At 41.3% G+C, this 122,163-nt stretch overlaps 5 protein-coding genes and 1 long non-coding RNA gene across 12 annotated transcripts; 4 read left to right on the top strand and 2 right to left on the bottom strand.

Annotated features, from left to right (window-relative positions):
* Positions 1 to 10,216: 10,216 nt before the first annotated feature.
* Positions 10,217 to 15,342, bottom strand: snai1a (snail family zinc finger 1a). Of its 2 annotated transcripts, none has more exons than XM_032550096.1 (3): positions 15,023 to 15,342; positions 14,068 to 14,589; positions 10,217 to 11,711 (listed from the first exon to the last, which is right to left on the bottom strand). In XM_032550096.1, the coding sequence occupies exons 1-3, from the start codon at positions 15,096 to 15,098 to the stop codon at positions 11,527 to 11,529; spliced, it is 783 nt and encodes a 260-aa protein (XP_032405987.1). In that variant the 5' UTR covers positions 15,099 to 15,342; the 3' UTR covers positions 10,217 to 11,526. The 2 variants fall into 2 exon arrangements, with proteins under 2 accessions (XP_032405987.1, XP_032405988.1); XM_032550097.1 differs by having other exon boundaries at positions 14,068 to 14,586; positions 15,023 to 15,341.
* Positions 15,343 to 23,345: 8,003 nt separating this feature from the next.
* LOC116711250 (uncharacterized) lies at positions 23,346 to 25,382 on the top strand. Its single transcript, XR_004337197.1, has 6 exons — positions 23,346 to 23,435; positions 23,641 to 23,764; positions 23,877 to 23,990; positions 24,091 to 24,361; positions 25,031 to 25,116; positions 25,222 to 25,382. It is a non-coding gene; the product is annotated as an uncharacterized LOC116711250 (long non-coding RNA).
* A 34,735-nt stretch (positions 25,383 to 60,117) lies between these two features.
* cyld2 (cylindromatosis (turban tumor syndrome) 2) lies at positions 60,118 to 68,654 on the top strand. The gene is made up of 14 exons (XM_032550646.1): positions 60,118 to 60,316; positions 60,587 to 61,065; positions 61,264 to 61,393; positions 62,640 to 62,887; positions 62,973 to 63,141; positions 65,239 to 65,371; positions 65,521 to 65,625; positions 65,708 to 65,787; positions 66,760 to 66,826; positions 66,920 to 67,052; positions 67,152 to 67,260; positions 67,349 to 67,467; positions 67,554 to 67,758; positions 67,995 to 68,654. Exons 2-14 carry the CDS (start codon positions 60,631 to 60,633, stop codon positions 68,198 to 68,200), a joined length of 2,139 nt encoding a protein of 712 aa, XP_032406537.1. The 5' UTR covers positions 60,118 to 60,316; positions 60,587 to 60,630; the 3' UTR covers positions 68,201 to 68,654.
* Positions 68,655 to 70,591: 1,937 nt separating this feature from the next.
* top1a (DNA topoisomerase Ia) lies at positions 70,592 to 82,553 on the top strand. Its single transcript, XM_032550213.1, has 21 exons — positions 70,592 to 70,729; positions 71,155 to 71,179; positions 73,250 to 73,346; positions 73,449 to 73,548; positions 75,202 to 75,254; positions 75,337 to 75,426; positions 75,518 to 75,602; positions 75,692 to 75,783; positions 75,865 to 75,980; positions 76,090 to 76,211; positions 76,326 to 76,448; positions 77,160 to 77,347; positions 77,433 to 77,577; positions 78,421 to 78,564; positions 78,671 to 78,856; positions 78,936 to 79,004; positions 79,092 to 79,206; positions 79,319 to 79,446; positions 80,944 to 81,038; positions 81,162 to 81,311; positions 81,399 to 82,553. The coding sequence occupies exons 1-21, from the start codon at positions 70,697 to 70,699 to the stop codon at positions 81,499 to 81,501; spliced, it is 2,259 nt and encodes a 752-aa protein (XP_032406104.1). The 5' UTR covers positions 70,592 to 70,696; the 3' UTR covers positions 81,502 to 82,553.
* A 1,736-nt stretch (positions 82,554 to 84,289) lies between these two features.
* On the bottom strand, positions 84,290 to 107,941 carry zhx3a (zinc fingers and homeoboxes 3a). 6 transcript variants are annotated; one of them, XM_032550210.1, is made up of 3 exons: positions 107,830 to 107,941; positions 87,384 to 90,240; positions 84,290 to 85,980 (listed from the first exon to the last, which is right to left on the bottom strand). In XM_032550210.1, exons 2-3 carry the CDS (start codon positions 90,047 to 90,049, stop codon positions 85,947 to 85,949), a joined length of 2,700 nt encoding a protein of 899 aa, XP_032406101.1. In that variant the 5' UTR covers positions 90,050 to 90,240; positions 107,830 to 107,941; the 3' UTR covers positions 84,290 to 85,946. The 6 variants fall into 6 exon arrangements, with proteins under 6 accessions (XP_032406101.1, XP_032406097.1, XP_032406102.1 ...); XM_032550206.1 differs by lacking the exon at positions 107,830 to 107,941 and adding an exon at positions 103,909 to 104,264; XM_032550211.1 differs by lacking the exon at positions 107,830 to 107,941 and adding an exon at positions 103,329 to 103,818.
* Positions 107,840 to 114,820, top strand: fam83d (family with sequence similarity 83 member D). The gene is made up of 4 exons (XM_032550214.1): positions 107,840 to 108,351; positions 112,335 to 112,502; positions 112,603 to 112,727; positions 113,663 to 114,820. Exons 1-4 carry the CDS (start codon positions 107,869 to 107,871, stop codon positions 114,507 to 114,509), a joined length of 1,623 nt encoding a protein of 540 aa, XP_032406105.1. The 5' UTR covers positions 107,840 to 107,868; the 3' UTR covers positions 114,510 to 114,820.
* Positions 114,821 to 122,163: the final 7,343 nt, after the last annotated feature.

The raw sequence follows: 122,163 nt of genomic DNA, 5'->3' as shown, positions 1-122,163 counted from the left end.
ACAAGCGCAACGCTACTTTTTCACACAGGGCTTCCAAAGGGCTCAGCGAGTCAGAGCCACGGGCGGCGTGGGGTGGGGGGGTGAGTCTTTTTCCCAGCATGGTGGCTGACACTGTTTACATACGGTTACGCCGCAACATGCTGGGACATGACGAAGTCTATCAAACCTCTTTCATAGTGCTGCCTGGAAGACCTGAGGCAACAGTTCAACGACAGCTTTGCACCTTGCCTGGGAAAGAATGCTCAGGTGTATCAAGCAGGTGAAGTCTGCTCCCCTGGCAGGTGCAGGTCCAGGAAGAAGGCACCTGTTTTACCTGTTTTCATTTGAGACGATCAACAAGTGCAGATTTATACGATTTTAGAAATAAAATAAGAGATTGTTTTGTCGTTTTATGTATTATTTCAACACTACGCATTTGTCTCTTGTTGAAATTCTTAAGAGTTTTCTGAAGACCCTCCTTCTGAAATGGTCAGTGTGATCTGATTGGTCAACTTAAATGAGTGAGATTAAAATGAGCCATTAATTAAGAAACGGGGGATTGAGGGCGGAGTTTGGCTAAAAACCCCCGCATGTATACTCTTTGCTACCAACCATTTCACTTTAGCTCTAGTTGGTTGAGCTTCTTGTCCTGCTGGAAGGTGAACCTCAGCTGCCGCTCAAAAACTTCCTCTTTCCTCTTGGTTAGCCCTTTCTTGTATTCAATCACCTTCCCATCAAATCCGGCCAGTTTTCATATTTCTTTCAAAAAGATTTATCCTCACAGCGTGAGGCACAGTAGGGGTGGCGTCTAGTGTTGGCTTTCTGCCCCTCACAGCGTTTTGCATTTAGGTCAGAAAAACTTCAACTTTGTTCTCATCTGACCAGCTCACCTTCCTCCACAGATCTGCTGTATTGCTTACGGAAAACCAGAACTTCTCTGAACAATTAACTGAGAAACTCTGAAATTGAAACTATCTTGAAATTGTTAGCTTCAAGATGAACTAACAATTTATCTTGAAGTTGCACCAAACCTTTTCCATTCTCCGGTAAAGTGGCAGCATTATGTAAAATTGACTTGTTTGGGCTCTACATCATGTTATAATGTTATTCCCTGGAGTGTCACCTTGATTCTTCCATGCATGTTTGAGAAATCCTTTAATTTCCATGGTAACCGTTCAGCTGTGCGAAATGCCTGAGTGGAGCTGGACCCGCCTTTGAAAGCTTGCAGTTTCCAAGACTGCGCCTCACAGAGCAGCCGTCCCCACTCTGCTCCTTCAGACTAGCCAGCAGCAATTAGCAAACATCTGGTGGAACTGAGCATCTGCTGAGCTCATTATAGGAGCTGCTTCTCAGTGAAACGCTCTTAAAACCGTTGTTAAAGGGTTAGTAGAGGAGCCATGTTGTGATGACGACGGAGTTTCAGAAAGAGCGGGAGTTTTTTTCTTATTCGATATATAGCATTTTTTTTAACAACTAAAGTAAACATAGATACTTGCTATAAAAGGCACTATGCGTCTGGAAAATATATAATACTGCCCCTTTAAAGCTTTTCATAACACACACCTGCTGAAAACTTCTCCACAGCTTTGTCCCCGATCAGTCCGTCTAAAAACAAGAATAAAAACAAAGGTTCTTTAAACATGAAAACACGTTTTCTTTAGCAGTCATTTCTCTAAATATCGTGTAACATTTGCAGCTCCAAACAATTTGTATTTAGCTAGACCTAGGGCTATCACATATCCTATTAAAATACATGGAAGTTTATGGATTCAAGGAATTAATTTGACATATTCTTCAATGTTCATATCAATTTCAGAAAAAATAAAGCTTGCTCTAAGGTTTCAGCAACTGTTATTAACTGTAACATCAATGATTTCTTTTTAAAAAATGTGCCCAAGCCCAAAGCGTTCGTCAGTAGTGTTTGAGTTTTCTGATGAGTTTGTGTTTTCTTGGTGAAGCAGTTTATTTTAATTATAAAACTGTAACAGTAGAAGGCCACACAGAGCCTTCTACACAGACGGTGATCTGTGACCTTCAGATCACCATCAGGATCTGAGGGTGATCCTGATGTGCCTCAGATCAATGAAGGCGTCATGTTTTATTTAGATAGGAAACCAAATGTAACCCTCTCGAGTGCGACGCCGATCATTTAAGAAGCTTAAACAAACAGAAAACAGATCCGTTCAGCTGTTTTCAGTCACAAATGCTAGTTTTCTTTTTCTTTTTAGTAATAAACTGAAAACCTGGCATTCAAAATCAATTATATGCAAATATAATGGATATGATGCAAAAACAATGTGACTTCTCCATGAATTTGAAATACATTGTAAAAACATCAACTTTATGACTGAATGTTTGAACCAGGATGAGGGGGAAAAGACCAAATTCCATAAAGACTGGTAGAGTAACCTTAAGGCTATTAAAATAAATAATAATAATAATAATAATAATAATAATAATAAAAATAATAATAAAACTCTGTTACACATGCAAACTGCATATATCTTCACTGCAGTGAAATATAGTGGTGGCAGTATCATGCTGTGGGGAGGCTTTTTTTCAAGCAGGGAAAGGGAATTTGATCAGAGTTTGTAGGAAGATGCTAAATACAAGGACACGAAGGGCAGAAAACCTGCCAGCAACTGAAAAACACCTGAGATGGGTGTGGAGGTTGGGGTAGAATGGCCTAGTTAAAGTCCACACTTAAATCTACGGCGATATAGCCTCTTCCAGTCAGCAGAGTCTGCCGTGAATGCTAAGGCTAGCTAGCATAGCCACTGATGATGACGGATGAACAGCTTTCGTGTAATGGTAAGTTGTTTCTCCACCATTAGCAGATTTAGCAGCGAGTACACGAGATTGATCGACAGCACTAAGAGCCTCCTCCTGGTTCTGATTGGTTGTTTTTGATTGGGAGCGGTGCATTTCTTCACATAGCAATAGCAGCTCTGGGAGGAAGCGGATGAAATTGCTCTTTTCACAGATTGTTTGTCTTGTACCATGCTGTCAAGACATAGTGATAGTTTTAACAAATATGTAAAAACATATTTTTTTAATAGCAGTTACCTACTGCAGCAGCTTTAATCAAAAACTTCTTGCTAAGATGCTACACAAACCTTTGAAAGTGCAAAAAAAAAGAAAGAAGAAGAAGAAGAAGCAACATCAGGATCTTTCAGGGAGTTTCTTGTTTCCTTTCCCAGAGTATAAGTCAGCTTTATTGTCCTCTTCTCATCTCCTCGCCAATCCCATCAACCTCTGGGTGATCGAATGCCCCTGAGGAGGCGCAGGAAAAGCACAGAGCTCAGGCATCACCCGTGGTTCTCCTCCTCCTCCTCATCTTCCCCGCTTCTCCCCCCTCTTTTCCTCTTCTCACTGGCATGGAGTCCAGAGCAACACATGTCTCTGATCAAGTCCAGCCTGCGTCATCAGTTAGTAAACTCCAGGCTCCAGGAAAACCAACAGAGAGCACATTCATAGCCGGCGACCCTGTGACTGAGTGTGTGATTCATTACTTTTTAATATGCTCCCTCACCACCCCCTCCACCCCCAACCCACCCAACCACTTCTTCTCCAATCCGGCCGAGGGGCAACTCCACACAGCCTGATCGAATCCATCATTAAGCATACTTGTGGTGTTACCGCTGTTGGTCTTGTTTACCAGATGCGATAGCTGTCTCAGCTCAGCGGAGACAGGAATTAGCTCTGCATTCTGAAGTTCGCATCCGAGTCGAGAAAGAGACGGCGACGCTCCGTGAAATAAACCCCAATCACATGTGGGGAGAAGAGATTACGCCGAAACACAGGAGGAAGGTGGTGGATGTTGGACGATGTGAGGCGAGGGGTGTTCTGGGGAGAGTATCCGTCAAAAGTGAAGAGCAAGTCTATTCCAAAGAGTAAATTACAAAAATGACTTTGTTTCCGATCCCTCAGACAGCTGACACAGATTAACATTGCTCAGGTCAAATTTTACAATGCCTCGCAGAAGCATTCGTTCCCCTTGAGCTGTCCCATATGTGGTCACTTTACAAACGTCAACACTTCACTGGAATTTTACGTAACACAAAGTAGGGCCTAACCGTGCGTTACTGTGCGTTATAATAAGCGGTTCGAAACCATTTTTTAAAAATAAGAATGTCGTAAAGTCTTCCTGAAAAGCCGTCAGGAGTCACTATCAGTTTTCAATCCTGATTGTCCAGTAGACGCGGTTCGATTGGGGAACAAAGTTGCAACTTTTGTTCCTCTTGAAAAACATGTTCCCTCCTTCCCCTGTGGTGGCGCTGCTCCAAGAACTGTTGAAGGAAATAAGAAAAAAAACAATGAAGAAGACAATGAACATAGCTTCTTTCTTTGCAAAATGTAAATAAAAATGTAGTAATGTCAAATTTTAGTTGTGGTAGGATTCTCTTGTGTCTTTGTGAAAAGACCCGGAGTCATTTCACCTGCTAGCGCTAGACTCGTTCCTTTGCTTACCCAGAATGCCTTGCACTACAGTCCTCTTCCTGCTTTTGGAATGGTCTCTGATCCGCTTGGCGTTCACATATGCGTCTGAACCACACCAGAGTTGGCTTCAACTGAACCAAGACCGAGGTTTTTAGGCAGACCAGAGTTTGGTTTCTTTTGATCCGCATCAGAGTTTGACTACGCATTCTCACCTCCCCAAACTAACTAGACTTTCAAGGCAAACAAATTAGAGTTTGATTAAAGTGGACTAAACAGGTCTGGTGTGAATTAGTAATTAATTATTAAAGAGAACCCATATGTGTGTAATGTCATGGAGGAAAACCTACCATCATGGTGAATGCCCATAAAGAAGCATGGTGGTGGTTGTGGGGATGTATTTTTTCATTTTGGGAAGCTGGTAACAAAGCAATTCTACAAGAAAACCCTTTGGAGGTCGCTAAAGACTTGAGATTGCAGCAGAAGTTTGCCTTCCACAGAATATAAACTCCTGCCTCCATTGCTACGTTGGAAGCATATCCATGTTCTAAAATAGCCCAAAGTCCAGCTATAAATCCAAATGAGAGCTTGCAAGAAGGCCTGTTCGCATCTGCGAAGAGGCTCTAGTCAGATGTTTTCTTAGTCAGATGCGAAGGCATCCAAGCTAACTAAGCTTGAACTATTTTGTAAAAAAAGAAAAGAAAAAAAAACAGTGTCATCATTATCAGCTTTTTGACGTTCGTGAGTTGTATCTGTTACAAAAGCTGATTGGCCTCCTCCAAGTGTACGGAGATGCATTAGTTTGAAGATTTTGATATATGAAACTTTTCACTTCAACAGTATTTTCCCTTTGCTAGTTCCATGTATTTGGACAGAAGAAGCGGAACAAGCATTTGGTGTTATGGCTCCTATAGTATGATAGATCAGTCTGATCTTCAGATGTCCAATCTCATTTCTTTATAGTTATTTCAAAGTATGCTACGAATAAGCAACATGCTTTTAACCAGTGTCAGTGCTCTTAAATAGTTTTTTGTTGTTTGTTTTTATTATCTAATTGTGTTTTAGGTATCTTTGTTCAGTGTTACCATTTTGTTGTGTGATGCAGGTTTTCTGCCCATTTTCCCCTTGTAAATGAGATGTTGAGCTCAGTGGGATTTTAACCTAGCCTGGTAAAATTCAGCCCCAGGGTCTACGCTTTGCTTCGTACAGAGGGTCTGAAACCTCAGCTATTGACAAACAGTTGCCAGTTGGAGACAGACTCTGTTTTAAATTTTACCCAATCGCTAACGTTTGCCCGTGACGTTTGTAATGCGGCAGTTTGATGCTATGAAGCTTACCGGAAGTTGCCTGTGATGTAAACAACCATGCTCCTCTGCTAAGAGAGAAGTACTGGTCCGAACCAGGCAGCTCTTGATGTTAATTCAATATTTGGAAGCGTGGCCAACACGGACTGAATGGCATTGTTCACTTCTTCTGCAGCTACAGCTAAAACTACAAGCAGCAATTCTAAAATGGTGCAGAAAATTAACGCTACCGTTCACAACTTTTTCTTCTGCTCGCTGATTGGTCCAGTAGAAATTCTACCAGAGAAATCACAGTCAATGGGAGAAAGCCCAGACTGAGCTGTGAAGGGAAATGAGAATTGAGTGGGATTGCGTTGTAAGGCCAGTTTTAACCTGGTTAAATAAGAGAAAATGAATGAATGACTTAGTTGGTAGACTCGCATTTGAAACTACAGCAAACAGCATGGTTCTTCAAACTTTTCAGATTTGCATTAGTAAAAAAAAATAAAATAAAAATTTGTCTTGCTTCACTGTCGCAAATACAAAATGCTCAATCATTCCAACGCTTATTACAATGACACGCTGTGAGTAGACCAGTACCTCCCCCGGAGATGATCAGCTTACCAGCGGGAGGCTGTGAAATTTTTGCTAAATGAACACCGACCCTCAGATGACGGTCATATGCAGCACCGGCGCTACGCTTCATACTTTTCTCTGCAGTCAGCCTGCAGCCAAGGCGAAGGCCCTTCCCCGGGAGCGCTCTCACCAGGCCTCAACTATCATGAGAGCAGATGACTGCTGTTTACGAGATGCTGACAGCTCCTTCCTGTCTCACAGATCATGAGCCCTGACTGCTGCTGCTGTTGCCACCGCTGCCCCGAAGGCCACTCTTTAGTTCCCGGCCACCCGGCTCCACCCTTGAAAGCCTCGGATGGAGGGTGGGATGAATCAAGACGTGGGAGGAACACGGAGCTGGTCGTGGCAAAGTGCAGCAACAGAACGAGCGCTTGATCTCAGCAGCTCTTCCAGCCCAGAGATGCAGCTTATTTGTGGGGGTTAAAGTAGGCCAGTGTAAACTCCCACTTCCTGTCGGGCCTCTGTCTCACAGGAGGGCGGGAGGTTTGGGGGGGGGGAGGCAAAGAAGAGATGATCCTCCTGTGAAGAGGGAAAGGCTGCTGCTCTGTAGGGACCATTTCCACTTAAAACACACACACACACACACACACACACAAATAGAAATACAGCCACAGAGACAACCAGAGAGTGAGTGGGAGAGCGAGCGAGCGAGGAATACACAAACACAGTGGGGTTCAGGAATGTTAAACACATGCTTTATGGCATAAATAGCAGCCACTTTTGGTAAATTACAGTGAGTGCTCTGGCACTGTAAAGCACACAGCAGGAAAACGCTCTCAGATTTCACATCCAGACCCTGCGGGACAAAAATTTAAAAAAAGGGAGTGTGTTGTGTTTTCAGTTCTGTTGAGGAACTGGGAAAGGGTACAACTCTTTGCAGTATCCCGTGCGTGCTGCGTTAGCTCCGTTAGCGAACTTGGTACACTTTTAGTAAACGCTGAACCCGTCAGAAAGGTGGAGGAAATCAAAACGTATCACCCCTGACTTTAGCACACAAAACAAAAAAAGTGACGTGATCACTTCAACTGGAAGCCAGTCACCATGAAAGCTGCTGAGTGAACTCGAGAGAGAGTTGCTTTTTGCTAACAGCTGACACCCTCACCCCAGGACATCACAGCTTACATCACCAACATAACCCTGAGCAACAGCTGAGCCTTTATTAGCTCTTCCCCAAAAGGATCTTGGGTAAACGACAGAGATAAACCCAAACAATCACGCTGGGCCAGCTTTGTGTTTATGCACAGATTTTTGAAGTCTGAACAGTTGCAGATTAGAAACTACTGAAATGTTCTGCGGTTTAAAATCCTTTTATCAGATCCCAAAGAAATCCCCGGAGTGCTGCGTGAAAAAAAACAACATTTATTACACTTTTCCTTTGCTTCCAAGAATAACAATTTTGATGATTTGGAGATATTTTTAGTCCCAAAACCCAGAAAAAGTCCCAGTGCGTAAAGTAAAGCAGCGTAATGTCACGGCTGGAAAGCTACCATCAGCATGTCTGTCGAGCAGCCGACTACTTACTCAACCTGGTTGCCTTAGTTACCTAAGAAATCAGCTTTTCATATTTGGCTAACTCTAGAAATAATAGACTGGCAGCCCTCAGTCTAATGACTCTCAGAGCCTCCATGTTGTTCAGACTCCGGGTCCATGGTGAGGAGGAGGGATTGGACCTGAGCCCTCTATCAAATTATGGGCAAGAATATTTTTGTCACTTGTTTTGTGAATAAAAACGTAGGTCTGATGACGTTAGAAAAACTGTTTCTATTTATATTTTCATAATCGTCCTTGCAATAGCGGGACAAAACCCGCCTCGCCCCTAAACACAGAAATGCTTCAGCTGCAGAGAAACTTCTGACTTTAACTTCATCATTCTGCTAAAGGCAGTCTGAGTCGGTCCACCGACAGATATAAAGAATATCTGTCTTTATATCAAACGTCCTGATATAAGACACGGTACTGCAACTATCACCACGACGCAGCTCAAAGCCCCGGTACCACCTGGTACCACATGCTCTCTGTTCGCTCTGCTTCTCCTTAACGTTTCTACCAGGCGGGTTAAAGCCGCTGCTGATGGGATCTGGGCTGTAAATAGAAATTACTGCAGAACCTCAAGTGTTAAAGGAAGATTCGGCCCATTTAGAGTTCAGAAAATAAACATGAGAGAAAATATTGTAGCAATAATTAGAACCGCAGCAAAAAGCCAAACATGCCACAATTAAATGAATCAAAATGTCCCCAAAGCATCGGGGGACTGACATAGGGGCCACCGGGGGATTCCAGGAGGATTCCAGGTAGATTCCAGGTAGATTCCAGGTAGATTCCAGAGATGCGCATCGCAGCGGCTTTTCCTCCAGGTCCGGCCCAAGGTAATATGGGGCCTTAGACAGATAGACAGAACCCCCCGGAACCCGTCCTACTAAGAACCTCAGCATCACTAACATGTTTAAATACAGATCAGGTGAATCTGTGAGAGGGAGACCAGGTTTATTGGCCCAGTTTAAAATCAATTACTGATTATTGGTTATTTGCTGTGATGTATTTATGAACAAACCCAATTCAAACACAAAGATTAACCATATTGTAGCCATGGTAACACAACAATCAAACTATCAAGACGATTCTTTAAACTTTTACAAAGTAAACTTCCTAATTAAATCCCTTTTGCTTTTTTGATCTATAAATCAGTCTGCAGCCAGGTTGTTCTAGAGGTTAAATAGATATTATTAGGGCTTAATTAGTAAAAAGGCAGCAAATTAGCTTATTTCATAACTTTATAACCTTTGACCTTCTCTCCTCTGGTCTGTTTAACAGCTACAGTCTCAGATCAGCTCAGCCCTCCAGGACTGTCAGCAGCAGAAACAGCAACTTTATACCTGCTGGGGAAAATATTTGCTTTGCATTGTTCCTGTATGATGGCAATGATATAATAGGATCCAATTAAATTCTTGATCAACATGGGTTGTTGCTGTGTTGTTGTTCGGTGTTTTAAGGTCTTGTTCAATGTGCCCTTTTTAACTTTGAGCCCCTGCCCCTCCAAAGGTCTCTGCACAGCTCTGCACGATACTGTAAAACCGCATATATATACTATATATATATATATTTTTTTTTTCTCGAGTTGTCACACCGTGAGACTCCCGTACAAGCCCCAATCCTGGTTTCAAGAAATCCCATTTACAGCAACTTTATGTGAGGTGAGTCAGTCGGACTGCATGCTAGCTGTGAGCACATAACCCTGAGTCAGAAGGAAACCAGGAACGATGCTGTGGAACAGTTTACCTCACTCTGCGCTGCATGGCCAAGGCTCAGGCCTCGGCCCACGCACGGCGACTGACTGACTGACTGACAGGCACAGTGACTAGTAGCTTGACTTACTGACTGGAAGCGGAGGAGCCATGGGAACCTAACGCGCCAGACTTTGACTCACTGTCTAGGAATATATGCTGTGCTCAGAGCACAGCATATATCAATCGCTGCTGGAGTACGTCTAACTAAAACCCCACATTAGGGTCGGTTCAGAACTAGTCCAGCACAGTTCAGTTCCTCTAAAATCCACCGAATGACACACCGCTCGGCTCACATTTGCATACGCTGCAATGTTTACACAGCCACAGAGAGAAGTAGATGGCAGCAGGTGGAAACTAGAAAGCAGGTGCATTCCGTCGCTCCTGCCAATCGCAGCGCGCCGCTCACCTGCATCTGCAACGTTTCGATGCAACAGCCGGTTTTCTCCAAACCGCTAATTATTCTCCCGGTTAATGATCAAACACGTTTTATGAATCAGCGTTGCAGCCGCGCCGACTTCTCTAAAGCGAAACCGGAGAGTCTTATACCCATCTCCTTGTGCTAAAAAAAGGAAAAGAAAAAAAAATCAACAATGCGAGTTTTAATAAACATAAATTACTTTATTGAAAATGCATCATTTACGACATATAGAAATTAAAGATGAACACAAAGGCATAGTAGAACCCCCCCCCCCAAAAATAAAAAAACATTTGCTCATTGCACTAAAAAAAAAAACAGCTGTAAAATATTTAGGAACGTGAGAAATTCATCTCAGTATGGTCCACTTCCATGGCTTTCATCATATGTTAGGCAACCATGTTTCCATGGTGTAAACTGTTAACATCTTTGGTCTCAGCCTTCTGATAGGTCTTAACTTACGCAAATTTTCTTTCAATACTGAAGTCAGATTTTAAAGCCACGTCAGCTAAATGAGGTATAAGAAAAAAAATATAGGCATTGTTTGTACGAATAATGCAATTTCAAGGCACATTCATTTGAGTCATATGGCTTTGGCTTGATATCGATAACACTGTAGTAACCTTGAGTGCATTGGCTTTTTTTTTTATACACGTTTGCAGGAGAGCTGCACACTGAATCGTCTTTGGAAAACAGCAGAATGGCTTTTCCCCACCTCTAAACCCCAACGGATTAAGGCAGAGGTTCTGGTTTAAGTCATAACAGAGGCTTACAATGATCCACATCAGTGAAAGAAAGAGAAAAAAGAAGAAGCAAAAACATTAACTGGTGTCATTCTTCTGCGATGACACGCTTCCTCTTTTTTCCTTAAGCAAACCAAGGGCATTGGGAGTCACCTGCTATCAGCCAGCGAAGGTCATGGCTGCAGCACCTGTTAGCACCTCATCTATCTGCACCACAGCACCAGGGACAGCTGTGTGTGCATTTGCTTTCGTGTGTGTGTGCGCGCGCGCGAGTGTGTGCCGCTTCGAGAAGAGCCAAGGGATTTATCCCACCCACGCGCCCCTACCTCTGAGCAGCTGTGTCTCGGCCATGATCCTGAGCTGACCGGCACCAGGGCGAAGATGGGAGGAGAGACGCCTCCAGTTCACGTTACGCGTTGTTTGGAATGGGCACAGACAGCGACAAAAGGCGCTGATGTTTAGTGAGTTTTGTTCAGTTCAGATGGTCCAGCCTCAAAAAACTCAGTCAACAATAGAAGAAGAAAGTAGAAAAAAAAAAAAAAAGCTTCTCAACTGTTTTACAAGGGAACAGAGAAGCGAAAACACTTGTAAAGTCAGATCCACGGTGAGGGTTTGATTTCCTCAAGGTCTCTTAAAGTTTGGCAATTTTGTGATCTTTGCGGTGTCTTAAACAATCTAACTGGGCTTCACAAAAAGTTTTCCACCCCGCTGATGTCCCGGTAGGTTTTCCTCCGTGCGCTCGCGGCGCCTCAGCCCAAAGTGGAGCAGCATCCTGAGGAGCTGTGCTTCTGCAGCAGCGACATGCGGCTGAAGGTGCGAGAGCAGACGCCGCATTGGTACTTCTTTACCTCGGCGTGGGTCTGCAGGTGGGCCCTCAGGTTGGAACGGTCCGCAAAAGCCCGGTTGCAGTGGGGACACGAGAACGGACGCTCACCTGGGCAAAGAATAAGGGGATTACATTAAAAACACAAGATAAAACAAGCAGAAAAATTACAGTCAGAACAGGTATGATTGGGTTATGATTGAGAGTTGAAGATGCTTTGTGACTCTTTGGACAATTATGAGTGGAGGAGGAAAGACTGAGAGCGAGGGAAGTTTTTGTTGATGCACAAGAGTTCAGATGTGTAAGGTGCAGCAGGGTTATCTGGTACAGAAAGGGAAGTCAATGAAGTTCTAGAAGAGCCGGAGTACTATGTCGAGGCAATAAGAAGTTCTGATCCAACGGAAGATATAGGGACCAGAGATGGAGACCAAACAGAAGGGAGTTGCGATAATCAATAAGGTAGCTGACCAGGAAGTGAGAAAATATGGAGGAAGAGAATGGTGTCAAAAAAAAAGACAGAGATGACCTGCATTGTATTACACAAGGTGGCATTTTTTATGTGACCGGTTTAAGACGGAGAATTATTCAGAATGACATTTAGACTTTTAAGTAGGTGATCTGGCCCAGATTACCTCACTTTTGGGAGATCAGCCAATGCCTGCATGAGAAACTAATCTTACCGATCTTATCTACCTCCACAAAGCTTTGAAAATCGTCCACTGTCCCCTTTTGCTCTGCCGTGAGAGAGGTTTAGCTGGCATGTCTGCACGTAGGCAGTTAACAGTAGTCAACCCACTGTTGCCGACTTAAGAGACTTTGTTGGTGTATTTAGCAACTTTTCAAACAAAAAAAATTATATCTGCCAAAATCGGCATCGGCAGGTCAGGCTTTTTTTACCCCGGGGGAAATGCTGGAATTGTCAATTGCTGAAAAGAGCTGACCTTGTACCAACGAGCAGAATCTCAGCTTTATGGCTGATTTATTGAGGGTGTTTGAGGGGAATCAGTGTTTACTGCCTCAGAGCAGGAGGAAGTGCACTAAGATGAAGGGTATTTTATGCAAAGCAATTTTAATTGATATTGAATCCATGGAAGAGTCACAATATAGAAGCGAAGAGGAGATGTATGCTAAAGAAGAAGAAGCCGAAGACACAACCTTCAGGAACGCCGGTAGCAAATGGAATGAATTCATTCTTATCTAAATGTGCTGAGTGTGAGGGTTGCACTCAATGCATTACACCAATGCAGCTCCCTTGAAATGCGACTACAATAGTCATACTCAAACTGGGACTGGATTATATTGATGGGGGCTCTCTATTAACACCTCACACACAAGCCCACAAACACACATGTATAAACACAGACACATTGTTAAGATAATGAGGATCACATGGCTGGCTGCTGGGGGTCAGAGCCTGACTGAATTAGCATGATTCAATCAGAACCAAATGAGATTAACACGCTAACAAGTTACTGCAGGTACTAAGTACTCAGTGATAACAGCGAGCCTTCAGGCATTCTTTAAACCTTTTGTCCCTCCTCCGCCCCCCACTCAGGTGCCTCCACTCCCCCACCCCCGGTCAGCAGTGATAAGATAATTAGCCGAGAACTCATTGTTGCCGAGACATTAAGCACAATGAATGATCAATGAGTCCACGGAGGGCTTCCCTGTGTGATAATGTCTGCTGATCAAGTGTTGAGTTCATCAGATAGATTGTTATGACAAAGTGAAGGGGGAGGAGGGCTAACCTTCTGACTCAGAACAACTGCCCCCGATTTCCACATCCATAGACTGAGGGCTGTCTCAATCTAGTAAACTTCATCAGGGTGCTCACCTTAAACTAAGTCTGTAATTTGTTGAAGTTTAAAGCCTTGTCCATGACATTCATATGAAGAAAGGGTATTTGTTATGGATCGACTTACAAACAGTGTGTGAGAATTGGGACCTCAGCCCAGACACAAGGAGTATTTTTTGGGGGGGGGGTGATTTCTCACCAATCAACGATTACCGATCTTTAAAAAGCCTGACCTGCCAATTCCAGTTTTGGCCGATACAGATTTTTTGTTGTTGTTTGAAATGTTGCTAAATTTAGCAAGAAAGTCGCTGAGTTGGCAACAGTGGGTGACTATTGTTAACTGCAAACATGCAGACATGGCCCGGTGGGCGGGTCTGTGAGTGAAAGCTCTCTCATGGCAGAGCAAAATAGACCTTTGCCAAGGTAGATAAGATCAGCTTAATATGTAAGTATCAGTCGATCACTGATCTCCCAAAATTAGGGAAAATGGGGGCTGATTTATCGGTGGACCTCTAATATGTTTACAGCTAGTGCTAGTGCATTTGAAAACTTGTCTATATGTTCTCGTGGGGTCCCCAGGCTGGCAGTGGCCCCAAAGCTAATAACAGATCAAGTGAACAGGGGAAAATCTGAAGCGTTGTGCAATCCTCTCGGAGCAGATTTCAACCTCACCTGTGTGTGTGCGAATGTGGCCGCGCAGCAGCCAGGGCCTGGAGAACGCCTTCCCGCAGGTGGTGCAGACACAAGGCAGGGTGTGTGAGCGAATGTGCATCTTCAGAGCCCCCAGGCTGGTGTACTCCTTGGGGCAGTGCTTGCAGAGGAAAGCCGGCCTGGCCGCCATCGCCGGGGTCTCTCCTCTCTCCTCTTCTTCTTCGGGGGGGCTGACGTGGGCCATGACGCCGGTGCACTTCATCCTCTGGCGAGGGGCGTACTTGATGACGGGCTCTGGGCTGGGGGGGTCCGAGCTGCGCCCCTCGTCTTCCTCGCCGCTGCTGCTGGCGCTGCTGCTGAGGCTGCAAGGGGAGCTCAGGTCCAGGGGGCCCGAGGTGCCAGAGGCCTCCGAATGGACGGTGGGCAGGTAGAGGGCGGGGAGGACGCTCAGGTCCCACACCAGACCTGTGGTGAAGCAGGTGGAGGTGCTGTTGTCTGCTGATGGCAACTCAGCAAGAGGATAGGTCTCCAGTGAAGTATCTGCTAGGGAAAGAGGAGGGCGGTTAGGAAGCAGCATTAAAGTCAGTAAATCACAACAAATTCACTTTATGGATCAAATAAGGGCAGAAGAAGAAGATCCACTCTCTGTTTTCTGTTCTTATTTGGTATGGAACGATGTCAAACTTCCTCATTTGTAAAGGAGCATAAAATAAGAGCCATATGGGAAAGTTCCAGGGCCGTTTCCTCCCACGTATTCAGCTTGTAACATGAATGGAGCTCTGTCTCCGTGCAGAAAGAGGGGGAAAGTGCATCTAACGGGCCCCGACTTGATCTGGGAGTCGCCTCTTGGAGGAAAAAAAAAAAAAAAAAAAAAACTTGCCAGACTCTCTCTCCAGAATATTGAAACAGGTGAATTTCTTTCCTGTTGTTGGCATCAGAAAGTTCCGTTACAAGAGTAAACAGTGTCATGACTCACCATTCTGATATTCCAGTTCGCTGTAGTTTGGCTTTTGTTTAGCGAAATACTTCTTTACCAAGAAAGACCGAGGCATTGTCCTTTTTTTTTTTTTTTCTTAATTTCAGGCTCCAAGATCTGTGCGTAAAAGGAACGCGCGGTCACGACGCACAGCTTCTAGGAGATGAAGACAGCTGTAGTCCTAGAAGGAAGAAGAAAAAAGGCGATAGAAATATCCTCCTTGTGACCCAAAACAAGTTGGGATGGACTTCATCGACGGAGTGATACGTAGAGCTTCTCTGCTGAGGAACTAAATGCTGGCCTCTGTTCTGAAACACTCCGACACAGGCAAGGAGGGGTGTGCTTGCCCTGAGGGCCCCTCCCCACACACAGCATATCGCAGTTTTAAGAGTTTGAGAAGAAGCCTCACACATTTTACAACACCAGCCAACAAAGTTAAGGCGCAGATCAGAGAGGGAGAGGACCTGTGAAAAACTTTAAGAATGAGTCATTTGGCCGCCTATGAATCATTGATCAATCTTGGAATTTGGCACAGTCTAAAAAAAAAACTGTTCGTATTAAAATAGCGATATAAGACAACCGTGTTAATTTAGAATTTGCTAAAAAATAATTTTTTAAAAAAAGGAAAGAAAAAAAAAGAGTGCTGTTTAATATGCTTCAATAAATTTATCTCAAAGTTTCACGCTGTATATTTTTGTTCTGGTTTCATGGCTAATTTTAAATAGTCCTGTGTTACTTCAATTAACGTGGTTACAGACGTGTCCGTCATTACCGAGAGTAATTTTCGTGGAGGAATTGCGCCACCTGCTGGAGGAATGTTAACGCTGATGTATTTAGTTCATTTTAGGAAACAGTAGGTGGCGCTGTTCTGCAGGTGGTAAAGTTCAGCCGAGGTTTTTCTTTCATCAAAGCTTTATGCCGGACTTTCACTTTTATTAAATCGAAAGATGAAGTGAAAAGAAAATATGGCTAGGTCTGGATAATAACTATAAGAAACCAGAGATTTACATATACTTTATAATTACTTATCTCATTGGTGATCCTAAATTCCTAAAACATTTATCAAACATAATTTGGTAAATTTCAAAGGAGCAACTTAAGCAGTCTGGGTTTTTGGATGACACAATGTAACTAAAAGAAATCAATAAAGAGAGAATTGTGGACCTTGTTCAATTAATCCTTTACACCTGTATGCATGTACGATAATTTTGTATACAGAGACATGATAAAATGTTTTATTTATGGTTTTGGTTGTTGATTTTTTATTTCCCTTTTATTTATTGGTTCCGGTTGTCATATTTTATTTTGGATATCTAATCCAAATCTTCCAATTCCTGTGTTAAATGTTTTTTGTTTACAAAATTAAAGTTTATTAGTGCTTGAGAGAGGGTATACTTGCATTATCATAATATACTACATATTATTTGAAAATGGTCTCAATGTCATCGTTTATTGCAATAATTAATGCAACAATTTATTGTGCAGCAAAATGTGTTATTGTGAGGCCTTGTTGCAACCACAAATAAGAATTGAAATTCAATGACAAGATAACTTATAAGTGGTCCAGAACTAAAAATAATACATGGCTTTCCAAAACGTGCAATCAAGAAAAGTGCCTTGCTAATACTACAATACCCATAAATAAAATATATGAACTGCTTTCAGAAGTCCATGAATTAGTAAGAAGAGTTCGCCTGTGTGGATTTTAGTTTCAGTAAAAGTGAAACTGTTCAGTAAAGCTGTCAGAGGTTTGTTAGGAAACATTAATGAACCAACAGCATATGGATTGGAACTCTATATCGGCGAAGAAGGGATACAAGTTACAGAGACACTGTATTTAGTAACATGTCCATCACAAGTGAGAAAAACACCTTATTTTTTTCTAGAAGTGTTTGGTGAACAACACAAAACACCGTAGAGAAGGAGGTGGTCTCTATTGTAGTGTAACTGTAACTGGAGTAAGGTTTCTGTGGGTATGAGGACATTTAACTTCCAGGATTCCGAGGGCACTGGAACACAGCACCAGTTCACTCAAATCAAACGGCGGGCTCCGTCTGCGAGCTCCGATTGGCTCTTTAATCAGAGTGGGCGGGCCTTACGGGAGGGGTTGCTATTGGCTTGATTCGGTTGAATATTTGAAATACAAAACAACAATACAGCAGCACAAGTTCATACTAGCTGAGTTGTGCGATTTTTGAAGGAGGAATTCGTTGCAGTGAAAGACCACCTTCAAGTCAACCCGAGGAGGTAAGAAAACTGCAGCTTTATTTAAACACACGACTTCGTAGACGTGGTGGCTTCAGCGTTTTAACATTTAAACAATAAGCTACCCGTCGCCTGTTTAAAGGGATTTTAATCAGGCAGTGGGGACACAGCCGTGTGTCAACGGAATTGTGAGAAGATATATCTAATAAAAGTAGATCCTCTTATCCCATATAGCAACCCTGATCTGTGATGTTCGCTGATTACAGCTATATGTTTTAATTTGAAGATGACTGAAGAAGGAGGACTTCCATTATTACATAGAATAATAATAAGCCCCGCCTCCATTTATCCTGCAACAGATGGACGCATAATGTCATTCTGAGGGATTCGCAGGCTTTTCATTGGACATCCTCGTCAGCTGACCCAACACTGGCTGAATTTTAAAAAGCTAACACGAAGAGCTGTTGCAGCATAGAAAGTAGTTAGTGGTGCTTTGTTTGGTTAAAGCATGATGCACTGGTGAGCTATATATTTCTTTCCCCTTGTTTTCTGCAGTTGTTTTCGTGTGATCACGAGTCCTTTTGCAGAATAAAGACAGGAGGAACAACAGGAAGAAATAGTCATGCTCAGAAAAATTGTCCGTCTTCTGTTCGGGGGCGAAGAGGAGACTCCGGAAGAAGTCAAGCCTGGAGAAGCAGCTGAGGATGGATGGCTGGTTGTCAACCATCAAGGTAGGAGGAGATTAAAAACATCGAAATCTATTGATATAAAACATTACAAAAGTATTTGTTCCTCCTGAGAGTTTTTGAACCTTGTGTCCAGCAATAACCACTGTTTTGGGGATTTTATGTGGTGGATTAACATTACTTAGCACATCATTGTAAAGTGGAAGAAAAATTACACAAAATACTACGAAAATAAAAAAGAGAAAGCAGGTCAGGTATTTGTATACGCTAAAAGTACACAGCATAGTAAAATTACTCCTAAAAGTATTTTTTTTTTACCCAAAAAGTTAATCAAGTAACTAGTTACTACCCAACTCTGAGTTTATGGTTGTAATGTGACAAAATTGTGTAAAAGTTAGTGGGTATAAATACTTTATTAAGGCTCTGATGTCTGAGGTTTGACATGAATTTTGGCTGAATAATAAAGCATTACTATTTTGTGTGAGTGCTTTCAGTTTAGAGTGAGATTGTCTGACTTGTATTTTTTTTCCCCGTCTTTTGTTTAAACATAACACACCCTTATGTTCTGCATGTTAGCTTCACCACAGAAGGAACCAGCGTAAACAAGAGTTGCATAACAGCTTTCCTTGTGTTTTCACAGAGGCAGGTGGATGTGAGAAGCAGGATGCCCTGCTGGCTGCTGCGCAACAAGCTAACTCTACTTCTCAAGGAGAAACGCTTGCAAACACAGAAAAGAGCCGGTGGGACAACCCTAAACCTTTCTAAGTTGAATTAATGAATTCTTGCATTCATTCTTAAACTCAGTCTCACGTTTCTCCGTTTGTTTGTTGTTTTTTTTCCCCCGTTTCCGTTGTGTCTCCGTCCAGCCCATCGCTTGTAGAGCCCACTGTTCCTCCCAGTCGGACCGTGGCTAGTTATGTCTCCCAGCCTAAAGCTGTGGCAGAGCTGAGCCAGGTAGCCTGCGCTCAGAAGGCGAAGGCCCGGACAGACCGCCGCCACGTGTCCCGCAACGCCATGCAGCGCCAAAACCACGTTCACCAAGCAGCGCAGCACAACTCCTTCCACCTCCACCAGCCTGGGCATCGCAGCCTCAGCCACTGAGGATCAGCTCACACTACAAGGGATGAAGATCTGCTTCTACTTTTATACCCATATAAGCACACAGCTTGTTTTTTATTACTTTAACACACATAATCCTAACTCACTAAGATGCTTGCTATAAAGTAATAGGCAGCTAGATTGTTGTTTTAAACCTATAAAGCACTATTTGTTATAGTAGGAATAAATATGTTCACCTCATGAAATGAGATGTATACAGTGTTATGTGCATGCATTCCATTGCATATTTGTGGATGGAGAATTGCAGTCTATATATATATTTGGTTTTTTTTCTTGGATGTGTTATTGTGTGCAAGTATGCATTTACACTTTATGTGCTTGTTTTGCAACATTTATTGTAGGGTTAATAAAGAAAGTTTTATAGATCTCTGGGACATAAGTTTGCCTTATTAAATCAAAAAGACATTTTATTTTCTTGGCCTGGCAAAATATTTGCAACAAAAACGGTATACGGGTCATTTGGTGTATTTAGCCAAGTTTATTGAGTGGGTGTTTGCACCCTGCAGAAATATATGCCATAAATGTATCGTGAATTTCACAAATTTATATTTTAAATGGAACGTGAATGACTGAGGACGTGGGAAATTTAAGAGTTGAAAAGCACAAAATGTCATGAAAACCATGCAGGAACCACAAATCCATTCCAGCGTTGAGTCATTTATTTGGCGAAACATTTTTGAAAACTAATTAAATCAGTGACCTGGTCAAAGTTGGCATGTGTAAATAATGGGTTTGAATGAAGCATGTGGGTTTTTCTCTGACTGGTGTGCCATTTTAAATGGCATGCAAACCCCTCCTCCAAAGCGGCCCATCATCCATCTAGCTGGATGAAAAATGGTGCGCACCCATCGGACTCCTCCCAGTGTCGGATGCTTTGATTGCATTCGAAGTAATTGCACCTGTTGTGTTCATTTCCTGCTAAAGTGGGTATGTGCTGTGTGGAGGACGGGTGCAATCAGGGTTTTTTTCTGTTTCAGTCAACTACATAAGGCAACCAACATCCCCATTGTTTACCATGTGGTTGGCCCTCCTCATCATGGTTTTTGGTAAACCCATTTGGCGATGAGCCATCAGCCAACTCAGATGGACTCCCAAAACTCTTGCAACTGAATCTCAAGTCCTTGTTGAGTATTGTTTCAGCAGATGCATTCATTGTCTCTGTATGCATGTACAGAGCTAGCTATAAAAAAAAACAAAAACTGATTGCTCGTTGTATGCTTTTAAGTACAACGAGCAATCTAGTTGTTAAAAACCAACATCTCCAACAATGAAGATGTTGGTTACTTTATGTAGTTGACTGAAACATCTGGGTTGAGAATAAATCTTAGATCATAAGAGGTTAGAATTTGTGTTGCAAGTCAAACCTTGATTGTCCTTGCGGCTGCTACAGATCCCATTCAGTTAAAAGAGTTCTCAACCGACAGCCAAGAACCATCTGACCTGACCAAACTTAAAGAAACCGATGAGGTATGTTGCGCCATGGACACACCAGTACAAGTGTATGATGTATGTTTCATCTTTCCAAAGATTTGATCCCAGGTGTGAAGCTGGATGCTTCAGAGACATCTTCATCCCAGATGGTCAGGTTCTGAGATTGGGGTCATACCTTGGGATGCCTGGTTTGGCAGAAGTTCTTGAGGCTGGTCTTTTTACCACAGGGGCATATCACAAGAGATAGAGGAAGAGGTAATATTCACACCAAAAGGTTCTGTACTAGGAGTACCAGAGAAAGGCCATTTTGTATTTCTACCTTTGGAGTCCAGAGATGGGCCAACTGACCTGAAGGATTTTATCTAGCAGGTGCTTTTGTTCTGTAAATAAGGCCATTACCTTATAAGTACCCTGGTAATGGCCTCAACGCATCTCACAGTTGCACAATTGTTCCTTAGACTTAGACTTAGACTTAGACTGACTTTGTTGTCATTTTGCATGCACAGGGTGTATACAGAACGAAATTTCGTTGCATACGGCTCAGGACAATGTTTGAGGTTCCAATGTTGTGAGGTTACTCCAGAGTAAAATAAAAGAAGTTATTTAGCTCTGTACATGTGCAAGGTATAAAGTGGAGACCAGTTTTTGAGTGCAGTCCAGTTACGAGTTCACCAGTCTGATGGCAAGTGGGAAAAAGCTGTTTCGGAACCAGGTGGACCTGCACCGGATGCTGCGGAACCTCTTTCCAGAGGGCAGCAGGGAGAACAGTCCATGGTGGGGGTGTGAGGGGTCACTGACAATGTTTCGGCCTCAGGACACGCATCCTGCATCGATGGTTGACCTGACACTTCGCCCTTTTGCCTGAGCTGGGTGTGGAAGGTTATTGCCGAAGCAGTTTCTCCTTGTGTGCCTTCTTCTCACTCACATGAGAGTTACCCAACTCTTTTGCAAGCTCAACCAGGAAGTCCACCCGTCTCTCCTGCACCCCAATGCATGCCTGATAAAGCACATGTGCATTCAGTGCTGCCATGTCAATCATGTTTGCCAGGTTTGCTGACCAGCTGTCACATAGTGATGGAACCTTGGTCACCCCCCGCAAGATTATGACTGAAATAAATGCCATTAGTTCTTGTGAACTAAATAGGTGAAGCAGTCACCTATTTATCCTCCACAGCACAAAAGGCTGCATGCAAATTTGCATGTGCAAAGTCTCCCAGATTTCTTTTGCTTACACTTTTTGCATGATTTTTTTGAGGTCTATCAACACAATTAATTTGGTTAGTTTATTTCTAAACTGTCATTTTAAACCCACTTAGCTTTATTTAAAAGAAAAACATTACTAATTTCTTTTAGAAAAACCTTTGCATATTTCTTGAAACAGATTGTATGTTTTGCTAACTCTATGTACATTTGGCAAAATGACCTGGATAATGCAGCACAACATCATGGATCAGCTGTAAAAGGTCACATCTCTCCAAAAACACTTCATGTATGCTTCAAAACTAAACTGACGAGTTGTAGGTATCATAGATACCCACCCCCAACATGGACTATTCACACTCCTACCTTCTGGCCTGACGGTCAACGGCCACATTTACAATTGAAGAAGAATGCTAATTTGAGCCATCAGAGTCGTCAGTTTGGACTCAGGGTCTTTTGCCTCTGTTTCGGTAAGTCAGGGGAAAGGTCGAAAACCCTGGTACTCCCAGTAATGGGTATAAATAACTGTGTTCACTGTCAACACAAAGGTGCAGGCAAATGGAGGAGTCCTGACCAGAGAGGACATCCATAACTACAGTGGAGAGGTGCAGCAACCATTGGAAGGCCAGTACAATGATAAAGGGTCCATATTAGGTCAGAGCAGAAAGGGGAAAAAAAGGTATTCACATTTTCTAACCTTCATCTACCGTTTTTACTTTTTCCTCTAGAACATATAACTCAAGTTTCCCCTCCGCCGTCTCAATCTCCTAGAGAGTCTCCATCTTGGGGAAAATAATGTCACAGAAAATCAAACTTCCCGCAGGATTGATGAGGTAGTGGATTTCACAGGTGATGGAACCGTTTTGAACTTTTGTAGTTGTGATTGTCAAGTTTTGGTACGAAAAGAAGCCATGTGTCATCATGGGAGATTTTCATCCCAACCGTGTTTGTGCGCACTTTGTCAAGTATTTTCTTCAAGTACATTTCTATGTTGTACTCAAGGTGCAAGGATGGGAAATGTGGTCCTTTATTTTGGATTAATCAAAGCTCACAATTTTTTATTTTCATGAGTCAGCTGGCCATAATTGGATCAGAACAAAAATCTAATCTTTGGGGTAATCAGGATCAGGAGATGCACAAAGATTTATCAACTGGAAATTGGAGTGTCAACTGTTGTGATCTGTTTTTCTGTGTTTATTTCTGAGTTTCCTGTGTCCTTGAGTGTCTTCGTTGTCCTGTCTCCCCTCGATTACTCCCAGGTGTGTCTCATTCCCTGATTACCTCCTGTGTATTTAGTCTCACCTGTGTTTTGTCGGGTCCTTGTCGTTACTCGTCTCATTGTGGCGGCTGTCTGTGTGCGCTTCAGTCCGTCGTTCCAGTTGCTACCTGAGTTGAGCCCTGGCTTCCGCTCATCAGTGCTGCCTGGTGTTATTTGGACTGTTTGTTTTCTGGATTATTTATTGTTAAATCCATCATTTGCACGTCAACCTGGGTCTCAGCGTCTGAATCCTCACCACCGACACCGCAACTCATGACATCAACTGTAGACTGTGCAAATTGACCTAGATCTGATTTTCAAAATGTTCCTCAGACTGAATGTTTATGTAAATAATAATCCTTTCAATGATAAGTAATTCAATAATAACTGGGTTGCTCTCTCGTATTTGTTTTCTCAACTTGAAGGTTCTGATAACGGCTTCAACTATGGTTGGTGAACTGGGTGATTCCAACTACAACTCTTCAGTGACTGACCTTCTTTCTGCAACGATGAGGTAAAACACATAGTTTGTCTTTTTCATTTGCACTGAAGCGGTCAGTCTTTTGACTGATAAAACACCCAGCCAGACAACTGCTAGGCGTTTATCTCTGATGATATTGTTCAAAAGACAATGGCATGGGCAGATTGCCAGTTGATCGTTCAGCGGCAGAAACCAAGTGTGCAAAATCAAATCTCCATATGGATTTCGTTTTCTGCAGTAAAAGTCAAGTTAAGGAGCTGCAGCACAGGATGCCTCATGCCTCCACCTCCACTATCTACCCTTTCCCTGATGGGACAAGTCGTAGTCATGGGACCAGATGACCTCATGGTATCTGTTGCAAGGTGATGGTGTTTCAGCCGACGGTCTGATGTTGATCATACCTACAGGATATGTACGGTATGAGCTGCAGGGCATTGTGACATTCTTCTCTTGTTTGTCACCTTGACAATGTAGTTCCTTGGACGGGCCATTTGCAGGATCGTAACCGAGTCGGGGATCATTCTCAACTGCCTCATTTCGGACCTCTTCTGGCCTAACCAAAGAACGGGACAACCCCAGCCTAACCAGGTGGTGCACCCACCTAGAGCTTCACCCGTCATTATATCATCTCATTTGTAGGTTTTATTTTATTCACTTTTTAAAATTCTGTTTGTCATATGCGATTCAGAAAAACAGTCTGGAGCCGGGAAAGAGGCCTCTGGCACTTCTCATGCCTGAAGTGATGGTTCCGACCTGGAACAGGTGTGGCACCTACATGGCCCTGAGTAGCTCAGGTGGACTAGATCGCTTGAGTGACGTCACAGAGGTCTGCTGACAGATTTGGTTATCTTTCTGAACTGATCTGATTTAACGATCATAGTCTGCTGACATCTCCTGTTCCTCCACAAGGAGAAAAATGACACGCTGTCTGGGAGGAATGCCTCCTCAGCCTCCTGACAGTAAGTGTGACATCGTGTCTAAAACCTAAACTCTGACTTGTTTTGCTGAGGTATCACTCATTTTTAAAGTAATTGTTTTCTTCTCTCTGTTCCCCCCCATCAGCTGAGTTTCTGGAAGAGACTGTGTAGCTTTTGCGTACAACGAGCCATCTAGTCGTTAAGCTAAAAAAGAAATTCTGTTAAATTGCAGTAATGAAAACAAAATATCAGTAATGCAAAAAGTTGTACCGTGTTTGATGTTGCTGTTGTCTTGAAACTCAGAAACGTAATAGCTTCTTCGGCTTTACAGCGCCTTGGAAAAAGTACCCTTTGAACTTTTTCACATTTTTGCCATTATATCCAAAGACCTATATAATTTTTGGGGGGGTTTCATGTGTTCGGCAAACACAAAGTCTTTAAAGCTGGGCTATGTAACTTTTTTATAAATATCTTTTTTTTTTTTTTTACACATATTTGTTAAAACTGTCACTATGTTATGACTGTTTGATATGAGAACGATGATCTGTGGAAAAAACCGTGCTCCTCTGCCTGCTCCCAGTCCTAACTACAGAAATACATCGCTCCAGTCAGAAACAACCAATCAGGACCAGGAGGAGAGTCTTAGCGCTGTCAGTCATGCTTGTGTACTTGCCCCTGACTCCCTCCCCCGTTGTCTCTGCTACTCTACAGCTAGTTCAGCACAACGCAGCCCATGAATGCTAAGGCTAGCTGGCATGATCACCCGATGACATCGGGTAAACAGTTTTCCTGGAATGGTAAGTTGTTTCTCTGCCATTAACTCATTTAGAAGCACATACATGGAGTCACAATTGACAGTACTAAGACCTTCCTAATGGCTCTGATTGGTTGTTTTTGATCAGAAGCGTGCATCTCTTGAGACGGCAACAGTAGCCCAGGGAGGAGGTGGAAGACCCTGCAGGACACCGTTTTGAATCTAGACCATAAATTGAAACGCATTCTTCCACGTGTTTGCAGCGCCCCCTGCATTTCTTATATTCTGACAGTCATGGCGTTTCGTCATTCAAAGGTATGCCTCACTTTTCAGGATCTTTATTTGGTCAAATACATGGGGGAAAAAAAATCATGGATCATGACTACTTTTTAATGGTATTGTAAAGGCTTTGTTGCTTTTTCCTGCTCTCAATAAGATCACCAGGACTGTCTGTTGAGAGTAATTGCTTTCAACCACAAGAAGACAAACTTGTTAACTCGCATTGTCTAGCAGGAACTCGTTGCATGTGACTCTTTTACACTTTTCAGGGACTAATTTGTGATAAAAATTTGATTCCAGTGCTTGTTAAGAACAGGGGGCCCCTATGTGTGCTCATATTGAAGTAGATAAGGGCCCTTATGTAAAACTGATCTACAGTCGAGATTCTGTCACACATGCATGCTGACTGCGTCATAAGAAAAAAAGAAAAAAAACAGCTGTCAGATTTCTGAATAACTTACAATATGTCCTCAATCGCCGTATCATCCACTTCGGCTTGTCCGCATAAGTTTTCATACAATTTTATAAAACTGTATCTTTTTGTACGTACACAAGGCTTATGTGTATGTACAAGTAATATTTAGTTAAATCTACCTCAGCAAGTTCCGGGGAAAAATCCTTGTAACCACAAGCCAATTCAAACATCAAGTTTTTGTATATTTCTGGTTCCATATACAATTATTTAACTTTTTTTCTATTTTAAAATATTGAATGAAAAAGCTCAGCCCAAAGCAAGCTTTGCACACTTTATGGCTTTTCAAAGTTAGGATGAATTGGACTTTTTTTTTTTTTTTTCTGTCTGTTCTGCAGTGTCTTGTCTTCACTGGGCAAGGCGGAAATATTTATCAGAGAACTTTGTCATAAATCATTTTGCAGGAGCTGAAATCAGTTTCAGCATTGTTCTTTGTCCTCTCCAATATTGTTGTTTTAATGCTTTAAAAAAACCTGACGCATATGACCGAGAATTAGCAAAATAGCAATTTTCTTGTTTGGTTTTTTTAACGCGGTTTTTGCCAGTGTTGATTTAATACAATTATTATTATTTTATTTATTTTTTGCCTCTTTAAGAATTGCATACTGTGTTCATAAACTGACACAATGCACAGTCCTAGAAGACCCAATTAATTTCTTTATTTTGATAGTTGCCTAGATAATCTCTTCTACTGACAATCCGCAGATCGCCTCTCTTCGCCCGGCGCAACTCCCGCAGCTTTGCGGCGTCTGCAGCCGTCAGGTTTAATTTTTATCACATCGTGTGGGAAGCTCACACCACCTCAACCCGCTGCTTTTTAAAAATATATGTATATATATATTTCTTAAGGCTTCAAATGCCGTGATGGAGGAAGCTACAGCTTCAATTTCCTCTGGTTGTGACCAGAATAGGGAGAAATTATTTTATTTGTCCTTTGCACGCTAGATATGAATTGCACGGTATTTAGATTTTTCATGAAATCGGAACTCGGTTTATCTCATTGAGAACTGACGATGTTACCGTGAACAAAATGGCTTTAATATCGCTAGTTAATAGCTAATATCCGACGTTTGGGGCATTTTCTCTCTCATTTATATTTGCATTTAATGCTTACGGCTCATTAAGACAGAGAGATGCGAATTGGAATAACTTACTTTGTTACGCTGTGATAAACACTGACTGACAACATGCTAGCGGATGCTAACTTGTTCATTCAACAGTGTTAAATACAAACATCTGTGTGAGTGTGTGATGATCCAGTCCTGCTTCTCTCAATGATCAATTTTAGGGAAAAATAATTGACATTCAAATGTTACAAACAGAGTTTAAAATGCGTGTGTTGGTTCTCTGTTCCCATGTTATGGAGATTATTTCAGGAAGCTGAACTGTTTGGTTCCCCCCAAGTAACTTTGGCAAATGAAAATCATCCGTTTCCAAATTCTCAATGGTTATGTGTGATTGTATGATTGAGCCACCAAAAATGAGCAAGTATAAATTTCTTTCATATTTTACATTACAACGGCATTTTCCAGAAAGCCATCACTCTCACCTTTTCAGGAAGTCTTAATTTTTCCTGCCCTCTTAACAATGAAGTATTTTTCCAGTCAGAAAATATTTACCTGTAGTTGAGGATTCAGAAATGAGAAGCAGACGGGGTTCAAAAAGTAAAAAAAATATGCCATAAATATTCATATATGGGAGTTATACTTACAATAACTTAAATATTTAATGTTATTTTAGAGTTTTGTGTTAAATAACATGAATTTATTAAACTGCTTTTAGTAGCCATCAGTGGGCGGGGCTAACTTCATTAACCAATCAGATGTAAAGTTTTATTTCTTCATTAGTGACATATTATATACATTAAAACAACATTTGAATATCTGCATATTATAAATATAGTTTCAATGCACATTACTATTTAAGAGTATTTATTTATTAGATTGTGACTTTTTTGCTTTTAAAATGAAATTTTCCAGGGTCTCTGTGGTTAATTGGGGCCTGCCATGCAAAGCAATGGCAGGAACCTATTACTATTGTCGGAGAGAAGCGTCTCTTTAATATTCTTTTTTCTTCCGTAACCGTTAATGCGGCTCATACCGCTGGGTGCACACCTACAAATGAGGTATCAAAACGTGCAGAAAATTCACGCCATTGGAGCTATTATTTGTGGTGGGATTTGGGCTTAACGTGGCGACATAATTCGCAAAAAACTACGAAAAAAACCCCATTATAAGTCAATGGGAAAAATCCTAGAAATACCCTATTTTTGAGGATTTGCTGTGTCGTCACAAATTCACCTAGAAATGCCATTCAAATTTCATTTTGTAGATACATCTGTGATCTCTTCGAAAGTGAAGACGGCTCGTCGATACCAGTTACGGTTTGTCCACAATTTGCCTCTAAGCGACCCAAAGTTTCTCATTTTTGCTCAAATTAGAGTGACAGCCGATCTAGGTTCAGATCTGGGCACAACATTTCTTTCTCTCATCGCTGTAAATGCTCTGAGTGAGGTACAGATATGAATCTCGGGACTATCGCAGAAGACACATTGAACTGTCATACGCTCCAAACGCTTTTCGAATATGTATTACGGTTCCCGAACAAGAAGGATTTGTTTCCAATGCTTTTTGTCAGTAAAACGTGTTTGCTCAAACACACAATTGTGTGTTTGAGAGCTCAGAGCTCACACCTGCTGAGACCATTATTTACCATAGCAACGGAACTCAAGAGGCTATTGGCTGCTGGTTTGGACTACGAATACGCATCGCTGTAGTTCTATCTATCCTCAGTTGAAACAGATCAGGACTGAGAACTGGCCTTTAGAACTACTTGCTGCTATGGGCTGTATATAACTGATTTAACTCAGTAACTGTTACACATGGGATTAGTTTGGAACTTTAAAATTAAGCATACTGAAAATTTCAAAATAAAAGCCTTGAATATTTTACATGACGTAATTGCTCTTTTTGGCCGTATATGACTTTTTCATCCAAAGCACTGTTACACATGGTATTAGTTTGGCCCTTTGAAATGAAGCATACTGAAAATTTCAAAATAAAAGCCTTGAATATTGTTACATCATGTAATTGCTCTTTTTGGCTTTGTATGACTTTTTCATCCAAAGCACTGTTACACATGGGATTAGTTCGGAACTTTAAAATGGAGCATAATAATAATTTCAAAATAAAAGCCTTGAATATTTTTACATCATGTAATTGCTCTTTTTGGCTTTATTTGACTTTTCCATCCAAAGCACTGTTACACATGGGATTAGTTTGGAACTTTAAAATTAAGCATACTGAAAATTTCAAAATAAAAGCCTTGAATATTTTACATGACGTAATTGCTCTTTTTGGCCGTATATGACTTTTTCATCCAAAGCAATGTTACACATGGGATTAGTTCGGAACTTTAAAATGGAGCATAATAATAATTTCAAAATAAAAGCCTTGAATATTTTTACATCAGGTAATTGCTGTTTTTGGCTTTATGTGACTTTTTCATCCAAAGCACTGTTACACGTGGTATTAGTTTGGCCCTCTGAAATGAAGCATACTGAAAATTTCAAAATAAAAGCCTTGAATATTTTTACATCATGTAATTGCTTTTTTTGGCCGTATATGACTTTTTCATCCAAAGCACTGTTACACATGGGATTAGTTTGGAACTTTAAAATGGAGCATAATAATAATTTCAAAATAAAAGCCTTGAATATTTTTACATCATGTAATTGCTGTTTTTGGCTTTGTATGACTTTTTCATCCAAAGCACTGTTACACATGGGATTAGTTTGGCCCTTTGAAATGAAGCATACTGAAAATTTCAAAATAAAAGCCTTGAATATTTTTACATCACGTAATTGCTCTTTTTGGCTTTATTTGACTTTTTCATCCAAAGCACTGTTACACATGGTATTAGTTTGGCCCTTTGAAATGAAGCATACTGAAAATTTCAAAATAAAAGCCTTGAATATTTTTACATCAGCTACTTGTGTTTTGAGCATTATATAACTATTTTAACCCAAGGACTATTACGCATGGGATTAGTTTGGCCCTTTGAAATGAAGTTTAACAAAACTTCCAAAATAAAAGCCTTGACAACATTTTAAATCGTACCGAATGGTGCACGTCCGCCTCGCTTAACGTTCTTGCGGTTCTCCGCGTGCCACTGATTACGTCGCGGCGTTCTTTAGCGTCGACGCCGATTTGTGGCGTGACGACGCCGGGCCCATGCCCGACGGGCGCGCCTTGGCAGGCCCCGGCTAAATTTCTTCCGAAATTTTCTAGTTGGGGCCTGCCATGCAAAGCAATGGCAGGAACCTATTACTATTGTCGGAGAGAAGCGTCTCTTTAAGTATTATTGGGGCCTGCCCATAGCAATGCATAAGGAGAGCAGTACTGACTTGCGAAGCAAGTCAGTACTGCCTCCATGCATTGCATGGCAGGCACCTATTATTCTACACCCAATAGAATGTCTCTTTATTGGGGCCTGCCCATAGCAATGCATAAGGAGAGCAGTACTGACTTGCGAAGCAAGTCAGTACTGCCTCCATGCATTGCATGGCAGGCACCTATTATTCTACACCCAATAGAATGTCTCTTTATTTATATCTTTATAGATTTATTTTTCTTCCATCACCGTTAATGCGGCTCGTACCGCTGCGTGCACCCCCACAAAAGTGGTATCAAAACGTGCGGCTCGATGCCGAGAAGGGAGCTATTATTTTTATAAGGAATCGGACTTACAATGGCGACGTAAAAAGCGTCAAACGAGCAAAATTTCCAACTGCCGAAACGCAGAGCCTAACTGACACCAACTGCCGCTTTTTTAGAGTGAGAAATGAAGAGAATTTTTGACCCCAAACTAATTTTGAGATCGCCCTCACGCCCACAAATATTGCCCAATTGGTATCAAACTCGGTCATGACATCGATACGCCTGCCTGCTCCGGTAAAATGTTTTCGAAATTTCTCTAGGGCTTACGGTTTTCTGTCAAGGTGCTTCAGAGCGAAATCAAGCGCCAGGATAACTGACGCTCTCCCAGATTCACTTCCATGTATTTCTGAAAAATTTCTGAGCTCTGCATGCACCATTTTTGTCTCATCACTGCAATTACAGTGAGTGAGCTACAAATATGAATCGTGGAACTATGGGAGAAGACAAATAGCCCTTTCATATGCTTCAAACGGTTTTCCAATACGTCTCTCGGTTCCTGAACGGCAAGGAGTTGTTCAGGCTGCTTTTTCCATGTAAACCAATGGGGTGTCTCACAAAGATAGAAATCTTTTTCCACCTCTCTGTGTCACACACACATGACAGTTAGCAGAGGATTGGTAACCACAGCAATGGAACACAGGAGGGGATTGGCTGCTGGTTAGGACTACAAATACGCATCACTGTAGTTCTAATCAACACTCAGTTAAAACAGAGGGCTGAGCTGCCATTTAGAGCAATTGGCTGTTTTGGCCAGTAAATAACGGATTTAACCCAAACACTGTTAGACATTTTAATTAGTGTGGTCATTTAATATGAAGCTTATGTTTTTTTTCAAAATAAAAGCCTCAATATTCCCCTCAGGTTAATGCACCGCCGTAGGCGGTGCAATAATATTAGCATGCATTATATTTTTCTCTCAGGTTAGGGAACTACCTTGCGCAGCAAGGCAGCTCATTAGCATTAGCCTTTTGCCTTAAATAAGCTATTAGCTATTTTCTTACTTATTAGCCATGTTTAATATACTGAGTGCAGTAAGTCAATTACAGACAACATTCTAATGATATGCCACTGCTTCAAACAGTTACAATTCTGTCTCTCCCTCTCTGTCTCACTCACATCACAGCTGAACTGCTCTTTAGAACTACAATGACTGAAGGTTAGAACTACAACATGGCGGACACTGAGTGCCTACAAAAGAGGTCTGAGCTGAATGTCAGAACTACAACATGGTGGAACTGTCAGTTACTACAGAGGAGGACTGAGCTGGCCTTTAGAACTACTTGTGTTTTGGGCTTTTTATAACTGATTTTACCCAACCATTGTTACACATGGGATTAGTGTGGCAATTTAAAATGAAGCTTACTGAAAATTTCAAAATAAAAGCCTTGAATATTTTTACATCATGTAGTTGCTCTTTTTGGCTTTATTTGACTTTTTCATCCAAAGCACTGTTACACATGGGATTAGTGTGGCAATTTAAAATTAAGCTTAACAAAAATTTCAAAATAAAAGCCTTGACAATTTTTACATCAGATAATTGCTCTTTTGAGCATTATATAACTGATTTAACCCAGCAATTGTTACACATGGGATTAGTTTGGCACTTTGAAATGAAGCTTAACAAAAATTTCAAAATAAAAGCCTTGAGAAATTTTACATTAGGTAATTGCTCTTTTGAGCAATAAATAACTGATTTAACCCAATGACTATTAGACATGGGATTAGTTTGGACCTTTGAGATTAAGCTTAACAAAAATTTCAAAATAAAAGCCTCATCATGCCCCTGAGGTTAGTGCACCGCCGTAGGCGGTGCAATAATATTATTCTGCATTATCTTTTTCTCTCAGGTTAGGGAACTGCCTTGCACAGCAAGGCAGTTCATTAGCATTAGCATTTTAGCTTAAATAAGCTATTAGCTATTTATTTGACTTATTAGCCATGTTTTTTCTACTGAATGGAGTAATACCATTATAGAAAACATCCTTGTGATGTCCCACATGCTAGTGACAGCAATCATGCTAACATTAGCATTTTTGCTAATTTTAGCTGATACACTTACTTTATCATACTGAATGGTGCAAGTGAATGTTAGTCAACAGTCTTGTCAATCTCCTCATACTATTGCAGCTTTCTCTAGCATTGATGCTAATTTCTAGCATCAGAACGCTGGGTCCAAACCGACGGGCACACTTTGGCAGGCCCCGGTTAAATTTCTTCAGGAATTTTCTAGTATCTTTATTTATTTTTCTTCCATCACCGTTAATGCGGCTCGTACCGCTGCGTGCACCCCCACAAAAGTGGTATCAAAACGTGCGGCTCGGTGCCGAGAAGGGAGCTATTATTTTTATAAGGAATCGGACTTACGATGGCGACGTAAAAAGCGAAAAACGAGCCAAATTTCCAACTGCCAAAACGCAGAGCCTAACTGACACCAACTGCCGCTTTTTTAGAGTGAGAAATGAAGAGAATTTTTGACCCCAAATTAATTTTGAAATCGCCCTCACGCCCACAAATATCGCCCAATTGGTATCAAACTCGGTCATGACATCGATACGCCTGCCTGCTCCGGTAAAATGTTTTCGAAATTTCTCTAGGGCTTACGGTTTTCTGTCAAGGTGCTTCAGAGCGAAATCATGCGCCAGGATAACTGACGCTCTCCCAGATTCACTTCCATGTATTTCTGAAAAATTTCTGAGCTCTGCATACACCATTTTTGTCTCATCACTGCAATTACTGTGAGTGAGCTACAAATATGAATCGCGGTACTATGGGAGACGACAAATAGCCCTCTCATATGCTTCAAACGGTTTTCCAATACGTCTCTCGGTTCCTGAACGGCAAGGAGTTGTTCAGGCTGCTTTTTCCATATAAACCAATGGGGTGTCTCACAAAGATAGAAATCTTTTTCCACCTCTCTGTGTCACACACACATGACAGTTAGCAGAGGATTGATAACCATAGCAATGGAACAGAGGAGGCGATTGGCTGCTGGTTAGGACTACAAATACGCATCACTGTAGTTCTAATCAATACTCAGTTAAAACAGAGGGCTGAGCTGCCATTTAGAGCTATTGGCCGTTTTGGCCAGTAAATAACGGATTTAACCCAAACACTGTTAGACATTTTAATTAGTGTGATCATTTAATATGAAGCTTATGTATTTTTTCAAAATAAAAGCCTCAATATCCCCCTCAGGTTAATGCACCGCCTATGGCTAAATAAGCTAATAGCTTATTTAACTTAAATAAGCTATTAGCTATTTTCTTACTTATTAGCCATGTTTAATATACTGAGTGGAGTAAGTCAATTACAGACAACATTCTAATGATATCCCACATGCTATTGACAGCATTTAGAGAAAGATATGTTCAGCCTGCTTTGATCAGAAAAACTAACTGCTTCAATCAGTTACAATTCTGTCTCTCCCTCTCTGTCTCACTCACAAGACCGCTGAACTGCTCTTTAGAACTACAATGACTGAAGGTTAGAACTACAACATGGCGGACACTGAGTGCCTACAAAAGAGGTCTGAGCTGAATGTCAGAACTACAAACATGGAGGAACTGTCAGTTACTACAGAGGAGGACTGAGCTGGCCTTTAGAACTACTTGTGTTTTGGACTTTGTATAGCTGCTTTTACCCAACCATTGTTACACATGGAATTAGTGTGGCAATTTAAAATTAAGCTTAATAAAAATTTCAAAATAAAAGCCTTGAATATTTTTACATCATGTAGTTGCTCTTTTTGGCTTTATTTGACTTTTTCATCCAAAGCACTGTTACACATGATATTAGTTTAGCTCTTTGAAATGAAGCATACTGAAAATTTCAAAATAAAAGCCTTGAATATTTTTACATCAGATAATTGCTCTTTTTGGCTTTATGGGACTTTTTTATCCAAAGCACTGTTACACATGGGATTAGTGTGGCAATTTAAAATTAAGCTTAACAAAAATTTCAAAATAAAAGCCTTGACAATTTTTACATCAGATAATTGCTCTTTTGAGCATTATATAACTGATTTAACCCAGCAATTGTTACACATGGGAATAGTTTGGCACTTTGAAATGAAGCTTAACAAAAATTTCAAAATAAAAGCCTTGAGAAATTTTACATTACGTAATTGCTCTTGAGCATTATATAACTGATTTAACCCAATGACTATTAGACATGGGATTAGTTTGGACCTTTGAAATTAAGCTTAACAAAAATTTCAAAATAAAAGCCTCAATATGCCCCTCAGGTTAGTGCACCGCCGCAGGCGGTGCAATAATATCATTCTGCATTATCTTTTTCTCTGAGGTTAGGGAACTGCCTTGCGCAGCAAGGCAGTTCATTAGCATTAGCATTTTAGCTTTAATAAGCTATTAGCTATTTATTTTACTTTTTAGCCATGTTTAGTATACTGAATAGAGTAAGTCCATTATAGAAAACATCCTAGTGATGTCCCACATGCTACTGACAGCAATCATGCTAACATTAGCATTTTTGCTAATTTTAGCTGATACACTTACTTTATCATACTGAATGGTGCAAGTCCATGTTAGTAAACATTCTTGTCAATCTCCACATGCTATTGATTACGTTGCAGCTTTCTGTAGCATTGATGCTAATTTGTAGCATCAGAACGCTGGGTCCAAACCGACGGGCACACTTTGGCAGGCCCCGGTTAAATTTCTTCAGGAATTTTTCTAGTTGGGGCCTGCCATGCAAAGCAATGGCAGGAACCTATTACTCTACACCCAACAAGCGTCTCTTTATTATTGGGGCCTGCCATGCAAAGCAATGGCAGGAACCTATTACTCTACACCCAACAAGCGTCTCTTTATTATAATTGGGGCCTGCCATGCAAAGCAATGGCAGGAACCTATTACTCTACACCCAACAAAGTGTCTCTTTAATATTATTATAATTCTTTATTTTTCTTCCGTAACCGTTAATGCGGCTCATACCGCTGGGTGCACACCTACAAATGAGGTATCAAAACGTGCAGAAAATTCACGCCATTGGAGCTATTACTTCTGGTGGGATTTGGGCTTAACGTGGCGACATAATTCGCAAAAAACTACGAAAAAAACCCCATTATAACTCAATGGGAAAAATCCTAGAAATACCCTATTTTTGAGGATTTGCTGTGTCGTCACAAATTCACCTAGAAATGCCATTCAAATTTCATTTTGTAGATACGTCTGTGATCTCTTCGAAAGTGAAGACGGCTCGTCGATACCAGTTACGGTTTGTCCACAATTTGCCTCTAAGCGACCCAAAGTTTCTCATTTTTCCTAAAGTTAGAGGGCTTCTCTCGCTGATTAGAGTGAGAGATCAAGACAACTTTTTCAACCCAAATCATTTTTGAAATCGCCATCACGGCCACAAATATCGCACGATTAGTATCAAAATCGGTCCTGACATTGATACGCCTGTCTGCTCCGGTTAAATGTTTTCGAAATTTATCTAGACCGTACGGTTTTCTGTCACGGTGCTTCAGAGCAAAGTCATGCGACAGGATTTTCTGAGGCTCTCAGGCTGTCTCACTGACACTTCACACCTTGGTGTGAAACTTATTTAACATAGCAACGGATCTCAAGAGGCTATTGGCTGCTGATTTGGACTACAAATACGCATCATTGTAGTTCTATCTATCCTCAGTTGAAACAGATCAGGACTTAACTGGCCTTTATAACTACTTGCTGCTATGGGCTGTATATAACTGATTTAACTCAGTAACTGTTACACATGGGATTAGTTTGGCCCTTTGAAATGAAGCTTAACAAAAATTTCAAAATAAAAGCCTTGAATATTTTTACATCAGAAAATTGCTCTTTTGAGCTGTATATAACTGATTTAACCCAGCAATTGTTACACATGGGATTAGTGTGGCAATTTAAAATTAAGCTTGATGAAAATTTCAAAATAAAAGCCTTGAATATTTTTACATCAGGTCATTGCTCTTTTTGGCTTTATTTGACTTTTTCATCCAAAGCACTGTTACACATGGTATTAGTTTGGCCCTTTGAAATGAAGCATACTGAAAATTTCAAAATAAAAGCCTTGAATATTTTTACATGACGTAATTGCTCTTTTTGGCTTTATTTGACTTTTTCATCCAAAGCACTGTTACACATGGTATTAGTTTGGCCCTTTGAAATGAAGCATACTGAAAATTTCAAAATAAAAGCCTTGAATATTTTTACATGACGTAATTGCTCTTTTTGGCTTTATTTGACTTTTTCATCCAAAGCACTGTTACACATGGTATTAGTTTGGCCCTTTGAAATGAAGCATACTGAAAATTTCAAAATAAAAGCCTTGAATATTTTTACATGACGTAATTGCTCTTTTTGGCTTTATTTGACTTTTTCATCCAAAGCACTGTTACACATGGTATTAGTTTGGCCCTTTGAAATGAAGCATACTGAAAATTTCAAAATAAAAGCCTTGAATATTTTTACATGACGTAATTGCTCTTTTTGGCTTTATTTGACTTTTTCATCCAAAGCACTGTTACACATGGTATTAGTTTGGCCCTTTGAAATGAAGCATACTGAAAATTTCAAAATAAAAGCCTTGAATATTTTTACATGACGTAATTGCTCTTTTTGGCTTTATTTGACTTTTTCATCCAAAGCACTGTTACACATGGTATTAGTTTGGCCCTTTGAAATGAAGCATACTGAAAATTTCAAAATAAAAGCCTTGAATATTTTTACATGACGTAACTGCTCTTTTTGGCTTTATTTGACGTTTTCATCCAAAGCACTGATAAACATAGGATTAGTTTGGCGCTTTGAAATGAAGCTTAACAAACATTTCAAAATAAAAGCCTTGAATATTTTTACATCAGCTACTTGTGTTTTGAGCATTATATAACTATTTTAACCCAATGACTGTTACGCATGGGATTAGTTTGGCCCTTTGAAATGAAGTTTAACAAAACTTCCAAAATAAAAGCCTTGACAACATTTTAAATCGTACTGAATGGTGCACGTCCGCCTCGCTTAACGTTCTTGCGGTTCTCCGCGTGCCACTGATTACGTCGCGGCGTTCTTTAGCGTCGACGCCGATTTGTGGCGTGACGACGCCGGGCCCAAGCCCGACGGGCGCGCCTTGGCAGGCCCCGGCTAAATTTCTTCCGAAATTTTCTAGTTCTTTATTTTTCTTCCGTCACCGTTAATGCGGCTCATACCGCTGGGTGCACACCTACAAATGAGGTATCAAAACGTGCAGAAAATTCACGCCATTGGAGCTATTATTTTTGGTGGGATTTGGGGTTAACGTGGCGACATAATTCGCAAAAAACTACGAAAAAAACCCCATTATAAGTCAATGGGAAAAATCCTGGAAATACCCTATTTTTGAGGATTTTCTGTGTCGTCACAAATTCACCTAGAAATGCCATTCAAATTTCATTTTGTAGATACGTCTGTGATCTCTTCGAAAGTGAAGACGGCTCGTCGATACCAGTTACGGTTTGTCCACAATTTGCCTCTAAGCAAACCAAAGTTTCTCATTTTTCCGAAAATTACAGTGCTTCTCTCGCTGATTAGAGTGAGAGATGAAGACAACTTTTTCAACCCAAATCATTTTTGAAATCGCCATCACGCCCACAAATATCGCACGATTAGTATCAAAATCGGTCCTGACATTGATACGCCTGTCTGCTCCGGTAAAATGTTTTCGAAATTTATCTAGACCGTACGGTTTTCTGTCACGGTGCTTCAGAGCAAAGTCATGCGACAGGATTTTCTGAGGCTGTCTGAGGCTCTCTCCCATGTATTTGAATAGAATTTCAGATATGGGCACAACATTTCTTTCTCTCATCGCTGTAAATGTTCTGAGTGAGGTACAGATATGAATCTCGGGACTATCGCAGAAGACACATTGAACTGTCATACGCTTAAAACGCTTTTCGAATATGTATTACGGTTCCCGAACAAGAAGGATTTGTTTCCAATGCTTTTTTGTCAGTAAAACGTGTTTGCTCAAACACACAATTGTGTGTTTGAGAGCTCAGAGCTCAGAGCTCACACCCTGCTGAGACCATTATTTGCCATAGCAACGGAACTCAAGAGGCTATTGGCTGCTGGTTTGGACTACGAATACGCATCGCTGTAGTTCTATCTATCCTCAGTTGAAACAGATCAGGACTGAACTGGCCTTTAGAACTACCTGCTGCTATGGGCTGTATATAACTGATTTAACTCAGTAACTGTTACACATGGGATTAGTTTTGAACTTTAAAATGAAGCTTAACAAAAATTTCACAATAAAAGCCTTGAATATTTTTACATCATGTAATTGCTCTTTTTGGCTTTATTTGACTTTTTCATCCAAAGCACTGTTACACATGGTATTAGTTTGGCCCTTTGAAATGAAGCTTAACAAAAATTTCAAAATAAAAGCCTTGAATATTTTTACATCAGGAAATTGCTCTTTTGAGCTTTATATAACTGATTTAACCCAGCAATTGTTACACATGTGATTAGTGTGGCAATTTAAAATTAAGCTTGATGAAAATTTCAAAATAAAAGCCTTGAATATTTTTACATCAGGTAATTGCTGTTTTTGGCTTTATGTGACTTTTTCATCCAAAGCACTGTTACACGTGGTATTAGTTTGGCCCTCTGAAATGAAGCATACTGAACATTTCAAAATAAAAGCCTTGAATATTTTTACATCAACTACTTGCTTTTTCAGCATTATATAACTGATTTAACCCAATGACTATTACACATGGGATTAAAATAGACTGTTTTGCATGAGCAGCAGATAGATCCTCTATTGCACATGTGTCAAACTCAAGGCCCGCGGGCCACATGTGGCCGGCTACGTCATTTTATGTCGCCCTCTCCCCCCTACCACCGTTTTACAGCCCCATTGATTGACTTAAAATAGGTTTTGAGCACGAATTGACTACAACCTACATATCCCATAATGCCTTCCGATTCTTACCAACCAACATTACGGCTTCTCGCCACTAGAGTGCAGCAGAGTCACCTCAAGCTGATGATTAATTTTCCCAGCGAATAAAACTGAAAGATCGACAAGCTAACAAGCTAAAGAGCGAAGTCCCGTGATGTTTCAATCGAGGACTTTTACCGTCTACTGCCCCCTGATTTGATGCCACAGCTTCGACTCCATGCAGCTCCTGTGTTTTGTCCACGTTTGGAAGCACCTATCTGTGCGAACAGATGTTTTCAATAATGACTTTAAACAAGACCAAGCACAGATCGCGCATTACTGACGAAAACCTACACGCCGTTTTGCGGATTGCCACAGAATAGAACTAAAACCAGACATCGACGAACTGACCAGGGGAAAACGGTGCCAGACATCCGGCCAGAAAACATTGGTAAGCACGAACAAACTACATTTAAATAGAATGAATGTAAAACCAAAACGCAGTATACTGGAATATGCATATAGTTTATTGATTTTGCTTGTGTTTTGTTTATTTACAGAACACAACGCAATGAGGATGTGTGTGAGTTGGTGACAGGGTGAAGAGGGATCAGCGTTGTGTTCAAGGACAGGCAACGTCACCTCATTGTTTTGTTCTTATGTGAAATGCATGTTCGTTGCGTAATAAATAACGAAAAAGTTTTGTGAATGAAGTTGAGAGTTAATATCAAAACTTGTTTTTTATTATTTGTCTGCTTATCTTCAAAGCAGACAAAGAATAATTTTCCCAGCGAATAAAACTGAAACATCGACAAGCTAACGAGCTAAAGAGCGTAGTTTAGCAAGGCCCACGGGCCACATGTGGCCGGCTACGTCATTTTATGTCGCCCTCTCCCCCCTACCACCGTTTTACAGCCCCATTGATTGACTTAAAATAGGTTTTGAGCACGAATTGACTACAACCTACATATCCCATAATGCCTTCCGATTCTTACCAACCAACATTACGGCTTCTCGCCACTAGAGTGCAGCAGAGTCACCTCAAGCTGATCATTAATTTTCCCAGCGAATAAAACTGAAACATCGACAAGCTAACAAGCTAAAGAGCGAAGTCCCGTGATGTTTCAATCGAGGACTTTTACCGTCTACTGCCCCCTGATTTGATGCCGCAGCTTCGACTCCATGCAGCTCGTGTTTTGTCCACGTTTGGAAGCACCTATCTGTGCGAAGAGATGTTTTCAATAATGACTTTAAACAAGACCAAGCACAGATCGCGCATTACTGACGAAAACCTACACGCCGTTTTGCGGATTGCCACAGAATAGAACTAAAACCAGACATCGACGAACTGACCAGGGGAAAACGGTGCCAGACATCCGGCCAGAAAACATTGGTAAGCACAAAAAAACTACATTTAAATAGAATGGATGTAAAACCAAAACGCAGTATACTGGAATATGCATATAGTTTATTGATTTTGCTTGTGTTTTGTTTATTTACAGAACACAACGCAATTTTTAAACTGAGCAGTAATTTTACATCCATGCAAACTCAAATGTAATATTTAAAACTTGAATACATAAAATCAGTTATTTAACAATATGAGGTGTTGTTTAAAAATAAAAAAGATAGCAATTTCTTTTTATTGCAGAGACATTAGATTCTTAAATTTATGGTATTCTTTAAATGTTGTAATTTTGGTTCATTGTAAACTTTACCTGTAAAAAGTTTGTAGAAATCTTTAACATAAGGTCAATATATATTTTTAAACTGTAATATGTTGTGTGTGTGTGCGTTATTGAAAATTTATATTTGTGACAATCATTAGGTAAATGCTAATGAACTGCCTTCCTGCAGTTTATGAGCATTGAACTGTTACTAGACAGTTCAATGCAAGGTTCATTAGCGTTAGCATTTTAGCTTCAATAAGCTATTAGCTATTTATTTTACTTTTTAGCAATGTTTAGTATACTGAATGGAGTAAATCAATTACAGAAAATATCCTAGTGATTTCCCACATACTGATGAAAGCAATGACGCTAACATTAGCGTTTCTGCTGATTTTAGCTGATATACTTACTTTATAATACTGAACGGTGCACGTCCGCCTCACTTAACGTTCTTGCGGTTCTCCGCGTGCCACTGATTACGTCGCGGCGTTCTTTAGCGTCGACGCCGATTTGTGGCGCGACGACGCCGGGCCCGAGCCCGACGGGCGCGCCTTGGCAGGCCCCGGCTAAATTTCTTCCGAAATTTTCTAGTTGGGGCCTGCCATGCAAAGCAATGGCAGGAACCTATTACTATTGTCGGAGAGAAGCGTCTCTTTAATATTCTTTATTTTTCTTCCGTAACCGTTAATGCGGCTCATACCGCTGGGTGCACACCTACAAATGAGGTATCAAAACGTGCAGAAAATTCATGCCATTGGAGCTATTACTTCTGGTGGGATTTGGGCTTAACGTGGCGACATAATTCGCAAAAAACTGCGAAAAAAAACCCATTATAAGTCAATGGGAAAAATCCTGGAAATACCCTATTTTTGAGGATTTTCTGTGTCGTCACAAATTCACCTAGAAATGCCATTCAAATTTCATTTTGTAGATACGTCTGTGATCTCTTCGAAAGTGAAGACGGCTCGTCGATACCAGTTACGGTTTGTCCACAATTTGCCTCTAAGCGACCCAAAGTTTCTCATTTTTGCTCAAATTAGAGTGACAGCCGATCTAGGTTCAGATCTGGGCACAACATTTCTTTCTCTCATCGCTGTAAATGCTCTGAGTGAGGTACAGATATGAATCTCGGGACTATCGCAGAAGACACATTGAACTGTCATACGCTACAAACGCTTTTCGAATATGTATTACGGTTCCCGAACAAGAAGGATTTGTTTCCAATGCTTTTTTGTCAGTAAAACGTGTTTGCTCAAACACACAATTGTGTGTTTGAGAGCTCAGAGCTCACACCCTGCTGAGACCATTATTTGCCATAGCAACGGATCTCAAGAGGCTATTGGCTGCTGGTTTGGACTACGAATACGCATCACTGTAGTTCTATCTATCCTCAGTTGAAACAGATCAGGACTGAGAACTGGCCTTTAGAACTACCTGCTGCTATGGGCTGTATATAACTGATTTAACTCAGTAACTGTTACACATGGGATTAGTTTGGAACTTTAAAATTAAGCATACTGAAAATTTCAAAATAAAAGCCTTGAATATTTTACATGACGTAATTGCTCTTTTTGGCCGTATATGACTTTTTCATCCAAAGCAATGTTACACATGGGATTAGTTTGGCCCTTTGAAATGAAGCATACTGAAAATTTCAAAATAAAAGCCTTGAATATTGTTACATCATGTAATTGCTCTTTTTGGCTTTGTATGACTTTTTCATCCAAAGCACTGTTACACATGGGATTAGTTCGGAACTTTAAAATGGAGCATAATAATAATTTCAAAATAAAAGCCTTGAATATTTTTACATCATGTAATTGCTCTTTTTGGCTTTATTTGACTTTTCCATCCAAAGCACTGTTACACATGGGATTAGTTTGGAACTTTAAAATTAAGCATACTGAAAATTTCAAAATAAAAGCCTTGAATATTTTACATGACGTAATTGCTCTTTTTGGCCGTATATGACTTTTTCATCCAAAGCACTGTTACACATGGGATTAGTTCGGAACTTTAAAATGGAGCATAATAATAATTTCAAAATAAAAGCCTTGAATATTTTTACATCAGGTAATTGCTGTTTTTGGCTTTATGTGACTTTTTCATCCAAAGCACTGTTACACGTGGTATTAGTTTGGCCCTCTGAAATGAAGCATACTGAAAATTTCAAAATAAAAGCCTTGAATATTTTTACATCATGTAATTGCTTTTTTTGGCCGTATATGACTTTTTCATCCAAAGCACTGTTACACATGGGATTAGTTTGGAACTTTAAAATGGAGCATAATAATAATTTCAAAATAAAAGCCTTGAATATTTTTACATCATGTAATTGCTGTTTTTGGCTTTGTATGACTTTTTCATCCAAAGCACTGTTACACATGGGATTAGTTTGGCCCTTTGAAATGAAGCATACTGAAAATTTCAAAATAAAAGCCTTGAATATTTTTACATCAGCTACTTGTGTTTTGAGCATTATATAACTATTTTAACCCAAGGACTATTACGCATGGGATTAGTTTGGCCCTTTGAAATGAAGTTTAACAAAACTTCCAAAATAAAAGCCTTGACAACATTTTAAATCGTACCGAATGGTGCACGTCCGCCTCGCTTAACGTTCTTGCGGTTCTCCGCGTGCCACTGATTACGTCGCGGCGTTCTTTAGCGTCGACGCCGATTTGTGGCGTGACGACGCCGGGCCCATGCCCGACGGGCGCGCCTTGGCAGGCCCCGGCTAAATTTCTTCCGAAATTTTCTAGTTGGGGCCTGCCATGCAAAGCAATGGCAGGAACCTATTACTATTGTCGGAGAGAAGCGTCTCTTTAATATTATTATTATTGGGGCCTGCCATGCAAAGCAATGGCAGGAACCTATTACTATTGTCGGAGAGAAGCGTCTCTTTAATCTTCTTCTTTATTTTTCTTCCGTCACCGTTAATGCGGCTCGTACCGCTGGGTGCACACCTACAAATGAGGTATCAAAACGTGCAGAAAATTCACGCCATTGGAGCTATTATTTTTGGTGGGATTTGGGCTTAACGTGGCGACATAATTCGCAAAAAACTGCGAAAAAAACCCCATTATAAGTCAATGGGAAAAATCCTGGAAATACCCTATTTTTGAGGATTTGCTGTGTCGTCACAAATTCACCTAGAAATGCCATTAAAATTTCATTTTGTAGATACGTCTGTGATCTCTTCGAAAGTGAAGACGGCTCGTCGATACCAGTTACGGTTTGTCCACAATTTGCCTCTAAGCGACCCAAAGTTTCTCATTTTTCCTAAAGTTAGAGTGCGTCTCTGGCTGCTTAGAGTGAGAGATGAAGACAACTTTTTCAGCCCAAATCATTTTTGAAATCGCCATCACGCCCACAAATATCGCACGATTAGTATCAAAATCGGTCCTGACATTGATACGCCTGTCTGCTCCGGTAAAATGTTTTCGAAATTTATCTAGACCGTACGGTTTTCTGTCACGGTGCTTCAGAGCAAAGTCATGCGACAGGATTTTCTGAGGCTCTCAGGCTGTTTCACTAACACTTCACACCTTGGTGTGAAACTTATTTAACATAGCAACGGATCTCAAGAGGCTATTGGCTGCTGATTTGGACTACAAATACGCATCATTGTAGTTCTATCTATCCTCAGTTGAAACAGATCAGGACTGAGAACTGGCCTTTACAACTACGTGCTGCTATGGGCTGTATATAACTGATTTAACTCAGTAACTGTTACACATGGGATTAGTTTGGAACTTTAAAATTAAGCATATTGAAAATTTCAAAATAAAAGCCGAAATGAAGCATACTGAAAATTTCAAAATAAAAGCCTTGAATATTTTTACATCATGTAATTGCTGTTTTTGGCTTTGTATGACTTTTTCATCCAAAGCACTGTTACACATGGGATTAGTTTTGAACTTTAAAATGAAGCTTATCAAAAATTTCACAATAAAAGCCTTGAATATTTTTACATCAGAAAATTGCTCTTTTGAGCTTTATATAACTGATTTAACCCAGCAATTGTTACACATGGGATTAGTGTGGCAATTTAAAATTAAGCTTGATGAAAATTTCAAAATAAAAGCCTTGAATATTTTTACATCAGGTAATTGCTGTTTTTGGCTTTATTTCACTTTTTCATCCAAAGCACTGTTACACATGGTATTAGTTTGGCCCTTTGAAATGAAGCATACTGAAAATTTCAAAATAAAAGCCTTGAATATTTTTACATCAACTACTTGCGTTTTCAGCATTATATAACTGATTTAACCCAATGACTATTACACATGGGATTAAAATAGACTGTTTTGCATGAGCAGCAGATAGATCCTCTATTGCACATGTGTCAAACTCAAGGCCCGCGGGCCACATGTGGCCCGCTACGTCATTTTATGTGGCCCTCTCCCCCCTACCACCGTTTTACAGCCCCATTGATTGACTTAAAATAGGTTTTGAGCACGAATTGACTGCAAACTACATATCCCATAATGCCTTCCGATTCTTACCAACCAACATTACGGCTTCTCGCCACTAGAGTGCAGCAGAGTCACCTCAAGCTGATTATTAATTTTCCCAGCGAATAAAACTGAAACATCGACAAGCTAACAAGCTAAAGAGCGAAGTCCCGTGATGTTTCAATCGAGGACTTTTACCGTCTACTGCCCCCTGATTTGATGCCACAGCTTCGACTCCATGCAGCTCGTGTTTTGTCCACGTTTGGAAGCACCTATCTGTGCGAACAGATGTTTTCAATAATGACTTTAAACAAGACCAAGCACAGATCGCGCATTACTGACGAAAACCTACACGCCGTTTTGCGGATTGCCACAGAATAGAACTAAAACCAGACATCGACGAACTGACCAGGGGAAAACGGTGCCAGACATCCGGCCAGAAAACATTGGTAAGCACGAACAAACTACATTTAAATAGAATGAATGTAAAACCAAAACTCAGTATACTGGAATATGCATATAGTTTATTGATTTTGCTTGTGTTTTGTGTTTATTTACAGAACACAACACAATGAGGATGTGTGTGAGTTGGTGACAGGGTGAAGAGGGATCAGCGTTGTGTTCAAGGACAGGCAACGTCACCTCATTGTTTTGTTCTTATGTGAAATGCATGTTCGTTGTGTAATAAATAACGAAAAAGTTTTGTGAATGAAGTTGAGAGTTAATATCAAAACTTGTTTTTTATTATTTGTCTGCTTATCTTCAAAGCAGACAAAGAATAATTTTCCCAGCGAATAAAACTGAAACCTGGACAAGCTAACGAGCTAAAGAGCGTAGTTTAGCTGAGCAGTTTAAAAATACTGAGCATATTTTTAAACTGCTCAGTTTAAAAATACTGTAATTTTTAAACTGAGCAGTAATTTTACATCCATGCAAACTCAAATGTAATATTTAAAACTTGAATACATAAAATCAGTTATTTAACAATATGAGGTGTTGTTTAAAAATAAAAAAGATAGCAATTTCTTTTTATTGCAGAGACATTAGATTCTTAAATTTATGGTATTCTTTAAATGTTGTAATTTTGGTTCATTGTAAACTTTACCTGTAAAAAGTTTGTAGAAATCTTTAACATAAGGTCAATATATATTTTTAAACTGTGATATGTTTTGTGTGTGTGCGTTATTGAAAATTTATATTTGTGACAATCATTAGGTAAATGCTAATGAACTGCCTTCCTGCAGTTTATGAGCATTGAACTGTTACTAAACAGTTCAATGCAAGGTTCATTAGCGTTAGCATTTTAGCTTCAATAAGCTATTAGCTATTTATTTTACTTTTTAGCAATGTTTAGTATACTGAATGGAGTAAATCAATTACAGAAAATATCCTAGTGATTTCCCACATACTGATGAAAGCAATGACGCTAACATTAGCGTTTCTGCTGATTTTAGCCGATATACTTACTTTATAATACTGAATGGTGCACGTCCGCCTCACTTAACGTTCTTGCGATTCTCCGCGTGCCACTGATTACGTTGCGGCGTTCTTTAGCGTTGACGCCGATTTGTGGCGTGACGACGCCGGGCCCAGACCCCACGGCCGCGCCTTGGCAGGCCCCGGCTAAATTTCTTCCGAAATTTTCTAGTTATAGAACTTTATTTTTCTTCCGTAACCGTTAATGCGGCTCATACCGCTTGGTGCACACCTACAAATGAGGTATCAAAACGTGCAGAAAATTCACGCCATTGGAGCTATTACTTGTGGTGGGATTTGGGCTTAACGTGGCGACATAATTCGCAAAAAACTACGAAAAAAACCCCATTATAAGTCAATGGGAAAAATCCTAGAAATACCCTATTTTTGAGGATTTTCTGTGTCGTCACAAATTCACCTAGAAATGCCATTCAAATTTCATTTTGTAGATACGTCTGTGATCTCTTCGAAAGTGAAGACGGCTCGTCGATACCAGTTACGGTTTGTCCACAATTTGCCTCTAAGCGACCCAAAGTTTCTCATTTTTCTTCAAATTAGAGTGACAGCCCATCTCGGTTCAGATCTGGGCACAACATTTCTTTCTCTCATCGCTGTAAATGCTCTGAGTGAGGTACAGATATGAATCTCGGGACTATCGCAGAAGACACATTGAACTGTCATACGCTACAAACGCTTTTCGAATATGTATTACGGTTCCCGAACAGGAAGGATTTGTTTCCAATGCTTCTTTTCAGTAAAACGTGTTTGCTCAAACACACAATTGTGTGTTTGACAGCTCAGAGCTCAGAGCTCACACCCTGCTGAGACCATTATTTGCCATAGCAACGGAACTCAAGAGGCTATTGGCTGCTGATTTGTACTACAAATACGCATCGCTGTAGTTCTATCTATCCTCAGTTGAAACAGATCAGGACTGAGAACTGGCCTTTAGAACTACCTGCTGCTATGGGCTGTATATAACTGATTTAACTCAGTAACTGTTACACATGGGATTAGTTTGGAACTTTAAAATTAAGCATACTGACAATTTCAAAATAAAAGCCTTGAATATTTTACATGACGTAATTGCTCTTTTTGGCCGTATATGACTTTTTCATCCAAAGCAATGTTACACATGGGATTAGTTTGGAACTTTAAAATTAAGCATACTGAAAACTTCAAAATAAAAGCCTTGAATATTTTACATGACGTAATTGCTCTTTTTGGCCGTATATGACTTTTTCATCCAAAGCAATGTTACACATGGGATTAGTTCGGAACTTTAAAATGGAGCATAATAATAATTTCAAAATAAAAGCCTTGAATATTTTTACATCAGGCAATTGCTGTTTTTGGCTTTATGTGACTTTTTCATCCAAAGCACTGTTACACATGGTATTAGTTCAGAACTTTAAAATGAAGCGTAATGACAATTTCAAAATAAAAGCCTTGAATATTTTTAAATCATGTAATTGCTGTTTTTGGCTTTGTATGACTTTTTCATCCAAAGCACTGTTACACATGGGATTAGTTTGGCCCTCTGAAATGAAGCATACTGAAAATTTCAAAATAAAAGCCTTGAATATTTTTACATCAGCTACTTGTGTTTTGAGCATTATATAACTATTTTAACCCAAGAACTATTACGCATGGGATTAGTTTGGCCCTTTGAAATGAAGTTTAACAAAACTTCCAAAATAAAAGCCTTGACAACATTTTAAATCATACCGAATGTTGCACGTCCGCCTCACTTAACGTTCTTGCGGTTCTCCGCGTGCCACTGATTACGTTGCGGCGTTCTTTAGCGTCGATGCCGATTTGTGGCGTGACAACGCCGGGCCCATGCCCGACGGGCGCGCCTTGGCAGGCCCCGGCTAAATTTCTTCCGAAATTTTCTAGTTGGGGCCTGCCATGCAAAGCAATGGCAGGAACCTATTACTATTGTCGGAGAGAAGCGTCTCTTTAATCTTCTTCTTTATTTTTCTTCCGTCACCGTTAATGCGGCTCATACCGCTGGGTGCACACCTACAAATGAGGTATCAAAACGTGCAGAAAATTCACGCCATTGGAGCTATTATTTTTGGTGGGATTTGGGGTTAACGTGGCGACATAATTCGCAAAAAACTACGAAAAAAACCCCATTATAAGTCAATGGGAAAAATCCTGGAAATACCCTATTTTTGAGGATTTTCTGTGTCGTCACAAATTCACCTAGAAATGCCATTCAAATTTCATTTTGTAGATACGTCTGTGATCTCTTCGAAAGTGAAGACGGCTCGTCGATACCAGTTACGGTTTGTCCACAATTTGCCTCTAAGCGACCCAAAGTTTCTCATTTTTCCGAAAATTACAGTGCTTCTCTCGCTGATTAGAGTGAGAGATCAAGAGAACTTTTTCAACCCAAATCATTTTTGAAATCGCCATCACGCCCACAAATATCGCACGATTAGTATCAAAATCGGTCCTGACATTGATACGCCTGTCTGCTCCGGTAAAATGTTTTCGAAATTTATCTAGACCGTACGGTTTTCTGTCACGGTGCTTCAGAGCAAAGTCATGCGACAGGATTTTCTGAGGCTGTCTGAGGCTCTCTCCCATGTATTTGAATAGAATTTCAGATCTGGGCACAACATTTCTTTCTCTCATCACTGTAAATGTTCTGAGTGAGGTACAGATATGAATCTCGGGACTATCGCAGAAGACACATAGGCCTGTCATACGCTCCAAACGCTTTTCGAATATGTATTACGGTTCCCGAACAGGAAGGATTTGTTTCCAATGCTTCTTTTCAGTAAAATGTGTTTGCTCAAACACACAATTGTGTGTTTGACAGCTCAGAGCTCAGAGCTCACACCCTGCTGAGACCATTATTTGCCATAGCAACGGATCTCAAGAGGCTATTGGCTGCTGGTTTGGACTACAGATACGCATCATTGTAGTTCTATCTATAGTGGAACCCTCAGTTGAAACAGATCAGGACTGAACTGGCCTTTAGAACTATTTGCTGCTATGGGCTGTATATAACTGATTTAACTCAGGAACTGTTACACATGGTATTAGTTTGGAACTTTAAAATTAAGCATAATAATAATTTCAAAATAAAAGCCTTGAATATTTTTACATCAGGTAATTGCTGTTTTTGGCTTTATTTGACTTTTTCATCCAAAGCACTGTTACACATGGTATTAGTTTGGCCCTTTGAAATGAAGCTTAACAAAAATTTCAAAATAAAAGCTTTGAATATTTTTACATCATGTAATTGCTCTTTTTGGCTTTATATGACTTTTTCATCCAAAGCACTGTTACACATGGGATTAGTTCGGAACTTTAAAATGGAGCATAATAATAATTTCAAAATAAAAGCCTTGAATATTTTTACATCAGGTAATTGCGCTTTTTGGCTTTATGTGACTTTTTTATCCAAAGCACTGTTACACAATGGAATAGTTTGGCCCTCTGAAATGAAGCATACTGAAAATTTCAAAATAAAAGCCTTGAATATTTTTACGTCATGTAATTGCTCTTTTTGGCCGTATATGACTTTTTCATCCAAAGCACTGTTACACATGGGATTTGTTAGGAACTTTAAAATGGAGCATAATAATAATTTCAAAATAAAAGCCTTGAATATTTTTACGTCATGTAATTGCTCTTTTTGGCCGTATATGACTTTTTCATCCAAAGCACTGTTACACATGGGATTAGTTCGGAACTTTAAAATGGAGCATAATAATAATTTCAAAATAAAAGCCTTGCATATTTTTACATCAGGTAATTGCGCTTTTTGGCTTTATGTGACTTTTTTATCCAAAGCACTGTTACACATGGGATTCGTTCAGAACTTTAAAATGGAGCATACTGAAAATTTCAAAATAAAAGCCTTGAGAATTCTTACATGAGATTATTGCTGTTTTGAGCACTATATAACTGATTTTATCCAATGACTGTTATTCATGGGATTAGGTTGGCCCTTTGAAATGAAGTTTAACAAAACTTCCAAAATAAAAGCCTTGACAAAAATTTTAAATCGTACCGAATGGTGCACGTCCGCCTTGCTTAACGTTCTTGCGGTTCTCCGCGTGCCATTGATTATGTTGCGGCGTCCTTTAGCGTCGACGCCGATTTGTGGCGTGACGACGCCGGGCCCGAGCCCGACGGGCGCGCCTTGGCAGGCCCCGGCTAAATTTCTTCCGAAATTTTCTAGTATTCTTTATTTTTCTTCCGTAACCGTTAATGCGGCTCATACTGCTGGGTGCACACCTACAAATGAGGTATCAAAACGTGCAGAAAATTCACGCCATTGGAGCTATTACTTCTGGTGGGATTTGGGCTTAACGTGGCGACATAATTCGTAAAAAACTACGAAAAAAACCCCATTATAAGTCAATGGGAAAAATCCTAGAAATACCCTATTTTTGAGGATTTTCTGTGTCGTCACAAATTCACCTAGAAATGCCATTCAAATTTCATTTTGTAGATACGTCTGTGATCTCTTCGAAAGTGAAGACGGCTCGTCGATACCAGTTACGGTTTGTCCACAATTTGCCTCTAAGCGACCCAAAGTTTCTCATTTTTCCTAAAGTTAGAGTGCGTCTCTGGCTGCTTAGAGTGAGAGATGAAGACAACTTTTTCAGCCCAAATCATTTTTGAAATCGCCATCACGCCCACAAATATCGCACGATTAGTATCAAAATCGGTCCTGACATTGATACGCCTGTCTGCTCCGGTAAAATGTTTTCGAAATTTATCTAGACCGTACGGTTTTCTGTCACGGTGCTTCAGAGCAAAGTCATGCGACAGGATTTTCTGAGGCTCTCAGGCTCTTTCACTAACACTTCACACCTTGGTGTGAAACTTATTTAACATAGCAACGGAACTCAAGAGGCTATTGGCTGCTGATTTGGACTACAAATACGCATCATTGTAGTTCTATCTATAGTGAAACCCTCAGTTGAAACAGATCAGGACTTAACTGGCCTTTATAACTACTTGCTGCTATGGGCTGTATATAACTGATTTAACTCAGTAACTGTTACACATGGGATTAGTTTTGAACTTTAAAATGAAGCTTAACAAAAATTTCACAATAAAAGCCTTGAATATTTTTACATCATGTAATTGCTCTTTTTGGCTTTATTTGACTTTTTCATCCAAAGCACTGTTACACATGGTATTAGTTTGGCCCTTTGAAATGAAGCTTAACAAAAATTTCAAAATAAAAGCCTTGAATATTTTTACATCAGAAAATTGCTCTTTTGAGCTGTATATAACTGATTTAACCCAGCAATTGTTACACATGGGATTAGTGTGGCAATTTAAAATTAAGCTTGATGAAAATTTCAAAATAAAAGCCTTGAATATTTTTACATGATGTAATTGCTCTTTTTGGCTTTATTTGACTTTTTCATCCAAAGCACTGTTACACATGGTATTAGTTTGGCCCTTTGAAATGAAGCATACTGAAAATTTCAAAATAAAAGCCTTGAATATTTTTACATGACGTAATTGCTCTTTTTGGCTTTATTTGACTTTTTCATCCAAAGCACTCTTACACGTGGGATTCGTTCGGAACTTTAAAATGAAGCATACTGAAAATTTCAAAATAAAAGCCTTGAATATTTTTACATCAACTACTTGCGTTTTCAGCATTATATAACTGATTTAACCCAATGACTATTACACATGGGATTAAAATAGACTGTTTTGCATGAGCAGCAGATAGATCCTCTATTGCACATGTGTCAAACTCAAGGCCCGCGGGCCACATGTGGCCGGCTACGTCATTTTATGTGGCCCTCTCCCCCCTACCACCGTTTTACAGCCCCATTGATTGACTTAAAATAGGTTTTGAGCACGAATTGACTACAAACTACATATCCCATAATGCCTTCCGATTCTTACCAACCAACATTACGGCTTCTCGCCACTAGAGTGCAGCAGAGTCACCTCAAGCTGATTATTAATTTTCCCAGCGAATAAAACTGAAACATCGACAAGCTAACAAGCTAAAGAGCGAAGTCCCGTGATGTTTCAATCGAGGACTTTTACCGTCTACTGCCCCCTGATTTGATGCCACAGCTTCGACTCCATGCAGCTCGTGTTTTGTCCACGTTTGGAAGCACCTATCTGTGCGAACAGATGTTTTCAATAATGACTTTAAACAAGGCCAAGCACAGATCGCGCATTACTGACGAAAACCTACACGCCGTTTTGCGGATTGCCACAGAATAGAACTAAAACCAGACATCGACGAACTGACCAGGGGAAACATTGGTAAGCACGAACAAACTACATTTAAATAGAATGAATGTAAAACCAAAACTCAGTATACTGGAATATGCATATAGTTTATTGATTTTGCTTGTGTTTTGTTTATTTACAGAACACAACACAATGAGGATGTGTGTGAGTTGGTGACAGGGTGAAGAGGGATCAGCGTTGTGTTCAAGGACAGGCAACGTCACCTCATTGTTTTGTTCTTATGTGAAATGCATGTTCGTTGCGTAATAAATAACGAAAAAGTTTTGTGAATGAAGTTGAGAGTTAATATCAAAACTTGTTTTTTATTATTTGTCTGCTTATCTTCAAAGCAGACAAAGAATAATTTTCCCAGCGAATAAAACTGAAACATCGACAAGCTAACGAGCTAAAGAGCAAAGTTTAGCTGAGCAGTTTAAAAATACTGAGCATATTTTTAAACTGCTCAGTTTAAAAATACTGTAATTTTTAAACTGAGCAGTAATTTTACATCCATGCAAACTCAAATGTAATATTTAAAACTTGAATACATAAAATCAGTTATTTAACAATATGAGGTGTTGTTTAAAAATAAAAAAGATAGCAATTTCTTTTTATTGCAGAGACATTAGATTCTTAAATTTATGGTATTCTTTAAATGTTGTAATTTTGGTTCATTGTAAACTTTACCTGTAAAAAGTTTGTAGAAATCTTTAACATAAGGTCAATATATATTTTTAAACTGTAATATGTTGTGTGTGTGTGCGTTATTGAAAATTTATATTTGTGACAATCATTAGGTAAATGCTAATGAACTGCCTTCCTGCAGTTTATGAGCATTGAACTGTTACTAAACAGTTCAGTGCAAGGTTCATTAGCGTTAGCATTTTAGCTTCAATAAGCTATTAGCTATTTATTTTACTTTTTAGCAATGTTTAGTATACTGAATGGAGTAAATCAATTACAGAAAATATCCTAGTGATTTCCCACATACTGATGAAAGCAATGACGCTAACATTAGCGTTTCTGCTGATTTTAGCTGATATACTTACTTTATAATACTGAATGGTGCACGTCCGCCTCGCTTAACGTTCTTGCGATTCTCGGCGTGCCACTGATTACGTTGCGGCGTTCTTTAGCGTCGACGCCGATTTGTGGCGTGACGACGCCGGGCCCATGCCCGACGGGCGCGCCTTGGCAGGCCCCGGCTAAATTTCTTCCGAAATTTTCTAGTAATTCTTTATTTTTCTTCCGTAACCGTTAATGCGGCTCATACCGCTGGGTGCACACCTACAAATGAGGTATCAAAACGTGCAGAAAATTCACGCCATTGGAGCTATTACTTCTGGTGGGATTTGGGCTTAACGTGGCGACATAATTCGCAAAAAACTACGAAAAAAAACCCATTATAAGTCAATGGGAAAAATCCTGGAAATACCCTATTTTTGAGGATTTTCTGTGTCGTCACAAATTCACCTAGAAATGCCATTCAAATTTCATTTTGTAGATACGTCTGTGATCTCTTCGAAAGTGAAGACGGCTCGTCGATACCAGTTACGGTTTGTCCACAATTTGCCTCTAAGCGACCCAAAGTTTCTCATTTTTCCTAAAGTTAGAGTGCGTCTCTCGCTGATTAGAGTGAGAGATCAAGACAACTTTTTCAGCCCAAATCATTTTTGAAATTGCCCTCACGCCCACAAATATCGCACGATTAGTATCAAAATCGGTCCTGACATTGATACGCATGTCTGCTCCAGTAAAATGTTTTCGAAATTTATCTAGACCGTACGGTTTTCTGTCACGGTGCTTCAGAGCAAAGTCATGCGACAGGATTTTCTGAGGCTCTCAGGCTCTTTCACTAACAGTTCACACCTTGGTGTGAAACTTATTTAACATAGCAACGGAACTCAAGAGGCTATTGGCTGCTGGTTAGGACTACAAATACGCATCACTGTAGTTCTATCTATAGTGGAACGCTCAGTTGAAACAGATCAGGACTGAACTGGCCTTTAGAACTATTTGCTGCTATGGGCTGTATATAACTGATTTAACTCAGTAACTGTTACACATGGGATTAGTTTGGCCCTTTGAAATGAAGCTTAACAAAAATTTCAAAATAAAAGCCTTGAATATTTTTACATCATGTAATTGCTCTTTTTGGCTTTATTTGACTTTTTCATCCAAAGCACTGTTACACGTGGTATTAGTTCAGAACTTTAAAATGAAGCATACTAAAAATTTCAAAATAAAAGCCTTGAATATTTTTACATCAGCTACTTGTGTTTTGAGCATTATATAACTATTTTAACCCAAGGACTATTACGCATGGGATTAGTTTGGCCCTTTGAAATGAAGCTTAACAAAAATTTCAAAATAAAAGCCTTGAATATTTTTACATCAGAAAATTGCTCTTTTGAGCTTTATATAACTGATTTAACCCAGCAATTGTTACACATGGGATTAGTGTGGCAATTTAAAATTAAACTTGATGAAAATTTCAAAATAAAAGCCTTGAATATTTTTACATCAGGTAATTGCTGTTTTTGGCTTTATTTGACTTTTTCATCCAAAGCACTGTTACACGGTGTTAGTTTGGCCCTTTGAAATGAAGCATACTGAAAATTTCAAAATAAAAGCCTTGAATATTTTTACATGACGTAATTGCTCTTTTTGGCTTTATTTGACTGTTTCATCCAAAGCACTGTTACACATGGTATTAGTTTGTCCCTTTGAAATGAAGCATACTGAAAATTTCAAAATAAAAGCCTTGAAGATTTTTAAATCAGATAATTGCTCTGTTGAGCATTATATAACTATTTTAACCCAAGGACTATTACGCATGGGATTAGTTTGGCCCTTTGAAATGAAGTTTAACAAAACTTCCAAAATAAAAGCCTTGACAAAAATTTTAAATCGTACTGAATGGTCCACGTCCGCCTCGCTTAACGTTCTTGCGGTTCTCCGCGTGCCATTGATTACGTTGCGGCGTTCTTTAGCGTCGATGCCAATTTGTGGCGTGACGACGCCGGGCCCAAACCCCATGGGCGCGCCTTGGCAGGCCCCGGCTAAATTTCTTCCGAAATTTTCTAGTTAGTGTTAATCAGCTGCGCCTTGTTGGGTATTTATATGTTTTTTCTCCCAGTTTGGTTCAGATCCGGATGAAAAAGTGGTTCTTCAGGGTCAGACTGAACCCAAAGCGCGTAATAAACTCCTTGTTTTGCTGCTGAAGAGAAGAAAAGTCAAACCGCAGGGAAGCGATAAAGTTTCACTGCACAGCAATTATGCTGTAATGGTGTTTAACAAATTACTCTCTGCAATTCAGGGCACGTTTGATTTGATTTCAAACTTAATTTTACTCAACGTTGTTCTGTTAATGTAAGAAACTTAATAAATTATTGATGCACAACTCAACTGGACAGATTTGCGTTGGGGTCAGATATTAAATTGCTTTTTTCCCCCCCATTAAATGCATCAAAATTGCATTTTTCTGCCTCTTTAGGTCAACAAGCAGCATGGGCTTTTTGTTTTAGAGCTGATCAATATCTGGAACATTTACTTTGCCATAAATGCAGGGTCATAAATCATTTAATTTCTATATTGAACCGTTTAGTTTATGAGTTTTTAACTAGTAAGAAAACCAGAAATCTTTACAGACGGATCAAATCAAATTAAAACAAATAAATTTAAATTAAATTAGAATACAAAATTTTCATATAAACAAAATATATATTAGACTAAATGAATAAATATACATAAACTAAATTAAACCTCTATTTTAAATTGAATCTAAAATAAATCAATTTAAAGTAAATATAAATTTAAGAAAAATAAATGAACAACATACATTTAGGTTAAAATAATTGTGAAGAAAATTAATTAATATATAGTTCAAATTAGATCAAAATGAATAAATGTAAATATAAATTAAAAATATAATTGAACAAAAATGCAGTTAGATTAATTAAATTGTAAGAAATTCAAATGAATAAAAACTAAATTAAATCTGAATTAAATTAGATGTAAATTTAAAAAATAAATAAGATAAAGCAATTTAAATATTAATTCAAAATTAAATAAACCAAAATTAAATACATCTGGGTTAAATAAATAAAAGAGAAATGTTAAAATAATTTATTTAAATGACCTGACTACTAATGCATTTTAAAACACTAAAACAATCAATCACAACTTGGCAATTTAAAGATGTTTTAGGTGAAATTATTTTTAGAAATTCCCAGTTTGACAGACGGGACAAAAGTATTTTAACTGACCCTCGTCCACAGATTGAGATTCCTGCTGCAGCGCCGACTCGGCTAATCAAAACCTCATCTGTGTGACTCACCGGGTCCAGAACGTCTGGATCCTTTTGTTTTAGCGCCGCTGGTGATGGAGCGACCACAGAACACATGCTGGATTACAAGACGCCGCCGGGCCACTAATTCATCCAAGACTCCCTGGACCAGATCTGATCCAGAACATTCAGTGGCTCGGTTGCAGCGGCGGCAGCCATGTTTGATCCGCTTTAATCCGACTCCGTTTCTGTAGAAAGTCTGGTTCGGTTGCTGAGGTGTGAACGTGTAATCGCAACGAAAAAGTGAACTGTGGTCCGTCTACAAACCGCGGTCTCTGTTCAGTTGAAGTGAATTCTGGTGCCGTTTGACTCCATATGTGAACACCAAGCAGACTGAAACCGCTACAAAAGCAGGAAGTGGACTACAGCGCAGGGAATTCTGGGTAAATATGACCAAAACAAACCTGAGAGTTTCGTTTTGCTAGCTTTGTAATTGACAAGCATCTTGGTAGGCAGTTGCTATGAAGTTGCTATGGCAACAATAAACAAGCTACAACCTTAGAACTAGCTTTTGCCTCATTTCTATCCTATGAACAATGTAACTTTATAACGACTTGAGTCCTCTACTCACCTCAGTGTAATACTAAGATAAATATCAGTAGTACTTACTGCCGAATTAGCAAAATGAGCTTAGCCAATGTAGCTTTTATGTGCTAGCTAAGACGGACATGTAGCCTATGTGTGTTACTACATGTACTAACTCTGCCAGTCACCAGAACCTTGATATTCACACAGTTTGTACAAACTTTACAAAAAAAGGTTGGGCAAGAATATTTTTTCATACACTTGTTTGTGAATAAAAACGTAGGTCAGATGTTGACGTTAGAAAAACTGTTTCTATTTATATTTTCATAATCGTCCTTGCAATAGCGGGACAAAACCCGCCTCGCCTCTAAACACAGAAATGCTTCAGCTGCAGAGAAACTTCTGACTTTAACTTCATCATTCTGCTAAAGGCCCGGTTCGCTACAGGCAGCTTGAGTCGGTCCCACCGACTGCTATAAAGAATGTCTGTCTTTATATCAGACATACTGGTATAAGACACGATACTGTGACTGTCACCACGACGCAGCTCCAAGCCCCAGTACCACCTGGTACCACATGCTCTCTGTTCGCTCTGCTTCTCCTTAACGTTTCTACCAGGCGGGTTAAAGCCGCTGCTGACGGGATCTGGGCTGTAAATAGAAGTTACTGCAGAACCTCAAGTGTTAAAGGAAGACTCGGCCCATTTAGAGTTCAGAAAATAAACATGAGAGAAAATATTGTAGCAATAATTAGAACCGCAGCAAAAAGCCAAACATGCCACAATTAAATGAATCAAAATGTCCCCAAAGCATCGAGGGACTGACATAGGGGCCACCGGGGGATTCCAGGAGGATTCCAGGTAGATTCCAGGTGGATTCCAGAGATGCGCATCGCAGCGGCTCTTCATTCAGGGCCGGCCCAAAGTAATATGGGGCCTTAGACAGAACCCCCCGGAACCCGTCCTACTAAGAACCTCAGCATCACTAACATGTTTAAATCTAGATAAGGTGAATCTGTGAGAGGGAGACCAGGTTTATTGGTCTCAATCACTGATAAAATCAATCACTGATTATTGGTTATTTGCTGTGATGTATTTGTGAACAAACCCAATTCAAACACAAAGATTACACCATATTGTAGCCATGGTAACACAACAATCAAACTATGAAGATGATTCTTTAAACTTTTACAAAGTAAACGTCCTAATTAAATCCTAAATGTACTATTTATTTTTCTCAGCTGAATGCATTAAATAAAATGTAATAACATTGTTATTCTCTATAAATGATGCTACAGGTTTAGATCTACGGTCTGTGTTACAATTAAACAATTTCTAGGGGCCCCTGAATGTCTGGAGGCCCCTGAATGTCTGAAGGCCCCTACCAGCAGCTACTGAGTTTTATTTGTCTTGATATCCCAGTATTATAATTCTAGATCTAGAGGTTTAACATCAAACTATTATATAGAGTTAACCTCTTTGAGCTTTTTTTGATCTATAAATCAGTCTGCAGCCAGGTTGTTCTAGAGGTTAAATAGATATTATTAGGGCTTAATTAGTAAAATGGCAGCAAATTAGCTTATTTCATAACTTCATAACCTTTGACCTTCTCTCCTCTGGTCTGTTTAACAGCTACAGTCTCAGATCAGCTCAGCCCTCCAGGACTGTCAGCAGCAGAAACTGTAACTTTATACCTGTTGGGGAAAATATATATTACTTTTGCTTTGCATTGTTCCTGTATGATGGCAATGATATAATAGGATCCAATTAAATTCTTGATCAACATGGGTTGTTGCTGTGTTGTTGTTCGGTGTTTTAAGATCTTGTTCAATGTGCCCCTTTTTTAACTTTGAGCCCCTGCCCCTCCAAAGGTCTCTGCACAGCTCTGCTGAACGTTATCGCTGCTCATTCCTCAGCTGCTGCTCGTCAGGTGGCTCGGGACGGAGGGACTATTTTTTTCTCTAACGTGATAACCGCTGTGGGCGGAGAGTTTAAAGCTCTGGAAGGAGGCGTTGCTGATTACATGCGGGTCAGGATTAATAATAATAGTTATCTCCTCCTCGGCACGAGTCAGGAGGAAGTGTAGCGTCGCATCTGGACTTATCTGCCATTGAGTCGATTTAATCCGCCGAACTCACCTGGACTAATACAAACTGGCAGTGAGTAAAAGTCACTTTCTAATTTAAATCTGAACTCTTCACTGAGCTCTTTTCGTTTAATAAAGGCTACTATAGTCCTGTCAAACCAGCTGTTTTGGGGACTTAAAGGGAATTTTTTAAAGCTCGTACTTCCGCGTGAACGTCTTTTATTTGGCCAACAACTTGTTTAGTGGGGTATTATCGGGAAACAAAATGATGTAATAGTCGGTCAGGATCCTGTAACTCCACTGCATTTCCATGTCTGAACCGCTTCCTTGAACTCTCGTCCAGATTCAACCTTCCTTATCACGGAAAGGCGGCCTGACGGGAGCACCATGGAGCCCAAAGCAGCGAGCAAGGACCGGTTCTTCATAGTCATCCGCGGGAAGTCGCGGAGGGGCTTCTGCCGCGGCTGCATCGGTCGCGTGGAGGCGGAGACGGCGCGCGGGGAGCTGACGGGGCTCATGTACGGCTGCGGCTCCAACGCCGGGAGCCCCAAGAACGGGGGCCCGGTGAAGGCGGAGGACGCGTACCCCCTGACCCGACACCAGGCCCAGCTGCTGCTCTACATCTCCAGCCCCAGCAGACGCCTGGAGATGCTGTGCAACCCGCAGCTCTTCTCGGCCATCTGCGAGCTGACCCCGGGCGACCTGGTGGTGATCAGGTACAAGAAGGGCCACGTCCCCGGGGTGGTGAAGAACCTGATGCAGATCGGAAAGAAGGAGAGCAAGGACGACCTGAACATGCTGGGCTTCCAGGTGGAATTTGTGGTGAGTTTGTCGTTTTTTTTTCCTCAATTCATGCACAAATTGATCCTCAGTTGCATGTTGATGAATAACGAGCAAATGATCCCTTATGGTCTTTCCAAAATTGTCCAAACGCCACATGCAAACATGCTTGATCTTAAGATCTGTGTACGTAAAGCTGTTTGCTTTCCAGTAACCGCTTGTTCTCCGTTTCTGTCAAAGGACACCGAAGACAACTTGTCGCCCAAACAACTTGGACCGCTTCCCATTTTCACCGCTTCAGACATCATCCAGGTGGTCCCGTCTTACTCCGTCCCCCTGGGACTGCAGTACAGAGACATCAAAAGAGGCGGTGAGTTCAAACCGACCTGAACTGAAAAATGTCAGAACATCTCGATATTCCAGCAGGCCATGATTTAAAGAATCGCTGCTCTGAAGGTATCGGACTTTGATCAAGGACCTGTGATACCTGAAGTGGGGGGAGGGATGCAGGCAAGGCGCTCATGTACGTCTTGTCACACGTACAGCCGGAAAGACCGGTTCTGTTGCTCTGGAATGTACGACAGTAGATTTTGTCACATGATCTTGCATTTTTTTTGCAGCTGGCCGTCATGAAACTGTCTACATACCTTCACTGGAGGCGTATAGATACAGTGCCTTGCAAAACCACTCGCACCCCTTGAACATGCGTTTGTCACGCCACAGACACAAACTTTATTTCTCGTCGACCTTCGTGAATTCAGCTGTCCTATTGGAGGCCTCAGTGGTGAGGGAACTACTTTAGCCTTCATGATGCTAGCAGCATTTAGCATCATGAAGGCTGAAGAACACACCAGACAGGTCAGACTGTGGGTTGCAGTAGGGTTGGGTTATAAAACTATCTCAACACTGCAAAAACACAAAATACGACGTATTTTTCTCCAGTTTTTAGTGCAAACACCTTAATGTTCTTGAAATACAACAAAACTAACTTACAAGTAACTTTTTAGCAAGATGTAAGAGCCTGTTTTAAGTCAGTAATTCCAACAAAACAATTTTTCCATGTGACAAGTACTTTAAACAAATCAAAAGTAAGGAATCATTGACTTAAAACAAGCTCCTATATCGTGCTAAAAAGCTAATTGTAAGTTTTTGTTTTTTCGTGTAGATCTTTGCACAAGAAATGTAGGCAAAAAACTTGGTAAGATTTTTTTTACATTTATTTATTTTTTTTAGCAGTGATACTTTGAGGGTCTCACAGGTGCAAAAGTAGAAGTTTTTGGTCTACACTGTAAAAACACAATTTGTGCCACTGCACATCTTCATGAAAACACTAAAATGCCAATAGTGAAAGATGGCTCTTCTTCCACTTCATTAACTTTATTTTGGCCTTCTGCATAAAATCCCGATGAAATATTTTAAAGCTTCTGGCTTTGGAGATAAAATTTAGGGAAAAAAAACTTCTGGGAATGTGAATACATATGCAAGACATCACACTTATGGTGCCATGTTGGCTGGAAACGTGCCGAGATGCCATGTAATCAGCCTGGAAGTAAAAAAAAAAAAAGTCTCATGACTCTGTCCCCTCCCTCTCACTCACACGTCATACCTGTTTGCAGGCTCAACTGGGACAGTGGTGATGCGCATCAATTCCATGCCAAGTATCGGGACGCTCAGAGGACAAGCCGCCGACAGCCAATCGGAGCGAAGCGTCGTTGCAGGCCAGACGCAGAGCGAGCCTACTGTCCCTCTAGAGGTCGGCTCCTTGGTGGAGGTCGTCAACAACGCAGGGGTCACGGTGTACGGAGTGATCCGGTGGTTGGGGATCCCAGACGGGAAGCCGGAGACGTGGGCCGGGCTTGAGCTGGTGAGGGATTCAAAGTTTGCATAAATGTTCTTCTGGTTTTGTTACAAACGGCGATTATGCTTATTGTAGTATGATGTGGTCGCAGGACTATGAAGTGACGGGCTGCTCTGACGGGGTGTACAAAGATCAGCGGTACTTCACCTGCAGGCAGAACTGCGCTTTGTTTGTTCCCGTCACAAAATGCAGCCCAGACAGCCGGTTCCTCTGCTCCGCCACGGAAACGGAGACGTTCAAGACCACAGAAATCCCTCCAGGTTTGATATTTTATTTCAAGTTATGCACACACAGCTGAAACTACACACATGTATACATTTCTATTGTAAATCTAGAGATATACAACAGAGCTGCCATGTTATGGAAAATTATAGTTGTTGTTCTAAATGCAAGCAGCCGCAACGGAGAGTGTAACGCTTGGCCTGTCGCAACAAATCAATTAATCGCACCATGAAGTAAAACAAACTCAATAATTTTCATTTGCATAATTTTTTCGCTGTTCTCCTACCAAAAACTGGACGAGAATATTCTTCAGTCTGGTGCTTTGGTCTTAACTAGTCCTTTTTTCTTGAAGGACAATTTAGTTTAATTAATTTATTTGAAGTTTTTTTTATTATTTTTGTTTATTTATTTTAGATATTTTAAAATATCTTCCAATTTCAGTGTTAAATGTTCATTAGAATTTAAAGTTTATTGATACTTACATTATTATGCCATGACTTTGACTTTGCTTGATCATCCAGTAATTTATTTTTACTATGACAGGCCCATGTGACACTACAGTTTGTAATGATGTAAGGAAATCAAAGTTTTAATATGTAAGAAAACAAAATTAAGACCTCATTGTTTAGAATTAGACGCAAAATGTGATAAAATTCTCAAATGCAATTTGAGTTCTTTTGGCATACATTCTGTCTATGAGTCTGAAACAGGCCTGTCATGATGAACTTTGCTGAGCGATTAATTGTCTCAAAATTTATTGCGATAAACGATAATGTTTTAAACTGATGTAATGACATAATAATGCAAGCACATCCTGCCAAAAATAAATGCACGTTATTTTCAAAAGAACACTTAACGTTGGAACTGGTAAACAAAATAAATAAGACAACCAAAAACAAAAATAAAATGGACTCTCGGTCTCCGTTAACAAAAACTGCACTTGAATGAAAACTAAGCGCAGCATAAAACCAAAGTAGAAATAAAAACTACATTCAACCAAAAGAGCACAGATTATGAAGTCTGTATACTATATTGCCCTTCAATAATCATTAGATTTAGATGGAGAAGACGGGCATATCTGGCAATAGTTCACTCCTCCATTACGCCGAGGAAATGAGGAAGGGAGGGTCAGTGGAGAGCAACAGAGTTGAGCCTTTTTTCATCCAGTGTCAGCAATAGAAAGAGAAAAAGGCAGGAAGACACGATAAAGCCGATAGATTAAAATGAGGTCGCTAATTTTTATTTATCATGCGATTAATTGATTTTTTGTTTAGTCCTAGCTTGAAAAGGCAGCTAAGTGACTGAAAGTTTGGCTTTCCTTGATCAAAGTTTCAATTTAAATGCTTGTAGGATCTGTAACATCATCGTTATTAGACGTATATTGATTAGGATGACAGATTGTGATTTATTACGCAATGCGCCTTTATTTCAAATGATCATGTCTAAAAAAAAGAAAGAAAAAAGACCCACTTCCACATTTTGTAACAAAAGGTAATATTGTTGTTATGTGGCTGAAAGTATTTCTGTAGTGTTTGAGAATTTTATAACATTTTGCCAAGATTATTATTACATAATGTGGTTTTAATGACGTTTAATTATGGTTCGAAGCGCAATTATATTACGTTATTACATAATGCAGTTTTAATTACGTTTTATGACGTGGTAGTGTTGCATAATGCGGCGTTAGCGCTTTCCCTGCAATAAATCAGTGGCTGTTTAATTTCCAAGTGCCGCGCGCTGACGTCGTGCATGCAGGTAGCGAATTTTGCGAAGGCTGGGAGTGACTGCGACGGTCACAATGAGGTGGAGAAAATGGGTCATCTCGTTTCGCTTCTTGCAAACGCACGTCAAAAATTATTGCTGGAAAACATGTTGTGTGTTTGCCTGATCTTATCTGCAGCATAAAACAGAATAATGACTGGAATGCAGACTGAACAGCGTATCGGGGAGAAGAAAAGTGTTTACTTAAAGATCTTGCGGATCGTGCAACTTGTCAGTAACTTTACAGCTGTTTTTAAACTTCCCCCGATTCTTCTTTTTTTTTTTTTTTTTTTTTTGCATTGAAGTTGGTAAAACTTAAATAAACTTGACTGATTTTCACAGACTCCATGTTTTGCGTGTGCTTTTCTTTCCAGTTCCTGCATATGAAGAGTCGGAGGAAGATGCGCCGCCTGTCCCTGAATCAGAGGCAGCGTCGCTGTTCGTGGGGAAGATGAAGGGCATACAGGGTCATATCAACTCATGCTACCTGGATGCTACACTTTTCAGGTAACAAGACAACAACAAAAAAAACAATTTGATTTCATTTCTAAGGACGCCAAGATTCACTTTATCGTTATTGTTTCAACTGAAGCCTCTGCACAGGTGAATTAGTGCTTGGAGAAATGCAGAATGTAAGAGATATTTCTGTATCTCAGTTTGTTTAGTTCGTCTGTGACTGTGGATGCCATCTGCAACAAACCGGCTGGCAAAGGGCAACCAATAACCTGCATCCTGAAATCCATAGTCAATCGCTTGCGCAGGTAAAACGCCGGTTTAACACTCTTCAGCTTGACCTGCTCTTGTCTTATAAAAGACATTCTAAACTGTTTCCATTCCTTGCAGACAAGGCTTCGTGCCAGCACAGAGTGTGATGAACTTCCGGAAGAAACTTGGCTGTGAGACTTTCAGCAAAAACGAAAAAGGTACATACTGCAGCACATCTGGAGCCTTACAAGGGTATTCTTAAGTTTTTTTTTTTTTTTTTAAATCTTCAAAGGCAATTCTGAAAAAGTGTGGTATGCATTTGTCTTGTACTCCTTTTACTCCAATACAACTAAATGATCTCTGTGTGTGGTGGAGAGCGAACACTGCACAGTCATCAATAGTTCAGATTTATTGAAGAGAGATATAATTTGAGAGGGCAGGAGATAAAAAAACCAAAAAAAAAACCTCAGAACTACCAAAGAGGGTAGATCACTCGTTACTTTTAAGAAAATAATCAAATATAATATTCTATCAAGGTATAATGAAGTACATTGACTCAGAGTATCATTACGAAGATAATGTACGTTTTCTTTATAATTTCTTTATATATAGACATTTATTGCCTGTTTTGTGTTTAAAGACGAATCTGGATGGATCATTGATGTTTAGTTACTTATGGTATAGCAAATTGAGAGAAGGTATAGAAGATATAAGATTTTTTTCCCTTCCAACTACTCCTTTACATTCAAAATTTTTTATATCAACACATCACATGTTCACTTGAATCTATAAATACATAAATAGTTTAGATCGAAGCATGTTCATGTGTTAGAATGGCCCAGTCAAAATCCAAAGTAAAATCCAATTGAGAGTCTGCAGCCAGACTTGCTCACATGCCAAAGAACTTAAGCTATTTAAAAAACTTTAAAAAATAATAATAATGTGCATAAATGTAAGTGATTATATTTACGAAGCCTGGAGACACAAATTCAAAAAAGACAATTTTAATCTCAGCAAAAGATGTAGTTTACTGTTATGCAGTGTTGGACGTATTGCATAAATTCCCAATAAAATATACTATTGAGTAGTGAAAAAAGTTCAATAAATTCTTTTGCCAGTCAGAGTGCGAACAGTTCTGTGAGTGTAACTCGTTAACGGTCGTTTTCTTTGCTGCTTTGCTCCAAAATCAGATCCTGAGGAGTTCATTTCAGTGCTGTTTCAGAAGGTGCTCTGCATCGAGCCCCTGCTGAAGCTCCGGTAGGTTGCTACGACGACGCCCAGCTTACGGTGCATACTTGGCATACACCATATTTCTAGTAGTAAAGTTACCGAACACTCGTGTCTCCTAAGATCGGAGGGAGGAAGCTCTCACGGAGCCTACACACTCCAGATCTTTCTGGAAAAGGAGCAGATGGGCCAGACGCCCACCGTCCAAAAGCTGCTGGACACATCCTGCATGTCGGGCGACATCAAATTCGAAACCGTGAGCCCTCCCTCTCTCCTGAAAACCAATCCTGAAGGAGTTTATCAAAACTTTCTTTTCATGTTTAAGCATTAAAAAAAAATCCTTTGCCTCCCTCAGATGCCGTCTTGCCTCATAATCCAGATGCCAAGGTGTGGAAGCAAGTACAAGATGTTTTCTCACATCGTTCCATCCACTGAGCTGGACGTCACAGATCTGCTGTACAACTGTGAGGGACTTTCTGTTTGTATTTCATTCATACAATCCACTCATTTGTGAAAACGTGCTCACGGGCCGTTTACCGTTTCACCCAACAGCTCCTAGGGAATGTTTCATCTGCGGACAGATGGCAAAGTTCGAGTGTCTCCAGTGTTTGCCAGACCATAAACTGCAACCAGGAAGAATCAAGCAGTACTGCAGTACTTGCAACACCCAGGTAGGCATGGAAACCATTTCAAAAGAGTAATCCACTCACTGGGTTTAGAGAGTAGAATATTTAACTCTTGATGGTGTTTTCTCCAGGTACACACCCATCGGTCGCGGTGCAGCCATTCTCTCAAGGCGCTGGCTGTGGCTGAAGGCGTAGCCACCGACGCTCCTCTGCCGAGGCGCACCATGCAGCTGTTTGGTGTGCTTTGCATTCAAACCAGCCACTTTGTGTCCTTTGTCAAATACGGCCCTGATCCCCACTCATGGCTCTTCTTTGACAGCATGGCGGACAGACACGGTAAGCTGCTTTGTTTTTGTTTAACTTCACACAAGAAAAAAGTTTGTGCAACAGAAGGCCCCCCGTTTTTTTTTGTTGTTTTTTTTTAGCTCCTCCTGACTGGAGTATTTTTGTTTTAACTCAACCTTGACCGTAACCGATAAAGAAGTCGAGAGCAACTCTGACATCTTCCAACTTGCCCTTCTTATCTCGTTTCAAGCTGATCACTAATCTTGAGGTCGCTCTCCTTGTCGCAGGCGACGACGAGAAGGGCTACAGCGTTCCCGAGGTCCGAGCTTGTCCCGAGCTCGGCGACTTCCTGGGCCAGCCGGAGGAGGAGCTCACCCGGGCGAACCCGGCTCTCGCGCCGGAGCTGGTCCGCAGGCTTCTGTGCGACTCCTACATGTATTTATACCACAGCCCAGAAATGTCGGTCTCGAAGCCAAGCGACGAGGAACAGTAGATTTGTCTGAGCGCAAGAACGCCGTGTTCCACAACAGCCTAATTGGCTTTTATGCACTTTATTGCATCCAGGCAGCGGGAACTGAAATGGATGCTTGGAACTTCATTGAAGATGGAAAATGCAGTTCAGATGTTTGAACTTAATAAATAGGTCACGCTCGAAGCTGATGTGGATTTTTGTTTGAGATGAATGAGCTCTTAAAGTCACAGAGCAGAGTGACATGTTTTTAAAGGCTTTGTTTTTACCTTTTAAATGTCGGAGTTGCACTTTTTATCAATAAAGATGTCTTTGGAAAATTCTGTTTCAGGCAATTGAATCACTTAAATGGCATCTTCTAATGGAACCTCATGTTATGTTACCTGAAGACAATTGTACTTGCTGGGTTGTTTTTTTTTCCACAAATGTACATAAGTGAGTATAAAACGCTTATTAAAATTTGATCTTCTGCAATTAAGACTTCTCGTCTTTCATACAAAATCCAAGCAGTACAGTATGGAAGTATTCCAGAATGTATTATAATCACACTTAAAAAGCACTTTACATATTACAGAATGAAACATTAGTGTTTGATTGACTGCTCTGTATTCTTAGTAGAATTATCGTAGGAGTCTTTTTTTGGAGAATCAACAGAATAACTTTTAACTCATCTTAGCAGCCCTCTGCCTCCCTCTTGTGGACAAAATTATGTTTGCAAGACAGATTATTATCACATCAACTGTCGGATCAGTATTTTAAACCAGTGCTAATCACGATTCTACAGTCAAATTTGGTTTAGTTTCAGTCAAGTTTGCTAGAAATGTACTTAAAGATTGTCAAGTTTTTGTTTTTAATTGCGTTGTTTAAAAAAGAAACAAGGCTTCACCATCAACCTCTTTCATGGGCTTGACAATGTCAGACACACCTAAATAAACTACAACACCCGGACATGGATACTGCTCATAGCAGTAACTGTACCAGTCAGAGGTTTACATTCATAAAGCTCAAAACTCTGTTTACAAACTCAACTATGCACATGCACCCCGACTAAAATTTGGAAAAATCTTCCTTTGTAGAGGAGCTACATGCTCGTTTGCTTTACGAAAGCCACCAAGTATAATTATAGCAGGATACCTGAGCAGTATTCTTTTCCACAAATAGTTAATTTAAATTTGTTGGTTTCCTGGCAATGACCTTGCTTTTAAAGATAGTACGCATTTTTAATGAGAGCACATTTTTCATTAGCTTAATGCTGCAGTTCCAGCTGTGTTTGGTCTCGTATTAAAACATTCCAGTTGTATCCCAGTTTTAACCGTCTGCTGTTTGATCTGGGGTGAATTTGAAGAGATCTGTTTGGGTACTACTTCACCTACTTTTTGAAGCACAAACAGAAACTTCATTTTATAAACTTCTGGTCGCCAAACAGAACCTTAGCAGAATGCTACCACCACTGTAGAGTGGCACGTTATGACGTTGGAAAGCTTCAGTTTGACTTCTCCAAAACATTTGTCGTTGCATTTTCCCTGCAGCTCAATTTTTACAACATCTGACCATAAGCCAAGCACACATCAAGACTGGCTTTGGAATGGAACTAGCGACAAAACATACATTTCTGGAAAGCATGTGGGGTTTAAAGTATATATTTGGCCCTGTGTCAATTTGAACTAATGTCAGTTAGACAAAAATCTGCATTAATTTCACTGTGTGAAGCCAATTTTTGTTTTTTCTAAATTATTGTATGTTGTAAGTTGCATGTCACATATGATCACCTTAGCCTGCAAAAACAAATCCGAAAGTATCAAGTCAAAATATTATAAAATGAAATCTTTATAAACTTCTGACCTGCGCCGTACATCAAGAACATTTTAAATTTGCAGTTTGCATTTTCAAAGGAAGCCTCATAAAGGAGACTAACAAATGTGTACTTACTTGTTTTCAGACTTATAAGACCATGCACATGTATATATGCCTTGTGTGGTGTAGATGCTGCTTTAAAGGATCAGAAACCTTCATCTGAGCCATAATTTAGTTTAATAAATATCCTTTACCAATTAACGTGAGTTTGATTGGGGGAAAAAAGAAGTCTGGCAAAGTGGCCAAAGACTAAAATGGCGAGTAAACGTCAAAATAAAAACATTAATGGATAGAAAATCATGCAAGAGAGATGTCATTAGTTGTCCCTTTGCTCTCATTTTCAGTAATCTGAAGCACGACCCAAAGAACACGGAGCACTGAGTGTGCTGGCATATGTTCTTGTGATGTGTATGTGGACTTCATTCCTTCTCTGACCATAGTGGGCCTCAGTAAGAACACGTTTTCTGAGGAGGAGGAGGAGGAGGAGGAGGAGTTAAGTTGCCGAGTACCATTTAAATTAATACGCATGCGCATCAGTGTACTACTGGGACTTAACCTCTTACACAATCCTATCTTTTCTTCATTCTGCTTACATCCAGCTCGTGTGCAGTTATCCAGTTGTTTCTCACTTTTTAATTTTGTTTTTAAACATAGAAGGCCTAGGAAATGAGTGGGGACCATTCCCATAACGAAGACCAGGTAGTGTTAATGTATTTTGTAATGTTATTAATGGTGTTAGGATGCATGTTAGTGCCGTGTATTTGCTGGGTTTGACAGGCTAACAGTGAACAGTGCCTACTAGCTAGCAAAATAGCCGGCTGTGTTAATAAATCTCCCCCGTTCGTTGTTTGCAGCGTCTCGCATATGTGTGAGGATGACACGAAGTAGTTCTACCCAGTTAGCTGTTTGATTTACATGGGAAAGTAAACGCAGGGAAATAATTGTGTCGTTAGCTGAAACCAGTGTTAGCCGTAGCGGCTTTCAAGCAGCAGATAGTATTAGCAGAGAGCTAGGCTAGGTTGGCTAACTGTCGCTTCACCGTTGAGCAAGTTCAAAGTTGGGTAGCCGGCTAGTTAGCCGTCGCTCTCCCAAATTTAACACAAATATTCTTTTCCATTTTTCAGATTGACTATGCCTCTCGGGTCAATGGTAAGTTTAACTCACGGAGCTTGAGGATAAAATCCAAAGTTTTCATTTTATTCTGCTGTTTTAACTCGCCTCTTGTAACGTTATGTTAGTTTTCAGTAGAGGACAGAAATGGCGTCCAGAGACTAAGTCCGCTGTCTCACTCACAAGCCTCTATTGTTCAAAAGCGAGGCCTTGTAAAAGCCTTTCCGCTTATTATTTTCTCAATTTAAAACAACGAAGGCAGACAGCTTGAGGTGCTTTATCAGCCCCGCGTCCCAGAAATGAATGTTGGTGAGCTTTTAGTGGCACATTTTCCATCTGAAAGTGAGGGTTTGGGGGTTGAGGACTTAGTCTCTGCGCCATTTTCTTTTTTGGTTGTTAGCGGCCTGAACTCAGGCTGAGAAGAGTGTATGGCTTTGGGAAGTAGAAATGCCAGGGTTAGGGGCTAAAGAATGACTAAGAACTGTAGGCTCTACCCACGGGCTGTAGCGTTCAGGTTCCGTCTTTCCTAAACTCTACACTTTATGTATTAAAAGTGGGTCATTTTAAGTTTGAGTCATATTTCACAAGTCAGTCTACTGCATTAAATTAGTAGTTGCCATTAAAGTAGTTGACAGATTTCCACTCTAAAGTACAGTAATCAGACGATCTGAAGCAGATTTGTCTTTATGAAAACTTGTATTTAGAAACTTTTAAACACAATTTAATAACTATAAGTTGAAGAGCTTCATGTTGTTTTTGACATAAGATAAATTTGAACTGTCATTCTTGGATGGTACTTAAATGTGCACTGTTTTGAGTACAAATAGACCCTCGCATTATTGAACAAAACTTCCATTTTATAAACATGAGTATACAATAAACTGTAATTAATACTATTTAGATATATATTTCAAAACTCTGTTTAATTTATTGCTAAACAACTTAAAGATCTTTTTTGTTTTTTAATTTGCTTTGCTCTGTCTACTGCTAAGAACTGTGGACTTTCTTCCTCTCCTGTAATATTGCTGATAAACTAGACTCCCTGCTGTGAGCTCTTATATTAAATTTTGTACTAGAGTAGTAATTTTATTTTATGACAGCATAATCATAATACTTTAATTTAGATTATTGCAAATTAAAGTCTCTTAACTTCAAAGTGGTTTTAGGTAGAAATCCCTAAAGACGCATACTGTTGAGCTGCAGGTTATAACAACTTGTCAGTTTGTTCATATTTGTCTACAAAACACGCAGGCAGTAGGCGATGCTACAAGAAAGCTTTTTTTGTGCTATTATATTAAGGTGGATAAGGTAGAAATATCCAGTTTATTTTTTTAATCACAGTTTCAACCAAACTCCTGAAGAAGCACAGATAATGGTGCAAATAACATTTCTAAGCAATTTTCTTTGTTGTGGAATGTAATTACACTCAAGCGTAGTTTGCATTTAATACAAAATTTAAAGATAAATGTCAGCAATAGCAATAAGACCAAATTTACTGTCCCAGAAAAAGCTGAAGCAAAGAATCAAACTTCAATAGACAAATTCAGACGATATCAGAAAATTTCTGCGTTGGCTAGTTGTCAGTGTTCTCATAATACTTTTGAAATGCATAAAGTACAGATTTTATTTTACCTGTAAATTGTTTAATAATAGAAGAGTAAAACTGAGTAGATTTTATCAACCTTCTTTTGCTTTTAAGTTTCACGTTGGTTGCGCAAGTAGCAAACCTTTCCCAGTCCTGAACGGTACAGATAAACACAACATGTCCCACTTTTACTTCAAAACGGCACACATGCTTTCAGCGTTGCACTAAATCTGGTTGCATGTCGATGCCAGAGTGACTTCTAGCACGGCGGATCACCTGCTCTGGTGAGCAGGGTTATCTGCATTTCATATAAAGTTCTGGTTGCATGATATTTTTTTTTGCATATAAATTGTGTAACAAAAAGCTCAAGTGTGTCAGTATTCTAAAATGATCTGAGGGTTGTCATCTTATCAGTTTATAAATTGAACATTTCTTTCAGAAAGTTCTCAGTTTTGCTTACCTTTGTCTCTTCACTACTGCAACTATTATGCACTTATGAAAGTGACCCAGTTTCTTTCTTTTAGACTCCCATAAGCATAAAGACAAGTACAAAGACAAGGAGTATAAACATAAGGAACACAAGAAGGACAAGGAACGGGAGAAGTCCAAGCATGGCAACAGGTAGAGGAGGAGTCCCTCTAAAACGTCCATTTTCCAATAACCGATCTTGTTAAGACAGCCTCGTTGAACCGTAACACTTGAAACGTATTCCCTGCACTTCAGTGACCACAAGGATCTGGAGAAAAAGTCCAAGGAAAAGGAGAAAATGAAGCACAAAGATGGCAACAAAGACAAGCACAAAGAAAAGAGGAAAGAGGAGAAGGTAAGTCGGCCATATGGAGAGACAGTTTATACGCAGGATTGTTTATGTGGTGTAATGTAAAGTATACAATGTTAAGTTGTCTAACTGCGTCGTTGCATCTGGACTGAAGATATTTCACAAAGGAACAGAGTTCCTTTAGAGCTGATGTTTTCTGTATTTAGTGCCTCTTTGCGGTAATTTTTAACATTTATTTATTTTCTTTGCCAAAACCATTTTGAGATGTGCTGTAGGATTTACTGTATGCTCTGTATACAGTCAACGGTGCAACTAACATGGGGTACGTGTTAGTTTTTTCAGCTGTTAAAAAGTCATCAATCTGTTAAGACGTAGTAATGAGATTTTCCGAGCCGTCTTTAAATGAACCACCAGCGTACACATGCTGACGCCAGTTACACCTGTGGCTCTGATCGCCGAGGCGAAACGGTCTGTCATGTTCAGCAGCTAGCCAGAGCTAAAAGACAAAAAAAAAACAACTTGCAGAGTTTTCTTCCAAACAAACCGTGCAAGTTTGATGCAGGTAACGTTGGCTAAATAGTTAATCTGTGCCAGTTTATTACATTAAGGTTAACAGGAATACTAATGTTGTTGTTACCCATTTTTGCATTTCTTGCTTGTTAGTTGATGCCAGGAATAAACCCAATCCAGTCTGATTTCTGTACAGAAGTTGTGCTCACTGTTCCACGTATTTAAAAGAAATCTTTATTGTCACAGTAAGAGCAAAGAGTCAGGGAGGAGACATTAGATCAGAGGCCAGCAGCGGCAGCACGATGAGGCAGGGTCTGCTCAGGTAAGGAGGGATTAGAACTTGATGAGAAAAGGAAAGGGAAGGTTATGTGCAGCAGTTTCAACTCTTTTTTTTTTTTCTTCTTCTTTTTTTTAAGACCATGTTGTGGACAAATTAAAGCTTACAGTGTGCAACATTTTGAAAACGGTACTACAAAGGCAGTAAGTGTAGGCTTCAACAAAAACAAAAAGAAACTGTTTTGCAGAATCTCAGGGGGTTCGCGCATTCTTAAATTAATGTATCTAAAATTAACTACATAAAATGTCTTAAATTCACTCAAAGTAATTTGGCCTTTAATATGTTGGTCACACGCTTAAATTTCATCTTGACTGGAATATTTAATCATAGTCTGTATTTTCTTTTTTTCTTGCTAAACGTTTTGGTCAGGCAAAAGTTTGAGTTGCACTCAGATATCTTGATTGCATTATGTGACTTGAGACTGTTGAGGCTACCGCTAACTCACTGCTAACATACCTTTGCTAGTGAGCTAGCCAGCTTTTGTTTTATTTTTATTTTTTATTCCTGTCATGAGTAAGTGCAAATTTATCAGCAGTTGGCTGGAGGAAGTTCATAATTTTTTGTGGAGATCCAGGTTTTAAAAAGGCCTTAAATTTGAGTTGGTGAAATCCCAAACCTGCAGAGATTGACCTAGAATCTCTGTCGGATGTCGGATCTTGAGGACTGGAGCTGGCACAAAACTCTAGTACTTAATTTCTCTGTTTTTGCATTAGTCTTTCGGTACAAACCACGTCTGAAGCTCAAATGCTTCATCAACTGACCTCTCCATATTAAAAGGAGCATGAAGGAAAACAACCATAGTAATGTGTTATATCCGATGCTTCTGCTGAACCATATTCTGATGTTTGCAGGTCAAGTCCCTGGACGGTAAAATCAAGAAAGAAAAGGAAAACGGCTTTGCCAGGTTTGTCGGAACGTTGCAAATCTTGATTTTGAAACTAAGGTGGTGCAGAAAATATATATCTTTTTTCTCCTCCTATTTAAAGCCCCCCACATGTGAAGTCTGAGCCAGATGACAATTACCACTCTCCTAAATACCAGAAGTCTCTTAAAAGAGAGCGAGACGAGGATTACGAGTACGTCTGCAATGTCAATAAACCTAATCGTCACAATGGAAACTAAAGTTTGTACTTTCACCCTCCTAACAAGGCGTGTTTTTGTTTTCAGAGCTGAATTCAAGCCTAAAAAGATAAAGACTGAAAACGATAAGAAAGCTCTAACAAAAGCCAAGAAAAGGAAACAAGAGGATGAGGTAAGAAAGACTTGACAGTGTGGGGTAATATCTGATTGCTGTTAACTACTCTGGTGTATAATGTGAATACTTCCACTTCCTTATTTCAGGATTTTAAGTCCAAAAAAACCAAAAGTAAAAAAGGAGAAGCAGCTGATGGGAAGAAGAAAACAAAGCAAGAACCAGAGGAGAAGTGGAAATGGTGAGTTGATATTTTCTAGATGTGCCGCTTCTTCATGTATGGGGAGTTTGGAGTTCAACAAAACGCATCACTTGAGTTCAGGTGGGAAGAGGAGAGATACACGGACGGCGTCAAATGGAAGTTCCTCGAACACAAAGGCCCAGTGTTTGCTCCGCCCTACGAACCCTTGCCTAGCAATGTCAAGTTTTATTATGACGGTACGCTACCAACGTAGCCATGACTTATTGCCTTTAAGATTAGACTGTTTGCGTATAACTGACATGTAAATTACGACGTTTCCCTAAAAACCACCTCTCACCGCTTCAGGTAAACCCATGAAGCTGAGCCCAGAAGCAGAGGAAGTGGCTACGTTCTTCGCCAAAATGTTGGACCATGAGTACACTACCAAGGACATCTTCCGTAAAAATTTCTTTAAGGATTGGAGAAAGGTGGGTGGAAAAATAGTCGCTTGAGGCAATATATATATATATACATATTTTTTTTTCTACTTCTTCTCCCAGTTCAACATTGATTCGTCTGATTGTGGTTTCTCTTTAATGCAGGAAATGACTTCTGAAGAGAAGTCCACAATCACAGACCTGAAGAAGTGCAACTTCTCTGAGATGAGCGAGTATTTTAAGGCTCAGTCTGAGGCCAGGAAAGCCATGACGAAAGAACAAAAACAGGTCAGACCAGCGTACATGCGGCATGTCTGTTGAAATAGTCTTCTGAGTTCTTTATTTGATTTCAATCTATGATGACTCCTCATCACTTTCTTGCAGTTTAAAAAAATGTGTCATGTTAAGGGTGCATTCACACCAGTCCTTGATTAGTCTGCTTTAATCCAACTTTGATCGTTTGCTAGAAAATCAGATTTGTTTGCGGAGGTGTGTTTGCGCAGTCGAATTCTGATGTGAATTTAAAAAAGCGAACGCTGTATATGTGAGTGCCAGACTTCTTCAAAAGCAGGAAGTGGACTATAGTCCAAGGCATTCTGGGTAAATACAACCAAAACAAACGGCGCTAGCGTGAGAAACGGCTTGTAGTCTTTTACCAAAGACAAAAGAGAAACCCTACAAGCACTAAAATCTGATGCCTCCGTTTTTGTTCACATTTCATGAAGAAGGAAGTTGCGCTCAGTGTCGTCTTCTTCACGGGTTTTCTTGTTTCCTTTAGTGGTTCTTGGTGCAGCGCCACCACAGTTGATGAAGGGGAACGGGTTGCTCAAAGGGTTTTGTTCGTTTGACACGATGCAGTGTGATGGTGACCCGCACCAGCTGAAAATGTAACAGATGTTGCAATTTTGGTCGTCAATCACACAGAGTCTACCGGACTGTCAGGTGAGAAAACACTCTTATTTTTATCCCACTAAAAAAAATTTTTATTTTTCTTCTCAGAAAATAAAAGAAGAAAACGAGCGGCTTCTGCAGGAGTACGGCTTCTGCATCATGGACAACCACAAAGAGCGCATCGCAAACTTCCGCATCGAGCCGCCCGGCCTGTTCCGCGGCCGAGGAGACCATCCCAAAATGGGAATGCTGAAACGCCGCATCCGGCCTCAGGACATCATCATCAACTGCAGCAAGTGTGTGACAAGTTGGTTTTGGTTGACCTGATGCATTAACTCCAGGGGAAATGTTTGACCGCTTGACTTTATATCCTCCTTTCAGGGACTCAAAGTACCCCACGCCGCCTCCAGGCACTAAATGGAAAGAAGTTCGCCATGACAACAAGGTGACTTGGCTGGTTTCATGGACGGAGAACATCCAAGGTTCCATCAAGTACATCATGCTGAACCCCAGCTCCAGAATCAAGGTAGGTGCACTGAAGCACTTCCACGCAGGGTGATGGTAGTTTTGGGTATTTCATTATTTCTTTGTGACTTTTTGTTTAATTCCATTTTTAAATTAGTTTTTAGAGGGAGTTTGCTAGTTTTTATTAAACATTTTGATTTTAGTAGTTGTAGTAGTTTTAGATTTGTCATACTTTGGTTAATTATTAGGTGCAGAATTCAAAAAGGTAAAATTATTGTCTTCATGTATGCATTGAGTAATGAATACTGAACAGAAGATGCCATTTTAAAAAAAAATCTATTCAGTTGTCTTTGAACAACAAATGAACAAAGTTTTCTCCCAACTTTTGTCGTCGCCATTTTGTGCACCAACTTAATTTCTACAAGCAGGATTATGGAGTGCCGTAATTTGCCAACAGCTGATGTAAACTGCTTGTGTGAAGATGAAAAAGTAATTTTCACACCAGTTCAAAAGGCTAATAAACAAATGTTGTTATGGCTCTAGTTTCTATGGAAGAGGATTGAGGCCACTAGGGAGGGACAAGAGAATTCTGACTTTACACTTGGAATTCAGATTTATTTTTCTTTTTGGAGTTCTGTATTTTGACCTCAGAAGATTAATCAGAATTCAAAGAATCTTCTTTTTTTTTTTTTCCTACACGGCACTAATCTTCTTCCATAAATTTTTGTTTTTCTGAAAACACTATATTATTTCCAGTTGGCTGTAGTTCCCCCAGCCTCCCTCCTTTAACGGTACTATTTGGAAAACATTTAACAAAAATGTTTTCTCAATTTCAGTTTTCTTTTTTTTTTTAGCTAACTATAACGACCTTCTTCCCTTCTTTACTGATTCCCGTTGCGTTCAGGGAGAGAAAGATTGGCAGAAATACGAAACGGCTCGGCGACTGAAGAAGTGTGTGGACCGCCTCAGAGCGCAGTATCGGGAAGACTGGAAATCCAAGGAGATGAGGATCAGACAAAGAGCCGTGGCGCTTTACTTCATTGACAAGGTTGAACATCAGCTTTTCTTTCCAGAACTGGAAAGTTTAATGTAGTTTATTAAGTGGCGCTGCGACGTTAATGGAAGCTTAAACGCGGTGTTCCTCTGCCCACTAGCTGGCTCTGAGAGCAGGAAATGAGAAGGAGGAAGGGGAGACGGCGGATACGGTGGGCTGCTGCTCGCTGAGGGTGGAACATCTCAAACTGCACCCAGAAAGTGAAGGTCAAGAGTTTGTGGTGGAGTTCGACTTCCTGGGTAAAGACTCGATCCGCTACTACAACAGAGTCCCTGTGGAAAAAAGAGTAAGGACGAGTCTGCTACTGTAACTGGGCTTTAAAAATGTTACCGCTACTATCGTTTACAAGATTTACACTTTTTCAGGTGTTCAAGAACCTTCAGCTGTTCATGGAAAACAAAGAACCCGACGATGACCTCTTTGATCGTCTAAATGTAAGCCGTTCTCGCTCAGTTCAGCTCGTTTCCTGGGGAACGCTCACGTGTTCGAGTTCTTGGAAACAAGTTTGTGTTTTCTTGCAGACGTCTATCCTGAACAAACATCTCCAGGAGCTGATGGACGGCCTCACAGCTAAAGTTTTCCGTACTTACAACGCTTCAATCACCCTGCAGCAACAGCTGAAGGAACTCACTAACGGTGTGTGGTGAAGTTGGCAACTTTGGGGCTTTAAAATGAGTTTCAGGCTTTATTTCCACAGTAAACGGAGAAAGTCTTCAGCTTTCTGAGATGTTGTATTCCTTCTTTCTAGCGGACGACAACATTCCAGCTAAGATCCTGTCCTACAACAGGGCCAACAGAGCCGTAGCCATCCTGTGTAACCATCAGAGAGCTCCCCCAAAGACATTCGAGAAGTCTATGCAGAACCTGCAGACCAAGGTAAAAATGACTGGGAACGCCACGCATGCTTTCAAGTCATTATTTGTTTTTATTTTCGTTACTTGTCGAGCTCTTTTCACTCATATTAGAAACACATAAAAGGTCAAAAATATTAGTTAAATTACATAAAAAAAATAAAAAGCATATTGAACAAATTATGGAATTTAAAAGCAGGGAATGTATAGCCAACATGGAAAATTATTAGGAACTAAATCCAGATTGAAACGATGCGTCTTTGTTTCATTAAAACAAGTTGTACATTTTAAATATCAGTGTATGGTGCAGCTAAAATATTTTGATGGCAGTGCTATTAGTGTGTGAAAGTGTGTTTATTAGCATAGTTGGGTGCTACACAAAATAAACCCTCTTGGTGGTTCTGATTTGAGATGGACCGACTTTAGATCCACTTCAGTTCAGAGAATTTTGTCTCCACCATAGCGACGTTTGTCCTAGCAGGTTGAAAACCGTTCCCCAGAACCTTTGAGCTTTCATACTGTAAGTCACAAATGTTTTTTCAAAGTTTCTTGTGACAGTGCCTGAAAGTTTATCCTGGCTGCTCTGTTGATGTTTCTGCCTTCAGTTGCGTTTCCTTTGTCTTGTTTGGCACAAAACTTCAGGCATTTTTCCCCCCCATTTTTTTTTAATGATCTATGAATCAACAATGTCTTCTAAAGTTTATTGCTCATAAATACGAAAAACAGAATTCATTCTCTTTTTTTTGTTTTTTCTTGTCTGTCAGTGTTTAAAATTCTTAAATGAATGATTGAATTTCACATTTTTATTTTGAATCTAAACTATTTTAAAGCTGCAGTATGTGGCTTACATAAAAAACTTATTTTGGTACATATTTGCTAAAATTTGCTATACTGTCGTGACAGTATAATATGAGAGTCTGTGGAAAAAAAAAAATCCAACTTCTCTGGACCTTCTCCCTGTGGTCCTACAACAGTCTGTGGAAGTACACTGGTCAGTCAGAAACAGCCAATCAGAGCTAGGAGGAGAGTCTAAACGCTGTCAAACACTATTATACACAAAATAACATATATTTAAGTCTTTATCAACTTGAAGGTTTTTCAAAAACAAAATTTCTGCTTTAGTATTGCATCAAATCTAACTTGACAGTTCATAGCTGGTGATAAATTGGGTGGAACAACTTCCTGGAAACCAAACTGTGTGGTCTCTTCCACTAGCCTGATTAGCAAATGGATTCTTTTTGTTTGTTTTAATCTGGATTTTTAAATCTAAACTGACTCGCATGAAAAGCCAAGCATAAAGCTGCTACCGTACCAAATGAGGTTTGGGGCAGAAAGATTAGAATCTCATGACTGACTTTTATAACATCAGAGTTCAATTTCAAGGTTCCTAGAAAAAAAAAAACCCCAACAACTTTGGTTCATTAGTTGTGCTCATAACATCACATCCAGCCGTTTGCTACTGCTAGTCTCATAAACAATCCCCGATCACTCTGACTTCCCGTCTCCTGATCCTGTTTGGCAGATCGACGCCAAGAAGGATCAGCTTTCTGATGCCAAGAGGGAACTGAAGAGCGCCAAGGCTGACGCCAAAGTACGGAGAGATGAGAAATCCAAAAAGTAAGGAGCGGCAGAACGTTTTCCTTCTGTCTTTTTTTTTTTTTTCCGATGAAAACCAACATCTGCATGATGTTTTTTTACTGAACTATTTTTTGTGTGTGTGTGTTTGGTTTTCCCCTACAGGGCAGTGGAATCCAAGAGAAAGGCGGTTCAGAGGATAGAAGAGCAGCTGATGAAGCTGGAGGTTCAGGCGACCGATCGCGAAGAGAACAAGCAGATCGCCCTCGGCACTTCCAAACTCAACTATTTGGACCCGCGCATTTCTGTGGCTTGGTAAGATCACACCGGAACCTGTTCATCTCTAATTGCACAACAGTGCAGCAAAAAACAGTTTTTTTTTTGTTTTGTTTTTGTTTTTAGGTGTAAGAAGTGGGGCGTTCCCATCGAGAAGATCTACAATAAAACTCAGCGCGAGAAGTTTGCTTGGGCTATCGACATGGCTGACGAAGACTATGAATTTTAAATCCCAATTTATTTATCTACGACGAACGTTTTTTTTATCGAAGACTTGTGTTTTTTAGCCTTCATAAATTTCGCTCGATGGCCAGAAACCGACGAGGGATTTTAAAAGTTGGTGCAGGGAAAAAGAAAAGAAAAACACATGGAAGAAATGAGGCCATTTTTGACAGATTTTTGTGGATAGCCCAAAACAAAAACAACAAAAACAATCATCTGATTCAACGTCGGGTAAGGAGACTGAACTGCATCCACGATGGAGAGTCCGGGGCGTAGTCCCAGTAATTTTTTCTTTTCTTTTTTTTTTCTCCGTCCCTCCTCAGGGACAAAACTTGACAGCGCTTTGAATTCTGTGGTCCTATCGCTACTGTGTTACGCCAAAAAAGAAAACAAAAAAAACCAACAAAAAACAACCTGAAATGCTTTGTACCATTTTATTTTTTTTTGTTCACTCGCTCTGTATTTTAGCCCCTATCATGTATTATTGATGAATTCTATATTTTGTTAGAGAAAGTTAAAATGAAAAGAAATCCTTAAATACACCCACGCGCCTTCGAAGAAAGTGGAAGCGGGTGTGTATGCGTGTGTGTGTGTGTGCCTGTGTGTGTGTGTGTATTCAAGGCTCGGCGGTGTGGAAGCTGTCTGGGTGAATATTTTAAACTGGACTGTTGAGAGAAAGAGAGGATGTCTGAGCAGGCAAAGGGGGGGATAATATTGCATCCATGTCAATATTTACTTAGGTGAGCAGAATGTGAATATATTATTTTACAGTTTCTATCAGGGACTTTTTTTTTCTTTTTTTTTTTGTTACTTCACTGTAAATGTGAATCCATCATGTTTTTATTTTATTACCCTCTGTGTTGCAAGCGTCCTCTCAATCTCTTTTAATTTTTTTTTTTCTGGATAGTTTAGCAGGAAAAAAGAGAAACCTCCCACGTCTCTTACTTGAACACGATTTCTAGTCAGCAGATGAAATGTCTACCCTTCCCTGTGGAGGTTTGAGGGATGTCAACTTTGCCAAACAAACAAAAAAAAGGAAAATAGAAACAAATTACTAAAGTCACCAAGCTGTTACAGTGCAGGAAAGTTTTAACCGTGTGATTAATAATGATGTAACATTTAATGTGAAATATCATTTTATTCCACTTCTGTCCCACTTCTGACAGGAACATTGATGTAAGCTGCTGTAAAGTACACATCCTACTCCTGTCTTACCTTTTATGTCATAGCCTTTGATCATGTTTTTGAATTTTAAACTCAATTGTAGGTTGGAAAAAACAATAAAATCCTACAAATCAAAAATGCCGTATTTGTCTTTGATTAATACTTTTTTTTCCCCCCTATCCCATTCATCCAGTTCCACTCCCAAATGGACAGCAGATTTCACATCATTAGGGAACTTGGGTATTAAATACCTTCCACACCAACATGTGGCTGACCTGACCATTGCCTTCAGATGCTATTCAGCTCAATTCTCACCTCCCTTTACTGCTCCTGTGCAGTGAAGGGACCTACAAATACTGATCAGTATTATTTTTTATATATATATAATATAAATCAGATATTTGACTCCTAATATGGTTGTAACAAAAATGTTTTTCTAATTTTTGCAGCCACCAAACCAAAGAGAGAGCGGCCATGTTACTGGGCCTGCCTTGGTTTTTGAAAAGAAAATCTTTCAAGCAATATTTTTTCTGTGGACCACAGCACAGGCAATTTCCGGTAAGCTTCATAGCGTCAAACTGGCGCATTACCTAAGTCAGGAACAAACTTCAATGATTTGGTAACATTTATACTTCAACAGAGTCCACGCCTCCAGGAAGCTGTCGTTTCTCAACAGCCGAGACGGAGAGTCCAGACCCCCGGTACCAATTACTGTCAGGTAAATGTTTGAGTCGCGTGCGGAGATCATTCTGTGACTCGTGGCAGTTGAGGCTAAAGCTAACTAGTTGCTAGCATACGCTTAGGAGCTAGCTTCATTTTTTCATCAACCATGGACAGTGCAGTAGACAGTTTCATTTGGCTAGACAACATTAGGTTTCACCACTGGCTCTCTTCTCTTGCCAACCCGTACGAGGATAGACTCTGTGAAGAAAAAACCCAACAATTTAAGCTAGGCACTATAGGGTCTAAGGTTGTAGAGAGCCACAAGCAGTGTGAGAAACAACGCTGCTGCCAATATCCACAAACAGACCCGGAAATTTCTCAATTTTTGATAATGCTTGTTTGTAATACAGAAGGAACCCCAATCGTCCCTGTATTTAGATTTTTTTTAGGTCTTAAATTTAATTCAAAGTGGCATTAAAAGGGGCTAAATTTGATTTGCTGAGACTCGCAAATACAGGTAGCACATTAAAAAAAATTTTTTTTTTACAATGATTTCTGCAGCTCCTCCATAAATTCCATGGTTCTCAAAACTACTTTGTGAGTTATTTCTAAATGCAGGTGCTTTATTTAGTGTAATTAGAGTAAATGTAGCTTGATAAAAGGGTATGGCATACACTTAAGATTTTTATTTGTAAAAACAAATGTGAAAACAATATATAATTTACCTTCCACGTCACAATTATGCAGTACTTTGTTTACACATAAAATCCCCTCATATAAACATTGTGGTTATGTTCAAGAAATATGAATACTTTCGGACATTTTTATGGAAAGCTTGTACAAACGGCTTCTCACCAGCAGATGGCGCTGTATTCCTCCACATTGCTATGCACTCATTTCTAACCTCTATGACCAACGTATCAGACAAACACTGGCGCCAGGTGATGAATAAACAAGACTTTTGCTGCTTGTTGAGTAATCAGTTTATTCTGTAAAGACTCAGAAGTGTAGAAAGGATGATACAACAGTGCTTTATGATCAAAGACTATTTTCCATAAAAGTTTAAGTGATCATTAACACCGTAAGACCAGATTCCATTGATCTCAAACCAAAATAAATTTGTAACATTCGACACAAGTGCATACACTGCTGGTAGGAGGTGGGGGGAAAAAGCCCACCTCCCGATTTCACTTTGGATGGTATAGCACCGTTCTTCGCTATTAGCAGCTTCAAGATGCAGCTTTAGTGAGATTCATGTAGTGACTGTATGCTTCGATATAAACACAAGAAAATTGAGAGGAGAGCGACCGTCTCCTCGTTTTGGCTCTCTAGCTAGCACAAGATCTCACTCTGTCAGTGTTTGGGGATCAAATTGAGAATTTTGCTTTCAAACGTTTTTTTTTTTTTTCTTTCTTCTTCTTCTGTTTCTGCCAGTTAACAATGTTCGATACAATTACAGCTTAAAGTTGAACATCTCCAAGTGTACAGAAAGCAGCACAAGATTTTTTTTTTCACAGATATAGACCAACAGTGACCATCAATGCACTGGCAAGTTAATTATTTTTTTTTATTTATTTTTTTGCGTTTTTTTTCTATTATTTCTGGACAGCACAGTAGCTCGAAAGCGAGGTGATGAACAGACGACTCATATAAACACACAGACAGAGCTGAGTAAGGCAACGGTAGCGTGACAGGCTTCTCTCTGTTCAGTTTGCAGGGCAGTGTAGTGTATTGATCTCGACAGCTGTCAATACCTTTACAGTGAAGCAGATTGATTTCTGTGTTTCGTTTTGTTGCTTTTTTTTTTTAGCATCGCCGTCTTCGTTAGTGCATTGTATATAGTCTCTTGCGTGTAGCTGAACTGCAACGTGATCACCAACATTAATACAGATCTGAATAAAACGTGTTCCATTGCATCTGGACTTACAGTGACTATAGAAGAGTAGATAGAATTGAAAACCCAACTAACGGAAAGAAAAAGTAAAATTCAAGGCAGTGCTGAAGTACTGGTTGCTAAAAAACAAAACAGAAAAAAAGAAGAGTAAAAAATATCACAAAGCCAACAATAACATTTCCTCAACACATCTCTTGTTTGTCCAGGCAGTACAAACCATCTTTTATAGTGCAGTTTCAACCGTATATATATATGTTTATATATATATATATATATATATATATATAATTCTCCCTACGGCCCTATCCTAACCTAGGTTTCGCTCATTCAAGTCAGTTTTCCAGTCAGTGTGCGTCTTTTCTTTCTTTTCTTTGATTCCTCATACTGACCTCGTTGTGCACCCTCCCCACACAACCACAAAAAAAGCATGAAAGGCTTAAAACATCACAGGACTCAAAAGGTGAGAAGTTCTATTTCTTCTGTCGGTGGCAGGAAGTGATGGCAGATGGAAGAAGAAGAAGGAGGAGAAGAAGACGAGGAGGAGCAGGAGGCGGACGAGGGGGCAGGGAGGTATTCACAGTTTCAGTCAGAGTCCAGCGGTCCAGCTACAATCACATCTGCTGTCATTATGAACACACTTTTTTTTTGTTGTTTAAAAAAACCCCCCAAAAAACCTCAAATCATAGCCAGGGGAGCAGGCCGGCCTTTAAGCGTCACGTGTCCGTGCTTCATCACACCTCCAGCAGCTCCATCCTCAGGCGGTCCCTATCAGCAACACAAGAAGAAAACATGAAGAAAATTCTACTTCTTACATTTTTATTATTACCTCCCACCCACCCTGCCCCCCTCAAATAAAACATGCATGTGTGTGTTATATTGGCTTTTGAAAATCTGTCACACCAAAGGCAATTGCGGAGATTTATTCACATATATTAGCATGTGCTCTCGATCTATAATTCAGTGCTAAGAGTCCTACTTATCTAAAAATAGCTTGTAAAACACAGACCTTTGATTGCTTGAATAAACTACTCAGCATGAGTACCTGTACGCACTTCTTTTTTTACTGTACGTCACACAGCTCCCACTACAAACAACAAGCTGTCGTGCTTTTATCGCCACACCTGACTTACACTGGTTTTGCTTTCTTGACTGACAAACAGCCCTGGGCTTGCAAAAGTGTCACAGTGAATGAGGAATTTATTTTTATGACGGGTAACATGGGTGGGCGTACACATGTTCTGAAACCGCCAAGTAGTTTACGTCGAAGTCCAGAATTTCCATGTATTACGGTGATGTTATGAAGATGATAAATGCTCACATTCAAGTCAATGTTTCAATTGTATGCTGTTGTCCAGAGCTAGATCCAGGGAAATATTCATAGGGCAACAGGAACAAGATGTTATTCCAGGTCAGGACATATTATACTTCACAAGCAATTCCAATGCAGAACTCTTGGGAAGTGTTCATTTGTGAGGGTGGTAACCACGCCCACTTCAAATCTCTGGCCAGTTTCACAATAGTGCTTTTGGGTGCCATACAAGGATAAAGTTCTGCCAAGAACACCATGCTGATGTGCAATAAGTCAGCATCTTTTTTTTGGTTTTTAAAGCTTCCAACTGGTACGGCAAATAACGGTGCACCGACTGCAGTTTTCCGGCCAACTGCCTATTACCAATCTTCAACCTGACCTGCCAATACTGATTTTTATTTTTTTTGTCTCAAACATTTCTAACTAAGGCCAGAAAGTCACTGTGGGGTGACTGCTCTCAACAGCAAACATGCAGACATGACCTGATGGGTGGGTCTGTCAGTCAGCTTTCTCTCACAGCAGAGCAAAAGAGTGAATCAGTGAATAAGATCGACTTAACATGCAAGTATCGCCTGATCACAGGTCCAAGATTAAGGAAATTGGGGCTGATTTATTAGTGTACGGCAAAGCATTACTTCAGGGTGACAATAAATGCCTTCTGTTATTATCTAAAAACATATTGTAAGCTGTTCAGATTCATATTAGTTCTGATTCGTTTTTGCTAGTTGTCTCCCTGGTGGATATGAATTGACGACGGTTGGTTCAAAACATTCAGCACTAGAGGGTAGTGTTCTGTACCTGAAAAATTGGGTGGGAACAGCGGATTTAGCATCTGTAAACTGTAAATGTGCTGTTCTACCTGGCCTGGTTGGTGTCGGTCTGCTGTTCGATCAGTGAATGACTCGCTGTGGGCTGCTGCTGCTCATCGCCTCCGTCTGACCAGGGATCCTGCAGGACTGCTGTCTGACCTGACTCCTCAGGTTTGTCGTGCTTCCTGGCACCAGTCTCGGATCCTGTCAGAGCGAGCAGCGGCTCATATGAATCCTGCCACATAAGCCGCTGCCCCGAGTCCAGCCCTGCTTTCCCTTCCGGGTGCTTGATCGTTTCTTGCTCAATGAGTTTCTTCTTGGCCGGTGAAGGGTATTTCTGTGACTCAGCCTCAATGTCTCCGTAGCTCCTTGCGTCATCTGACTCCGCTGGAGGCCGTTGATAAATCTCCAACCACTTCAGCTGCCCATTTTTGTGGCTGTAGCGACTGTCGCTGAACCAGCGCACTACCTCTGACTTAGGAAGGCCTGTCTGAATGCTTAACTCTTCGTACTGAAGGCTGCTGGGCCAACGAGTGTTAGAGAAAGCCTGACGGAGGATTTGCAGCTGCTGCGGGGTCTTGTTGCCCCAGGGTGGCGAGAAAGACGTGTGGCAGGCCGACACCTCAATGTCACATTTGGGTTCTTGATGAACAGTGTCGGATGTGGTCTGTGGTTCATTCATCTTCAGCCTTTTAAAATTGATCTTAATGGGGTCAACTCTGAGCTCTTTCTGTGCCCTCTCGCCGATAATTAGGTCCTCCTCCTTAATGAGCTTCTGTAAGATTGACATGCCTTTCATGGGAAAGTCTTTGTTGCATCCACCCTCATCTATAATAGATGAGTTGCTTGTTGTAATGACAGTAGTGCTGGTGCTTTCAGTTGGGGGTTTGCTGGCATTGTTCTTGTTTTGAATGCTGTCATCACAGGTGGAACTGCAGTTTTCACCGCTAATACTGCTGCTGTTGGTCTTGTGAACGTGGCTGTTGTTGTCATCGTCAGCCCTGTCAGCATGAGCCCCATCTGGATCACAGACAATGAAGCTGCTGTGATGATTGTTACAGTTTGTTTTTGATTTGCTGGTGTTGTCGACGATCACTTGACTCGTGGCGCTGTTCGAACCCTCTGATCCAGTTGGTAAACTGTTGCACTTGGTGCTTGGTTCGCTGTTGGTGTCAGCAACGCAGTGCTCGCTGTTATTGCTAGTGTTTGTGGAGCAGGCGGCAACGCTGTTGGTAGTGTCAGTTGGGTTGCTGTTGTCGTTTACCGGTTTTCTGCTCTCAACACCATTAGTAATGCTGGAACAGCTGCTGCTTCGACTGCTGCTGGTGCTATTGACACAACCGCTGCTTCCAGCCTCATCCAGCCCGTTGCTCTTCTCTTGGTCCACAGTGAGTTCAGTACTCTTAGTAGGCTCCTGTGTTGTTCGGGCAGTACATGGAAACTTTGGTGGGGCAACTGGAGAAGAATACGAGACTCTTGTCACATGTGGCTTGGTTGACAAGTTGGCCTGCGTCGTTATGACTCCGACGGGCCTTGGTTTTATACCTCCATATGGAACTTTGGCCATCTGAAAGTTTGGTCCTTTTGAGCCTGGAAGGCCAGTGACAGTGTGGTGAGTTACGATGTGATTGACCTGTTGTGCTGTCACGGGTTGCTTCTGGGGTGCTCCTCCTTGGAAAACAGTATTGAACATCTTCCTCCTGGCCTCCTCGATCTCTTCAGGAGACCAGCTGATGCCCTGTTTAAGCCTTTGGGCAGTAAACCATAGCTTGATTTGTTCTTCTGGAAACTCCGAAACCACCGTCAGGTAGCAGAGCTCGGCTTTGGTCGGGTAGGGAAATTTGCCAAACGATGTCTTGAGAAAACTGCTGGTGTCCATGGCGGCATCGTAGGTGGGGATGCTGCTGAGAGGGATCATCACCTTTGGAAGATCTTTATTCGCGTCAGAGGAAGTGGGGGAATAAAGAGGGGGAGTGTGCTGGTGAAAGACTTGGTTGGACACTGTCTTAATCACATGAGTGACAGTGGTCCTCGGCATAGCTGGGGTCCCAGACTTACTGAGAGCCCCGTTTTGGAGTTCAGGCACATTATTCAGCAGGCTAGGGTCTGCATCCTTTCCAGTGTCTATCTTCCGTACCTCCACAGTGTGAGATACAACAATCTTTTTGTGCTCCCCCTTGGCTTTCATCATCTTTGCGATTGGTGTTTTAGTGAGGGAGATCCCAGATTCTTTGTAGTCTTCTCCACTGTCTGTAAAGAGGCTTTGCTCTACAGTTGTTACTCCATCTCTCTTGTTGACACTGAGGGAGGCGGTAACCAAGCCCTCCATAATCTTGGGGTGGGCGTTGGCGTTGTGCAGCGCAAGAGCCTCGAAGCGGACGACCGACACCCCACAGTTCAGGCAGTAGAAGGTGGGCTGGGCTCTGAAGTCTAAGTGGCAGTTATGCATGTGATCCAAAAAGTAATTTAGATCTCTGGACTCGAATCGGCAAGTGATGCAGCTGTAAGTACCTCCTTTCTGCGTTTCGCTGCTGCTTTCGGATTTGGAGGAGCTGTGAGAAAAGTGGGCCGACTCCTCTCCGGAGATGCTGAGAATGCTGTCTTCTGGGATTGTTGGTAGGAGTTCTGGTAGCGAGCCCAGAACAATTTCCTCACGTGCATGTTTGGATTTGGATGGTATCATGCAGGGCACAGTGGATTTCCTCTTGCTGGCCATATCGCAGCTTGGTGTAAATGTGAGTGAGTGGTAGTCCGGCGTGATGAGAGCAGAGGGTAGGTGAATAGTGAAAGGGTTTGAGTGGGGTTTGGTGTCATGGACCAGCCACAGAGATATCACAGTGTTGCTTCATGCCTTCTACCAATTTTGGATTCCTGTCTCATGGACAAGTTTAACAGCTCTGGTGGAACCTGGAAGAAACGAGAACAAAAGAAGCAAACATGAATTTTTCAGCACATCTTCAGTGTAAGAGTTAGAAAAACAGAAATGGTCATTATCAAGTTTAAGAAGAGCTAGCCAGGACTGGAGAGTTGAAGGTATTTTTTGTACTTAATGGAAAAAATAAGTTCTGCAACTGCTGTATTTTATATATTTCTAAATATAGTTGAAAGCAAATATAGACACACTATAAAAACAAATTTTTTCCTCACAGCCTGTCATTAAATCAGACTAAATTTTTCCTGGGAATGTATTTGAAGGCAACACTCAAACACACGGTAACATAGGATGTCCAGTCATTTCATTCAGGACAGACATTTGGTAATAAACGTTTGAATCAACCCCAGAACAAATGCAAAACTACTTTCTGAAAATGCTACTTGAACCAGCAAAAAAGTATAAAAAGACATATTATAGTTAGCAGATGCACTTAGGGACAAAAACCTCAATTTCTGGAGACGAGTCCTGTGATCTGAAGAAATAGAAACTGATGTGTTTGGCCGTAAATGTTGCAAACCGAAGAACACAAACCCTAGTGTGAAGCATGGAGGAGGCAGCATCATGTTGTGGAGATATTTCTCTGCAGGACGGACAAGTGCACTTCATAAAAGTACTAAATTTAAAGGAAGTAAATGAAAATAAAATCTATAAAAAATACATCTGATATTCAGACTGCAATCTTTACCTGAAACCATCTTTATTTCAGTTATTCCATTATATCACCACCTACAGGCCTGGCATAGTTACTGCAATCTATAGGGTCATTTTCAGTGTTTCCATAAGGAATTAAACACATGTTAGCAAATGTTGAATTTGTCTTAAATCTTAACTACAAGATTGTTTTGTCTAAAAACCTTGACGACAATGTGTTAGTAATCAATCTGTTGTGATTACCATGCATTAAAAAAAAATTGTCAGCAAAGTTAACTCAAACTTGACCCCACATCCTCTTGACTCCAACCTCAGGGTACAGAAAACCGAGGCGTGAAATCTGAAATGGGAACTTAATCATTCAATCTGTAAATTATGCACGTTACAGTTGTCACTATATGTAGGTGATCGGGAGGTTAATAGCTTGCATGTCGGCATAAAAACCATAAAATATACGAGACGGTGAGCAGAATGCAGAGAAAATGAGCATCCCCACTCAGGGTTAATAGGTGTGGGTGGAAATATAAAGCGTGAAAGGAGCTGGCAGTATCAGCAGTTAAAGCACCAAGGTAAAAGTGTGCAGGCCTTTTTCCTTATGACAACATTTTTACATTTCATCAGATATGAAGGTCACAGTTAATGATTCTTGAAGAGGGAAGGTCATGTGACTCTCGCTCACCACATTTTTTTTTTCTTCTTCTCCTACTGTAGTTTATGCACCAGTTTATTCGTACACTAAAATTAGATCGGTCTAATTACCTACTTATGGGAGAAAGAAAATCAAAACAGACAAAGGCTTTTGGTCAAAACAAAAGAAAAAAGAAAAAGTGAGGATTTTCACTGTGACACACAGACACACACACACTTCCTTAATCAGCGCCGCCTGTCAGTTTGTTCTGCGCTTTGCTTGGATTTACAGACTTCTGTGTAGATGTCACTTTTTATGATTTCAAAAGACAGATTGCAATAATTGACCACGGCCAGAAATGACAGTTGGTGATGTTTTATTTTTCTTCCCTCATGCTGCAGTAGGATCGGCTCTTCTAGTTTGTAATGAGGCATGACCTCCCAAATTATTTTTAGCCAAGCTTCCTGCTAATTTCGAAACGTGTTGCGTTTAGGGAGCGTTATGTTGTCCCGTGACGAGCACGTTCAGCTAAGGAAAGCGTTAATGTCAGTGAGTGCCTGTTAGCTGGAGCAGGCCCAGGGGATTTTCACACCCATCGAGTGTGATCCAATCACTTCTCTCCACATCAGGTGCCAAAAGTATCTAACCTCACCAACTGTTTCGCCTTGTTTCTGCAGCCTCAAATATGCAAAATATGCACACAGGTTTCATACCTGCCAAAAAAGGAATTCCTTCTCATTGTGAGTCTAGGTGCCATTTTAAGACAGCACGGTGTGCATTGTTTGTGTCAAAGAGAAAAAGATTAAAATCTGTCACATCCTCCTGACCCGATCGACCCTGGCAGGACAAAAAAAGTTATCCCTCTGCCAGGTTTATGTAAAATAAATTTTACCAACTCGTTTCTTCTGCTGAAAGTAGTAATAATAATATCAGAGAATCTGAGGAAGAAGCCAAAATTAGGGTTATGGGAAAGAGGTCTTCCAACCTCAAAGACTCGGAGCTCATCACTAAATATAAATTCACTAAATCCCAGTGGAAAGAAGCAAAAAGCTGCTCCGCAGTTTTAAGTAGAGTTTTTATTGCTGAAATGTTAAGAAAGAGTTTTCTATTCAGTTAAAAGTGATCTATATAAAATTATTATAAACATATTTTATATACTGTATATATATATATTGATACTAACAGCGATTTCGGCCAGTATTAGTCATTTTAGCACTTCGGAACTGGTCCCATAAAACTTGGCTATTACGAACAATATTTATTTCCATCTTGGACAGATATCGATATCCAGTATTAATATTGCCATTATAGCCGATATTTACCAATATTATTTACACACCTTGGAGAAAAGAACAACCAGACCTCTGACTTTACCACTGCTACACTGGTGGTGGTTTAATAGTGCGGGGATATTTTTCTTGACACTTTGGTCGTGTTAATAACAACGGAGTATTGCTTAAACCCCACCTGAGTATTTCTGCCGGCCATGTCCAGGCCTTCGTGACCACAGTGTGACAACCCTCTGGTTGCATCATGTCACAAAGCTCAGATCAGCTCAAACTGGTCACCAGATTTCAGTCCAGTAGAGACGCTTTGGAGTGAAGCGGAAGAGGAGACATGATGCCGTCACGTCAGTTTGGACCAGGAAGCAAAACGGGTTTCCACCTGGTACTAGACAGATGTACCCAATAAAGAGGTAACTGGGTAATAGTTTATTAACTTCGGCTCTTTGTTCCAACATCTCATACCATCCTTCCTTCAGCTCCCCCGCCTTATTTGTTTACATGGTTATGATGAATTGCTTATTCATCCATTTACTTGCAGGAAACTGAGCTCTCCCTATTAGAGCTATTTGTTTTGTGGAAAAATACAAATAGTCCCATGCTGCAACATTAATATGTCTCTTCTCTTGAAAAACAAATGTGTTTCAACGTTATTTACTTTGTCGGTAATCATTTTACCGCCGTTTATTTGACGGCTTTGACCGGAGAGTCAACATGGAGATTAAATGCGTCTGGAATGTGAGGAGACGCAGTGTTGTGAAAAAGATACAATCTTTCTGATACTTTGTTTAGGCGGCAGAAAGGTCACACGTGTAAGAATGCAGCACATCAAAACGCACACAAATCCGACTTTTCACTCTCACTTCTCATTCTCCGTTCTCAAACTGACAGGAAACACTGAATTAAATTTATATTCCTTTTTGCTTCCATCTTCAAGCACTAAAAAGTGACGATCAAATGAGGGGGAAAAAGTATCAAGTTGGAGGCGGGCCCCTGCAGCCCGTGCCCTCTGCTTGAACTCCTGACACACACTTGCACTCTCACACTGCCACAGTGCATCACTCCCGTCCTCATTTCAGAGTCTGGAGACGCATCGGAGTGTGACACGCCGCTGCAGACCGGCCTCGTCCCGTCACTTCCCCCACGGTTGGCTTTCCACCGTCCTGACCCGCCAAAACCACTCCGGCATTCTGGGACGCAAAGGTCACTCCGCGCACTTCCAGCCGTTTTCGTTATATTTATCCTACTTATTGTTTGTGCACGCTGCGGCGGAGCACTTTCGCAGACATTAAGTTGTGTATTCACTGTGGCTGGTTACATTTTAAATAAAAGATGAACCTGTTCCAAAGCTAAACCCTCAAACGACTGCCCACAGGTACACCACGTTCCCACTGTGACGTCGTCCTCATAACTACCTCTTTTGTTTTTAATCATTCCTCGCGTTAAAAAAAAACAAGAAATGAAAAGAAAAAAAAAAAACAACACCAAAACTAGGTCAGCAGCATCTTATGCAGTAATCCCGGTTCGTTGCATCCCGGCGCGGGCGAGCGCTGTATGTTTTGCCCATCAGAGAGGTTGTGGTAGTCCCTGCTGGCACGCTCAGTTAACCCCTGCTGAGGACATGGAAGTCGCCGGGATTGCTACGCTGAGCGAGAGATTTACGGGTCAGCTTTCACGCAACAACTATCTGCCTTAGACGTGGTGCTATGGCATAGAAATGCAGCCGCAGCATCGGTGCTGGCTTCGTTTAGAGATGTCTGACGTAATGATGTCATTCAGGTAACACGACACCATAAACACCACAATGTTTCATAGGTTTAATGAAATGAACATGTTTCTTCTAGGTGGGAGTAATATGACTGTTTTGAAGGGACCAGAATCCTGACTTTGAATCTGACGGCTAAGGATTAGGATGATGACAAAGAGGCATTTCCATCCCAAAGGCTCGGAGCGTCTCACCACAGAGAGGAAATGCTGTTTTTAACAGCGTCCTAAACAGGGCGTTTGGCCAAGCGTTTCGAACCAAATTTATGCACCGATCTTCTCTACCTCTGTAAAGGTCTGAAAATCAGCCACTGTACCGATGGGAGAGGACCCGCCCACCAGGTCGCATTTCTCATCGTGTGTGGCTAACAACAGTCACCCCACTGTTCCCAACATCGTCACTGTGTTGTTCAGCAACTTCTCAGGGAAAAAAGCTGGCGTCCGTCAGAATCGGACTCAGCAGCTCAGGCTTTTCAGCCCTCCTGCAGTCTTAAGAGATGGGGTCAGTTGGACCCCTCGTTCGCTTTTATGAGTTTTTTGTTTTTGTAGGGTTTCGGGAACTGACGGTCTGATGGGAGAACCGCTCGCTTCCCCGCGCTCCTCCTGTGCGTCATACTAAGAAAGCTGGAGGGTTAAAAAGCGGTGACCAGCCAAAAAACTTAAACTGGTTTAAGTTTAAGTTAGTACTGAGCGCTTCCTTTGAGAAAGTTTTAAGATAACTGAAATGTAGATAACTCTCATAAGCAAAGCATAAAATAGCAAATAGCAATTGCTAACCAATACTATAGTTTTGAGGAAAAACATCTTTCTCTGGAGATCTTAGAGATAAAGAATAAGTAATCCACAGAGGAGAGGGAATCATTCCAGACTGGCCTTGTACAGGAGCTTGTCTTCACTCCACTTCACTTCCTGAATGAATTGGAGGGGGAGAAAAAAAAAGGCCCAAAACAAACCCAAAGTTGAGCAAGGTTACATAAAGAATCAGGTCACCTATGAAAAGAATGGGCTGCTTTATGTAGCGGGCGAGACGTGCGATCAGACAACAAGGGCCGTCCAGACAGGGAGCCGCTGAATGGATGCTCCTGAAAGGCCCGGCCTTGTGTTTCAGCTCGCTGGGTAGACGACAGCTCAGCCGACGGCCGTCCCCGGTGTGTCGCATGTCCCCGCGCTGGCACTGGCTCTGTGGCACAGAGGGAGGAAACTCTTTTCATCTCAGCAGACCGGAGGAGCCACGCAGCAGTAGCAGCATCTGAAGTGAGCGAGAAGTGGCACAGCTCTCAGACGGGCTTTTTCCTGAACGCCCACGCGCCGAGGCTGCCGCGCGCTGGACTAAAAAACCGTGTTTGAACCATTCAGCTTTTTTTTTCTTCTTTCTTTTCTTTCCCAAAACAAGCCTTTCAAAACAAATGGGATTAAGCTAGGTTTAAATTCTGATGGGGTTTTACACGTTCCGCTGGATTTAAGGTTTACAACACAGCTCCCCTCCAGGTGTGCTGTCATAATAACCCTAATATAATACTTAAATCTAATTAGTATGTAATTGCATAATCTGTCCTTGTACAGTGTGCTTAAAATATTCATACTCTTCGACCTTTTCACATTTTGCCAAATTACAACCATAAACTTTAATATACTTTATTTATAGATTAGTAGTGAATTATTTTGACGTGGGAAGGAAATGATTTATGGTTCCAAAATGGCGTACATTTGTATTCACGCACCCTAAGTTAATAGTTTGTAGAACCACCTTAAGCTGCGATTACAGCTGCGAGTCTTTTGTATGTCCCTACCAGCTTTGCATATCTAGACAACAGATTTTGTTTTGTCTGGTCTTCTTTGCAAATGCGCTCAATCCCAGTCAGACTGAATGGAGAGCAACTGTGGATAATGATTTCAAAGTTTCGCCACATGAACCTCAATTGAGTTTAGGTCTGGCCTTTTGACTGTGGCATACTAAAAGATGAATGCTGCAATGTAAACCATCCCAACGTATTTCCGGCTGTGTGTTTAGGGTTGTAGTCCTGTTGGAAGGAGAAGCTAATCCCCAGTTCCAAGTCTTTTGCAGTCTAGAACAGTTTTTCTTGGATTATCCTTTATTTGGATTCATTCATCTCCCCTTCAACACTGACGAGCCCCATGTTTCCCATTGAAGAAAAGAATCCCCCATTGAAAGATGCTGCCACCACCATTTTTTTTTTTTTACCATAGTGTATTTAGGGAGTTGATTTTCCTCTATGCATAGTATTTTCCTTGTAGAGCATAAAGTTTTCTAAAGTTCAACTGGGGACCAAAATTACAACATTTGTTACATGTTCAGCTGGTACTGCACCGGGTCAAATTATCCAAGCCAACAGAAAAACTTGCTCCCCTCCTCGCCTGTGGTGGGCTACACCGAGAACCACTGAATGAAACGACAGGAATACCTTAGAAGACATCGAGCGCAACTTCCTTCTTCTCAAAATGTGAACAAAAATCGAGTTTATTTGTATTTTAGCAGTTTAGAAGTTCTCTGGTAAAAAAAAAAAACGAGCTATTTCTCCCACTAGTGCTAAAGTCACACATTTGTTTTGGTTGTATTTACCCAGAATTCCATGCACTATAGTTCACTTCCTGCTTTTGGTGCAGTCTCTGGTCCACTTGAATCCATATATGCACCTAAATTCGCTTTATCGAACCGAGCCTAAGGTTTTTAGGCAGACCAGAGTTTGATTTTAGGTCTGCATCAGGGTTCAAATGCGCATTCATATCTCCCCAAGCGAACGGGACTTTCTGAACTAGAGCAAACTAGACAGTGCTGGTGTGAATACATCAGTAGTCTCTTCTGATCAGACCACCATCCTTCACAGCGTGCGGGAATAACTTATCTCTTCCTTTCAACCTTTAGCTTGAGGTATGGATCTTCTGCAGCTCCTCCAGTTACCATGAACCTCTTGGCTGCTTCTATAAATCCTCTTGTTCTCTAACCCATCAGTTTAGGTGGAAAATTTATGTGTGGGTGGAGATGCAATTACGTCATACTCTTTCCATTTTGGATGATGGATTGATCAGTGCTCTGTGAGGTATGCAAAGCTTGGAATATTGTTTTATAGCCTGAGCCTGCTTTAAGCTTCTCTAGAACTTCATCCCTGACTGTTTGTTGTTGTGTTCCTTGTTCTTGTTGATGCTTTTTATGCATTAATGTTCTCTAACAAACCTCTGAGGCCTTCATGGAACAGCTGGATTTATCCTGAGATTAAATTGCACACAGCGTAACAGAATTTACCAATTAGGTGTAGAGGTGCACCCATTGCAGTTTTCTGGCCGATCAACGATCTTTAAAAAGCCTGAATTCAAATACTAATTTTTTAAATTTTTTTGTCTGCAAACAGCTGGGTGACCGGTCACTGTTGTTAACAACGTGACCTGGTGGGCGGATCTGTCAGTCAAACCTCTCTCACGGCAGACCAGAAGGGAACAGTGGCTGATTTTTAGACCTTTACGGAAGTAGATACGATTAGTGGATAAATTTGGAGGAAAAAATAGGTGGTTTCTCATACGTATTGTCAGATTTCCGATCTACCAAAATTAAGGAAACTGGGGCCAATTTATCAGCTGGACAATTTATCGGGGCACCTTTAAATAGGTGACTAAAAGGAAGTTGGTTGCACTGGATTTTATTTAGGGGAGTTGGTAAAAAGGGGCTTAGTACAAATGCACACCACACTTTTGTTAGTAAAAAAAAAAAAGAAGCTGTGTAACATTTTCCTTGTCCTTACTGCTGGCCTGTCACACAAAATTCAAATAAAAATACAGAGGTTTCTGGCATTAAAGTCACAAAATGTGAAAAAATTCGAGCGGTGTGAATACATTGGCAAGGCTTTGTATACTGGAGCGTGTTGTTCCTAGTCGAGCAATTCAATTAAGAGAAACCAGAGTGTATTCCCTCTCCTCCCCTCATAAACTGCTGCAGTAATTACAATATTACAACAGTAAAAAAATAAATAAAGAATCCCATCCGCAATCCACAGCAAGTCGCTACCAGTGGAAAAGAGGAGCGAGGCTGCAAAGTGGCTGCTAGACACTAAAATTTAATTCAAAACAGTCCACCGATTCAGACACTCCCAGATCGCTGGGTCACCTACGGCTGACGTCGGGCGAACGCAGACTTGCGTTTATTTTGTCGTCCTGTCACATGAAGGCTGGAGGAGAGGAAAGGACAAAGGAAGTCGAAACTCAGACGTTTGGGTGTGAAGTGAGAGGATGACTGATGATGATGAGGATGATGACAGGCTGTGCCGTTTCAATATTCCTCCCCGCTGACACCCTGCGTAGGCACACACTCCCTCCTCACCTCCGCACCATTTAGCACCTGCACGGCTCTCCAAATCTTCGCTCTCAGAAGTGAGGAGCTGGTAAAGAGCGTCACGGCGTGACAGCCTCAGAGGGGCGAGAACACACACACGCACAAAAAAACGAGAACAAAAAAACCCCAAAACGCTAAAATAAAAGCTGAAATCCTCAAGCTTATGACAACATTTGTTTTGTGTGTAATTTGCTCTGACAGTGATCTGCGGCTGTCTTGAGTGTCCTTAAAAAAAAAGTGGAGAAAACATGGAGGGAGAAGAAGAAGGTGGGGGGGGGGGGCGTCTGTCAGACATTTGAATGATCAAAAAAAAGAAAAGTCTGTTTAGCAAAAAACGTTTCTGCCAAACATCCATTAGAGAGATTAATGTCATGTGAATGGATCAGCTGGACACCCAAATATAAGCCAGGGACAGAGGAAAACGACGGTCTTCCACAGAGAGGGGGACTGGGAACAATGGTGCCTCATTTATACGGAGGAACGTGATCCAGCGCCGGGAGGCTCAAGATGGCTGACTGGACCGTCTGCGATTGTTCCGGTGTTTCCTGCGAGTTCGGGCTGGTCAGTTGTCCAGTACGCGCCGGTTCGAGGTGGGGGGTGTTTGGGACAAGATGGACAGGCGGGTTTTACACTCTGAGCACGAATGGCGGTGTACGTGTGCAGAAAAGTGATATGGAGTCATGGGAGTCATTAGCGCAGCGCTCCTACAGGTCCCCACTAAGCGCCCAGATGAAGACCCTGGGCAGTGAGGGGAATGGGGAGTTGCGTGTGGTCTGCTTGTTTTCTTTCCTTCAGATGGGCGTGTTTGTGTTCGTAGTGATGTCTGAATGTCTGAGACGCAGGTGTTGTCGGCCAGCTTCGTGCTTCTCCTCTCCAACACACACACACACACACACCCCACCCCTTTACCTCCATAACTGCAGCCTCGTCCACTGGGAAACTGGTTGGTGATGCCACTCATGTGTTAACATCGCCATGGCAACTCCACTCTTCCCCTTGCCCACCACGCCACACACAACACAGTCGCCTGTCCACACCCACCAAAACAGCAAGACACAAATACACACACACACACACACACACACGCCCACACGCATGCTGAATTCCTTGGACTGCATCCGGAGAGGGGCAGACCTAATCCCAACGCCCCGCCGGCTGGGTTTGAAAAGTCCACACAAGGCGCGAGGTTCAGCTTTGGTCAAGGCCCGCGACCGCCTCCCCCCGCACCTGTGTTGCTCCGGTTGAAGGGGCCTGATGGGAGGAATATCACAGCTGAACAAGCTACAAATGATCCCCCCCTATCTGGGGGTTTTTCGTCCTGTGAAGCCATCGTGAAGGCCTTGCGGGCTGAGGCGATACGGTGCGTACCTCGCCACCCTCTGACCTGGCGTCTGATGGAGCCCTCGCCGTACCAACGCTCCCATCTGCAGCCCAGATGAATGACAGGCAAATACACCCAAAAAAGCATCTGAGTCACGCATCCTTTTACATCGCTTTTAATGAATAACTTCCTCAGCTGCATAGCTGAAACTACAGACGCTCGTAAAAGGGGAGAAATTAAGGCGAAAAGAAGGAAAGATGGCGGCACAGCGCCCATTGTAGTGTCCATCTTAAAATGGCTGACATTACAGCCTCTTCAAAACCACCACAGCCTGGCAAATGCCAGCTCCTGCTGACTGAACCTTTCCTGCATGGGACAGAGAAAAGAGGCAGGGGCTCTTCCAACGACCCCACCCCTTCACCACCCACTATAGCCTCAAGGCTTTTTTTTTTTCAGAGCACAAACATTTCTTTTGGTTGGAACTATGCAAACATGCTGGTTTAGTGGGGCTCTTGGAGCGGGCTGGGCTTCGATACGGCATTGGTCCGGCGACAAAAGCAACTCCAAGAGGGATGAAAGACCCAAATAGAAGTGAACCTGTGAGGACCGCCGTCCTTTCAGGAAGGGAAAAAATGGGGACTCTGTGTTGTCGTTTGGAGAATTTTCTGCAAAAGATCGGTTTATGTCAAAACAGTTTGAAGATCCGGTTGGCATTAGACTGTAGGTTTTTCTCTCTCTCTCTCTCTCTCTCTCTCTCCCTCCTCTGAACTCGAGGAATGTTATACACTGCATGTCGGCTAAATCTGCAAATCATGACCATATGACCCTCTCCTCTGTATTCTCTGGCATGGGATTCATTTTGAGCCGTGGAAGGCAGACAAAAACATACCGTCTGTTGCCTTTAGAAGTCGGAACACAGCCGATCCCGAGAAGTGCATTATTCCCGGAATATGAGCGGTGGCATGTCGTTCATGGGGGAAATGGGCACTCTTGGCCCGCTGCGTTCTGTGTGTCTGTATACAAACACTCAGCTGGGGCCATAACGAAAACTATGAGCTGTGCCTAATTGCAGGGAGTGCGGGATGAAAAGCAATATGCCTGGCCTCATTAGAGCAGTTCCGAGAAGGGAGATGGAAGACTGTTCCCAGGGATCCACAAAAGGGAATTGACATTCCCCCAGTGTAAGCGCCCTACCGGAGTGAAAAAAAAAAAAAAAAGAGAGTAAAAAACCCTACGCACACACTGAGCTTACCGGGCCGAGCTCAGCACGCACGGTCTGCCGGAGCGGCACAGCCAGAGCTCATTTCTCTTTGTTTTGCTGGACATCATGCACTCCTGCAAATTAACAATCGGAGGGTAGAAACCGCCCGCTAGAGAACGGACTGCGGCCCGCCACAGCTGGAGTCCAAAAACGCCTACTTTCACAGCAGAGAGAAGAGCTTCACAATATCTGATCTACATAATATACACACACACACATATATAAATAAGATTACACTGTTGAGTGATTAAGATGTTTTCCAAAAAAAAAAAAAAAGACCACTCATTCACGCTCGTCTGCTTGGATAGTTTTGGGTTGTGTCCTGAGCTGTGGACTTCGGTCCCACAAAATTCACAAATGGCACATTAGTCAGCACCCTAAAGGCACAGGGAGACACATGGCACTCAAAGCTCTGTCAATATTTATGTACAGACATAGAATGTGACCTACAGCCGCTCATATTTGCGAATCCAATGCCTCGGTGGTAATCTTCAGTTTGCAAAATATCTGCAGGTCCCTGATTTACAGCCTGAGGTGCAAGAGAACTTTGTGACTGCTTAGGCACCCTGTAGGCTTAAAAATGTACAAACTGTACGAACGCTGAGGAAAACCATAATTTTAAAGTCACATCAACAGAATCCTAGTTTAATGAGTCTTTGTTCCTTACGGTTGCGCCTGAACAAAACAAAAACTTCACCTCTCCTCACAGAATATGTAAGAACCCTGACGGCAGTGGCGTTTTGCCCAGAGCGCCCTTGAGTTACGGGGAGGCAGCACGGGTACTTCAATAAAAAGTATTAATATCCACCCCCTCCTGCCATGCAGTTTGTAAATATGGCCAGATGCAGTTGGTGGCTAACATTACTGAAGATGTCAACTTTCAACTGATTCTTTTAAAGCAATATGAACTGCATTAGCTCACCTGTAGATACAAACCCTCAATACTTAGACCAACAAAACCTGGACAATTTTACACTGAACACAGATTACCTATGATTAGTTATTGAGTTATTGTGCATTGATAATTTATTCAGGGAAACTTTACATCAAGCAGCTATACATCCAAGAACCACCCCTGTACAATGAGCTAGAGGTCAGCTTTTCTTTCACTGCCTGTTAGCCAAACCCAGCCCATTAGCTGTTCCAAATTGTCTCACTTTTGTCAATAAAAATCTCATGTTAAACATGCATGAATTGTCATTTTGATAAGCGGGGATCCTGTCGAGTCTCTGTTTAGCGTAGCAACATTAGCATGGGTGAGCATCAGTGTTGGCTCTTATTAAAAAAGAGATAGTATCAGAATCTTGACATCTGTGCCTATAACTCATATGCATTATTATAATAGCAAAGGATGGCTGTAACCCTATTTCCTTTGTCATGAATAGGTATTTACATGCTAATCAGCTTGTTGGATAGACATTTACTGCCAAAACAATAAGTATATGTAATAGATAATAGTACTCTATAAATGAAAGATAAGAGATTGTTGGAAGCAATAATATTTTTTTTATGAAATACAAGTTGTTGAGGTATTTTTTTTCTTATACACATTTTGATATGATAATGTTATGTAATAGGTAAAAATCATATTCGAACATATTAACGTGTTTTGGGAATAACTGACTTACCTAAATGATCAGATCATCAACAATAACCTCAGTTACTCACGTGGCCCGCCCGCTGGTTTAGGGCCTCATATAACCTTGGACCGGCCCTGTGTATATGCGCGTATGGTAGCAGCACATGTTGGTAGGAGGAAGAGACGGGAATTAAAAAAAAGGAAAAAATTAATCCACATATAATGGCCTACCTTGCGCCGTGAGGGAGAAAGTAATAAAGAGTGAAAAGAAAAACGATTTGAACATGTAGTTGGACACGCGCTGTGTTCAAAAGTCTTTCACAACTAAAGAAGCGCAGTGGAGAAACACGGCGCGTTGTGCAATAAAATAAGCAGATACGCCACATAGTATAGAGAGGCAGAACGGGGGGTGAGATCCCGCTGCTGGAGCCCAACTATAACAAACTGCCGAATTAACCCGTTTCACTCCGCTCGCACGGGTTGTGGGGGCAACACACACACCGCCTCGGAGCCGACCCTGCCGACGGCGCTCCGTATAACCTTATAGTTCCAAAAAATCCTCCACTCCCCCTTCCTCCACCTACTGTCGCCATTTTATACATTGGCGACTTGATATGTGCTGCCTTCACCGCGGCGCGAGCTCAAAATCCAATATTCAACGGCGACATATATATTCAGTAAACAACTTTGGAAACCGCACCGCGGGGATATACCGAGGCGTGTGTGTGTGTGTGTGTGTCGGTGCGTGTGTGTGTGTGTGTGTGTGTGTGTATGCGTCCATGGGGCTGCGGGAGAGTGGTTGAGTCCTTACCTCAGCGGCGGCGGCGGCGGCGGCAGTGGGAAAGATGGAATCCGACATTAATACATAAATGAATTATTTTGGCTCCGCTCGTTTCGCTTTGAGAAGAAGAAGTCGAGTTTTTTTTTGTTGTTGTTGTTTTTTTTTTTTTTATATATATATAAAAAAAAAAGGGGGAAAGAGGGGGCGGCTGCTCCCCTTAAGTGAACCCAGTGAACTAGCGTGAACCCGTCGGTGACCACAGCAAGGTATGTTACATTGCGCTACCTTCCCAAAGCCGTCAGCTCCACTGTACGAGGACGGCAAAAACAACTATGGTCGGCGGCGCAGGACGAGGGAGCTCCAAAAAATTATAGCGAGTGTATTTCCTATGAACACGTGACGCGGAGCGTCATCCAAAATCCAAAAGCCCTTTCATCTAAAATTTTGGAGAGGGGCGGGGATGAGATGGGGATATATGCATGTGTGTGTGTGGGCGTGTGTGTGTGTGAGTGAGTGAGTGGAGTGAGTGCTTGTACCAAAAGAAAAAAAAATGGAGGGTACACTGATACCCTCTGCACATTTTTGTTTATTCTTATAGCTCGTGAAGCGGTGCTGATGGATTTATTGTTTAAATTAGGAATCTGATCTAAATTCATGCGCCCCGAAGGCTTCCCCTTCCAAAAATCCCATTAATTAAGTAACATGCGTGTTCCATTAGATGCGTGTCTTATTAGAAGGAGGAGGAAGAAGAAGAAAAAAAGCCTTAATGGGCTGTGTGTGCTGTGTATCGCCGTTGTGGGAGCTGTCATTTAAAGCACATGCCTGTCAGCCCACCGGCTCAAATGGACATTTTTACACACGCGCGTAATTATTTGAGAGCAAATTTGTGCAGATGCGCCGTAACCGTAGCCTACGCTATCCGTGTGTGTGTGTGTGTGTGTTTTTAAACGCAGGAGGATAACTTCCCTTTGAATCAAATTAGAGCTGCTGTACTGATATGATTGTAAAATATGATTTGCGCGGCTGCGGCCCTTCGTGACCCTGATGGCCCTTTTTTTTCTGTGCGTAAAAGCGCGTATAGAGAGGAGCGCGCGGGCCCCAAACACACCGGAACGAGCTGGAATTAATGTATGGCACGAAAATAGATGGTGAAAACGGGATTAAACTAAATAGTTTCACAGAAAATGGTGACAACATCACAGAATAACGTGGCAATAACGTTCAGAAGGCCCTGAAGTTTTGGCACACACGTTTATAAATGTGTAGATCTATATAAGGATCGTGTGTGTGTGTGTGTGGGTGTGGGTGTGTGTGTGTGTGTGGGGGGGGGGTGTGTGTGTGTGGGTGTGTGTGTGTGGGGGTGTGTGTGTGTGTGTAACAAGTGGGTGGGCTGCTCTGGTAGGCCCTCCATGCATGCAGGCAGAAATATACTCTGAGCAGAAGAACACATGGGACCAATAGTCCTACACGCCTCCAGTATCACAAAAATGGATTTACTCTGCCTTTCCATTATGTCCTTTACCGGATTCAGAAGTTGCCTGTAGCTGTATACAGTCAGGAAGAGGGTTGGGGGGGGGGGGGGGGAGATGAATTATCTATGAGACAGATGAATCACCCACCATTAAAGCAAAAACACTCTGGCTAGCAGGATTGCAGAAGAACACGACCTAGCTAGCATAAGGACTCTAGTGTGCAACGACTCTGCCTAAGATTAGGATTAAAATGATATTTGCATTTCCTAAAGGTGTGGTGTGTGAAGCTGGAGGACTGCAAGGACGGTGTTGAAGTCTGTTTTAATTTTTACTTTAATACTCAGTTTAAACTTTAAGCTGATCACTGCTATTTTTTTTTTCCGTCAAACTAAATACAACTCTCAAATTTCCATCGAGAAATAAAACCCACCTGAACCAAATGAACACTTAGATGTTCATTTTTCATGGAAAGGACAAGCCTGTTGAGATACTCTAACATAGATTTTAGATCTTTGAAAAGATGCTGTCCTGTTTCATCCAACAAACTTCCACTTTTTTCCCCCCACATGTGATACACAACGTACTGCATGAACTGAACTGAAGCTTTCTTCAATGAATCCAAGACTGTTGGCTTCCCTGGCAGTCCTTGGAAGCTGCAATCAGAGCTTCTCTAAAACATATTAGCCTTTCAACATGCAGTCAAAGCCTTGAGTATACGACCTTATATTCCACTGTGCTGCAACTCTAAATTTACTTTTAATTTCTTTTACTTTTTTTGTCTCATTTGATATACTTCTCTGTAGATGGTGTTATTCTGTTTGAAGGGGAACATCTTTAGCTCATTGTTCATTTACAGCTCAGTTAAATGTATGTTGTGTTTCCTGAAAAAGCTTGTTTTTTATGTACTGTAAAAAATACACACACACACACACAACAAAACATTAATGGCCTTGAGGTTGACCTTAGTGCTCTTCTCTTAACATCATATTGAAATTCTCCTCAATTTGTAACACTTGAGATATTTTTTTGTGCAAATGATGTGATTTGTGAAGTCGTTCAGGAAAGACGACGCCTGGACTGTCGAGATGCGTCATTTTTTTTCCACATTTGATGTTCTAAATTGCGTGTGATTGAATTGTACTATAAACAGGATCAAATTGGACTCTGTACAACTGAATATGAATCTGTCAATTTAATTTGGTTGTTTTATTTCTGTACAGCACTATGTGTGTTTGACCTGTCTGTACTGATGACATTAGTTGTTTACTTGTGACATGTAAATAAACCAAAAAGCCTCAGCAAAAAGCCAGGACGAAAACCCAAACTGGAGGTATTTTCTAGATCATGAAGATGATTTTTTTTTTTTTAATGTATATGTCAACATTCAGGCCTTCAGGGTGACACCAATACTGTACCATTATTTTTAAAATAACACTGAAACTAATATGTTTTTTGTTTTGCATTATTATTTTATATTAATTATTAGTTGGGGTTTTTTTTTACTCCAGCTGTGTGCAAAATAAGTGTGTAGGAGATCACTGCCCCTCCCCCACCTGTTGCTGCTGGTCAGCTGGGTGAACAAGGCTCTGGCACAGTTTCCCTGGCATTCAAATCAGAAAATTTCAGCTGTTTGTAATTTCCAGAGTGTTGAGCAGCCAGCAGAACACAATGTTCTACAAAATAAACACTTGAAAACAAATGCTAACTATAAAAGGTATTTGTCCTATATTTTTGCTCGTCTGTATAAAAATCAAAACAAATAATTTAGACAGATGTAAAAAAAAAAATAATAAAAAAAAAAGCCAGGATGCTGTAGTTTTGTAAGAAAAATTACTGCCTTACTATTTTTAATAATAGTATTGTATCATGTACTTATTTGTTTAAATAAGCAATCTGAATTAAATGTTTTTCTGTCGTGAATAATGCTATAACCTGTCCATTTAACCATTGAAACAAGTTACTATGCTATTCATTTTAATGCTTTTTTCCCCACGTCATTTTACAGGATAAACATCGTGATGACTCAAAAACGTTAAAAACGTTAAATGTTGTCACATGTTGGATTAAAAATGGCTTCGTCTTTAGTCTTTCTAATAAAAAAAAACTGTGTGCTAGTTAAACCTCTTTGTAGCTTGGAGTTCAAGTTCAGAGTCAACCATGCGAGAACACGCGGGGACGTGGTTTCTTCTGTCACTGAAAGGAAAAGCCGTCAGAGTGAGAGGTCTCGGGCCTGTTCTGATCTCTGGTCTGTAACCGGACCACAGCAGAGCGCGAGGGGGCCGTACAGGAGGTTTTGTTTTCCTCCAAACGAGCCAATGAGAGCCGCCGCAGCTCAGATTGACACCCCGAGTAGACGAGCCCGGAGCCGCCATTCAGGTTAGACCAGCGTCCACCAGCCAATACGCGGGCTGGACGGGTAGCAACGGAGGGAAGAGACAAAATACAAATTTCTCCTCCTTCCTGGAGGTGAGAACGTTACCTGTGCTGCTACCGTTGACGGAGGGAAGAAGTCCCAGCCATGGCTCTGTCGCAGACGTTGGACGACTCCCCGTTGAGGCTGAGTCAAAGACCCGCCGCGGCCGACGTTGTCAACCTGCAGGAAGTCTACAACGAGAGGCACCGGCTGGCTCTGGAGGAGTTGCTCTCCGGCGGGGTCGAGAACTTTCTGGATTTCCTAAGGAGGGAGAGGATTCCCAACTTTCTGTCGGACAATGAGATCCAGCGGATCCGGAGCGCCGCCGTGCCTCCGCCGCAGTGCGTGTCGGTTCACGGGGAGGAGCTGGAGCATTCGCTCGGCAGCTCGTTGGACTGCTCCTCGGTCACTTACTTCCCCGAGGTGTCCGACGTGGAGCCGCCGCTGCTGGAGATCGGATGGCCCGCCTTCACCGCGGGCTCTTACCGGGGAGTGACGCGGGCCGTGGCTCACTTCCAGCCCAGCTATGGAGAGACTATTTACGCCTGCAAAGAGGCTGCTAGGCGGATGATCAAAAGTGCAAAAGAGGTAAAAATCCCAATAAAAATAATATATTCTCTAACTGAAAACACACTTTACTGGAAGTCCTGAATTTTCAGCTAGTGCCAGTACTTTTTTATATATTGCTCTGTCACTCTGAGGGCTGCAGAATACTGTGTTTTTGTTTTTTATACTGTAAGAGGCTTATTATTATGCAGTGTTGTGTAACATGTAATCAAGCAGACCTTTCTCTTGACATAAATTCCAGGGAAATTCCTAAATCCTCTTTGGCCCTTCCTGGAAATACACTCCAGATTGTCTCCATGGAGTCAGACACATGTCTGATTCTTACAAATTCAGCTTTAGCTTTTTCAATCAGCAATGATCTCAGGCCAAATGCTTGTACTATCTCAAAAGATAAAAAAACAAACAAACAGTTTGAAATGGGACCTGTCGTCAGTCTAAACTCTGGTTGTGTACAGAGACTTTCCAGTTTACAGGGATCTTGCAGGCGGAAAAGCACCTCAGGCCCGTGTGGGACCTGCGTGCCAGATGTGCCTCCACTTGCTTTGCTCACCTGCAGGACACATTGAGCTCCCTGCTTCACCAGGAAGCTCCAAACACACATTTTGTCTTTGACTCGCACCTTTAAGGCAGGGGCTGTGTGTGTGTGTGTTTTGGTATCTGTTTTCCTGGAAAAGCGTGGAGTTGAGGTATTCTCCAAGGTGAGGACGAGCACGGAGAATGAAAGTGGAGCAGGGAAAGTGTATGCATTTCCAGACTTTCTCCTAAACTTCCCTCCATCCAGTGCACCGGCTTAATATCCTTTACATTTCTCCAGCTCCTTTACCACCGTAATATCAAATCTTTAAAAGTAAGGTTACGTAGCGGTAGAAAATCATGCAATGACAAAATCAGTAACTTGCATCGATTATAGTTTTCTGGCTGAACATCGATCTTTAAAAAGCCTGACCTGCTGAGGCCGTTTTTTTGTTGTTGTTTTTTTTCTGAAAGTTGCTAAACTGTAAGTACTTACAGTACAGTAAGTACTGTTGTTACTTAGCAACAATAGCCCACCCCACTGTTGCTAAGTTGGCAACAGTGGGGTGGCTATTGTTAACCAGCCATGTGGAGACATGACCTTGTGGGTGGGGCCAGTCAGTCCGCCCTCTCTCCTGGCAGAGCCAAAGGAGAATGCGGCTGATTTTTGAGACTCATTGCGGGGATCGATGAGATCAGTTTCACATTGAAGTGCAAGCAGATGCTCCAAAATCTACTCGGGCGGTTTGTCGGCTCACACAAACTGTTGGTGCGATATCACATTGACAGCGAAATTAGTTGTGACAAGTCCACCTTTCCTTGGTGCCAGATGTGGACATCTGGAGCACTGAGACGCCGTCAAACAGACGTGGCCGGTACGGGAAGTGTGAATTCTTGATTTCTGAATTTGTTTGTTCTAGGTGTGGCCTTTTTATCATTTATCGTGACGAATTTTTTGTCACAAGAATTTTTGAATTTTCTTTGTCACGATAAAATCCATTTGATGATGTTTCGACCCCCCCCCCCCCCCCCCCCCCCCCCCCCCAAAAAAAAAAACAAACTGTTCTTATTGTCGGGTTTGCTAGTTCTACAAATTTGTCCGCTGTTTGTCCAATGAAGGCATTAAAAACGGCAATAAATTTGAAAATACAGTTACCGTGTAAAGCTTAGTGACGCAAATCACACTTCTCTATGTGATTGGTGTCCTAAAGTGTGTATTACAAATGGGGATGTTTTTTCAAGAGCATTATTTATGTTTGTGGGGTTATATAATTGCTGTGACACACAGTCACAGTTGCATAGTTACCTAATAAATATGTAATAAATAGTTCTTATTGTCACTATTGTCGTTATCACAATAGTGCTGCAAAATACTGTTGTGGTACTAATAAAACTTTAAGTCCATATGACTCACCTCTGCATTGCCCTAGTAATATCGTGCACACTGATGTTGCAAATTGATGGTATTGTGGAGCACTATTTTTAGTCATTCCATAATCAGACTATAACATTAACTGATATAAATTAGGACCGTTGTATCGTCATGTTTTTGTAAGAACGTGGTGAAATATATTGAAAAAAGTGCTGAAATTCATGATCCTGCGAGTTATTTTGACAAACTTCAAAATACTGCGTTGACGAAGCGAGTTTGGAGCTCCTGTCTAAGGCTCTTGTTGCGAAGTTTTGACAGAAGGCGTCTCAGTTTTTGTGTTGGACAAACAGAAAAGCTTTTTGAACAGCCTCAGGCATTAAGGTCTCATGATTATTTTTGGCAGTTTCGTTGAGCTTAAGCAGACCCTAAACTGCAGTTCCGACGGTCCATTAAATCCCACAAGGAAATAAAAGTTAAACAGATGAAACGAGCAGAGATGGCACAGATGTGGAGAAAAGTCAACATATTTGGCATCAGCTGCAGGCAGAGCGAGTGGAGGACCAGTGTTGTGGCTTTTTAAAAATAATTATTATTATTGTTTTAAAAAGAACGTTGAACGTTTGTATTTTTGTGTGAGAATCGGCGACGTTAGAGAAACAAGTGCAAACATGAGGAAAATATGGTCACGTTCACATTTTAAATCGCCTCGGAGTCATCAGTTAGTCTCCTTCAAACCCAGCGCACCGATTGCAGGTTTCTAGCCGATCACCCATCCAGACCGATTTTTGTTTGTTTTGGTTTTTATAACTGACACGGTCAGGTGTCATAATGTCGCATCTTATTTTGTTGAATTGCGCCGAACAGTACAAAGTTGTTTTAACTGCTTTCGAGTATAAATGAAAAGTTTAGCGTTGACTGTGTCTGATTGTGAAGATCTTGGCTGAGGCGAATCAGATCGGCTCCACCAAGTATCGGCCAAACGCCCAGTTTGAAGAAAATCTGGGTTGATTTCAGCCCGATATTTCTGTCTGTCACCATCCTACCGTTTTTCTTGACTCTCCGTGTGTAAATCCTGACCACTGTAGACGCACAAGCCAAAAATTCAGAGTAAACGTTTGTGTTTATATTTCCAAATGACAACAAAAGAAGACAACTCTAGTAATTTGAGTGTGGGAATATAATGTTTTACCTTTTTATTCTATAGCAAGCACAAAAGCTACATTCAAACAGCAAACCAGTAAAGGCCGTGGCATGAGTAAACACACAAATGATGAAATAAATACACCAATAAATGAACAAATTGTCATCCATAAGCATTTATTCATTGTGTTTGTCCCAATTTTTAATTGCCGCACAGGGATTTGAAAGTGAAAATGTGTAGGAACCTTCCTGTACGACGAGGCCCTTTTGTTCCTTTGTGATGTTAAACAGCTCAGTGTGAAGCGCCTCTGTAAGTATATGGAAGCCACTCACTGTATCGCCGCTGTGTTTACTGGTGTGCTCAAAGCAGCAGCCTTCATCTCTGCCTCTTAAAAGCATCCGCACACGGCAGACCCCCATCCAGGGCCGCTGAGATTCGTCTCCCCAAAAGAAAAACGGGACGGGGTTGTGGGAGCTCTCTTGACAAGCTGCGTGTGAATAACACCAGTTTGAAGCCTCGAATCGAAGATACACCCATGTCTAATCCTCGACACGCAACCTTTACCGCGGCATGCGAAATTCCATTCGTCGGTGTGAAAAAGACGAATCTCAACGGCCCAAAAAAAAAAAAAAAAAAAAAATCCACAGGAAGAAAGAGGAAAGCCCTCCAGCGCACCTACATTTCTTCTGTACAAGATTCATTTGTTTGCTGACCAAGCATCACGGGCGATCTCCATGGCAACGGACCACAGTCAATAGAAAGCTCATGAGCGAGCGCGCGTGCGTGCACACAAATCACAGCGCGAGTGTGTGACAGGGCTCCGCAGCCCTGCTTGAATGAGGCCTTGTGTTTGATAATAATGAAAACACAATCATGTGCTAGATCTTGCGAGCGGCGGCCCGAACAGGAATTTTATTATATTACCTCTGTGAATTTTTTATTTTACTTTTTTCTTTTCTTTTCTTGTTTCCACTGCAGGTGATCGCCATAGTGACGGACTCCCTCACGGACCTGGATATCTTTAGGGATCTCCAGGAGGCGTGCTCCCACCGCAGGGTGCCCGTCTACATCCTGCTCGACCAGTCATGCGCTCCCGCTTTCCTGAGGATGTGCAGGAACGTCGGCGTTCGCCTGGATGACCTGCGGGTATGTGGTTGCTTCGGTTCAGCTGGCCGTGCCTTTATGGGCACAACATGAGCAGCAGATGAGCATCACAGCCAAACAATTTGCCCTCGGTCCTTTGCAGCAAATGAGAGTGCGAACCGTCGCTGGCACGACTTACTACATGAGGTCTGGAGCCAGGATCACCGGGAAAGTTCATGAGCGTTTCATGCTGATCGATGGGAACAGAGTGGCCACGGGTTCATACAGGTACGGCGCCGTTGGACCACCAACCTGACTGTATGTTATGTGATACAGCAACACAAAGGAGGGTATTATTGTAAAAAGCATTTTGCAAAACCAATAATAGCAGAGCTAATTTTTTGTCTAGGGCGTTAGCTAACTTTAAAAATGTTTAGCACACTTGGCTTCCCCTAAATTCACATTTCCTGATAAATTTTGAGGCATTAATTTGCAAACTTCCAGTTCAATAAAGTTCGACATCTTTGTTGCAGTTTTGGTTATCGACTGTGAGGAATTCTTCAAGTTGTTAGACGTTTACGTTCACGCTCTTTTCACTGTGACTTTATTTCACACAGGAAACGCAAAGAAACTAAATAAAACACGGACAACAGAGAAAAAGATATAAGCTACATACAATATTCTTTTATCTAAGGGCATTATAAAACATGTTAAATGTGAAAATTAAATTGGTGATAGAGGGCTGTAGTCTTTCAAGGGCAGAAATATTTGAATAGAAATTAGCACTTTAGCTTCTGCTAAAAACCGTGTTTGTGTAGCACTTAAGCGTTGGCGTCCACTAGGTACCATGATAGTGTGTCGCTTCAGCATTAGCTTCTGAAAAGACTGTTGATGTAGAGTTTGAGCGTTAGCTTGCCCTAAATGCTATGCTGGTGTGTAACTTTAGTGTTAGCTACCTCTAAATACTGTGTTGGTGTAGCACTGCATTTAGCTCCTGCTAAATACAGTGCAGGAGCTAAATGCAGTTTTGGTGTGTCAGCTAAATACAATGTTGGTGTATCGCTTAATGTTAGCTTCTGTTAAATACCGTTTTGGGGTAGTGTTTTAGCGTTAGCGCAGCTAACTTTCTAGTTGGTGGTGCCCACCATCGATTGTTGGATTCAAGTATTTGTGTCTTCCTGTATTCAAACGTGCAGCCTGATGAATCCTCTTCCTGTTTCCAGGTTCAACTGGACTGACGGCAAACTGAACAGCAGCAACCTGATCGAGCTCTCGGGTCAGATAACAGAGAAGTTCGATGAGGAGTTCCGCATCCTCTACGCCCAGTCCCAGCCCATCAGCGCCCGCGGGCCTCAGAGCGTCCGAGGCAGCGGCGTCTTTGAGCACCTCAGCATCAAACACTCAGCCGCCTGCTCGCCTCTCGTGAGCAGAGAGAAGCCCGCCGAGCCGGTTCACCTGACCAGCACCCCCAGCCGTAAACCCCAGACATTACGCGAGCCTTCCTCTCCGAGTACCGGTCAAACCAGCCCGGTGTCCGACTCCTCCACCATAGACGGGGGCACGATGGAGCAGAAGCTCTTCCAGGAAGAGGTCTTGGCTGCTACCGCAAATGATCGTCCTCCCGCAGAGCGGCATGCAGAGAAAGACGCAGCGAGCCCCGCTGCCGCCTCCCGCCACGTCTCGACCCAGACCAGCCGTTCGGTGACAGACGGCGACACACAGACCGACGCTCAGCACCTCAGCCCGACTACCGTAGCCAAAACATCGCGACAGGACAGATCCCCCAGGCAAGTCCCAGCACCCCACGCAGATCCGGACACTTCTCTAAAGGACGCCCTTCATGAGCTGTCCAAAGAGCGGCGGAGCCACTACTCAGCCATCCGCTCCAAACTGGAACACATCGTGACCTCCCTGACCGAGAGGCGAGAGCTGGTGGACGTCACCAACGTGACTCAGGGCATCGGAGCCACTGGCGGCAGTAGGCAGAGGATCCACAAAGACACAAATCCCGGACCGCCTGCCGAAAGTGGGGGCATGGGCACGTGGCCAAGAGCCAGATGTATGCACTAGCTCATCTGCAGGGATTTTAAGGCTGTAAGGGAGCGGGCAACGAGGTGTTGAGAGGCTTCCTTTGTTCTAAATGAACACTTTTGGCTTCTACTGAAAATGTTATTATAGATATTTTCTTTGTTTTAATTCTTAGTTGACATTTTTTTCCTGAAGATTTCTCTATATTTTTTAGGTGCTGGGTTGTAAATTACCATTAAATTATGCCAGAAAGGGCGTGCCGTGGTGGCGTAGTGGTTAGCGCGACCCATATTTGGAGGCCCTGAGTCCTCGAAGCGGCCGTCGCGGGTTCGACTCCCGGACCCGCATGTCTTCCCCCCTTTCCTTCCCCATTTCCTGTCAGCCCACTGTCACATAAGGGACACTAGAGCCCACAAAAGACCGCCTGGAGGGGTAAAAAAATAAATAAAAATTATGCCAGAAATTTTCAACCAAGGGCGGCAGAATGAGAACAGTTTCTAAGACGTGAGTCAAGCCTGCTGTACAACGAGCGAAAAACAGACGGAATCACTGTTTTAGCTATTCAAATGTGCCTTGCGCTGCTGTAACTACTTCCAAAGATCGTTCTGGAGAGCAGCTGGCTCTCACCGTGCCTCAAAAAATAAAAGTCGGCAATTTTCCACGTAACGACCTCGTCTTCGCGTTTTCCTTTGTTTTCCCATTTATCCTCTTTCTGCTTTAATTTGCAATTACGTTCTCACGAGGAAGAGCACAGAAAATATTTGCTCAAAGAGTTCCAGGAGACACAAAGGAAGCGGCGCACGGCAAAGTGAGTCGACAAAGGGAAGGAGCACCTGCGCCGCCTTCGCCACGGGGCCTTCACGCAATTAGTCGAGAGACTGCATCTGTGATTCTGGCACCTCTGCTGATTATGCCGCCAATCACAGCTTTCTGTCCAGGGTGAATTCAGAAGAGGAGATTTACAAGTAAAGGACAGGATAAATGCTAAGTACACACACACACACACAGATGGGAATTTGGAAGAACTTGACAATTGTGTTTATGGTGCTGTAAAGACGTAGTTACCCCCTAACAGATTTTCTCTCTTTTTTTTGTCACGTTTATTGTTTTTCTCTTTCTTCAGATCAACCAATTTCTACATACGGTAATTGCAAAAATTGTAATTTTTCAATCCTGATGATTTTAGTTAGTAAGAGGGGAAAAAAAGCCATCCAAACCATGCTGGCCCTTGTTTTTCAGACTGACAAATATCAGTAAATTTGTCTCTAATCTTTGAACCATTTTTGAATTTCTTCTAATCACGGGTAAGTGTGTTGCTTTCTAAGATCTTTCAGCCTACTTCATGTTGTCAGACAGCTTCTATTTAGGTGATTTCTGGATTCCAGAGCTCTGGTGGTAATTATAGCAGGGCGTGGCTGGTGTAATTTATCTAAGCTGTCCATAAAAATGTTAATAACACTTCATACATGTTTTAACAATGAGGATATTATATTTCCACGTGGAGTCGGGTTGCATTTCATTTCTTTCTCCCCTTTAATCAATGAAGCAGTCATGTGAAAACTGCTTTTTTGCATTTACTTAGATTATACTTGCCTGGTAATGAAAAATATATTTTGCCAGAAGCAAAAACTGCAGAAATGTTTTGCAGAGCATTTAATATTACATTCTATATGCATTTACAATCACTTAAAAAAAAAAACGCCTCCATTTGCATCAGCGTGTCTTTAAACAGCATGTTTGGTGATCCACGGCTGAACAGGAACATTTTTTTCATATTTAAATTAAGAACAAAGGTCCATACTGTAAATATAAAACAGGTTAGTGTCTTCATGCTGGCCTGAAGTGTGCTCAGAAGGCAGAGGGTAATAAAGATATCACTCACGCTGAGATTTATGAGAGAAATGTTTCACTACACAAAAGGATGGGAGGTGTAATAAAATCACGTAGAGATTGCGTTTGTCCTCAAGGAGGAAGTTTTAAAACCTGACAGAGATCAGGAATCGGTAGGATTGGGGTGAAAGGATTGCACTCAGGCGACAAAAATATTAGTCCTAAAAATAAAAAAAATGACAAATTAACAACCCCCTTACAACATAAAGGAGCAGTAACCGCGTTACGTTACTTTTCTCAGAGTAAAGATGTTTTAATAACGCTTTCCTTTGTTATTATGTTTCTAGGTTTGATATTACTTCAACAGAACAATGTAGAATAAAAAAATAGCTGACGGAAACGCAGCACGGACATTGGACTCTGAGTTTAATATGAGGTAGACTGTTTTTTAAGGGGCAGTATTGTGTGTTTTCCAGGCACACAATACTCCCTGGAGAACAGTATTGTGTGCCTTGATTGTGCTATAAAGCACAATAAAGTAACTATGTTAACATAAATTGCTTTAAAAAATGCCTTGTATATAAAATATGACTTGTAATTTAACATCTTCAAATTGGGCCTCTGTCTCTTTAAGAAACTCCTGCTCTTTCTGAAACTCTCCCTTCAGGAGATCATCACAACATGGCTCCTCAATTCACCCTGTAGCAACGTTTTTGCCAGTGTTGGACTGAGAAGTAGCTCGTTTAATGAGCTCAGCTGGTGTTTGCTAATTGCTGCTGGCTAGTCTAAAGGAGCCGAGTAATGGAGCCGCAGAGGAGGGCCGTTCTGTGAGGCGAAAGCTATTAAATTGTAGCTCCAAGGAGAAACTTTGTCTCAAAGTCGACGTTCAGGCCACCCAGGCATTTTGCACAGCTGAATGGTTGCCATGGGAGATTAAAGGATATCTCAAACACGCACATTAATAAATTCACTGTTTTGCTGTCAAAATCTATTTGCACCCTTATCAATTTCTTCTGTTTGCTCCGATCGGAAGATAATCCTAATAAATACAACATCCGGTTATCACTTGTACGCCGTTATGTGTTAAGGAAAAAAGCTTTCCAAATCAGTAAGCTGGTAGAATTAACAGTTATAACTACATGCACAATCTCTTCCAGGGACAGAGGTGTAAAAATCTCTGTCTTTAGACACCCAGACTGCTGATAAAAACGTTTGTGGAAGAGTGGGTTGCTCTCAAGAGTACAGTGACTTCTGGTACCGTGATATGATGCAACCTGAACCAATAAGTCCAGTTATGTAACTGCTGGCTAATAAATATTTCACAGCCAACTAGCTGTTGGTGGGATTATAACAACCTGAAAGTGATTGAGAAAGACACACATTGGTCAGGCATGTAAAATCCCAGAGGCAGTCAGGGGATGCTGGGGCTAAAAGGTCACACTTTTTCTGTGAAACCAACAGAAACAAACGTCACGTTGCCCTCTGATTAGCTCAATGGAAAACGTTGAATGGAGTGGTGAAAGGCACACACAGACTGGTCTCTAGAATCAAGATTCTCTGTATTCAGCTCTACGAGACACTCTGATCAACCTGAAAACGTTAAAATTACATGATGATTCACATGGCATAGTACCTGTTAGCGGTTCCAATAATTGTGCCAACTGTGATTTTCTACTCACCCCTCCACAAAAACATGTCCGAATTGAAGTTTGTAAAGTATGGGCCGGCTTACAGCAAAGGATCCTGGGAGACTTCATATCGTTGAAGGAAGGATGAATAGAGAAATGTACCAGAAAATGTACCAATCCACTTTTTTCACTCTAGCATAGGCCAATACGATCCGATACAGAACAACAGTGCTGAACTGACTTAAATCGTTTCTTGTTTTCTTTAACACAGAAAAAAAAGGTACTGAGATACAAATAACTGTACACCAGTACAACACACTTACCGATAGCTTCACAAGATTGGCCAAACATGTAAAAGCAACATGACTTCAAAGTCTTCAGTCAGCAGAATTAGGAGTATAGCAGCCAATGTGAAATAGATCATATAGAAACTGAAACTGACAAAAACCATAGATGGACTTACCTTGGTCAAACATGACTCAATAGAGCTGCCCTTATGGGCACATGGTCAGCGAGCTACAATTTTTTTCAATATCTGGACCGATACAGTTGTTAAAATTGGATTGGTGAACCTCTACAGGACATCAGTGTGAATTTCCATGATGGTAGTCCTAAGCACACAGCCTAGGAAGCTCTTAATTGGTTCCAGGGGAAGATAGTAAAACTCCTGGAATAGTCCAGTTAATCGCCTGACTTGCATCCAATTGAAAATCTTTGAAAACAACTGAGGATCGGAGTGAATAAAATGGACCTCCAGAACCTTTTTAACGCAGTTTGTGTAGAAGAATGGGTCAAAAATCGCGTTACGGGTTTTTCTGCACGGGAAACATTTTAAAGTTGTCATTACTTTAAAAAAAAGGGCCTTTCCTTAAGTGCTTAATGCGCTCAGTTATGGACAAATTTGCGTTGATTTCTTTGTGTGTGTGGATTACTTGAGTTGTTGTTGATCTGGTGGGAATTTTATGTCAATTATTCCATTAGACATATTTGAACAGAGGGGGAAAAAACTTGACAAGTGCAATAGAGAAATAAAGGGAGACCGATTGTTGACATTCTCCAAAGTGCATCTAGCTGCATAAAGAATTGCACTTGAAGACTTTTTTTTTTTTTTTTAGCAGTTTATGGCCTCAGAAACAGCCTACCTCATATCGGTTAATTAAATGATTGGTTAATTGCAAGTTCGAAGAAATTACCACAATTCCACTTTGGCGCTAGCTTCTTTAGATCTAGTGCACCCGTTTTAAAGAAATGCCGCAGCCGACAACGGGAGCAACTCTACAAATTAATCTTGCACAAACATCAGCGGTACAAATGTCTTCTAAATACAACACGGGGACGTCAGCGAGCGGAGGAAACTCGGAGCGGCTTTCAAACTGCTACATGGCAATAAGGTAGGAACAGCAGGGCATCCCCACCCGGGCGAGCACATCAAAAGCCTCTGCATTCATTATGCAAAACGGCGCAGCTGAGGGGGAATTGATCTGCAAATAAACACAATGGTTGGTAATATGGGAGAGAATGGTATTTGATTTTAATTGGCTGCTGCAAAGCAACCACTGTCTGTAATCAAGGAAGCAGTGGGCGACCACAGCCTGCACCCTCACAATGAGACTCGGCTCACTGGTAAACAGAGAGAGGCGCGGAGTCCTCCTCGTGAGAGACAATTAAAAGGAAACAAAAACTAAATCTGTTGTTTGCTTTGTTTTCCTTAATTAAAAGCGTCCTTTCGGGCACGCGTGCCCAGATTCCCGCGCGTTAGTTTGAAACATTTGCTCCACTCAGCCAGCAGAGGGAGCTGAGTGCTCAGGTAAAGCAGAGGTGATGGGTGAGGAATTCCTCCACGAGAAACGAGCAAATGTTTTTTTTTTTTTTTGCTTTTCCCAGCACGCACAAAAGAAAAGAACCACTGTGTTTCTTTTTGACAGCTTGTCCTGATAAAACAGAAGTTTTAGTTGCGTTCTGGTGTTTTGTCGTTCAGTTTTCAGCTGTGTGTGTGTTTAAGGTGGGTGACGCATGAGAGAAGAATGAACGGCCTCTGTGTGCCGTCCTCATCAGGTCACTTGTGATCCCAGGAGATGTGCTGGCCGAGGCTCTCCTGGTGCATGCTGGGTAAAAACATCCTTGTGGATGTGAGCGTGTCTGACAGCAGGTGTTGTGGCATGCTCTAATTCTACTACTCAGCCGACATAAGTACCGGCGCGTTCAGGAAAACACCATTGATTCAAATGTAAATGAGGCTTCGAACTTCTAACCAGCATTTAGCGAAATGTGATGTTTTACCGCAATTCTTAAAACATCAATCATGCGATTTCTTTTAGGATTTGCAGATCTCAGAGGTGAATTTTGTGTCATTGGATTTAGATGGAATCCACTTCCTGTTTGTCTTTCTTTGAGGCCGTCAGCGTCCTGCAGGACCAGGTGCCGATTACTACATTTTTATCTATCATCATGCATGTTTTTGTTGATCCAATCAACATCCATTGCTATCCATTAGCAAAAAGTATTCATGCTAACATTATAGCAGTAAACTTTAATGCATTTCATTGGGATTTTATGTTGTAGGCCAGCACAAGGTATTGCTCAATTGTAATACAGCTCAAATTTCTTACAAATTACAATCTAAAAAGTGTGGTGAGCATTTGTATTCAGCTGCTTGAGTCAATACTTTGTATTAACGCCTTTCGCTACAACTACAGCTTTAAGACTTTTGGTGTACTGTAGACCAACCAGTCTTCCACATTTACAAATTTAGTCCCAGCTCAGTATGATTGGGTGGAAAGAGTTTGTGACGATCAGGTGGACCTCCACCTCCAGCGTTTAGTTGTCTACAACCTAAAACAGGTTTTCTTGCCTACTTTGTGTTGGTCTACAAACCTAATAAAAAGCGATCAGGTTTGTGGTTGCTACATGCCTAGAGGTTTTAATGGGGGCGAACACATTCGCAAAACCTCTCACATCACACGTGTGCAGCTCAGTTTGTGTTGCCACAGTCTAGTTTCAAACAATAATCATCCAGGACGTCAAAGTCTCTGATTTAGGCAAGTATCGGATTCCTGAAACGGCCTGAACAGACGCGGACGGCTCTCCTGACACCAAACATAAACCTTTTAATTACAGCTAACATGGCTGATGAGTTTGAGGCCTGATTACTTGGCCTTCATTAGTCAGATTGTGAGCCATAGTGACTCCCACAGGAGCTGTTTGGCAAATCTAAACACCGCCAGCATTTCTGTTAAGCAATTACATTGACCCTAAAAGACGCCCAAACAGGTGCGCGCGCCCACATGCTGCGCACACAGACCGACGTGCGTGCACGTGGGCATTTTATCAACCCGAATCGGCTGAATGTTGGGATTTCAGTCTGTTCCTTAATTTGCAGAAAGAGTCTGACTAACAAGGAAACAGTGATAAAAATGTGCCGAGCTCCACTCGGTGTAGCCGCGCGTCGTCATGATGACTCCATGTTAGCCGGGCCGTCTCGACGAGCGGCGGGTTTGTTTCGCATCATGGCGGCCTGGCGGTTGTCACTGCGCCGGGGGAGGGAGCGTCCCGCCTCGGGCCACACGCGGCGATAACGGCCGATCAGCCCCGTCGGAAACAAACTGCGTCTGCAACGTGCGGTCAGGATCTGGCCGTTGTTCGGGTGAGTGAATCAGACGCGGTGACACGCGCGCGGACGTTCGGTTTGCACAACGCTCAAGGCACTTCCTGTGTTGTAATTTGCTGGCGCGCGAGGCCGCGCGCTCGGGCTAATGCAGGTGGAAAGTGTTGTTGACGGGCTCTTTGTGCTAATCTGCAACGTTGAGCTTCAACACACCGGGCCCCGCAGCAGCAGCGGCAGCCTTGCAGCTATTTTTAGAGGAGCACAGCTGCTCCTCAGCACCCACCGTGAAACCAGCCATTCATCCCTGATTTATGACACGAGGCCATGAGAAACTGCTGCGCTGTATTTGCCACCCAGATACTTTAGAAGTCCTACTTTTTTTTTTTTTTTTCCCACATCACTTTTCTTTTTGTACCACTGTTGGAGGCAATTATCAGTTACTGCCCGTGGATGTTGAAACCACAAGTCCAAAACGTCCGGTGCTGCAGAGGTGACTCAGGGTCTAGTCACAGGACCACCTGGAGGCCAAGACAAGTTCAGCCCTTGTGGCTGGCTGCTCCCCCACACCAGCGCGTGCCCCTGTTTCACGTCGGCTCAGCAGTACTTTGTAACCTCGGTGATGACATCGGTTGTT

Source organism: Xiphophorus hellerii, chromosome 20, assembly GCF_003331165.1.
Source record: "Xiphophorus hellerii strain 12219 chromosome 20, Xiphophorus_hellerii-4.1, whole genome shotgun sequence".
Lineage (NCBI taxonomy): Eukaryota > Metazoa > Chordata > Actinopteri > Cyprinodontiformes > Poeciliidae > Xiphophorus > Xiphophorus hellerii.
This window is presented reverse-complemented; position numbering and strand designations above follow the sequence as displayed.

Bases quoted from the DNA above. Each gene is read 5' to 3' on its own strand.
- zhx3a (XM_032550210.1), bottom strand. From the start codon at position 90,049: ATGGCCAGCAAGAGGAAATCCACTGTGCCCTGCATGATACCATCCAAA. The intron at 85,981-87,383 runs GTAGAACAGCAC...TGTTGCTGATAG, and splicing joins ACCGACACCAACCAGGCCAG to GGACCGCCTGAGGATGGAGC.
- fam83d (XM_032550214.1), top strand. From the start codon at position 107,869: ATGGCTCTGTCGCAGACGTTGGACGACTCCCCGTTGAGGCTGAGTCAA. The intron at 108,352-112,334 runs GTAAAAATCCCA...TTTCCACTGCAG, and splicing joins TGATCAAAAGTGCAAAAGAG to GTGATCGCCATAGTGACGGA. The intron at 112,503-112,602 runs GTATGTGGTTGC...GGTCCTTTGCAG, and splicing joins TTCGCCTGGATGACCTGCGG to CAAATGAGAGTGCGAACCGT.
- cyld2 (XM_032550646.1), top strand. From the start codon at position 60,631: ATGGAGCCCAAAGCAGCGAGCAAGGACCGGTTCTTCATAGTCATCCGC. The intron at 65,372-65,520 runs GTAACAAGACAA...TCTGTATCTCAG, and splicing joins CTGGATGCTACACTTTTCAG to TTTGTTTAGTTCGTCTGTGA. The intron at 65,626-65,707 runs GTAAAACGCCGG...CATTCCTTGCAG, and splicing joins ATAGTCAATCGCTTGCGCAG to ACAAGGCTTCGTGCCAGCAC.
- top1a (XM_032550213.1), top strand. From the start codon at position 70,697: ATGAGTGGGGACCATTCCCATAACGAAGACCAG. The intron at 70,730-71,154 runs GTAGTGTTAATG...TCCATTTTTCAG, and splicing joins ATTCCCATAACGAAGACCAG to ATTGACTATGCCTCTCGGGT. The intron at 76,212-76,325 runs GTGGGTGGAAAA...TCTTTAATGCAG, and splicing joins TCTTTAAGGATTGGAGAAAG to GAAATGACTTCTGAAGAGAA.
- snai1a (XM_032550096.1), bottom strand. From the start codon at position 15,098: ATGCCTCGGTCTTTCTTGGTAAAGAAGTATTTCGCTAAACAAAAGCCA. The intron at 14,590-15,022 runs GTGAGTCATGAC...CTCTTTCCCTAG, and splicing joins CGAACTGGAATATCAGAATG to CAGATACTTCACTGGAGACC. The intron at 11,712-14,067 runs GTGAGGTTGAAA...TTCTTTGCCCAG, and splicing joins CCACATTCGCACACACACAG to GTGAGCGTCCGTTCTCGTGT.